The sequence below is a fragment of the Ceratotherium simum genome, chromosome 21 (genome assembly GCF_057802395.1).
Source record: "Ceratotherium simum simum isolate JZ-2026a chromosome 21, ASM5780239v1, whole genome shotgun sequence".
Taxonomy (NCBI): domain Eukaryota; kingdom Metazoa; phylum Chordata; class Mammalia; order Perissodactyla; family Rhinocerotidae; genus Ceratotherium; species Ceratotherium simum.
In genome coordinates, this window is record NC_141920.1 from 29,657,638 (window position 1) to 29,801,816 (window position 144,179).

Genomic DNA, 144,179 nt, shown 5'->3' on the forward strand with positions numbered 1-144,179 from the left:
ATTCCTTCTTATTTGAGGTGTCCTAAAAAACAGTCATAGATTCTGGTGGCAGGGACATAAATCAGGGGAGAAGGCTGTTGTGACACCACAAATAAATCCTGTGCTCTATTCTATTTCTTAGCTACTCCTCAGGGAGAATATTTGTGTTCACCTTTGCAGAGGGTGATCTGGCAAATCCCATCCACTTAGCACTGCTTGTAACCAAACCTGCCTCCTAAGGACAGCACATGCTACTACAGGGCAGGTCCTTTGGTGTGCCCAGAGCATCAGGTGGTTTGGGTTTGTAAGTCTGGAGAAGAAGATGGGAACTGCTAAGACAAAAATGGGGAGAAATATGGATGAATATTGGAGGGACAAATGGAAGGAATAGAGGAGGGAGGAGAGAAGAGGGAGCAGAGGGTCGAGATCCATCTGCCATCTGTGTATCTATAATTCTCATATTTATTTCTCTGGCCCAGACCTTTCCCCAGAACTCTGGACTTGTATGTCTACTGCCCGCTGGACATGTTCCTTGGATGGAAATAAACATCTACAGTTAACATGACCAAAGTGAACTCCTGAATTTCCCCCACAGCCCTCTGTGTCTCAGCTGAGGCACCACTACTCTTCCAGATGCTCAAGCCCCAAACCTTTAGAGACTTTCTCTCTCACCCCAATCCTGTGCATTAGGAAATCCTGTTAGCTCCACTCCAGCATGCATCCAAAATCTGGCCTCTTTCCCCTGCCTCTACCAGCTACTGTCCTGGTGGAAACCGCTTCTTCTTGTTCGCTGGAAGGCAGTGACCTCTTACATGCTCTAGTTTCCTCTATCTATGTCCTGATATAGTCTGTTCACAACCAATGCTAGAATAATTTAAAACTCATGTCAGATCATGTCACTTCTCTCTTCAAAACCTCGCAATGGCAGCCATGTCACTCAGAGCAAAAGCCCAAATCCTTGAGCACAGCAGGAGGATCCTACTCTCAGGGCCTCTGGACATGCTGTTCTGTATCAGGAAGGCTCCTCCCCCAGATCACCACGTGGCTCACTTCTGCACCTTCTTTTTCTCTTTGTTTGAATTTCCCCTTCTCCGTGATTCCTCTACCCTGTTTAAAATACATCCCACCCTACAGAGTCTGTTCTCAACTCTCTTATCCAGCTATACTCTAGTTTTCTCCTTAATAGTTATCACTTTCTAATACACTATATTATTTACTTATTCATTATGTCTATTGTTTACTGTCATTTCCCCACTAAGATATAAGCTCCATGAGGGCAACTAATTTGTCTCTTTTATTCACCAATCCACCCCAACTTCCTATAGCAGCTCCCGGTAAATAGTAGGTATCCAAAAAATGTTTGTATGATATCTGAATTGCCCAGTGTGGCACCTCCTTGAGACTCTGAAGTCTATTTTAAGTGGGTAATCTCTGTGGAAATTGTGTCATAACCTGAGTTTCTCGTGTAGATGACGTGGTGAAAAACAAAAGCAAACTGCACTTACTCAGGAAGCAGAAAAGCCCAGGAGAAGAAAACCACAAACCCTCTTCCCCACACCCACCCTTCCCCACACCCAGTGGCAGAAACTGCAGAAATCTCATGGGATGGAAGGAGGGTAACGGTTAAACCCATGAGCTCTAGAGTCAACTGCCTGAGTTTAAATCACAGGTCTACCGTTGACCACTGAGTGACCCTGAAGCTCCCTGTGCTTCTATTTTCTTTCTGTAAGGTAGAAGGGACAAGAGTATCTGCCTAGGAAATAGTGATCACATGAGATAACAGGCATAGGCATTTCCAACAGTGCCTGGACATGGGGAGTGTTCAAGAAATTGAAGTTATTACTCATTAGATTCCTGAGGCAAGGAGACTTCAGCTCACATTAGAGGGTATAGATGTAGATATGCATACAGATATGGATATAATTATAGATACAGATCAGATAGGCAGGAATCTCTGTATGTTGTGTCCCCTTCTCTCCACTTGACCACTATCCAGCATGCAAGAGGGACTCCAAGATAGTAACACACGGAAGAGAGAAGTTTACTTCTCTTAAGAGTTGAGGCAGGGTAAGGGGTAAATTTAGGGAAGCAGAAATGAGGGATGTTGGCTGAGAGACAGAGAAAGTTAAACATCTGTTCAATGTGCATTTCATGTAGACTGAAAATGATTTGAAGAAACCTGTAAGGCAAGTCTTTTAAAAATTCCTGTGTGTGTGTGTACACTTCCTCACACCCACTCATACATACACACAGACATAAATATACGCATTCACACATAGATATAAAAATGTGGCCTAGCATGGTAGTGTACAGGATTTGGGGGATTAAATAAATTTATAATACATACTAAAAGCTCAGGAAAGCAATGGGCACATGGGAATCACCCAACACATCATTAACAAAGGTTTGCGAGCGCACACAGCAGAATTGGAATCATGGTGATCTCTCAGTGGCGTGATGGTGGTGAGTATCCTTCTGTTCGCTTCTCTGTACTTTCTGATTTTTCTGCAATTAGCCTCCTCTGAGAAGCTGAGCAGCATAACGTGGTTAAAGGAATGAACTCTGGAGTTGGTCAGCCTAGACTTGAACCCTGGCTCCTCCCCTGCCTTAGGGTAGAGGACACTGGGCAAGTTACTCTCTCTGCCTCAGTTTCTCCATCTGTAAATCAGGGATAATGGTCATAGCTATCACAGGGTCATTGTGAGGATTAGACAAGTTAACAAGCACAAAGTTGTCCTTGTTGATGTTTGAAGCACCATCTGTTTCGACGCCTCTGGTGACCAGCAGGTGATGGATCCACAGAGAAAGCACTCAGATCCCCGATTTCATGCTCTCAGATAGTGCCCAGTCTGGGCCTTCTGTGGTAGCTCTGGGTGGTGTACGTGTATTTACCTGGAGAACCTAAAAGTCCCCAGACAGAGGGAGAGGATTCTACCCCAAGGAATGCTCACCTGTGAGTCCCAGCAGTAGAGTCAGCAGCAGGCAAGGAGGAGGGGGGAGGGGCCGGGAGGCAGGGACGGGCATCCTGGAGGCCTGAGGAGCCTGCTCTGTCCCAGTGTGCGTGCTGGGGGAACCCTGACCTCTGTGCTCTGTGGAGAGGAGCGAAGGCCTGCCTCCCGTGATATAAGAGGAAGCACCTATGATGGAGTGACATGGCTGTGACAGTAACCTTCTTCCAGATTCTAGACAGTTCCTGCTTCTAGATTGTGAAATAGGAATCAGGCAGAAAAGGTGACTACAGTTGAGGAGTTGCTCATCTTCTGTTTTCGGAGAGACTTGGACAGGCCTAGCAGAAATAATGCTTCCTCCCTGCCTGGGGCCTCTGCTCTCTCCACCTGGCCCCTCACCCCATCTTGAGGTCTTCATGGTGATTCCCCATTTGGGAGCCCCAGGCCAAGAAGGATCTGTGGCTGTGGGCTGGGTCCCAAATTCCAAAGCCCAGCATCCTAGGATGTGGCTGGCTTGTGACCTCATTCTGCACCAGCCTCAACCAAGAGCTACTCAGCTGGAGGAAGGAAGAGGGTTTTCCAGGGCTTGCTCAGCTTTGGGACGAAACCAGCTCTGTTCCTGAATGACTCCCTATTCCAAACCTTTATTGATATAACTTCTAAAACTTAGCCCAAATGCACCAAGCAATGTGGACCTCAGAACTTGTATGTGAATGTATCCAACAGAAGGAATCATTTCCTGACTTCTTTCAGGAGAGGAAGTGGATTCCATGACGCAGCAATTAATCTTTTGGGCATTTGTCTCATATAAATGAAAACTCATGTCCACACAAAAACCTGTGCATGAATGTTTATAGTAGCTTTCTTTGTATAGCAAAAACTAGAAACAACCAAAATGTTCAATAATAAGTGAATAGTTAAACAACCTGTGCTGCATCCATTACAGGGAAATACCACTCAGCAATAAGAAGGAATGAATTACTCATATGGGCAATGACTTGTAACTTTCCTGAAGGCATTGTGTTGAGTGAACAAAGTCAATCTCAAAAGGTCATGTACTGTATGATTCCATTTACAGAATATTCTTGAAATTACAGAGATAGAGAACAGATTGGCATTTATCAGAGATTTGATATGGTGGAGATGGGTGTCACTCTAAAGGGCCAGAACAAGGCAGACCTTTGTGGTCATGGAATTGTTCTGATACTGATATGGTGGTGGTTACACAGATACACACATGAGAGGACCAGCATAAGCAAAACCTGGCAGTGATACAAAATCCAGCATAAATAACACTCTCATAGTCCTTATAACATAGACGCTGACTGGTAAGTTATCCAAAATTATACTATGATTATATCAGGGTGATGGAGAAGAGAAAGTGTGCATGTGCGGCATGAGGTCAGGAGTAACAGAACATTATATCCCCCCCTTCCATAGTGGGAAGTCAATAAATAATGCCTAAGAGTGAGAAATCAAGAAGTAGCAATACAAACGCTACTGTATGCAATAGTAGGGCAGTAAAATACAAAATAATCAGTTAAAGGGTTGAAAATGGTGTCCCCTGGGAGGTGGAGAATGGTGGGAGGTTAGGGAGACTCCGGTTTTTATACGTAGAGCCTGTAGAACTATTCCACTCTTAAAACACGTGCATACGTAACTGTGGCAGAGGTGGAAACGCATTTTAGTTAATTAGATTAATGTTATCAGAGTTACACATAAAAGAATGCCCATCCTATTAACACCAGTAAGAGAATGTTATAATTTTGCTGGATCTAAGATTGATGTTTAAAACTCAATTACAATTCTATTTACTAGTCAAAAACCACTGAAAACAGTAATAATAATTTTTAAAGTTTCCATAAATGAGGAAACATTAAAGATAGCTATAACTAGGGATGCATAAGACCATTATGGGGGGAAAAAACTAGAAAATTGTGAGTTGAACAGCTTAAAAGCAAACCTAAATAAATAGAGGTATATCATATCCATGAAAGGGAAACCTCAATATTGGAAAGATGTCAGTTTGTCTGAATTAATATATAAATTCAATGCAGTCAAATAATAATTCGAAAAGAGTTTTCATGAAACTTGACAAAGTGATTCACAAAAGCATTTGGGGGGCCGGCCCAATGGCATAGTGGTTAAGTTCCCATGCTCCGCTTCGGTGGACTGGGATTCATAGGTTTGGATCAAGCTATGAACCACTCATCAAGCTATGCTGTGGCGGCGTCCCATATAAAGATGGGCACGGATGTTAGCCCAGGGCCAATCTTCCTCAGCAAAAAGAGGAGGATTGGCAATAGATGTTAGCTCATGGTCAATCTTCCTCACCAGAAAAAAAAAAACAAAGAGCATTTGGGCCAAGAATAGCCACAATAGTTTTGAAAACAAGAAAATGTGGGAAGACTTTCCCAAAAGAGGAATCAAAATTTATCATAAAGCGATTCTAATTAATAGAGTGTAGTCTTGACAGGGAGATAAACAAGAAGCTCAATGGAACAAAGACCTCATTAAAAAAACCCACAAATTTACAGAAACTTGATATATAGCAAATGTGGGAGTACAGATCAGTGAGTGCTGGATAATTTATCCTTGTGGAAGAAAAAATAAGACCTCTTCCACCTATAACACACAGACACACACTCACACACACACAGCTGAAAAATATAACTAGATCAAAGGTATAAATGGAAAGAACAAAACTCGACGAAAAAATTAAAAACTCCTTTTTCTGTAACAAAAACTCCCAAATGATACCAACACTGCTGCACTGGGGACCACGTTACAGGAACAAGAGGGACTCTCCCGTATGTGCCCAAGGAACCAAAGGTAAGAATGTTTGTTGCAAAGTTGTCCTAGGAAAATATTAGATAAAGCCTCAATATCCATCATGAGAAAAATAGATAAATCATGGCATATTCTTACAACAGAAACCTACAGAGCAGTGGCATATCCTTACAGTAGAAAGTGGAGCTACATACGTAAACATGAATAAATCCCACAAACTACTAAGCAGAAACTTAAAATCAAGTTCCAGAATGCTGTATACAGTATAACTGCAATTATATAAATTTAAAACAAGCAAAGTAATATTAAATATTTCTTAAGGATTTATACATGTTGTGAAAGTATAAAATCATGCTTGAGAATGATAGACACCAATTCAGGACAGTGTTTTTAAAAGAAACAGAAGAACATAGTGGCAAAGTGTTAATATTTTGCAAAGACAGGATGGTAGGCCCATGGATATTTTTTATATTATTCTTTACATATTTCAGAAGAGAAAAATGCTTCTGCAACTTAATGATTTCAAAATGCATATGTGTTAAAAAGAAATCATACTTCAAAAGCTCTGGATAAAAGTACAATCTGCTCTGAGAATTAAGGGTTGGTCATGATCAGGGGCAGGATGGAGATGTATTTTCTTGACATGCTTGATTCTCTTCAGGTGGAGGCAGGGCCAGTCTGAAGCGCAGTGCATCAGGGTCCAGACACCCTGAGCCCCTATGACCAAAGTCCATCCTTGACTCAGCTCCAAATGCCAGAGAGAAGGAACATGGAGAGGGTTTGTGGAGGGAGCATGTCTGTGGTGGAGGTGGGGGCGACAGAGTGAAGGGCAGGGGTCTGGGGAAACCTACAGGTCCTTGCAGCTTCTTGTCCCTGCTTGAGCCCCTTGGGGAGGGCAGGAGGCAATGCATCACAGGGCATGCAGGAGCCGTAGGGAAAAACAGGCATTCATTCATTCATTCATTCATCCATGAATATTTATTGAGCACCTACTATGTGGCAGGCACTCTGTTTGTCCTGGGTTCATGGCGCAGATCAGAAATAAAGACCCTACTCATGACACCCCAACACCTCTTTCTGAGTTCTGAACTCTCTCCCATACCCATTGTGGGAGATCAAAATTGGCCACCCTGAAATATGTTTTTTTTATTTTAATTATTTTTTCTGACGGACATTTGACCTCTCCCATTAACTGGCTAAAGGAATTTAACTCTGGGTATATACAGATTGGCAGCGTCCTCGCTAAGCCCATTTTTAACAAAGTTTTGTTTACTAAACATTTACATTTATAAGGGAAATCTTCATTGGTAAAGGTATCTTCCTCTGTGTTCTGAGAAGAGGTGGGGATGACCTTATCTGTGGAAACTCTTATCAGGACAGAAGGAGAAGCCTTAAGTCTACATACTCTTGATTACTATAATTCCTGTCTCTCTGGCCACATTCTTTATAGGCGGCCCTGCAAAGAATTGTCTGACAAACATTTACATTTCCCTCTCCATGTAAATTATCTTTTTCCCCTCTGAAATCCCAACCTACCCCCCTCCAACATCCTCCTTTGTCTTTAGCTGAAGATGGTATTTAAGATGAAAATCGCTGCTATTCTGTTGAGAGACTCAGTTTCCCTGGTTTTCCCTGCTAACCTGTCTTAATCATTTGGCCAGCCATAAGAACCTTAAGGGAAAGGGCGGAGGGGGATTCTCCCTCTTCCCCAAGACCATATTCACTTTGCCACAAGTCAGTGCCTCCAAGTCCCTGAGATACGTTCTATGAGTTGATTTTACTGATACTTTCTTTATTCAATCCAAAGATATATCACATGAAAACTGAATTATGTAACAGTTTATGGGGGGGGGGGCTCTGGATTTTGGCTTTCTAAACTTTAACCTTCACCCCACTTGCATATCTTGGATTCCCAACTTCATTTGAAAATCTTCAAATTCCAGGGCACTACACCATACATGAGTTTGGAAGCCTCTGAGAATTCCAAGAGACGTTTGGAGAAACTACGAGTGTTCACAAACTTTTCTTGAGGCTGGATCACACTTGTAGGTACCATGTGACTTTGTGGACTTGCCCCAGGCTCCTCTTGCCAGCCCATGATGGTGTCCCGGACCTCCCTCCCTAAGGAATAATGCTTGCCCCAACTCTCCTATTACAGCTTCCGCCACCTGTGGATGTAGGTGACTATGAAACTCACCACCAGCAGCACCTTGAAGCCCAGGAGCAAAGATAAGTGCAGGCATCTCTGGACCTCATACCAATGGGCAGAAGGAGACACCAAATGGGGCTCTGTGAGTTTAAATACCTCTCTCCGGATATCCCCTCATGCCCATCAGAATGGCTATAATTAACAAGACAGGAAACAACATGTGTTGGAGAGGGTGTGGAGAGAAGGGAACTCTCATACACTGCTGGTGGGAGTGCAAACTGGTGCAGCCACTATGGAAAACAGTATGGAGATTCCTCAAAACATTAAGGATAGAACTACCATATGGTCCAGCTATCCCACTGCTGGGTATTTATCCAAGAACTTAAAAACACCAATTTGTAAAGGTACATGCACCCCTGTGTTCATTGCAGCATTATTCACAATAGCCACGACTTGGAAGAGAGAATACAGGTCCAAGCCCCTGTTGTGAAGATGTGTTGTTCTGCCAGCCTGGCATTCCCCTCACCCTCTCACTGGTAGTGACACCGGCTATAAAACACACAGGCAGGCACAGAGGCTCACATTCCCGTGGGAATCTGTCCTTGCCCACTTCAGGTGGTTCTGGAGAGCTGTCAGTCCACGCTTTGCTTACCCCTGTCACCCAGGCCTGGCCAATCCTAACCCACCCTTCTCTGCCCACTCTTCTCCCAGCCAGTCATTCTTTCTCTCCAGCTGATCCAGCTGGACCAAGCAGTGCGCTCCTCTGGGTCTGAACTGCTAGCGAGCAACTCCCCCTAGTGGAGAAAGTCATCTGAGTACGCGACGGGTGAGAGAGAGGATGAGAAAGTTGATTAGGACTGGGGTGGTGGAGGGGGAGAAAGAGGATGAGGAGGGGGAGGAGGAGGAGAGAAAAAAAGGGCAGAGAAAGGAGAGGGAGAGAGAGCACACTGAGCGGTAGAAGAATGAGAATCCTGCACCTGCACCCACCCTGTTCCTGGCTGAGTCAAGAATTCTGGTCTCTCTTTAAAATAGACTTCCCGGAACTTCCAGCTGAACCAGTCTTGATTACTAGCCCTCCCAGAGGGCACTTTGGTGCCCAAAAGTCCTTACTCTCTGCCATTTCCTGCAGTCAAGTGTTAAGGTGGAGATCTTTCAACCTGAAGAGTGCGTGGAATCCGGGAAGGGAGGTCCTGCTCCTTGTTCTTCGTGAGGGTGTGGGGGAGGGAGGGAGGAGTGGAATTTAGAGGGGAATGCCTGCGAGTTTTATCTCCAGCCTAGGGCATCCTCCCTCCCTTCCCCTTCATCCAGTGCTGCCCTGAGTCCTTGACCTACAGCTGTCTACACCCCAGGCAGAAGGCCCGGGTTTTCACCCTGACCCTCCCAGCCATGCTGCCCAGAGGGGCTGGGTGAGAGGCCGCACTCACCTTTCCCCAGCCTGATGCCTGAGCAGGGTGATGTTGGCCTGAACTGGGGGCTGCTCATCCTGGACCACCCAGAAGGCAAACTCGCTCCCATCCAGCATGGCCTTTGCCTGACACGTGTGCTCCAGAGAGCAGGTCCCGTCTCGTTTCTCGTGACCTGGGGGGACTCCACGGTCTGGATCTTGTGCCTGTTCTCCATCCAGGTGAGGTGCAGGGACGAGGGATAGAAGCGGCTCGTGTGGCGAGTGTGATTCGCTCTCTGATGTACATGGACATGTGTCCCAGAGGGCCTGGTGATCTTCAGGGTGGGGACAACTAGACAGAGGGACAGAAAGAAACAGCTGATGAAATTACCCCTGCCAGCCTGCCCCTAAGTTTCCCTCTCCCAGGAACCAGGACAAGATCTCTCACTCTCTCATCAGTTTCCTTTTCTTTAAAGAAAGAAATAACTTTTTCTTCAATGCTCAGTGTAAGGCAAATAGACCTAAGTGTTAATATTCATTAATATGGATCCTGGTACACGGCTGTCTGGTATTTTATTTTCTGTATGTTTGAAATATTTCATATCATGAAATATACCCTTAAGAATTACTAAAATACGATGCCCATGAGGACAGGGACTTAATTTTAGTCTTCGCTGTATCCCCAGCACCTAGAATAGTGCCTGGCACACAGTAGATATTCATTGTATGTTGAATAAATGATAAATATTTAAAATTAAAAACTAATAACAATGATATTAATAGAATAAAGATTCCTGGAATGGAAGATCAGAGCCAGATAAAATGATAATAGGATCAAACATTCCTAAAGAACTCCCTGTTGCCAGGCAGTGTTCTAGGCATCTTATAAGGAATAACTCTTTTAATCCTCTCCTGAAACCTATGAGGTAGGTCTTAATTTTTTCCCCACTGTAAGAGGAAACTGAGGCACAGAGAGGTTAAGTAACTTACCCAAGATCACACGAGTTGTGAAGTGGGGCAGCCAGGATTGAACCAGGTGACCGGCTCTGGAAGCTGTGCCTTCACTACTGTCCTATGAGATCAGCCACGTCAATGAGGAACTCCTGTATCCCATTTGTAAGATGGGGCTTCAGGCGAAAGACTCTGAAAGCCAATGCTGCCAGGGAAATGATGCACCCCACCCCACCCCACTACCTGCTCACCTTAGAGCACGTGGGACAGGCTCTGCCAGAGCCTGCGTGTGACTTCATAGGTCACCTCTGATGAGACATCTTGTCAGGCCAGTGTCACTCACACCTTGCTGGGGACGTGATGGAATAATTGCCTTTGTTGTCAGTCACCAGGTGCTGAGCTGAGGCTGATGCTCATGTCTGTCCTTCATCCAGTCGACATTGAAATCCCAGGAGCTGAAGGGGCCAGCAGTGTTGCTGAAAGGCACCGAATGTCCAGGGGTTGTCCTCCGAGACGTGCCCGTCAGAGAGATGAAGGGCTGCCCAGCTACGAAAGAGGGCACTTGTGACTGCACAGAGTGGGACACATCCAACACCAATAGCCTGTACGAGATTCCCATGGTGGGTCAGGCCCTGTGGACTTACTGTGCGCCGTGTCTGCCTCCAGCCTTGAATAGTGTATGAACAGATGATAACAAGCAAACGAGCAAATAAATCATTACAACTGGATCTCAACGGCTTCGGGGAAACCCAATGAGTGTAGAGATGGAAAATGCTGGGGGGAGTTATTCTAGAAGGGTGGGGTAAGAAGGATTCCTGCAGGAGGTGACATTTTGAGCTGAAACTGAGGAATGGCAGCCATGGGAAGGGGCAGGGAAAGAACATTCTGGAAAGGGGCAACAGCAGATGAGAAGCATCTCAGATAGGAAGAGCTTGGTGGACTTGGAAGCTGAGAGTTCTCTAGGACTCCAGCATTGTGGGCAAAGAGGTCCAGATCAAGATGAGCCTTGTGGGACATGGTGACACTCTTGACTCTATTCTGGGTGTGATGGGAAGCCATCAGAGACTTTAAACAGAGGGGCAAGGGGATCTCATTGACATGTTTGAGGAAATAACTGGGGTTACCTTGTGGAAAGTGGAAAGGAGGGTGGCAGGATGGGAGCAGGGAGACCAGTGGGAAGGCTGGCACAGCCCTCCAGGTGTGAAGTGATGGTGCCTGGACAAGGGTGGTGAGACATGGAGGGACCCTAGAGACATTTGGAAGATACACCCAACAGGACTTGGTAATTGACTGGATGTGGGACGAGGGACAGAATTAATTATGGGTAAATAATTCTTAGGTCCTTCTCTTGAGCATCTGGGTGGACAGTGGTTCTAGTTTTTGAGATCGAGAAAACTGGACCCTCTTGGGATGGGAGAGGTGTGCTGAGGAATCAAGGTTTCCACTTTGGACATAAGTGTGAAGTCAAGAATCACTGCAGGCCCTGATGGTTGTCCTTGCTAATCAGGTCCTTCCCATCAACAACTCATCAGGCCACCATCCTCTGCTTTCTCACCTCCAGTGACGGGGAACTCTCCACCTGAGGCAGCTTCCTGCATCCTCACAAAGCTGGGACTATGACAAAGTACTCTGCTGCTCCCCTAGCATCTGTCTTCTGGAGTCATCACAAGACAACTACAGGACTAGACTCTTCCATTCTCCTGAGGACAGAGATCTGACAAGAGGATCCTCTCCAAGTCTTCACTGCATCTCCTGAGTACCTGCTCTGAGCCAGTATCGGAGTTGAGTGCTGGAGACACAGAGATGTGTGAGATGGGACCCCTGCCCTTGAGGAGCATCTGGTCAGGTGTGTGGGGAGTAAACCAGCATTGACAACACAGAGTGACGGGTGATGAGGGCAGCTCTGGAGGCCATGGGAGCATGGCCTCTTAGCACAGAGCTCTGGTACCTTCTGCATCGTGCTCTCCCCTCCTCTGGTAACCATCACCCCACCCCCACACAGCACCTGTGATTTATAAAGAACTTTCAGATGTGGGTGCTCATTTTCATCTGCATCTCAACCGTGGGAGGCTGGTATTATTGTCCCCACTTTCCAAAAGAAGAAACAGAGACTCAGAGAGGTTTAGGGATTTGCACAAGGTCACACCGTGACCTGTCAGTGCCTAAGAAGGGATGTTAAGGAGGTCTACCTCACTTAGGGTCATAATCCTCTCTCCCTGCATCTTCCCACCCTCATGCCCTTTCTGACCTAGATCTGGTAGCCACCCAGACCAGAGCTGATGTCAGGGAGACTGGTTAGAAGCCCAGGAGGGCCACGCGCACCAACCCCCCGATGAGGCTCTACAAGAGCCCAGGAGCACTGCCTGGTCTCCTGACAGCCTGGGGAGGGCCACGTGCTTCCTGGCCATCCATCGACCCCCAGGCCTAGAGCAGTGGTTGGAGCTACAGTGAGAGAAGTGGTCACTGTGGCCCAGGCTTCCTTCTATACCCCAAAACTTCAGGCCTGATGTCTCTAGCCTGGGATGTGTCTGCTGCCTTTGGGCTGGGTGCTGACTATCTCTGACGCCCCACAAGCCAGAGTGGCAAGGGGCTGGGATCCACCTACAGCTTCAAGCAACAAAGCTCCCTCTGATGTGGTGAGCCTCCTTCACAAGGAACAGATGTGATAGAGAGCCTGCTCTGGCCCATGCCCAGGGAGGGCTTCTGAGACCACAGAGTGGATGGGATGTGGTCCAGAAAGGGTTGGTGAAGTGGGCCTGGGCATATACGACCAAATAAAACAAAGACAGAGCATAGACTTGGAAAGCCAGCCTCTGCCCCACCACTTTACTAGGCTTGCAGAGTGTCGGCCAGGGCTTCTCCTGTTGCCCAGAACTGTCTACCAGGCTCTGAGTTAGGGGAAGATGAATGTTAAATGCAGCAGCCATTGCCCTGGCCTCTCTGCTTGGTCCCTCTCCATCCCCTTACTCTGCTCGATTTGGCTTCCCCAATGGCCAGAGCTGACATACACACCTCTTTGTTTTACCTGTTTCCCCATGAAAAATGATTGGCCGTGAGGATTGCTGTCTTTCGTTCATTGTTGTAACCAGCACCCAGCACTGTGCTGGGCACAGAGTAGGTACTGCGTCATAATGAATGAACCTTTGGGGCCAGGTATGTTCTCAGTGCTGATAAAAAGCAACAAAGTCTGGCCTGCGCCCCCAGCCATCCCATCTCCCCCCTGCTCTGTACACTCAGCTAACTGTGGGGGGACTAGTCTGCCTGGGCGAGACTGCTATGGAATCTCTCCCCTCACAACCCCCACTGCTGCCTCAGCCAAGCAAGGCACCCCGAGAAGATAAATCCTAGAGATCGGGGTGCCTGCAGGAGGAGGAGGCCGGCCTCTCACCCCCAGGTGTCTTCTGAGGAAGACAGTGGTCTTGCTGCCCTGAGCACGAGAGAAAGGAACTGAAGAGAGAGGGCAGGGCAGAGGGATGGTGTGGCAGGGGAGCAGCCTGAACTTCCCCCATGCAGAGTGGAAGGGGGCGAGGTCCTCGGAGAGCTCAGAGCATCCTGTCGACAGCCCATCAAGATGGCAGCATGGACTCCAGGGGCCGGAGCTTTGGAGCTGTATCGGATCATGCATGAGAGAGCTGTACAGCAGGCAGCCCTACAACACACACAGCACACGCACACACGCATGCACACACATGCACGCACACACATGGCCCGCCAAAGGATCCACACCTGCGACCCAATTCAGGGAAGGGAGGGGGAACAGAAGAACCCTTCATCTCCACCCCTTCCAGATCACTCAGCAGAGACTTGGGGGCAGCGCTGGCTGTGGTGAGGGAAGGAGGGTGTGGTGTTGACACTACACTGGACGTGATGTTGACTTTGGGAACCAGCCTGGTTTGCACTGGGGTCTAAACAGGGCCTGACACAGAATAGCTTTTTCAGAAAAGTTTGATAAAATGATTCATCCATGGTTCCATTCTGCAGGTGTCCAGAAACGTGGGCTCTGCCTAAGAGACCAGAGAGAGACAGGAAGGGGAAATTTGACAGAGCCGAGGTGAAAGCAGCGCTCAGAGACCAATGAAACCAGCTCAGGTTGGCCCCCTGCAAAGTGCAGACAGTTCAATGAAGCGCTCACACCAGCCACCGGACCTTGGTCAAGCCCAAGCCTCAGTTTCCTCATCTGTCACAAGAGGCTAGTGACATCTACCGTGACTGGGTCTCGTGCATATGAAGTCTAAAGTCCTGAGCATAAAACAGGAGCCAAATAAACGTGAATTTCCATCCTAAGAAATGTGACGTGCCCCCCGTACCCTTCACGCTGCCGCCATGCGTTAACTCCTCCCACACCCTTCTGCTCTTAGCTCAGCTCTGTCCATGGAAATACAGTGTGAGCCACGGAGGGAGTTTTAGATTTTCTAGTGTCCACACTGAAAAAGTAAAAAAAACAGGTGAAATTAATTTGAACTAATATATTTTCTTTAACCCAATGTCTGAAATCATATCATCAACATGTAAACAATATAAAAAATATTGTGCTATTTCACATTATTTTTTCCTTTAGTGTTTGAAATTTTCAACAAAGTGAAATGTACTCCTACCAAAAGAATAAAGTTGTGTTTAACAAAAACTATATATCTATGTTACACTGCTTCAGTTATTAAATTTAAATTCAATTAATTAAGATTATATACAATTAAAAATTTAGCTCCTCCGTGGCACCAGCCACATTTCGAGTGCTCAATAACCACGTGCAGCCAGTGGCTGCCATATTGGGCAGCATGGTCTTGGGTGAAAGTTCTTCCTTCAGGAAAGCCTTCCCCACCCTGACGCCCCCAGGGGTTCAGGTACTTCTCTTCCATAGCAGTTATCACAGCTTTATTTAATTTTTAATTTGCAATTACTGTTATGTGTCACTTAACGATGGGGATACTTTCTGAGAAATGTGTCATTAGGCGATTTCATCATCGTGTGAACATCCTGGAGTGTCCTTACACAGACCTAGATGTTATAGCCTACTACACACCTGGGCTGTGGTACAGCCTATTGGTCCTAGGCTACACACATGCAGAGCATGTTACTGTACTGAATACTGTAGGCAATTGTAACACAATGGTAAGTATTTGTGTATCTAAACATAGAAAAGGCACACTAAAAATACAGTATAAAAGGTAAAATATGGTATACCCGTATAAGGCACTTGCCACAAATGGAGCCTGCAGGATGGAAGTTGCTCTGGGTGATTCAGTGAGTGAGTGGTAAGTGAATGTAAAGGCCTAGGACGTTACTGTTCACGACTGTAGAACCTATAAACACTGTACACTAGGCTACACTAAATTTATAAAAAATATTTTCTTTAGGGCCGGCCCCGTGGCTTAGTGGTTAAGTGCACGCGCTCTGCTACTGGCGGCCCGGGTTCAGATCCCGGGCATGCACTGACGCACTGCTTCTCCGGCCATGCTGAGGCCGTGTCCCACATACAGCAACTAGAAGGATTGCAACTATGACATACAACTATCTACTGGGGCTTTGGGGAAAAAAAAGGAGGAGTCTTGGCAATAGATGTTAGCTCAGAGTCGGTCTTCCTCAGCAAAAAGAGGAAGATTAGCATGGACTTTAGCTCGGGGCTGATCTTCTTCACAAAAAAAAAAAACATATATATATATTTTCTTTACTCAGTAATTAACCTTATCTCACTGTAACTTTTTCACATTATAAACTTTTTAAATTTTTTAACTTTTTGACTCTTTCGTATCAACACTTAGCTCAAAACACAAACACATTGTACAGCTGTACGAAAATATTTTCTTTCTTTATATCCTTATTCTATAAGCTTTTCTCTATTTTTAAAAATTTTTATTGTTTTTTACTTTTTAAACTTTTTTATTAAAACTAAGAGAGAAACACACATTAGCCTAGGCCTCCACAGGGTCAGGATCATCAATATCACTATCTCCTACCTCCACATCCTGTCCCACTGGAAGGTCTTCAGGGGCAACAACACACAGTGAGCTGACATCTCCTGTGATAACAATGCCTTCCTCTGGAACACCTCCTGAAGGACCTGCCTGAGGCTCTCCTTGAGGAAGTGTCACTCTTTCCAGAAGTATGTCTGTGGTGGTTTGCTTGGTTTGTTTCTTTTTTCATCATAGATTCGCTTGTAAGCAGATAACGCAACATGAACATTCCTTTCTATCAATGAAAACCTTTTGGCGTTGGGGTCCATGGTTTCAAACTTTTTAAGGAGCTAGTTGATGTCTGCAAAAGCTTCTGCTAAACTCTTCACTGTGAATTTTCTTGGGGGTTCTTCTTTTTCTTCTTCTGCAGTTTCCTTTTCTCTTGCTTCTTCTTCAGCTGTACATTCCTGTTCCAGTTCCAACAACTCCTCATTAGTCCATTCTTCAGGAACCACCTCTAGGAGCTCCTCAATGTCATCCTCATCCACACCCTGATTAAAGTTTTTTGCCATCTCGACTACAGCCTTGTCGATTTTTGCAACCTCCTCATCTTTGGGAAATCCTTTGAAATCATGGATGAACCTCTTGAGTGTCTTCTTCCAGATGTCATTCATACACTCCTTGGTGACATCACCCCAAGCCCAAGAAAGATTTTTGATGTAGTCATAAATGTTGTATTCCTTCCAGAATTGAACCAGTGTCTTCCTCAGTTGCAGCAATAGCCTGGGCAAAGGTCCTTCCCAAGTAGTAGGCCTTAAAAGCTGCTATAACTCCTTGATCGATTGGTTGGATCAAAGAGGTGGTGTTTAGAGGGAGAAACACCACTTTGATATTGGGATTAAGATCACCAATACAAGGAAGTTGCCCAGGAGCATTATCAACAATAAGCAAAATCTTGAAAGGTATGTTATTCTCCAAACAGTACTTCTCCTTTTCAGGGATAGCAATTGAGGAGGGCATCTTGGAAGAGGAGCTGGGTCATCCATGACTTCTTACTGCTCCTGTAGTACAGTTACACCGGCAGTGTGTCCTTACTGATATGTTTGAAGGCCCTGGGGTTCTCACTGTGCCAGATCACAAAGAGTTTCAATTTGTAGCTGTAACTCGCCCCCAAGAAAGACTGTTATCCCTTAAAAGCCTTGAAACCTGGCATTGACTTGGCCTCCTTATGGATGAAAGTCCTTTTGTCATCCCTTCCTGGAATTGGGAAGATTCATCCATACGCAATATTAGCTCTGGCATGTAATTTTCCTCCACAATCAGTTTATCTGGAGTTTCCAACAATTCTTCAGCTGCCTTCACATCAGCACTCGCAAACTCACCACTCACTCACATTACGTCATGAATAATGATTCTTGAGTCATTTAAACCACCCAGAGCTAGCAGTAAATTCAACATTATAGTCAGGTTTTTCTTTCAACATCACAAAATTTTTTCTTTGTCTGTGATTGTCACGGTGCTGAGAGAGATACGCTTCTGTGACTAGTCTTCAATCCAGGTCACTAGTAGTTTCTCCATGTCTGATATATGCCCTTCTCGAATTGTTGTTAGTCTCACTGTCTTCAATGAAGCAGATCCGTTAACAGCTTCCATCACTTCGTTCTTGTTCTTGAAGGTCGTAGCTAGGGTGGAATGGGACGAGCTTGACTGGTGACCAATAAGCATCACTGATTTTCCACCTTTGTAGTCCTTCACCCCTTTTAATTTTGTTTCCATGTCAGTCATCAATGTGGCCTCTTACTGGCAACATTAGTAGTGGATTTTGTACTCTTAGGGGCCCTAATGAACAAAATAACAAGATTAAATCAAGCACAATAGAAAATGATGCAATCAAGAGACGCAGTAAATATGAGATGTGTGAGGCTGCTGCCAGTGTTATATGGCACATTCTTTTACAGCAAACTTTTTTTTTTGTAAGTAGAAAAGTACACTCTAAAATAAGGACAAAAAGTACAATATAGTAAATACATAAGGCAGTAACATAGTCATTTATTGTCATTATCAAGTATCATGTACTGTACATAGTTGTATGTGATATACTTTTATATGACTGGCAGAACAGTAGATTTGTTTACACCAGCATCACTAAAACATGTGAGTTATGTGTTGCACTATGATGTTACTATGGCTACGATGGCACTAGGTGATAGGAACTTTTCAGCTCCATTAAAATCTTATGGGACCACCATCATATATACCATCCATCATTGAAGGAAATATTGTTACGCAGTGCATGACTGTGGCTGCAATATGACTCTTCCCCTCATTAGACTGTAAGCACTGTGAGGGCAGGGACCAAGCTCTCATTCACTACTGTGAGTAAGTGCCAGGAGTGTACTAAGAGCTCAATGAATGTTGGATGAATAGATAGATGAATCAATGGATGAATGGATAGATGGATCGATGGATGGATGGCTAGATGGATGGATGGATGGATAAATAAACAAGAGAGGTTATGTGTGTTACGCGGGTAAAGAAAAGGAGCAGGAACTACCAATGAGAAAGCAGAGAAGACTTGGAGGCTGTGACTTTACCTTCAAGGGCCCTTGCACCTGCCCTTCGGCTTCAGTCTCCCCATCCGCAGGGAAGGAGGAGACTGGTCACACCAGGGTGGGGCTACAGGGACTGGGTAGCCACGGCAGCCTGCACTGTGAGGCTGGAAGTCTTGGGGAGAAGTGGGGAGATTGGAGTCCTCTTGGGCTGGTCTGAGGAGGGCTCAGGTGCCCACAGGCTCCCTCAGGCTGGGCCCCATGCACACTGGGCGAGGCTCATCTCCTGGGTGCAGCCAAGCAAGTCTTCTTCCTGAGTCCAGTGCCAGCAGGAAGTGGGTCTCACCTAATCTGTAAGCCTGCCTCCTACATGGTCTGGGGCCCCAAGAGCCCTCATCATGAGTATGGGCCCCAGCCCTGGCCTCATGGGCTGTAGGGACAGAGAGGGTCAGAGAGAACCTAGCTCCTCAAAAAAGCGACATCGATGGTCCCTAAAATCCAAGCTTTGCTGCAGGGACCCATTATCTTTCACCCTCACCCCATCGGCTTAGACAGGCTTACCCCAGCTTAGACAGGCCACTCCTGTCACTCTGCTGCTCCACAAACAAAGACCTGTCTCTCCCCAAATGATGACCCAACTGCTAGAGGGCAGGGAGCCTTTCCTGCCCACTTGCTCCATGTCTGAGTCCTGGGGGCCCAGCACAGCGCCTGACACAGAGTAGCCTCTGAACATGTTTGCTAAATGAATTCATTTCATTATCAGTTTCTTCACTCCTACAACAGCTCTTGATAGAGGGCCAATTATGTACCAGGCACCATTAAAGGCACTGAGCAACTGAGCAGTGAGCAAGAGAGGTCTCCACCCTCGAGGAAGCTACATTCTAGAGGGGAGGCTGAAAATAAAGGAAAAATGTGCAATGTCATTTCAGGGAGGGTTAACTGTATGAAGGAGAATAAAGAAGGCAGGGGAGAGAGAGTGCTGGGGTGTATTTGCGACAAGGTGCATAGGGAGACCTTGGAGGGAAGGGGCACGTGAGCTGAGCCTTGAATGAAGGCAGGAGGGAGCCAAGGGGAGATCTGGGGGAAGAATGTCCAGAAAAGGAAGGCAGCATGCAGGGTAGGCGTTAGCTGGGGCGTCTGAGCACCAGCAAGGTCACTGTGTGGGAGCAGAGGGGATGGGGGGCAGACAATCATGGGAGAAACCACAGGGCCTGGTCTTGTAGGCCGTGGTAAAGAGGTTGAATTGTAACGTGTGTGCAATGCGTTGGTGGGCTGAGAGAAGAGGTGTGACAGGATAAATTTATAAATTAGTAACTCACTCTGGTGGCTGTGGGGGAATGGGTGGGAGGGTCAGGGAGGAAGCCGGGGGAGGAGGGGAAGCCTGAGGCCCCTGCAGCTGTGGACAGCTGGACACAGGGTCTGGAGCTGGGGGAGAGAGATGGGTGGTGGGGAGGGGAAATAGACATTTGCTAATTGTCATCATATGAACGGTTTCTAAAGACACCGCACAGGATGAGACCAACTCCAGAAGGAATGGAGAGGAAACAGAGCGAGGGTCCGGGGCTGTGATCTGGCTCTGCCACCAATTTGCAGGGTGACCTTGGGCCATCTCTGGGCCTCAGGTTCTACAACTGGACATGGAAGGTTTGGGTCAAGAGATCTCTAAGGACGCTCTTCCCCGAATATTCACGGGGCTGGTTTCCTCTCCTGCACTCGGGGGTCCCAGACCTCACTCACACACGGCCACTGAGCCTGCCTCCCGGGCACAGGGCCGGGGTCAGCCTCATGGATATTCGACCCTACAGCTGCCCAAACTTGGGCTCACACTTGATTTACTGCTCTGCTCTCTCTGTCTTGAAACACTTCCTGAGTTTTGAACAAGGGCCCTGCGTTCTCAGTTTGCACCAGGTTCTGCTGATTATGTGGTCTGTGCTGCCACCTGCCCTTGGCCTTCCGAGGTGAGGGGAGGCAAACTACCCCAGAGGGAGCAGGCATGATAGGGCGGCAGGAGACCCCTCTGGTTACTATGTGCCAGGACTGAGGACCATTGCAGGGCCCCTCTGTGGCATCTGTGTCTCTGACACACCAGCACCACCCTGCCACCACCCCTCAGACTCTGATACCCCACACAGTCCCAATACTTCTCTGTTCTAGGAGCTGAAGACCTCAGCCACTATGGATGGATTGGCTCCAGTGACCCCCACAAACACAACAATGCAAGATGATGGGTGAAGATCAAGGCCTTAACCCCAAAGACTGGCTTTGAAGATGGGCTTTTAGGCACAATGCACTTAGGTGGGCGGCATGTGTGGGGGCAGGGGGAAGAAAGTGAGCCCAGCGAGATGAAGTGACCTTCTTGAGAATTTACAGCCAGGGAGACCAGCAAGCCAGACAGCACCAACAGGGAAGTTATAGCAGGCTTCTTTTGACTTCAGAGAAAGGACTTTCTAACAATTCCTGCTGTCCAACAATGAAATTCTCACCTTCTGAGGGGCACTTCCCTTTCGAGGGGTGTGCAAGTACAGGCTCATGTCAGGGACACTGGAGGAAGACGCAGGCTGAGCAGCTGGACTAGAGAAGTGTTTTTCAAACCAGAGGCCACAACACAATTGTGGTCACGAATCAATTTAGTGGACCTAGAGCAGCAATTGTTAAAATTGGAAAAGAGAAGAGAGGAAAGAAGAGAGAAGAAGAGAAGAGAGGAGAGGAGAGGGGAGGAGAGGAGAGGAGAGGAGAGGAGAGGAGAGGAGAGGAGAGGAGAGGAGAAGGGAAGGGAGGGGAGGGAAGGGAAGAGAAGGGAAGGGAAGGGAAGGGAGGAGGGGAGGGGAGGGGAAGGGAGGGGAGAGGCGACGAGAGCAGAGGAGAGGAGAGGAGAGGAAAGAAATATCTGAGTTTATCCCACACAGTGAGGGAAAGTACTATTTCTTGAAACATTCAGTGTGTGCATGTGTGTGTGTATTTGTGTGTTTGCGCTGGATGGGAACATAAAGTGCGTTACTAACTGTAGGTGGTATTCAAAAATGATTGAAATCTTTGGGAAGTTGGTCTCTAAAATCCTTTCAACTTTGCAGTTACGTGATTCCAGGTTCTTAGATTTTATGTATGAAATTATGAGACCAGGATTCTAAGATTCAGTTATTTCTTTTTCATTCATTTACTCCACATTTATTTAATACCCCTTCTCAGCCAGGATGGGTGCTAGGGGCAGAGAGATCATCAGAATCAGTTCCTGCCCTCGAGTCAGTGATGGAGACAGACACTGAAACAGACAATTACAGCACTGCGGGGTAAGGGCTTCACAGCCCTGGGCTAGGATTGGTGCATATTTCACCCGACCCTGTGAGGGAGGTGCTGTTCTCAGCCCCATTCTGCAGATGAGAAAATAATCATCCTCAAATGACCACACACAGGATTAGTCAAGGTTCCCCTGCAGAGCCACGATTTGAACCTAAGATCACCTGAACACAGGGCTGTATTTTTAACTACTAGACCACTGTGTGAAGTGCAGGGGTCAAGGGTGTGGAGGTTCAAGGAGGAAGGGACTGACTGGGGTGCTGGGGTGGGGGTAGGGTGAGGTCAGGGGAAGTGTGACAGCAGAAGGGACCCTTGAGCTGTGTCTTAAAGGAAGAGTAGGAGTTTGATGGCTTCCTTTCCTTAAAGACAGACCCGAAGCCATGCTGAGGGTAGGAATCACTGTGGGATTTACAGCAGGTAGATCTGTTTTTAACTTTACTTCTAGCTTTTCCTAGCTTTGTGACCCTGGGCAAGTCACCTAACCTCTCTGGGCCTCCATTTCTTCATGTATTAAATGGGAGTTGTCATGCAATTAGAGATCATAGACGTAATGCATCTAGCCTTAGCATAGTGCCTGGCAAATAGTAGGAGCTTCACACTAATTACAACCCACTGATGAGGTTTCCTGAATTTGAATCCTAGCTCTCACCCTTACCATCTAGGTAACCTTGGGCAAGTTGCCAATCTCTCTGTGCCTCAGTTTCCTCATTTTTCAAAGGGGAATAATAATAGTACCGACCACATAAGGTTATGAAAATAGCACAAATCAATACCTGTGAAGTGCTCAGAAGAGTTTCAGGCACAAATCAGGTGTATGATAGAGATTGGCCAGTGTTGATACTTCTATGTGCTACACGCTGTGATAAGAGCTTTATCATTTTATTCATTAATTAGAGTAACAAATGGTTGTGGAGGGTTGCCACATTCTAGGCTATGTTCAAGGTGCATCAGGGGATCTCAATTCGTTTAGGACATGGCTGGAACCCTGAGTGTGACACCGTTTGTTTTCTAGGGGGACGGGCAGCGGGGACAGGATGGGGGCAGGGGTGGCATAGGTGGTGAGAAATGAGGCTGGAGAGGTGGAACGGGCCAGACAATGAAAAACACTTTAGGTGATGACATCCTGTAAACAGGGGAGAGCCATGGAGATTTTCAATCTGGGGAAGTTTTATTCTTAGAATTTATGATTCCCCAGTTGAAAACTGAGTCTATGTGTCAAAGTCTTTGTGATTCCAAGAAGATTATAGTCCTTTGATTTCATGACCCTTAATATTTCTTACTTGCTGTAGTTAGATTGCTATGAAAATGGCCACAACAGGGACTTCTGGTTTCAACTCCAACATGTAAAGACCTCGAAGGTCATTAGTCCTGTCCTTACAACAAGAAAAAGACAAGAAATAGTAAGTGTTGGAGAGGATGTGGAGAAAAGGGAACTCTCATACACTGCTGGGGGGAGTACAAACTGCTGCAGCCACTATGGAAAACAGTATGGAGATTCCTCAAAAAAATTAAGAATAGATCTACCATATGATCCAGCTATTCTACTGCTGGTTATTAATCCAAATAACGTGAAAACACAAATGCGTAAAGATATATGCACCCCTATATTCACTGCAGAATTATTCACAATAGCCAAGACTTGGAAGCACCCTATGTTCCCATCAAGGGATGATTGGATAAAGAAGATTGGGTATATATACACAATGGAATACTATGCAGCCATAAAAAAGATGAAATCTCGGCACTTGTGAAAACATGGACAGACCTTGAGGGTAATATGCTTAGTGAAATAAGTCTAGGGACAAAGTCAAATACTGTATGATCACACTCACAAATATATGATAAAAACAACAACAAATAAACACATAGAGACAGACATTGGATTGATGGTTACCAGAGGGGAAGGGGTGGCAAGGGTGAAAGGGATCATTAGGCACATGTGTATGGTAATGGATTGTAATTAGTCTTGGAGTGGTGAACATGATGTAATCTACACAGAAATCGAAACATAATGATGTACACTTGAAATTTATATAATGTTATAAACCAATGTTACCACACTTTAAAAAAAATAAAAAAGAAGAAGAAGAAATAGAGAATCAGACAAGACCAATCACAAGTAAACAGATTGAAACAGTAATCAAAAACCTCCCCAAAAACAAAAGTCCAGGACCCGGACAGCTTCTCTGGTGAATTCTACCAAACATTCAAAGATTTAATGCCTATCCTTCTCAAACTGTTCCAAAAAATTGAAGAGGACAGGACACTTCCTAACTCATTTTACAAGGCCAACAATACCCTGATACCAAAACCAGACAAGGACAACACAAAAAAGGAAAATTAGAGGCAAATATCACTGATGACATAGATGCAAAAATCCTCAACAAAGTATTAGCAAACTGAATACAATAGTACATTATAAGTATCATACACCACAACCAAATGGGATTTATTCCAGGGATGCAGCAATGGTCCAACACCCTCAAATCAACCAATGTGATACACTACATTAACAAGATGAAGAATAAAAATCACGTGATCATCTCAATGGATGCAGAGAAAGAATTTGAAAAGATTCAATATCAATTTATGATAAAAACTCTCAATAAAATGGGTATAGAAGGAAAGTATCTCAACATAATAAAGGCCATATATGACAAACCAATAGCCATCATCATAGTCAATGGTGAAAAACTGAAAGCTATTTCTCTAAGTACAGGAACAACACAAGGACGTCCACTCTCACCACTCTTATTCAACATGGTGTTGGAAGTCCTAGCCAGAGTGATTAGGAAAGAAAAAGAAATAAAAGTTATCCATATGGGAAAAGAAGAAGTAAAACTGTCACTATTTGCAGATGACATGATTCTATATATAGAGAACCCTTAAGAATTCATCAAAAAGCTATTAGGAATAATTTACAAATACAGTCAACTTGCAGGGTACAGAATCAACATACAAAAATCAGTTGCATTTTTATACACTAATCACAGAAGGGCAGAAAGAGAAATCAAGAATACAATCCCATTTTCAATTGAAGCAAAGAGAATAAAATACCTAGGAATAAATTTAACCAAGGAGGTGAAAGACTATACCCTGAAAACTATAAGACATTTTTGAAATGAATTGTAGAAGACATAAAGAAATGGAGATATTCTGTGCTCATAGATTGGAAGAATAAACCTAGTTAAAATGTCCATACTACCTAAAGCAATTGACAGATTCTGTGCAATCTCAATCAGAATGCTAATGACATTTTTTCACAGAAATAGTACAAAGAATCTTAAAATGTATATGGAACAACAAAAGCCCTTGAATAGCCAGGGCTGAGAAGAAAGAACACAGCTGGAGGTATTGCACTCCCTGATTTCAAAATATATTACAAAGTTAGAGTAATCAAAACAGCATGGCACTGGCATAAAAAGACACACACAGATCAATGGAACAGAACTGATAGCCCAGAAGTAAACCCACACATCTAAGGATAACTAATTTTCAACAAAGGAGCCAAGAACATACAGTGGAGAAAAGAAGTCTCTTCAATAAATGGTGCTGGGAAAACTAGACAGCTGTATGCAAGAGAATGAAAGTAGACCTTTATCTAACTCCATACACGAAAATTAAGTCCAAATGTATTAAAGACTTGAATGTAAGACCTGAAACTATAAAAGTCCTGGAAGAAAACATAAGCAGTATGCTCTTTGATATTGGTCTTAGCCATATCTTTTTGAATATCACATCTCCTTAGGCAAGGGAAACAAAAGGAAAAATTCAAAAATGGAACTACGTCAATCTAAGAAGATTCTGTAGGCAAAGGACACCATCAGCAACATGAAAAGACAACCCACCAACTGAGAGAAAATATTTCCAAATCATATATCTGATATGGGATTAATATCTATAATATATGAAGAACTCATACAACTCAACAAGAAAACAACAAACAACCCGACCAAAAAATGGGCAGAGAATGTGAACTTTATTCCAAAGAAGATATACAGATTGCCAAGAGGTACATGAAAAGATGCTCAACATCACTAATTATTAGGGAAATGCAAATCAAATTTATGATGAGATAACATCTCATACCCGTCAGAATGGATATTACTAAAAAGATGAGAAACAAGAAGTGTTGGAGAGGATGTGGAGAAAAAGGAACCCTCATACACTGCTGGTGAGAATCAAATTGGTGTAGCCACTATGGAAAACAGTATGGTGGTTTCTCAAAAAACTGAAAATAGAAATACCATATGACCCAACTATTCCACTCCTGGGTATTTATCCAAAGAATATGAAAACAGTAATTTGAAAAGATATATGCACCCCAATGTTCACTGAAGCATTATTCACAGTAGCAAGGACTGGGAAGCAACCTAAGTGGCCATCAACAGGTGAATGGATAAAGAAGATGTGATATACATATATACATATACACACACATACAATAGAATACTACTCAGCCATAAAAAGATGAAATCGTGCCATTTGCAACAACATGGATGAATCTTGAGGGTATTATGCTAAGTGAAATAAGTCAGATGGAGAAAGACAATTACCATATGACTTCACTCATATGTGGAAGATAAACTAACAAACAAATACATAGAAATGGAGAACACATTGGTGGTTACCAGAGGGTAAGGGCATATGGGGAGGGTGAAAGAGTAAATGGACACATATATTGGGTGATGGGTGGAAACTACACTCTTGGTGGTGAAGAAGATACAGTCTATACAGAAGTCAAAATGTAATAATGCACACTGGAAATTTATATAATGTTATTAACAATGTAACCTCAATAAAATAAATAGAAAAAAGAAAAACTCCTGGTTATTTAGCAAGCCTGAGCTCCAAAAGGATCTGTGTTACCTTCAGAAAACAACTGAAGACTCACCAAGACGATGCCTCGAGCCCAAGGACAGAGGCTTGAACCGGGAGGACAAAGGTCCTCCCCTGAGATGACAAAGCCTCTCCTGATCCTGAGTAAAGTCTGAGATCTCAAAACACGAGGAAAGCAGGGCTCAGAATCTGAGAGGAGAGTCACCAAACTGAAAGCAGGTAGAAACTCTCAGAAGTGAGGAGCACAGGGGCTCGCTGGATGTACCTCACTTGATTCTTGGGGTCACAGTCTCTCCAGGGTCGCCTCCTTTGGATATCACTTTTCTGACACCATATATGTCAGCTTGAAAACAAATTCACTTGTTAATTTATCCTCAAAATTTGTTTATTTGGGAATAGCCAAGTGTTGCAATTTTGGATGTGCATGCTGCGGAGAATCCTAGACAAATCCAGAAGACAAAGGAGGGGAGCTTCCTTTTATAGAGAAAAACAGGGAGTAGAGTGGGGTTGTTCTTAATCAAAGTCCATTGGAGGAAAGTAACAGTGAAACTGAGCAAGGGTTCAATCTGCTTGCCACAAGATAAAAGGCCAAGCAGGCAGTGGTAGAGAAAGAACTTTAATAAGCAATAAGCTAGCATATCAGAAGATGGCGGACTATTGTCCTCAAAAAACTCTTCTTAAAGTGGAACTGATTTGGAAACGACTCACATAAGGCAAATGGGGTTGGGGAGGGAGCTAAGAAGTGTCAAGTGATGGATGACCGCAGAGTGTTGGGTGCTTCTCTGTAGCAGATCTGTTGAATGCAACATTTTTGAAGAATCTAAGAAAACCTCAGTTACTTCTCTAAGATGGAAGGAATAGTTTCAGCAGAGAACAAATTATTCATTCTACTAGTCACACAGTAGCTTTCCTATGTGCAGTTCTAAGCATTATTCCAAAGCACATTGTGAGAATAAGACAGGGAGGGGTGTATGTGGCCTTGAGGGCTGAAGTTCGAAGAATCTTCTGCACAGGGGCAACTGCTCAATGCTCCTGTGAGATGCTTAGTCAGGCAGAGGGCTGTCAGCAAGCTACTCTCTTTATCAGCGGTCCTCCTGCTGTTCTGCAAAGCAAGCTCAGAAACTTTGATTACTTTGTTCCCCACATTAACCTTGTGGGCACAGGCATGGTTTCATCCTTGTCATGGGAAACTTTAACTCCTTCATTCCTGCTTTCAATTCCCACTGTCTTATGATCATTCCTCAATCTTCAGGAATGGGGTGAAGACTGCTGTAGCTGCTTCCTGTTGTGAAAGGGTGAAGATCAGGGTCAGAGTAATGAAATTGTTCTACCTTCATTTTAAAATATTTTGGGTACCAGGTGGGGAGACTGAGATATGGTTTGCGTGACTAATATTTCAGTACTCTGATCATTGGCTCTGGAACAACATTTAAGTTTACATTTTATAATTACATAGATGACCACACATATTAGCAAAATAGACAGCTCAAATTTTAGTATCCCTTCATAATGGGTCTTAATCCTTGGGGAATCCAGAAGAGGAGGCATGTAAACCAGTCAAGGTTTGGGGCCAGAATCTCAAGTGAAATCTGATGTAGCCAATTAGCCCGCTGTCTGATAGTCCAGCACGTAAGGTAAGAACCTGGGAGTCATTAATTACTCATCTTTAGGAGACCATCTTCTGAACAGCAATTTGTGGTCTGTCAGGGATTCATTTGTCCATTCAGAAAAGTCACTGTCTAGAGCATGACGCTAGCCAAGGTTTGGGGGATCCAGGTTGTGATGTACTTCTATGGCATGGTTTCCATTCCCTTTGGTATTTCACATACGGTCCCATCTTGTGTTTCTAGGATTTTAATAGGACTCAGTCTCCACAACAAAGATGGTGCAGAGGAACATCTGACAGTGCCTAGTTCCTTAGTTTAAGTTTTTATTCAGGGTCTTTTGGATCATCTCTAGAACATAGGAAGGGTCTCCCAAAGTTAGGCCTACCTTGTGTAAGCAAGTAACCAGGTATTTGAGAGAAGCTTTTCTAGAGAAACAAAAGAAAAACTAGGTTAATGATTGGCACGAATTATAAACTAATTCCTGAGCCCAGGGATGGCCAGTCAAGAAGACTTTTAGATGTCAGAGTCAAAGCATCTTTTGCAGTTTAAAATTTCTCCAATGACATCATCAGGTGTTCACGTAAACATTTTGAGTGGCTTACACAGCAACAGGCATGAAAATTGTTCATACAGGGGCTGTCATTGTACTTTCTCTTACGTTTACATCAAGTTGTCCAGTTTTAGTTTGCAGGGCTTCAGGAAAAACAGTGGTCTCAGTTTTAAATGAGTCCTAATGAAAAGGATGGAAAGAATTGGAAACATTAATTTGGAGATCTGTACCAGATATTTGAGGAAACTAGAGGAATTCAGGATCCCGTCCAGTTTACAGATAGAAAACAACAACCTCAAAGACAGTTAACAGAACCAGAATCTTATATTTACAAATATGTTTTATAGTTTCTGTTGAAACAAAATTTTTCTCTCTATGGTCACCCTCATTTTTACCAAAGATAGGCAAATTAACACTTATTGGGTTTTAAAATAAGTCTAGTTTCAATGAACTTGGCCCAATTATTTACATAAACACAGCAAGAATAACAATTGATCGTATAAGCTCTTTTTAAATCTGCTTTGCTGGAACTTTTCATAAGGAATCTCAGATTGAAATTTAAAGGCCTCTCAAGGCCAGAGAAGCCAAGCCAAGGATTTGTCATCGGACTCCGCCTGCAATACCTACAGATTTGGGCAAATTCCTTTCTTCTCTTGAGGTTTCCCAGATATCCTGAGGTTCCTTATACCTGCCAGGGAAGTGACCTGTTCACTTGTAAGCAAGGTACCAGACAAGTATTTCCAAGTGGCTCTATTTCATAAAGTCAACCTTTGTTCCTCAAAAGCTGTATGGTCATATTTGAGTCTATGCATGTTTTTCTCAAATATAGTATTCCAGTCAAAGCCTTGGTAATATAATCAGTGTTTCCAATTGTGTGCTGTTATAAGGAGAACAGATTCCTATTGAACTTATGCAAACAACTATATTGCCATGAATATAAGAACATTCACTAATCAAGAGTTTTTAAATTCTGGAGCGATCCAATAGGGAGAAAAAGATAAATGCCTCAATTCTGCTTACAAATTGCTATAAGTCATAGTTTCTTAAGAGAAAATAGGAAAATGTTACCCTCAATTCTGGGAAAACAAAACATTTTAAAAAATCAGCAATATTTTAAACTAAAAGACATAAAAATTATAATCATCTTCATCAAATTATTTAGTCCTAGATACTAATTCTTGATCTTCTGTTAGCAGTTTCATGAGGCCATCAGTTTCCATGTTACAGTTCTGTAATTTCTTATCCAACTCAGTTTTACAATCTGAAAGTTTATCAGCAACCTGTATTTTAGAGCAAGTATCAGAGTCCTTTCCATGAATCTCTGAAGCTGAAACACATCTTCAAAAACATCGAGTAAAACAACTGTCTGCAAATAACAAAAATGGCAATTGACAATGACTATGACATATAACACTTGAGATAATAACCAGAATTATGACTGATAACCAGGACAGATCAGAATTTTAGGAATGTTATATAATTTTTCTTAAAACACCTATATTAATAAGATTAACATTTACCTACACAATATAACCTAAGAAAGTTTATTATCACTTTTTTGACAAGGCTTAGTTATTCATTCAATCAAGGTGACAAGAGAAATAGTCAAAGGCAAACAGAGAGTTAAAACAGTCAAAAAAACCACGTTAATAGAGAGATCTCAGTCCTTTTGAACATAGGACACTATTTTAACAAAATATAGATTTTCTGTCTTTTAGGTAAACTTACTCAAAGGTAAAGAAAAACCTTTTATAACCTTTTTACCTAGAGCTCTATCTGGAGCAGACCATAGGGTCAAGAAAATTACCCTTTTAAGAGACAGAAAGCCAAATTCTAATTTTGCACCAGCTTACTTTTGATATTGAAACTCCTTAATTAATTTGAACTCATTTTAATCTCAGCCAACTTGACTATGCACAAAACTCCTCAGGGTTTTACTTCCACAAACCTTCTGTCACTTGCTTTTACATTCAGAATTTGTCCCGTGTCTTCTTTCCTTCATTTTGTCCTAGTACTTTAGGAAAAATTTATCCTCTTTTTTTTAAACAAATAAAAATATTTCTATTCTTTATACCTTCTTTGAATACCTTCTTGAAAAAATACATCTTACGGGGTCAGCCTGTGGCTTAGCGTTTAAGTGCGTGCACTCCGCTACTGGTGGCCCAGGTTCGGATCCCGGGCGCGCACCGACACACCGCTTGTCAGGCCATGCTGAGGCGGCATCCCACATACAGCAACTAGAATGGTGTGCAACTATGACATACAACTATCCACTGGGGCTTTGGGGAGAAAAAGGAGGAGGATTGGCAATAGATGTTAGCTCAGGGCCGGTCTTCCTCAGCAAAAAGAGGAGGATTGGCATGGATGTTAGCTCAGGGCTGATCTTCCTCACACAAACAAAAAAATACATCTTACCATTTTTATATACAGACTGTGTAGAAACAGGTACTTTTTCATAGAAAATTCTCCAGCTTGGCACAGAACATGTTCATCAATGAGCCTAAGCATCCTTCAGTTTCTCTGAGATAAGAAACCAAAGGCAGACAAATCTATGGCCAGTAATCAATTTCTAATATTTTATCTTATGTAGAAATGACCTAGATACTCAATAAATTTCATCATTTAATTTAACTTAGCAAAACTCTAAAGTTTTAATTTACCAAAAGATTTTGGAAGTAAATAGACCATAAAACATAATTATTGTACCCAAAAACTCTTACCCATTTTCATTTATCTAAGTCATTTGTTCCCAACAATTATGTTTCAATTACTCATAAAAACTTCAGGTGACATTAAATCAGTTATCCATCATCTTAAGTTGTGTTAAGTACATACACCATAACACATCTATTTAGTTTACTTGATCCCAATAATTACGTTTAGATTGCCTATAAAACCCTCATAAGACAACAGACAAAATCAGCTATTATTCTAAGTTATTATTTTTAATGACAAATTTTGTAACAGAGAGAACATGTTTGTATCATATCCCATGTTGATAACTCTGAAACCATGTTTATTTCAACCAAACCAACAAACGTAAACAAGCTTTCATTTACCAAAGATCATTTTATATCATGTTAACTTGAAAGACATCTGGGCAAGTTTCTATTACCATTAGAAATAATTTATATAAGCATTTACTTCAAGCCAATTAAATAGAGATCCTTTATAAATTATATTATCTGGAGGTAGACAAATATAGACAGAGTCAAATACACACAAACAGAGATCTTCAAAATTTTAGAAAGATCTCAGGTACAAAACTCAAAAGAATAGTTGAAACCAAATGTCTAGCTGGCAGATGGACCTGCACAGTTGGCTACAAAAGTTTTCACTAAATAGTTTTTTTTTTTTCTTTGCTGTAAGGATCCTTTTGTCTTCTAGAAGTATCTGCGTATTAATCAAAGATGGTATTCCATTAGGAGAGGTTTTGAATCCTCTCTTTTAAGGGTGTCCCCTTAAGGTTGCCTTGTCTGAAACAGAGGTTCCCCAGAATGGCCATTTTAAAGTGAGATCTCCTTCAGCATGTTTAATTAACATTGCCTGAAGGGTGGATGCATATAGTCTTACAATATCAGGCAAGGGAAACATTCCCCAGTAATACACAATGTTTATAACATAATCTATAATACGATCAGGCAAAAGAGATGCAATCCTTTCTCAGAACACCCATTAAATATACCAAATTTTTTCAAAGTTTTATCTTGATTTTTATCAACTTTTATAACTCTAAGCAAAGTTCCCCTTAGGATTACATTAACAGGTGTCAGCATTATGATATTTTAAGGGGAAGCATTTCCAGCTAGATATAACATCCATTTCCAAAAAACATTCAGGCAAAGTTGACATGAGCTCTTCATATAATATTAGTTTAAACGCTTTAATCTTGATAATTTTACTAACCTTAGCAGCCTAACTGCTGCCCAAGCAATTGCTGGTCAGGTTTCTCATTGCAAGATCTGCTTTCTGGCTTTTCAAAATTTTTTCAAACTAGGGTGAATATAAGGGCCTGTTTGGGGTCCTATAATGCTGGAGTGGCTGGTAGAGGGTCCCTTTAGCCCATCCAACCTTAGGCAGTGTTTTATTAAAACCTTTGTTTTAACCTCATTCACGTCTGTTTCACGTATCCCTTTTTTCTTTTTAATAACCAGCTGAAGATTTCTATCCTACTGAGATGAGTCCTAAGACTCTTCCCTTTCTGACCCCTCTTTGCTTTTCCCTCTTTAAATATTTCCATCATTTACCCCACTGTCTTATTTACCTTATTATTTTTTTTAAACTCCTGTAAAAATATCCACCTGATTGAGAGGAGTCCCCTTATTTCTCTCCCAACTTCCATTCACTCCTCTGTTAACTCAATGCCTTCATTAGCATCTGTAAGACCATGAATGGAAACTGAAACTCTGAGTTTGATTAAGTTCTTAAGACTAGTCATTGTATTTCCTTTTTCATAGGTATCAATGAATCAGTTCTTTATGTTGAGAGCTCTCTAAAACTTTTCCAACTTAAGGATCCACTGTTTGGCCATTTGTTCTCGCTGGAGTCCAAAGAATACTGTGGCCCTGTGGTGTTACAAAAGAAAATCATCCCTTTTTAGACAATAGCTTATAACTATAATCAGACCATCTACTCAGAATTAGCCCAAATGGGCTCCACTTCGGGACAGATGGATGTTCCCCACTCCAATACACAGAGATGAACAGACATACAGATCCAGACACAGAAAAACCAGATACCAGTGCAGTGAACGGTTTCCCAGATTCTGGGTAAAAGTCCTATAACTATTCCCACTCCAAATGTGTGCCCAGGTTGCCCCTCATGAATGGGAAGGACCCCAGATGGCGCCTCTGCAAATGGAAGGGCCAGATGGCCCCTTCACAAATGGAAGGGACCCCAGATGTCCTTTCCATGAATGAAAGGGAGACCAGATGGCCCAATCATAAATGGAAGGATCCCAGATGGATGGGATGGGAATTTATGGGTGTCCTGAGGTGACTTACGCTACTCCAGACTGGGCTTCTCAACTCATCAGATAGTTGTTTCTCTTTTCCACCACAGACAGTATTTAGAGGCAGCCAGCATTGGTACGGGAAATCAAAAGGGACAAATCCCTGAGACAAAAGGGCCTCGGCAGCTGCTAGGGACTTACCCAAGAGATTGTCCATCCATGGTCGGCTTGCCATAGGCAGAACTATATCATCCCATCTAGGTCGTCAAGTTGATACTGAACAAGTGCTCGATCTGCTTGCTTCAAGTTACAAGGCCAAGCAGGTGTTGATAGAGAAAGAATTTTAATAAGTGATAGATAGCATATCAGAAGATGGTGGACTATCATCCTCAAAAAACGCATCTTAAAAGGGAACTGATTTGGAAATGACTTATATAGGCAAACGGGTTTGGGGAGGAAGAGTCAGAAATTTCAGGTGATGGATGACTGTAGAACATTGGGTGCTTCTCCATAGCAGATCTGCTGAATGCAACATTACTGAGGAATCTAAGAAAACCTCAGTTACTTCTTTATTTGGGACGGAAGGAGCAGTTTGGGCAGAGGACAAGTTATTCTTTCTACCAATCACAGACTAGCTTGCCTATGTGCAGTTCTAAGCGTTTTTCTGAAGCACATGGTGTGAATAAGATGGGGAAATGGTGCATGTGGCCTTGGGAGCTGAAGTTAGAAGAGTCTTCTGCACAGGGACAACTGCTCAATGCTCCTGTGAGATGCTTAGTCAGGTGAAGGGCTGTCAACAAGCTACTCTCTTTATCAGCGGGCCGCCTGTTGTTCTGCAAGGCAAGCTCAGAAACTTTGGTTACTTTGTTTCCCTCGTTAACCTTGTGGGTACAGGCAGAGTTTCATCCTAATCCAGGGAAAGTTTAACTCCTTCATCCTTGGCTTCAACAGTTCATGGTCGCAACGGCTTGTCATTGGGTGAGCTGTGGTGTTTGTCATTGGCTGGGGTGCTGCTGTGTGGGAGAGAAATCTTCCTTCAGTAGTCAAGTAGTTTTACTTCCTGTGGAAAGTACAAAGGTAAGTCTCTTCCTGTTTGGAGTAATGGATGATGTATGATAAGGCATGAGAGCTCCCCCTACAGGCCTTCCCTAATCCTATTTAGTTAAGTTCCTTTATTAATTCCCACACTTTTCTTCCTTCCTCCCTCCTTCTCTCCAATCCTTCCTTCTTTCCATTTCATCCTATCTTCCTTCCTTCCTTCTATCCTTTCCTTCCTTCCTTCCCTACTTCCTCTCTCCTTCTCTCTCTCTCTCCTACAACTTCCAGAACTATTTTGAATAGGGGTTGAGAAAGGACATCCTTGCCTTGTTCCTTGTCTTAGGGAGAAAACCTCCAGTCTTTCACTATTAATTATAACGATAGCTGCAGGTTTTTCTGTAGATTTTCTTTATCAAATTTAGGAAATTCCCCACTATTTCTAGTTTGCTGAGAGTTTTCATCATGAGTGAGTGTTGCCTTTTGTCAAATGACTATTCTGCATCAATTGATATATCATGCAATTTTTCTTCTTTAAACTGTGGATGTGATAGATTACAGTGATTGATTTTCAGAAGCAGCTTTGCATGCTTAGAATAAATATGACTTGGTATATAGCTTTACACATTGTTAAATTCTATTTGCTGATATTTTGTTGAAGATTTTTGTGTCTAAGCTCATGACAGATATTGGTCTGTAGTTTTGTTTTATTATGTTTTTGGAACAGTCTTCATCTGGTTTTGCTATCCAGGTAATAATGGCCTCATAAAATGAGTAGGGAGGTTTCCACTCCTCTTCATTTTCTGGAAGAGATTGTATACAATTGGTGTTAATTCTTCTTTAAATTTTTGCTAAAATTCTCCAGTGGGCCTGGATGTGTCATATATTTTATTTTCTCCTCAAACTTCCACGCCTTCGTCCTCCTTCCTCCTTCTCAGATAATGGTCCTCCTTCCTCTTTCATCTGGTCTGACATCCTCAAGCCATCTGCTGTGGCACTTGTGACTCAAGCCTCTGCTAAAGGACCAATGGCTTTGGGGAGTGGGCTCCACACGGCTGCTCAGCTCTTCAGCGTGTAGAAGCAGAACCGTGCAGTTCTGTGGGGAGCCTGCAGGGCTCAGCTTCCACCACTGACCCAGAGAGACCTCTAGTGACCACTTCTGGCCAATGTTCCAAGAGCACTCAAACCTCCGCAAATTTTAACAGTGATTATCTCTGGAAGGAGGCATTGTGGATACTTTTCTTGCTTTACAATTTCCTGTTTTCCAACATATTTTTCTCCATTGAGCAGGTAGCATTTGTGTGGTGGTAATAAGTTTAAAAGACAGATCCTCGGTTCCCAGGGGCTGGGGGATGAGAGCTGTGATGTGTGCTGTGCTCAGCCCTGTGACCATGGGGGTGAGTCACACTTACGTGCACAAAGGGTGTGGACCAGACACGGCCACTGGGAGATTTTGTGCCTGGGTGGTTTCCCAGTCTAGTTCTCTAAATTCTGTCTATTCTGGGATGGGACAGAGAAAACACTCCCAAAAGAAATTCTGGAGGAATAAGTGGAGAGAACACCATAAACAGGCAGAGGGAGTCCTTACCACACACACCTGAGAGCCCACTCACCTGTGAGTCCCAGCAGCAGAGGCAGCAGCAGGGATGACAGAGGTGCACAGGGTGAGGAGGCAGGGACAGGCATCCCAGCCCTTGGTGTCGGCTCTGTCAGAATGCGGTCCTAGAGAGGCCTAGGACTCTGTGCTCTGAGGAGAGAGGATAGTTCCTGCCTCCTTGATATGAGAGGAAGTGGACTGAGATGAGAGGGATGATGGTGGGACTGTGCCATGTTTTTTGAAATTATAAATTGGAGAGACAAGGTTGCTACAGGCTCAGACATTGCTGCAGGAAATGTTCGGGGTTCCACAGCAGAGAGACAGAACTTCTGCAGACTTGTGTTTCTTCTCAAGCCTCCTTCCATCTGAGGCTCTCCCCAACCCCATAGTACTTGCCTATCTAGGAGCCCCAGTGACATGTCTCGGCCAGGGGCTTCTGGAACCACATGGTGGGCATATGTGGTCCAGCTACTCCATGAACCCAACATGTGGGCCTCACTGAGCTGCACAGCTGCACGAAGGAGGCTGGATCTCTATGGCCTCACCCTGTTGGAAACAGAGTTGAACTTTACAAGAGACACTTACCCCCACTTTAGGGGTGTTAGAGATAAAAAATGAGCCCTAATGCAATGTCTGATATGGGCTCCTGGCTGTGCTATGGATGCCTGCGTACAATACTGGAAGCTGCCTCCTCCTCCTTCCTGCACAGGAATTGTGTTTGCCTGGGAAAGAGGTTAGAGTTTTGGAGATGGTGATGTTTTGTTCTTTAGAGGATAGAGGGTCATACAGGGAAGGTGGGCCTTGGAGAACTCTCTCCAAGAGAGAAAGCAACATACCTGGAAATGCACCTGGTTAGATTAGGACTGCTTCTCCTCTCTGTGGAGGGGCAGAAGAAACACAGAAAGAGAGAGGAACCAGCATGTTTACCTCCTATTTCACCTCTGCAATGGACTCTAGCCAAGGACAAATGTTGTGTAAAGGACTCTCAGCCCACACTCAGCTAGTGACTCTGATGTCCAAGCCTCCAGAGCCTGGCACTGACTGCTATAGCCATTTCCCCATTGCTTCCTTGCAACCTCTTCCTCCTCCTCAGAGACCAACTAGGTGTCAAGATACAATCTAGGTTCAAATCTTAAATCCATTCCCTGATAGCTTAGTAACCTTGAGCCTATCATGCAGACCTATATATCCTTTGACCTTGAAATATTCATTTGTATGCTTCAAATATTCAAAACTGAGTTCATAATCTTCACTCAAACATTCTCTTCTCCCACCCCACCCTATTCAGTATGTGGCACATCCTCTGCCCATGGCGTGAAACCAAGAAGGGACCCATGTTCTACACCCTCACTCATCCACCCATATCTATCTACTACCAGACCCTGTTGGGTTTACCTCCATAATACCTCTTGAATCTATTTGTCCATCTCCATCATCATCACTTGCCTGAATGAAAATAATTGTCCCTTAACTATGCTACCTCCATCTTCTCTTGTCTCCTGTAATCTCTACCTCCTACTTCACCCAGAGGGGTCTTTGACAACACAGATCTGATTATACTCCTTTCTTGCAGAACACTTGTGGATTCTCATCTGTCTTATTATAGTAAGACCATATTGTCTATGATATATGGTACTGTAAACAATCCCTCCTTCCCTGCCTGGTTGGCCCTTAGAAACCAAGGGATATCCACTTCTTCCAGGACTCAACACAGCCTCTTTGTCCCAGGTTGGATTCCCTGGGAAACAGACTCTGAGATGAAGACTAACAAGCAAATCGTTTTTCAGCGAGTACATTTAAGATGAATATCTGTGGAAGGCAGGAGAAGGAAGCAGGATTGGGTGGAAGGAGAAGTTGAGCTGCAATGAAGCCGCAATGAAGATCTCAGCTTTCCTCCCATGGAGTTCTGGTGCTAGAATGTTTCTTCAGCATGTTCTGAGCTGGAGTGAGTGGGCTTGGCCTTTATATCATCATGTTGATGAGTCATTGGATGTGGCATGTTATCAGGCATGACCTTGGGCAAGGAGGCTCTCCTCAGCTGAGTTAATTCCAAAGAGGGATGACAGCTGAGGGCCGTCTTCTCCAGGCTGGTACATCACAGCATCCACCAGCTTCTTCAGAACGTCTTGCACTTGGGAATCCTTGGACTCAGGACAGGTATTAACTCCCCCACTGTTAGATCCTCAAAGCTACTTCATCTCACCCAGCTATCCAAAGTTCTTTGACCTCACTTGGACTGACCTGGGCTATACTAATTGGAGACGTTTAAGACGAATATCATGGGGGACTGAGAAGCATCTTCCTCTGGGATCTGAGTTCCTGGGTCTGGGGTGAGCTCTGGCAGAGGACCGAGGAAGGAAGAGAAGGAAGCTCAGACCTGGGAAGTGAGATGAAACTTGGGTATATTAACATAGAAGTCTCCCCACCACACATTCCTTGTGTTGTTCCCCTAGAGGGTGCAAGAAGCAGAGATCCAGCTGAAGAGAAGATGTTGGCTTTTTTAATAGATTTATTCTTTTTAGGAATTTTAGATTTAGATTTAGCAATTTTAGATTTAGATTTAGAAAAAGTGAGATGACAATACAGAGAGTTCCATGTACTGCTGCACACAGGTCCCCCTACTATTAACATCTTATATTAGTGTGGTACATTTGCTTCAATCAATGAACCTATATTGGCACATTATTATTAAACAAAGTGCATAGTTTATCCATATTTTGTTTTAGCTGGGGTGCTGTAACAAAATGCTCTAAACAGTAGAAATTTATATCTCTCAGTGCTGGAGGCTAGAAGTCCAAAATCAAGACGTCAGCATGGATGGGTGAGGGCCCTCCTCTGCTCACAGATTTCTCATGGTGTCCTCACAAGGTGTAAGGGGCTAGGAATCCCTGTGGGGTCTCTTTTATAAGAGCACTAGGCCAATTGATGAGGATGAAGCCATCATGTTCTAATCACCTTCCAAAAGCCTTACCTTCTGACATGATCACATTGGGATTTAGGATTCTAACGTGAATTTCAGGGTGACAGAAACATTCAGACCATTGCATAATCCAATTTTATTTTCTTTCTCAAATTGTTCTGTCTTTGGCCTTTGAGAGCTCTTTCATTTGTTCCTGCATCACTTTGATGTACTCCCATCAAGGTGGTTTGTTTTTATCTGGTACTTCCTTGTTTTCTAGATGATGTTGAATTTTGTTTGTTTATTTATTTTTTTGGTGAGGAAGATTAGCCCTGAGCTAACATCTGATGCCAATCTTCCTCTTTTTGCTGAGGAAGATTACCCTGGAGCTAACATCTGTGCCCATCTTCCTCTACTTTATATGTGGGGAGCTTGCCACAGCATGGCTTGATAAGGGGTGCATAGGTCCATGCCTGGGATCTGAATCTGTGAACCCCAGGCTGCCTAAGTGGAGCACCTGAACTTAACCACTATGCCACCAGGCCGCCCCCAAGATGATGTTGAATTTTTGACGGGACTTTTTAAACACAAAGAAGGGAGGGTAGTCTTTAACAAAAGAGCTTCAGAAGAGAAAAATCAGATAGTCAAATGAAGAGAAACTTTATTTTGAAACCCAACATCTAGTAGAAACGAATATCCTCAATGAAGTATTCATTCATTTATTTTTTTAAAAATGTGATGATGTACTATACAGCAGTCACTGTTCTGACATCTGAGGATGCAGATAGTCCCTTCTCTGTTAGAACTGTCATCCTATTTGAGGAAGAGACACACAACACAGGCAGGGTTCACTTTGCATGGTGCCGATATGCATGAATTTCAGTTAGCACAGCTCAGTTAAATAACACCAGTCCCTGTCACAGGATTCAAATTCCAGTGACCACAGTAAATTTACTGTGAGCAATTGCATAAGTACAAACTTTGTCGCTCACTCTGCTTCAGTTCACAAATCACCATGTAACTGACAGATACTCGTTATGATCAGTAACCAATCACGTGACTTCTTTCAAAGTCTGAAGTGATTGATCACTGTGACTTTGTTACTCAGTTTATGCACAGACAGCAAAGCATGTAGTTGTGTTGTCTCATTATTTCCCAGTGATGAACCCACATGACATTTTACAAAAGTGAGTTATTGCAAAAGGGAATGGGCAACAGAGATGAAAGTGCAATGGAGAAACGAAAAGTGATAAAGCTGGAAGTGAAATTCAAATAGAATGTAAGTGGAGTCATAGAAGAAACAGCTGAGTGGGGATGTTGACACTGGTGCTGTTAGAAATATTCCAGATGTGCAGCTAGAGGAACTGAGTGATGGCAAACCTACCACATAAGAGAGGAAAGTGGTGGTGAGGAAAAGGGAGAAAATGTCCCAGAGGCAGTGACACCAGCAAACACTTCAAATTAAATGAAGTTTTGTTAAGATTTCACAACATTCAGAGCACAAGGGATAAAAATGTTGGGAGCTGTTCGAAATTTAGAAAGGAGTATGATGATTCACCAAGCCATAGAAAATATGCTTGATCTGTATCATAAAATATGCAATAAGAAGACGGCAAACACTATTCAAACTGCCCTTGATAAGTTTTTACTAAGAAATAAAACGCTTTAATTCTCAATGTTTCTAATCTTGAAGTGACAGTATACTAAGTAAATATTAGTTTTTCTATTTTTTCTTTTTCCTCTACATTTAAAACTGACAGGAGCCGGCCTGGTGGCACAAGCGGTTAAGTGTGTGCTCTCCACTGTGGCGGCCTGGGGTTCGCCAGTTCCGATCCCAGGCGTGCACCGACACAGTGCTTGGCAAGCCATGCTGTGGCGGCGTTCCATATAAAGTGGAGGAAGATGGGCACAGATGTTAGCCCAGGGCCAGTCTTCCTCAGCAAAAAAAAGAAGAGGATTGGCAGATGTTAGCACAGGGCTGATCTCCTCACACACACACAAAAAAAACCAGACAGTTTCCAACGTTTTGAAAATAATTTTAAAGGTCACAGCACAATCATTATTAATCTCACTGATTATTGAGATCACCTTCCATGGTTTCAGTTTGCACACTCACTGTTACACTCCTGCACTACCATGCAAAGTGAGCACTTCCTATATTTAGTATGTCGGGTGACAATAAGTGCTGAGGAAACAAATTAATCAGGTCAAGAGGAGGTGGAATGCCAGGTGAGAGAGGTATACTCTATGTAGGGTGGTTTATGGAAGGTGCCTTTATAGAGTGACATTTGAACAGAGACTTGAAAGAAGGGAGAGAGTGAACTATGCAGATATGTTGCGGGAAGAAGCAGAGTGATAGGATTTGACTTCCATTTCCAAAGAACCACGGTGGTTTAAACAGAAAAGCCAATTAGAGACTCTAGCAATGGTCCAGGAAGAGATGATAGTGGCTGGGACCAGGGAGTAGTGGTGGGTGTGAGAAGTGTGCAGATTATGGATATAACTCAGTGCCGTGCAGGAAAGACTTGGACAGGCTCATGAGAGCTGACTGCTACATTTTCAGGAATTTTGCAAGTTGGCTGTTAAACTGTTGGTAGCTTAAAACTGGCCACATTACGAGTGTTTACACCACAGAAATGTGCAGGCACTACAAATTAGGCTTTGTTTTTTTTATATTGGAGAATCAATTGTTAAACATTGGCCATCTCACCGTTGAACATAAGCATGTTGAAGGCAGAACTAAATATGGGATATAAGAGAAAGAGAAATCAAAGATGACCCAAGGCTTTTGGGCTGACAGCATGTGTACCATGAGCAACAGGATTGAGAAGGATGCAAGATAATAGAAGAACTAGTGCTTTCATAACAGGGAGATTAGGAGAAACTTCTTTCTGGGTTTGAGGAGCAGGACATTTAGGCAAAGAGGAAGGAGAACAATTTTTCTTCTTAAAATCAGAATAGGAGTTCATTTGTACTCAAGAGTCAATACAGCAACTCAACAAGGCTGGGGAGTTGGAGGTAGACAGGAATCCAGAAGACAGAATAACTCTTGATGCATGAAGATGAGTGTGTAGTTCATGGCCAAGTCCCAAGGCAATCGATGAGAGATATCCTAATGTGTGTAGATTTGACTGGTTTCTCACCTTCTAGGTAGATGTCAGCAGTCAGTCCCCAGAGCTAGGTCCCATGTGCCCTGCTCAGGACCATGTATGAGGACCCAGCTCTGGGGGCATCAAGGACTGGGAGAAGGAGCAGCAGGAATGTGTGAGCAGCCAGGAGTCTGGGGAGGGGAAGCTCTTGTAACAGAGTCATGGAAGCTTCTGGTAGGATCCTTCTCTGAGGCTGTGCCCCTCACAGAGTGAAGGGAGCAGCAGAGATTTGGGGTGGCACACAGCAGGGAAGGAAGTAAGGAGCTGTGGGAAACATATCCACATTTAATTATCTGCTCATCATTACAGAAATGTTCCCTGTGTGCCTCCTATGTTCCCAGTGCTGTTCTCTCCCTGAGATGACTGTCGTGAGATGACAGGTTGATCCTGTGATAGGACTCTGCCACCTCAGCCTTCCTCTCCAAGTCCTGATCCCCTCCCCATCCCTTCCACTCTGTCACTCAGAGGGTCAGAGCAGGTACAGCCCTCAGAGCAGCATCAAGGACTTCTCAGCATTACTCTAAAATGTGGGTTCCTTTAGCCCCATGGAGCCTGAGCGTTCAAATAATCCAGAGGTGGTCTGCAAGGGAACCTCCCACTCGGCTGACTCTCATCCAGCCCCCTTCTGCCCACTTCCTCCACAGAACCCATAGGACTCTGTGCATACCCTTTGAAAACCCTTGATCCAGCCCTCCTCCTGCAGGACCCCACACAGTTCCTGGGATGGAGAACCTCTGAGAGGGATCCACAATACCCCTGAGCATATTGAGGGAAGTGTGTCACCTTCTCTTAACTCCATGTGGGCCCTGACCCTGTGTGACCTTTGGATGGTCTCTGTTACTGATGTTGCCCCTTATGGGACAGAGCTTGTCCTGCCCTCCCTGCCCCACAACTTACAGTCAGGACCTCCACTTCCTGTGGACGTAGATGGCAGAGACACCAATGGCCAGCAGCAGCTTTGTGCTTAGGACAAGGACTACCAGAGATAGAATAGACAGCTCTTCACCTGAAAATCAAGGGATAGGTGAACCCATTAGAGGGGCCACACAGGAGCCTCCACTTACTCCATCTGAGGCTACCTGGGCCATCAACATTCTGAAGCTTTTGAATCTGCATCCTGCCCTGTGCTCAACCTTGAGGCAGAAATTAGGGTTAAGATGTTCCTCATTCTCACTCTTCCTACTCTCAGGCTGCCTGGATTGTCCACCTGGAGGGAAGGGTAGAGAATGGGTACTCAGTGACCTGTAAGTGTGGTGCCTGGTTTACTTACTTGATCCTCATACCTCTATGGAGCAGGTATTATTATCCTCATTCTGATGAGGAAACTGAGGCTCAGAGACTTTAGGGAGGCTCTCAAAATTAGTGGGATTCGATCCTAGGGAAATCCATCATTGCTGTCTGCAGAATGACCCAGAGACCTTGCCTCTTGGACCAAGACATGTCCAAACTCTCAGAGTCATAGGAATGAATGCCCACATAGCATGCAAGTAGAGTGAGGACAGGTTCAAAGTCAGTGGGAGAGATGCAAGGCTGCCCTCGTTCACAGCAGGGGCGAAGTTGGATGACGCCATGTTGTCAGGAGCTGAGGGAGCCCACAGGGTGACCTGACCTCATGAGACCTGCTGTCTGGAGAACAGCCTGGTGAGTCTAGGAAATGGGGTCTCATGCTTGGAGGGGCTTCAAACAGCATCTCCCCACCTTGACCCCAGGGCGAGTGTACGCTAAAATCTTTCTGTTAGCCTCAGAACATTGTATCTGAGGAAGTACATTTGAGTTCTTTGCGTTTTTACAATGAGCAGTTTTTGCTTTTAAAACTAAATAAATAAATATATTAAAATAGTTTTTTATAAATGAATTTATCCTTAAGGAAGGAGAGGAGACCTCACCCTCTTTTGCTCCTGGGGTCCTGGAGGATGACAGTTCTCATTGAGCAGCTCTCTGGGACTTTCTCTCAGGTGAAGAGAGCTGTGTTGTTCAAGTTTGCACCTCCTGCTGTGGGCAACTCGCATCAGAGGACTGGCTGAACTGGAGTGCAGGGGCTCAGCCCTCTCCCCTCCACTGAAAACAGCTCTGAAAGACCACCCTGGCTCCACAGCTCTATGAGAGCACGAGTCTGTGTTGTGCCTGGATTGAAGGTCACCAGCTCCCTGTCCCCGTCCTGCTCTCACCCCCACAGGCATGTTGACCCTGGCCGCACTCCACGATAAGCTTCCAAATTCTCATGTCCATTTCAGAGTCTGCTTCTGAGCATAACTGACCTATGGAAGTTCATCTGGGAGTGGTCTGGAAATGCAAATTTGGAATTGGATCACTGGACTGGCTGACCAACAGGACCCCAGCACTGCCGGGAGGTGGAACAGGGGAGGCCCTTACTTCTCCTAGTGGAGCAAGTGTTCAAACTTCACCAGTGGTGAACTTGGAATGTGTAACCAGAGCAAGAGAACACATTGGTGTCCGGCATTTGAAATTGAGTTGGGAAATGGTAATTATAAGGACTGTGGAATTAGATGGCTGTTGTTGGGGCATCGAACCTTCAGAGAAAGACCAAAGTAAGAGAGTAAGAAAAGTAAGAGAGATTAATCACAAGTGAAAGGTCAAGTGTGAAAGCCAGAGGACTTCCTAGCATCATTGCAGAGTCTTATCCCCCAGACCCAGAAGGCAGAAGAACTGAGGATGGGCCCAGGACATCGTTATATGGGCAGAGCTACAGAGGAGGTTGAATTCTCAACTGCAGTGGGCCTGTCTGCCAGAATAGGGCCCTGATGGGGACGTACGGGACCCTCAGATGTGGGACAGGGACACATGGGCCAAAACACTCAGGAATCTTCAGTGACTTCTGGGTGCCGAGGACAATGGCAGCAACACAGCTCCTTGTCTCCAAAAATGACCTCTCCAACCACAAGAAAACACAAAACAAAGAAAGTAAATACAACACAAAACTGGCTCCCAGTATTAGTTGAATAGAAAATGCTAAAACTGCGAAATAACTGAATCAAAGAGAAAAATCACCAAACCCTAGTGCACCATCTCTCACAAGGCTGCCATCCCAGCCTCACCCAGTCACCAGGAAAAGTGACCAGGGGAGCTGGAAGGTGAACCTGATAATTATTTAGAAATCCCACCATCAATAGTAAATCCACATTAAATTTGAGACTACTGAAAAAGTATCTGTCTTGCAGGTTGGAGAACAGAAGGGGTTTCAAAGTATGCCTAATTGAAATGGGTTGGCACAGACTCCTCAGAATCTTTGAACATGTTACTTAAATGGCAAAAGACACTAGCCTTGGTGATGAAATTAAGGATCTCAAGATGGAGACATTATCTTGGGTTATCTGAATGGAGCCTGTGTAATCACAAAGAGCCTTGTAAGCGAAAGAAGGAGGCAGGAGAATCAGAGAAGGAGACATGAGGACAGAGTCAGAGGTGAAAGTGAGGTGGGGCCCTTAGCCAAGGAATGTGGGCAGCCTCTAGGAGCTGGAAAAGACAAGGACACGGATTGTCCCCTAGAGTTTCCAGAAGGATCGCAGGCCTGACACCCACTGTGGACCTCTGACCTCTAGAGCTGTAAGGTAATAAAATTGTGTTGTTTAAAGCCACAGAAAGTGTGGTAATTTTTTACAGCAGCAATAGGAACCTAATACAAGGAGGCTGGGACATTTAAAAGGACCGATGTGGCAAAAGGGATGGGCTCAGTTTAAAGTGCATAACTTCTGAGGCAAAAAGGCAGAAAAGAAGGAACAAGTGCTGTTTGGCAATTGAGTGGTGAAGAGAAAAAGGAAACAGGGAGTAGGGAAATTTAAGATCCTGAAAGAAAAAGAGAACCAAAAAACTGAGAGGCCCCAGAACATTTGTCTCACTGTCAAAACCAACCAACCAACCCAAACTCCATTAACACACCTGGATTATGCTGTACTGAGAGAAGAGAGGGCCATTAAGCCAGGAATATTGTAAAACACCGAGATATCATTAAAATGAACACAAAGACGTGCATCCTCAAGCTAGACCCACTGGACCCAGGACTGCAGTGGCTGGAGCCCTCAGACGCCTGGGGCAGGCTGGACATCCTGCTGCAGCAGGGTCACAGAGGCATCTTGCACTTTGCTCCAACCTGCCAACCTGGACAACCCAAAAACCATTTCCAGACTCAGTACACTAGCGAGGGTGCTCGGTCAGGCACACTGAGAGCACCCAGAAGTAACAGCCCTGGTCTGAGCCCGGGGGGAGATGGAGACTGAGGAGCAAACCCAGGCTGGTCCAGACAGGATGGTGTGGACCCATCTCTCCCCGCTCTCCCCTTTCAGTGCAATCTGACCCCTAGAAACAACGCGAGGTACAAGCACAGGAGGACGCTGACAGGAGGACGAGGAAGCAGACTGGCTGGGCCCTGAGGACTGGAGGGAGAACACAGCGGCCAGGGGTCAAGATTCCCCTCTCCTGACTGCCCAGCACAGGAGGAGACCAGGATGGCATTAGAGAAAAGAGAAGCATAAAACCAATCATCTGAGCTCCTGCCTCAGGAAACTAGAAAAAGAGGAGCAAAATAAACCCAAAGCAGAAGGAAGGATAGAAATAGTACAGAAAAGAGGAGAAAAACCAATGAAATTGAAAACAGAGAAACAATAGAGAAAAATCCCTGCAACAAAACGCAGGTTCGTTGGAAAGATCAATAACATTGAAAAACTTCTAGCAAGACTGACAATAAAAAAAGGAGGAATGACACATTTCCAAAATCAGGAATGAAAGAGGGGATATCACTACAGACCCTGCAGATGTCAGGCGGATAATAAGGGGAGATTGTGAGCAATGCTACAGATAGATTTGAGAACTTAGAGAAAATGGACCAAATTCCTCAAAAAGCATAATCTGCCACAATTTACTCTATATGAAATGAATAATTTGAATAGCCCTAAACTATTATGGAAATTGAACTCATAATTTAAATATTCATGAAAAAGAATTCTTGACACCATGTTGGTTGCACAGGAATATTCTACCAAGCATTTATGGATGAATTAAAACCACTTTGGTGCAAAAAAACAGCTATAAAAGAAATTTGGGAAAATGTAAATGTATACTCCATTTTAGAAGGTATTTGGGAATTATTGTTATTTTTATTAAGTGTGTAATGGTATTGGTTTTGTAGAAAACCAATGTCCTTAATCACAGACTACACAATCGTGGACTCCATTTGCACCTGGATGTGCATACTTGACCAAGTTATTAGTGGACACAGTTATGCAGCTTCTGTTTGTCTCTTGTTTTAAGGGAAGTTGTCTTCATTTTCCCATTTTTACTCTTCCAGCAGACAGGGTCATGGACATTTGGTGTCCCAGGGTTGACCCAGCAGATGAGGACAACACCGCAGGGCAGATGGAAGGAACATGGGCCTTTGAAAGTTCTTCTGGACTCCTGGAAACCTGACTGTATTCTCTTCTGATGTTACATGAGAGAGAAATGAGACATATTTTGTTCACAGAAAGGGGGACTTTGTAGGTCCCTGGCACAATGTCCAGCAGAGGAGGAATGTGTCTCTAATTAGCATGTTTTTCCTGTACAGGCTGGTGGTCCCTTTCCTCAGGGACTCAGATTTACCTTGATTAATTTAGCCCAATCACGTGGTCTAACAGCAAAAAGTCTTCAAAACATAACTCACCATTGCTCCTCAAGTCTCATCGGTAACACTCCAAACACACAGGGTAGTTGAAGCAGGAAAAGAGATCACAGAGGAACTGGAATTTGCATATAGTAAATGTGCAATGAGTGGTTGTGATTATTGCTGGTCCATTGTCAGAAATCAAGGAACAAAGGAGGCTCCTGTTGTGACCACTCAGGGTCACCCAGGTGTCTGGTCTAAACTCAAACCTCACGTACTCAGGGCTCCCTTCTGAGAATTTCAGAGTAGTTAGCAGGTGCAGGTGTCTGTTGGGTGACATTACTGATGTGGATAGAAAAGTCCAGGATGGAATAGAGACTAGGCAGAGGTTAGAGAGAGCAAGGAGGAGAGAGATGGGCTGACGTGGATGGTGAACATAGTCATTGTTAGGAAGGAATAGAGACTAGGCAGAGGTTCAAAGAACAAGGAAGAGGGAGGTGGGTTGATGTGGATGGTGACATAATCATTGTTAGGTAGAGAAAGCAAGAGGCGGATGCTATGAACAGGATGATCTCCTTCCTTCCCTTCTTCTTTCTTTAACATATATTTAAGTCAACAGATCTATAAAGATATGCACCAAACTCTTACCAGTGGTGACTCTTGGAGTGTTTGACTTGGGAGAGGGGAGCTCACTTCCAAGTTGTGCTTTATATTTATAAACTTCTAGATTATTCTATAATATGCATTAATGACTAATTTTAATATCTAAAAAGGATAAAATTTTAAAAGAGCCAGCTCAGTTGGAGTCGAAGCCTCACCAGGTGTTCCACCTGTGTCCCGCTCCTTCTGGTGGGCAGAGGCCTCCAGGGTATGGTGTTTGGTGACCGCCGGCTGCCCGTCATGCTCCACCTGGCAGGTGAGCACCACATCCTCCCTGTGGGCACAAGAGTTCACCAGGAGCCAGCTCATCCAGTTAAAGGTCCCATCCTTGTTCTCTATGAGTGTTGAGGCCATTTCTGTTCGGGACACGTTTGCATTCTCCAACCAGGTCAGCTTTAGGTGCCGGGGGTAGAACTTGTTTGCCTGGCAGGTGACGTTCACCAGGTTCCCTGCCGTGGGCTGTTGGGAAACCTCCAAGGTGGGTGGAACTGAAACAGCACAGGACAGAAGCTCTGACCTTATGCAACAGACAGATCAAGAGGAGGGCTCCGTAACTTAGCTCCCATCACAGATGGGAATCACCAGGACAGTGCTAGGCGTGCAACAGGCACTCAAACACTGAGGGTACTCTCTGCATATGAATAGATCACAAACCACAGTGCCAGGCACACAGTAGGTGCTCAGGGACTGGTAGCTCCTATTAGGGTCATAATGAGTGAAATCAACAAGCACAGCCCTGGCATACAGTGGGAGCATAGTAACTGTAGCAAAATAAATGAAATCACCAAGCAGGTAGGCTCTGGGCTTAGAGTAGGTGCTCAGTAACTGGAGCTGCTATGGGTAAAGTAGACTACACGACCTAGCACAGAGCTCGGCACATGGCAGGTGTTCACCTGGCAGCTACCATTAGAACAGGTGAGTGACCCACACATCCAGGTGCCTGGTGATGCGGAAGGACAGTCAGGAATTAGATTCCAGGAAATTCAGGCCTCAAGCCAACGGCAGGGGGAGGAGCGGGCTTGGGGCCTTGGGGGCAGGTGTGGGCTTGGGCTGGGCTGAGGGGCATCTACCTCGGATGGTCTCAGACAAGTTGGCCGTCCCACGAAGCGGAGGGCCCCCCTGCAGCGTGACGTGGGCCACCTCGCAGATGACCTGGGAGCGAACGTCCCCTGGGGCCAGCACCACCTTGGCTGTGCTGGAGACGCTGTAGGAAACGCCATCTCCCTCTGGGTCCATGTTCGTCTGGGAGGCTGGGAGCTCATTCCCATTTTTGAACCACTTCAGGGTGATGTTTCTGGGGGAGAAGCCGTGGGACTCGCAGGTGAAGCTCACTCTCTGGTCAAGTGCGGCCCTCGCCGTGGGGCCCGATACCATGGGGGGAGAGGGTTTGGCTACAAAAGGATCATTTATAAAAAATAAACATGATCATGATTATCATCACTTACTATAGGCGAGTGACACTGTTAAGAACCTTCAACATATTATTTTTTAATCCTTCTAATAGTGCTGGGAGGGCGGGTCATCATGCTCACCTTACAGAGGAGGACACACAGTTTCCCAGAGGTGAACTCTGAGGAAGGGGCACGGTTTTCGGGATACTCAATTTCTACCCTGTCTAGGAGGGAAATTTGTCAATATCCAACAAATTAAAATACACACACGCACTGACGTAGCAATGCCACCTCCAGTGGGCATCTCCCACTTGAGTAGAGTGGTGCAGCGCTGGTCTAATATCCCAAGGTTAGGAACAACTTTGTATCCATCAATGGAAGACTGTAGAATGAAGGGTCCTGTCTCCATATGATGGATGTTAGGCAGCTGTGGAAACAACGCGCAGCTCTTGGTGCTGATATGGAACGCTTGAATGGGGATGATGCGGTTGAAGGTGTGGAGAGGTTCCCAATCTCCTCAGGCCTCAGGGTCTGAATGCAAGGGGCTTCTGAACCTTTGGGAAACTGATGAAAAGGAGAAATGCTGGCTCTCTGTTCAATGGTTTGATGTAACAAGCTTTTATCCAGCACAAATGATGGGCTAGGCTCTTTCAGGGAAGGAGTGTCCAAGGTTGAGGCAGGAAGGAGCCTGTCTGGAATCAGATCTGGGTTCTGGAATGATACCCTCACTCACTGGCCATGTGACCTTGGGCACGTAGCCCAGCTCCCCATCTGTACATGGAGCATGGGGCTGGATGGGCCTAAAGGTCCTTCGTGCACTACTTTTCAGGATTCAGTATCCTGGTCCTCTGGCAGAAAATCCTAAGTAAGCATCTTTGCTGCCTCAACGGGGAACCCCTAAATCACCTACATGAGGAACCTCTTCCCTGGGTGAGGGACATTCTGAGATGGCCCAGCTCTGCCGGGAGCCTTCAGTGACTGTGTGAGTTCGTCCTTGCATCACACAAGGGTTTTCTGGACACACAGCAAACACCCAATCTCTGTGTGTCTCCTCCAGCCGGGCTGTCAGAGTAAACAGAGACTCTGGGCCTCTTAGTGATTCCTCTCAGTGTGATGTTTCTGAGGATGAGATGAAGAAACACACGTTCTCCCTCCCTGCCCTGCCTGGATTTCTCCTCACAGGAAGGGAAGAGGACGTGAGCTTCCTGGGAGAAGAGCCTTTGCCTGCTGTGTCCACTGCTGCTTCCACAGCACCCAGAGCAGAGCCTGGCATACAGTAGGTGCTCAGTAAGTGCTGAGTAAAGGAAGACTCGGCCACATTGAGGGGCACTCTCTGGGGGCAGGGGCGAGGTCTGGCCCTGTGACTGGGCGAGTCACTCAGACTTTCAGTTCCCTCCTCCCTGGAACAAAGGGCTGGACGGGATGGAAAAGGCAAGGGCTGTAGAGCCAGGCAGATGAGGGTTCAGACATTTACCACCATTTACCAGCTGTGGGCCCTTGAGCAACTAGCACGACCTCTCCAGGCCTCAACTTCCCTGATCTGTGGAAGGGGGTGAAATCAGATCATGAACGTAAGCACCCACTGCCACACCTGATTCTTGCTGTTGCTCAAAGAATGGAGGGCGTTATTATTGACTTGCTGTCACACACCAGGGGACAAAGGAGGCCCACGCTGTACTCACCACTCACGGTGAGCTGGGTGCCTGGTCCAGACTTAAACTCCACGGCATCAGGGCTCCCTTTCTGGAACTTCACACAGTAGTAGATACCAGTGTCTGCTGGGGTGATGTTACTGATGCGGATGGAAAAGTCCGTGTTGTTTCTCTTTGTGGTGTCTGCAACATTTGTTACTCGGGGGAAGTGGCCTCCTTTGAAACTGTAGATTAACTCCCGGCCTGGCCCTGTCCCCCTGAACCACTTGACGGTCCCCACAGGGAGCAGGGAGGTCAGGATGCAGGGCAGAGTGGCCGTCTCTCCAACTGCAACAGACACTGACTTCTCAGGCTGAATCACCTGCAGCTCCTCACCTGCTGCTCCTGGAGGAAAACAAATCCATTATTTATTCACCCCTATGTGATCTTGTAGCTTTTCTCAAGTGTTTATCAACAACAGCTTTCACTGACCGAGTGCACAGCACAAGCAGGCCTTGAGCTCAGCACGTTGCATACCTTCACAAGAAGCCTGCAATGTGAGACCCTAGTACAAATGGGGAACTGAGGCACAGAGAGGTTAAGAGATGTGGCAGAGAGTGGGTTTGAGTGCCTGTGCCCTCTCTGGGGGTTTCATGCTTTGCCAAAGATTTCTGGCTGTCCACTTTCTGGCCTCAAAGCGTGTAGAATTTCTGGACCTTTGCATTGGGTAGGACCATGAGAGGTTTTGGGACCATGAGTTGTGAGCAAGAGTGATGAAGGAATGTAGTGGATATGCATTTAACTACAAGAACCTCTATGCATCAACTTCCCTCTTATGCAGAGATCCACATGCTCAGGAAGGGTCTGCTCCATCAACCTGGATACTTGAGTGACACTGATGGGCAGAGCTCCCAACACAGAATGAATATATAGTTTAATTAAGAAGGAAAACGTTCTTTCAAGTACCTGGGATTTTTTTTTATCCATAGCATAATCATGTGGCATTAGTGTCCTAATCCTGCTGTAATGAATTACCAAAAACTTAGTGGCTTAAAACAATAGAAATTTTTATCTTACAGTTCTGGAGGTCAGAAGTCCACAATTGGTGTTGCTGGGATAAAATCAAGGTGTCAGCCAAGCCGCATTTCTTCTGGAGGCTCTCTTCGTTGCCTTCTAAGTCCCAGTGGCTGCCCACATTCCTTTTCTCATGGTTCCAGTCTTCCTATCACTCCAACCTCGTGCTTCCATTATCACTTGTACTTCTCTACCTTTGACTTTCCTGCCTCCTTCTTCTGAGGACCCTTATGATATCATTGGGCTCACCTTGATAATCTAGGATAATCTCCCCATATCAACAGTCTTAACTTAATCACTTCTGCAAAATCTAAAAAAAGTGCCAGGAAAGGTAAAATATTCACACGTGCTGAGTATTAGGAAAAGGATCACTTTGGGGGGCCATTGTTCTGCCTACCACACAGATCTCTTCTGACTTTCAGAAACCAGTTTCCATAACAAAAATCTGTGTATATGGCATTGACACACAGGTAGAATAAGGCAACTTATTGGAATCTGGATGAAGGACTATTCAAGCAGTCCACTGGTGAAACAGTCTGAAAAATAAAACTAGACTCAATTAAGAGAAGGAGAAATGGAATATCCACAAATACAAAGAAATCAAGCAACACACTCTTAAAAAATCAATAGTCAAGGAAGAAACCACAAGAGAAATTAGAGAATACCTTGAGACAAATGAAAAGAATAATACAACATACCAAAATATCATAAGTTAATAACTATATACCTTAAGACATTAGACAAAGAAGAGAAAAATAAACTCAAAGCTAGCAAAAAGAAGAATATAATAAAGATTAGTGCAGAGATAACTAAAATGTAAATAGAAAAACAACAGAGAAAATCAACAAAACCAAGAGAGGTTCTTCAAAAAGATCAACACAATTGACAAATCTGTGGCTAGATTGACTAAGAAAAACAGAGAGAAGACCCAAATAACTAAAATCAGAAATTAAAGAACACTACTAAAATTTTGCAGAGATAAAAGAGATGATAAAACACTACTATGAACAAGTTTACACCAGTAAATTGGATAACCTAGATGAAGTGGACAAATCCCTAGAAATACACAACTTACCAAGACTGCATCACGAAGAAATAGAAAATCTGAATAGACCTATAACGAGGAAGGAGATTAATAAATAATCAAAAATCTCCCAACAAAGAAAAACCCAGGAGCACCAGACATCATTGGTGAATTCTACCAAACGTGTAAGGAAGAACTAACACTAATCTTCTGCAAATTCGTCCAAAAAGTTGAAGACAACGGAAGTCTTCATATCTTATCCAGAGTCATTCTGAGACTCATTTGAAGGCCAGCATTATCCTAATACCAAAGCCAGACAAATGCACTAGAAGAAAACACAGACCAATATCTCTCACAAAAACTGATGCAACAATCCTCAACAACATACTAGCAAACCAAATTCAACAGCATAGTTAACAAATTTCACACCATGACAAAGTAGGATTTATTCCTGGGATACAAGAATGGTTCAACATGTGAAATTCAAACCATGTAATCTATCACATTAACAGAATGAAAAACAAAAGCCACATGATCATTTTATTCAATGTAGAAAAGCATTTGAAAAAAGCCAAATTTTTTCATGATAAAAACAATCAATAAACAAGGAATAGATGGAAACTTCTACAAAATCATAAAGTCATATATGAAAAACCCACAGCTAACATTGTACTCAGAAATGGAGAAAGTCTGAAAGTTTTTCCCCTGAAAATCAAGAACAAGAAAAAGATGCTCACTTTTAGCATTTGTATTCAACACAATACTAGAAGTTCTAGCAAAAGCAATCAGGCAAGAAAAATAAATAAAAGGCATTCAAAATAGAAAGGAAGAAGTAAAACCACCTCTGTTTGCACATGACATGATTTTATATAGCAACACTAAAGGTCACACACACACACCTGTTAGAACTAATAAACAAATTAAGCAAATTTGCAGGATACAAAATCAACAGGTAAAAATCAGTTGCATTTCTATACACTAGTGATGAACAATCCAGAAAGGGAATCAAGCAAACAATTGCATTTACAATAGCATCAAAAAGTAGAAAATACTTAGGAGTAAATTGAACCATGGAGAGGAAAGACTGTACACTGAAAAGTACAAAACATTGCTGAAAGAAATTAAAGAAGACATAAATAAAGGGAAAAACATCCCATGTTCATGGGTTGGAAGACTTCATATTGTTAAGACAAATACTGAGTACTACCTAAAGCAATCTACAGATTCAATACAATCGTTGTTTGGATTGGTGGTTACCAGAGGGGAGGACAGGAGGGAGGGGGCCGAAAGGGATGATTATGCACATGTGTGTGGTGATGGACTGCAATTAGTATTTGGGTGGTGAACATGATGTAATCAGTGCAGAAATAGAAGTATAATGATGTATGCCTGAAATTTATACAATGTTACCAACCAATGTTACTTCGGTAAAAACAAAAAAATACAATCTCTGTCAAAATCTCAATGGCAGGGGGGCCTGCCTGGTGGCCCAGCAGGTAAGTGCACGCGCTCCACTTCGGCGGCCCGGGGTTCACAGAATCGGATCCCGGGCGCGCACCAATGCACTGCTTGTCAAGCCATGCTGTGGCAGGGTCCCATATAAAGTAGAGGAATATGGGCATGGATGTTAGCCCAGGGCCAATCTTCCTCAGAAAAAAGAGGAGGATCGGCATCGGATGTTAGCTCAGGGCTAGGCCTCCTCACAAAATCAGAAAAACAAAAACTCAATGGCAGAAATATTTTTTGAGGAAATAGAGAAAAGCATTCTAAAATTCATATGAAATCCAAAGGGACCCCAAATAACCAGTCTTGAAAATGAAGAACACAGTTAGAGGACTCACACTTCCTGATTTAAGAAGTTCGTACAAATCTACAATAATCAAAGTAGTTTGGTACTGACATTACAGATATATAAACCATGGAATAGAATAGAGAGCCTAGAAATAAACCCTCAGGTACATGGTCGAGTGATGTTTCAACAAGGGTGCCAAGGCCATTCAGTGGGGAAAAGACAGTGTTTTCAACAAATGATACTGGGAAAACTGGATATCCACACGCAAAAGAATGACGTTGGACCTTTACTTTATACCATATACACAAATGAACTCAAAATAGATACAGGCCTGTATGTAAGAGCTAAAACTATAAAATTCTGAGAAAAAAACCACAGGTAAAAGTCTTCATGACATTGGATTTGGCAATGATTTTTTGGATATGACACCAAAAGTACAGACAAGAAAAGAAAAAATATGTTAATTGGACTTCATCAAAATTAAAAACTTTTGGACAAGTTTTTGTACCAGAGGATACTACCAAGAGAATGAAAAGACAACTCACAGAATGGGAGAAAGTATTTGCAAAGCATGTATCTCATAAGGGATTGATATGCACAATATATGAAGAACTCCTACAATTCAACAACAAATTAACAGAAAACCCAATTAAAAATGGACAGAGGACTTGAAAGACATTTTCCCAAGGAAGATATACAAATGGTCAGTAAACACAAGAAAAGATGCCCAACAACACTAGTCATTAGAAAAATACAAATCAAAACCACTATGAGATACTCCTCCACATTGCTTAGGATGCCTATCATCTAAAACAAAATAAAAGCTTTTTAGTTTGATGTAGTCCCATTTGTTTATTTTTTCTATTGTTTCTCTTGCCCGGTGAGACGTGGTGTTTGAAAAAATGTTGCTAAGACCGATGTCGAAGAGCGTACTGCCTATGTTTTCTTCTAGAAGTTTCATAGTTTCAGGTCTTACATTCAAGTCTTTAATCCATTTAGAGTTAATTTTTGTGTATGGTGTAAGGTAAGGGTCTACTTTCATTATTTTGCATGTGGCTATCCAGTTTTCCCAACACCATTTGTTGAAGGACATTGAGGGTATAATGCAAAGTGAAATAAGTCAGAGGGAGAAGGTCAAATACCGTATGATTTCCTTCATTAAGTAGTAGATAATAACAACAATAAACAAACACATAGGGACAGAGATTGGATTGGTGGTTACCAGAGGGGAAGAGGGGAGGGAGGAGGGTGAAAGGGATAATTCGGTACATGTGTGTGGTGATGGGTTGTAATTAGTATTTTGGTGAACATGATGTAATCTATGCAGAAATAGAAGTACAATGATGTACACCTGAAACCTTTACAATGTTATAAACCAATGTTACTGTAATAAACAAAAAATTTAAAAAAAATAAAAATAAAAATAAAAGTTGACAAAAAAAAATAAAAAACAGAAAATAAGTGTTGGCAAAAACGTGGAGAAGTTGAAACTCTTGTGCATTGCTGGTAGGAATATAAAATGGTGCAGCCACTGTGGAAAACAGTGGTGGTTACTTAAAAAGTTAAACATAAAATTTACCATATGATCACAACAATTCCACTCTTAGGTATATACCCCAAAATATTAAAAGCTGGGACTCAGACACACATACATCAATGTCCATAGCAGCATTATTCACAATAGCCAAAAGGTAGTAGAAACAACTCAAATTTCCACCAAGAGATGAATGGATAAACAAAATGTGGTGTACAAATATTATGGAATGTTATTCAGACCTAAACATCAATGACATTTTGATACAACCTCTAACATGGATGAAACTTGAAAATAATACACTAAGTGAAATAAGCCAGATGCGAAAGGACAAATATATGATCCCACTTACATGAAGCACCTAGAATAGGCAAATTCATAGTAACAAAAAGTAGAACAGAGGTTAGACACTGGAGGGAAGGAGGAAAGGGGACTTGCTGTTTAACAGGAACAGAGTTTCTGCTTAGGGTGTTGAAAAAGTTCTGGAAATGTATGGTGGTGACTGTTTCACAACGTTGTGAATGTACTTAATGCCGTTGAATTGTATCCTTAAAAATGGTTAAAATGATAAATTTTAGGTTACGTGTATTTTGCCACAATCAAAAATATGTACTAACACAAGGTGATCGCCCCATGAAGAGCTTCTGAATTGGACTAAATGGCTCAAGGAAAAGGACAAAATGTGTGGTCCCAAAGGCTGATATTTTTGAGAAACCTGCACTTGAATGGAGAGATAGAGCCGTGGGAGCAAGCATGGAAACAGCAGACTTCAAACTTGTGTTTTGAAAGAATTGTGGGTGGTTGACTGTGTTTGGACAATGAGTTACGAGTTGAAGGGACGCGAGTCACCTTTGGGCCAATCACTGAACTGCAGCTGCAACACTTTCCAGTTCCATTTCACTGCCTCAGGGACTAGCCAGTTTCTGGACACGGAGAGAATTAGAAAATCATTCCTGCTTATCTTAAGTGTCCTAAAAAACAGGCCTGGGTTCTGGTGGCAGGGATATAAATCAGAGGAGCAGGCTGTTGTGGTGCCACAGATAAATCCTGTGTTCTTTTCTATTTCTTGTCTACTCCTCAGGGAGAAAAATGTGCTTTACCTTTGCAGAGTGTGAGCTTGTGACCCCCACCCACTTAGCACTGTTTATAACCAAACCTGCCTCCTAAGGAAGCACATGCTACTCCAGGGTAGGTCCTTTGGTGCGCCCAGAACATCAGGTGGTTTGGGTTTTTAAGTCTGGAGAAGAAGATGGGAACTGCTAAGAAAAAAAATGGGGAGAAATACGAATGAATCTTGGAGGGAGAAATGGAAGGAATAGAGGAGGGAAGAGAGAAGAGGGAGCAGAGGGTCGAGATCCATCTGCCATCCGTGTATCTATAATTCTTGTATTTACTTCTCTGGCCCAGGCATTTCCCCTGAACTCTGGACTTGTATGTCAACTGCCCACTGGACGTGTTCCTTGGATGGAAATAAACATCTACAGTTAACATGACCCAAAGTGAACTCCTGAATTTCCCCCACAGCCCTCTGTGTCTCAGCTGAGGCACACTTACTCTTCCAGATGTTCAGGCCCCAAATCCTAGGAGTCTGTCCCTCTCACCCCAATCCAATGCATCAGGAAATCCTGTTGGCTCCATTCCAGCATGCATCCAAAATCAGGCCTCTTTCTCCTGTGTCTACTAGCTATTGTCCTGGCCTGAGCCACTTCTTGTTTGCAGGAAGGCAGCGACCTCTTACAGGCTCTAGTTGCTTTTATTTATGTCCTGTTTAGTCTACTCTCAACCAAATGCTAGAATAATTTAAAACTCATGTCAGATCATGTTACTTCTCTCTTCAAAACCTTGCAATGGCAGACATGTCACTCAGAGCAAAAGCCCAAATCCTTGAACACAGCAGGAAGATCCTATTCTACGGCCTTTGCACACGCTGTTTCCTGTCAGAAGGGCTCTTCCCCCAGATTACCCGGGTGCTTTCCACCTTCTTTTTCTATTTGCTCAAATTTCCCTTCTCAGTGAAGCCCATCCAGACTACCCTGTTTAAAATATATCCCACCTACCGAGTCTCCCAATTCTCTTATCCACCTATACTTTAATTCCTTCCTTATCACTTATCGCTTTCCATTACAACACGTTCTTTACTCATTTATTGTGTCTATTGTTTACTGTCATTTCCCCGTTAGGTTATAAGCTTCATGAGGACAACTACTTTGTCTCTTTTATTCACCAATGTACCCCAAGTTCCTACATAAGCTCCTGTCACATAGTAGGTGTCCAATAAATATTTGTATGATGTGTAAACTGCCCAGTGTGACACCTGCCAGGGACCGTGAAGTGTGTTTTAAGTGGGTAATCCCTACGGAAATTTTTCAGAAACTGAGTTTCCCACGCAGACGACTTGGTGAAAAACAAAAGCAAATTGCATACATGCAGGAAGCAGAAAAGCCCAGGAGAAGAAAACCACAAACTCTATTCCCCACACCCACCCTTCCCCACACCCAGTGGCAGAAGCTGCAGAAATCTCATGGGATGGAAGTCAGGTAATGGTTAAATCTGTGAGCTCTAGAATTTGTTCTGAGTTCAAATCATAGCTCTACCATTGACCACTGAGTGACCCTGAACCTCTCCATGCTCCCGTTTTCTTATCTGTAAGGTAGAGGTGACAAGATTATCTACCTTGGATATAATGATCTCTTGATAAAACAGCCGTAGGCATTTCCAACAGTGTGTGGACATGGTGAGTGTTCAAGACATTGAAGTTATTACTCATTAGATTTCCTGAGGGAGGGAGGCTTCAGCTGACGTTAGATGACAGAGACACAGATATGGGTACGGATACAGATACGGATATGGCTATAATTACAGATACAGATCATATGGGCAGGAGTCTCTGTATCTTCATCCCCTTCTCTCCTCCTCACCTCTGTCCAGCGTGGAAGTGGAACTCCAGGATAGTAACACACAAAACAGAGAAGTTTGCTTCTCTTAAGAGTTTGAGGAGGGTAAGGGGTAAATTTAGAGAAGTAGAAAGGAGAGATGTTGGCTGAGAGACAGGGAAAATTAAACATCTGTTCAATGTGCATTTCATGTAGACTGAAAATGATTTGAAGAAAACAATAACGAAAGTCTTTTCAAAAGTCCTGTGTGTGTGTGTGTGCCTCTGTTATGTGTGTGTGTGTACACTTTCTCACACCAACTGATACACATGCACACACACATAAATACATGCATTCACAAATAGATATAAAAGTTTGGCCTAGCATGTATACAAAGTTGTTCTGAAGATTTGATGAAATTATAATACATATTAAGAGCTGAGTAAAAATAATTGGCACAAGGAACCACCCAACACATCATTAACAAAATTTGCGAGTACACACAGCAGAAGTGGAACTCTGGTGATCTCTCAGTGGCACGATGGTGATGACAATTCTTCTGTTTGCTTCTCTGTACTTTCTGATTTTTCTGCAATCGGCCTCCACTGAGAAGCTGAGCAGCAAAGCATGGTAAAGGAATGAACTCTGGAGCTGGTTGGCCTGAACTTGAATCCCGGCAGCTCCACTGCCTTAGGTAGGTGACACTGGGCAAGTTACTCTCTCTGCCTCAGTATCCACATCTATAAATTGGGGATAATGGTCCTAGCTATCACACAGGTTGCTGTGAGGATTAGACGAGTTAATATACACAAAGTTGTCTTTGTTGCTGTTTTAAGCACCATCTGTTTCGATGCATTTGGTGATCAGCTGCAGGTGATGGACCCACAGAGAAAACGTTCAGATCCCTGATTTCATGCTCTCAGATAAAGCCCACTCCTGGGCCATCTCTGGTAGCTCTGGGTGGTGCACCGGTGTTTACCTGGAGGCCCTAAATGTCCCCAGACAGAAGGAGGGGCTTCTACCCCAGGGAGTGCTCACCTGTGAGTCCCAGCAGTAGAGTCAGCAGCAGGCAAGGAGGAGGGGGGCGGGGCCGGGAGGCAGGGATGGGCATCCTGGAGGACTGAGGAGCCTGCTCTGTCCCCGTGTGTGTGCTGGGAAGAACGGTGACTTCTGTGCTCTGTGGAGAGGAGGGAAGGCCCGCCCCCCGTGATATAAGAGGAAGCGCCTATGACGGGGTGACATGGCTGTGACAGCAACCTGCTTCTAGATTCTAGACAGTTCCTGCTTCTAGATTGTGAAATAGGAATCAGGAAGAGAAGGCAGCTACAGTTGAGGAGTTACTCAACTTATGTTTTCAGAGAGACATGGACAGGCCTAGCAGAAATAATGCTTCCTCCTGTCAACAAAAGGAATCATTTCCTGACTTCTTTCAGGAGGGGAAGTGCGTTATATGACCAGCAATTACACTCCCAGGCATTTATTTCAGAGAAATGAAAACTGATGTCCACACAAAAACCCAGGCATGAATATTTATAGTAGCTTTCTTTGTAATAGCAAGAAATGGGAAACATCCAAAATGCTCAATAACAAGTGAATGGTTAAACAACTGTGCTGCATCCATACAAGGAAATACCACTCAGCTTGTAAGTTTCTTGAAGTCATTTTGTGGAATGCACAGAATCAATCTCAAAATGTCACATATTGTATGATTCTGCTTATATAACATTCTTGAAGTTATAGACATAGAGAACACATTGACATTTGCCAGAGGTTTGGTATGGTGGGGATGGGTGTCACTCTAAAGGGCCAGCACAAAGCAGACCTTTGTGGTCATGGAATTGTTCTGATCCTGATATGGTGGTGGTTACATAGACACACACATGAGAGGACCAGCATAAGCAAAAGGTGGGAATGTTACAGGATTCAGCATAAACAACAATCTCATAGTCATTATAACATAGACACTGACTACTAAGTTATCCAAAATTATAGTATAATTATATTAGGGCAAGGGGAATAGAAAGTATGCATGTGAGGCATGAGGTCAGGAGTAACACGATATCATATCCTCACCTTCCATAGTATGAATTCAATAAATAATGTCTAAGACTCAGAAATCAAGAAGTAGCAATATGAGTGTGCTCTATGCAATATGGCAGTAAAATCTAAAATAATCAGTTAAGGAGTTGCAAATGTTTGCCCCTGGGAGGTGGAAGTGATGGGAGGTTAGGGAGACTCCAGTTTTCATATTAGAACCTGTAGAAATATTTGACTCTTAAACCGTGTGAGTATGTAACTCTGATAAATGGAGAAACTAATTTTAGATTATTAGATTTATGTTATCAGAGTTACACATAAAGAGAATCTTCATACTATTAGCATTAATAAGAGAGTTTTATAAGCTTGCTGGATGGAAATTGATGTTCAAAACTCAATTATAATCCTATACAATAGTCAAAAACCACGGAAAACAATAATAATAATTTTAAAGATTCCATAAATCAGAAAGCATTAAAGATAGCTCTAATTAGGGATGCATAAGATCATTATAGGGGGAAAAAACCTGCAAAATTGTAAATTGCAAGTCATAAAAGAAAACCTAAATAAATAGAGGTATATCATGTCCATGAATGGGAAAACTCAATAGTGGAAATCTGTTAGTTTACCTGAATTAATATATAAATTCAACGCACTCAAATAATAATTCTAAAAGAGTTTTTCATAAAACTCAACAAAGTGATTCAAAAATGCATTTGGACCAAGAAGAGCCACAACAGTTTTGATCAACCAGAAGAGGTGGGAAGCTTTGCCCCAAAGAGGTATGAAAACTTATGTTAAAGCAATTCTAATTAACAGCGTGTCGTTTTGACAGGGAGATAGCCACGAAGCGCAATGGAACAAAGACCTCATGAAAAGAACCACAGATTTATGGAAACTTGATATATGGCACAGGTGGCAGTGCAGATCAGTCAATGCTGGATAGTTTATCATTGTGGAAGAAAAAAATAAGATCTCTACCACCTATAACACACAGACACACGCTCACACACTCACACACACACACACAGCAGAAAAATCTCACTAGATCAAAGGCATAAATGGAAAGAGCAAAACTTGATCAAAAATTGCAAACTTTTTTTGCAACAAAAACTCCCAAATGATGCCAACACTGCTGCTTTGCAGACCACGTTAGAGGACCAAGAGGAAATCTCCTATATGTGCCCAAAGAAACAAAGGTAAGAATGTTTGTTGCAAAGTTGTCTTAACAGAACTTTAGATAAACCCTCAATATCCATCATGAGAAGAATTGGTAGATTGTGGCATATTCTCACAATAGAAACCTATAGAGCAGTGGAAAAGTAATAAAGTGGAGCTACATGTATCAACCTGAATAATCCCACAAACTGTGTTAAGCATAAAAATTGACATAAAGTTCCAGAATACTGCATATAGTATAACAGCAATTATATAACATTTAAAACATGCAATAATATTACATATTGCTTGAAGGTTTATACATATGTTGTTAAAGTATAAAATCCTGCTTGAGAATGATAAACACCAAACTCAGGGCAGTATTTTTAAAAGGAACAGAAGGAGCCAGCCCGGTGGCATAGTGGCTAAGTTCGTGCACTCCCTATCGGTGGCCCGGGGTTTGCCTGTTGGAATCCTAAGCGCAGACCAACACACGGCTTATCAAAGCCAGGCTGTGGTGGCATCCCATATACAGTAGAGGAAAATGGGCACAGATGTTAGCCCAGGGCCAGTATTCCTCAGCAAAAAGAGGAAGATTGGCAACACATGTTAGCTCAGGGCTAATCCTCCTCACCAAAAAAAACGAGGAACAAAAAAACATAATAGCAAAATGTTAATATTTTACAAAGGTAGGATGGTAGGTCCATGGATATTTTTTATATTATTCTTTATATATTTCAGAATAGAAAAATGCTTCTTCAACTTAGTGATTTCAAGATACATATGTGTTAAAAGGAAATCATACTTCGAAATCTCTGGATAAAAGTACAAACTGCTCTGAAAATCAAGGGTTGTTCATGATCAGGGGCAGGATGGAGATGTATTCTCTTGACGTGCTTGATTCTCTTTGGGTGGAGGCAGGGCCAGCTTGAAGCTCAATGCATGGGGCCAGACACCCCGAGCCCCCATGACCAAAGTCCATCCCTGACTCCGCTGCAAATATCAGAGAAGGAGCATCAGGAGGGTGTGTGGAGGGAGCATGTCCATGGTGGAGGTGGGGATCGTAGAGTCAAGGGCAGGGCTCTTGGGTAACCTCCAGGTCCTTGCGGCAGCTTCTCCCCCCTTGAGCCCCTTGGGGAGGACAGGAGGCAATGCATCACAGGGCATGCAGGAGCTGTAGGGAGAAACAGGCATTCATTCACTCATTCATTCATTCATGTATTAATTCCACAAATATTTATCGAGCACCTACTATGTTGCAGACACTCTGATTGGCCTGCGTTCATGGCGCAGATCAGAAATGAAGACCCTATCATTACACCCCAACACCTCTTTCTGACTTCTGAACTCTCTCCCACACCCACATTCATCTTTGCCACTAGTAGCACCCCAACGCCCTCAGATAGGCTTTAGTGGTTGATTTTAATAATACTTTCCTTATTAATTCTGAAGATATATCGTATGAAAACATCTTATGGGGGGACTCCAGAGTTTGGGTCTCAAAATTTTGACCTTCATCCCACCTCCATAACTTGGACCCCCACCTCCACTGTCCCAATGAACTTCATTTAAAAACCTTCAAACTCCAGGGAACTACACAATGCGTGAGAGTTGGAAACCTCTGAGAATTCCAAGAGACAGTTGGAGAAAATAAGAGTGTTCACTACCTTTTCTTGAGGCTGGATCATCACTTTGTGGGTGTGCTCTGGACTCCTCTTGCCAGCCCATGACGGTGTCCCTGACCTCCCTCCCTAAGGACTATGGCCTGCCCCCAACTCTCCTGTTGCAGATTCTGCCACCTGTGAATGTAGGTGATATGAAACTCATCACAAGTGTCACCTTGAGGCCCAGGAGGATAGCCACAAAGATAAGGGCAGGTGTCTCTGGACCTAAATACCAATGGGCAGAAGGAGACACCAAATTGGGCCCCGTGAGTTTAAGTACCTCACTTTAGTCAGGAGACAGAGGTGAACCAGCTGCTCACAGGAGTACAGGTGAGCTTACTTTGGCTGCCAATGGGCTTGTGTCTGGTATAGGCTGCTCCAGACAGTGTGACGTTGGCCCTGATTGGAGGCTGTGCTTCATGCTGCACCTTAGAAGTGAGCACCTGCTCAGACACCTGCACCAACTCATTCATCAACTGCAATCTTTCCAGAGTGTAGGTCCCATGGCCATTCTGCTTAGACGCGAGTTTCTCAGCTCCCTTGAACATTTGGCATTTCGCCAGCCAAGTGAAATGCCCACTCTGTGGATGGAATTTCTGCATGTGGTGGGTAAAGGCCACCAAGTCCAAGGAGTGTGAAGCCTGGGACACTGTCACTCCACAAATAATGTAACTTCCATCCCATCAGAAAGCACCAGTTTCTACGTTTTCACCCAGATCTACATATCCCGCTGGGTGAACATTTTTCTTATTTCTGCTGGACAGCAAAAAAAGGGCATGGAGAAATTGAGTGGTGAGTGGGATCATCCCCTGAGAATTCTCACAGCAGATAGATGAAGGCCAGCTCTCTCAGGGAGAGAAAGAAAGTAGGTCACAGCCCCTGTTGTGAAGATGTGTTGTTTCACCAGCCCGGTGTCCTGCCCACCGTTTCACTGGTAGTGACATGGACTATAAAACACGCAGGCACAGAGGCTCACATTCCTGTGGGGAGCTGTCCTTGCCCACCTCACATGGTAGTGGAGAGCTGTCAGTCCACACTCTGCTTACCCCTGTCACCCAGGCCTGGCCAATCCTAATCCTCCCTTCTCCCCTCCCTGTCTCGAATCTCCTCTGAGCCAGTCATTCATGCTCCCAAGCTGATCCAGCTGGACCAAGAAAAGCAGTGCTCTCCTCTGGGTCTGAACTGCTAGCGGGCCACTCCCCCTAGTGGAGAAAGTCATCTGAGGACACAAAGGGTGAGCTGGAGGGAAGAGGAGAAAGAGGATTAGGATGGGGGGAAGGGAAGGAGGAGAAAGTGGAGGAGGAGGAGGAGGAGAGAAAAAAGAGGCAGAGAACGAGGAGAGAGTGGAGCACACTGGGTACTAGAGAGAAGGAGAATCCTGCACCTGCACCCACCCTGTTCCCAGCTGAGTCAAGAATTCTGGTCTCTCTTTAGAATTGACTTCCAGGAACTTCCAGCTAGACAGGTCTTGATTCATAGCCGTCCTAGAAGGAACTTGGGCTCCAAAAGCAGTCCTTACTCTCTGCTATTTCCTGCAGTCAAGTGTTAAGGTGGAGATCTTTCAACCTGAAGAGTGCATGGAATTGGGGAAGGGAGGACCCGCTCCTACTTCTTGGTGGGGGTGTGGGGGAGGGAGGGAGGAGTGGAATTTAGGGGGGAATGCCTGTGAGTTTTATCTCCAGCCTAAGGTGTCCTCCCTTCCTTCCCCTTCATCCAGTGCTGCCCTGAGTCCCTGACCTACTGCTGTCTACACCCCAGGCAGAAGGCCCCGGTTTCCACCCTGACCCTCCCAGCCGTGCTGCCCAGAGGGTCTGGGTGAGAGGCCACACTCACCTTTCCCCAGCCTGATGCCTGAGAAGGGTGATGTTGGCCTGGACTGGGTGCAGCTCATCCTGTACCACCCAGAAGGCAAACTGGCTCCCGTCCAGCATGGCCTCTGCCCGACACGTGTGCTCCAGGGAGCAGATCCCATCTGGTTTCACGTGACCTGGGGGGACTCCACGGTCTGGATCTTGTGCCTGTTCTCCATCCAAGTGAGGTGCAGGGACGAGGGATAGAAGTGGCTCGAGTGGCGAGTGTGATTCACTTTCTGACCCACATGGAAGGGTGTCCCTGAGGGCCTGGTGATCTTCAGGGTGGGGACAACTAGACAGAGGGACAGAAAGAAACTGCTGAAGAAATTACCCCTGCCAGCCTGCCCCTAAGTTTCCCTCTCCCAGGAACCAGCCACAAGATCTTTCACAATCTCCTTAGTCACCTTTTCTTGAAAGAAAGAACTTTTTCTTCTATGCTCCGTGTAAGGCAAATAGAGCTAAATGTTATTAGTATGGGTACATGTACTTGGGTCTCTGGTATTTTATTTTCTGTGGTTTCAAATATTTCATAGCATGAAATATAATTTAAGAATTGCTAAAATATGATGCCCATGTGGACAGGGACTTAATTTTAGTCATTGCTGTATCCCTAGCACCTAGAACAGTGCCTGACACACAGTAGATATTCATGTATGATGAATAAATAATAAATATTTAAAATCGAAAACTAATACCAATGATATTAATAGAAGAAAGATGCTTGGAATGGAAGATTGGGCCCAGATAATAATAATAATAAGATGAAACATTCATAAACAACTCCCTGTGTGCCAGGTGGTATTCTAGGTGCTTCACAAAGATTAACTCATTTAATCCTCATGTGAAATCTATGAGGTAGGTCTTAATTTTATTCTCATTCTAAGAGGAAACTGAGGCACAGAGAGGTTAAGTAGCTTACCCAAGATCACACGAGTTGTGAAGTGGGACGGCCAGGATTGAACCAGGTGGTCGGCTCTGGAACCTGTGCCCGCCCCGCTGTCCTACGAGATTAGCCACGGCATGAGGAACTCTGGTCTCCCATTTGTGAGATGGGGCTTCAGGTGAAAGACTTTGAAAGCCAATGCTGCCAGGGAAACAATGCCCCACACCCAACCACACTGCCCGCTCACCATGGAGCACTTGAGAGAGGCTCTGCCAGGACTGCGTGGGTGACTTCACAGGTGACCTCCAAGGAAACATATTGTCAGGCCAGTGTCACCCAGACCTTGCTGGGGCCGTGATGGAGTAATTGCCTTTGTTGTCAGCCACCAGGTGCTGAACTGAGGCTGATGCTCATCTCTGTCCTTCATCCAGGCAACATTGAAATCCCAGGAGCTGAAGGGGCCAGCAGTGTTGTTGAAAGGCACTGAATGTCCAGGGGTTGTCCTCTGAGACGTGCCCGTCGGAGAGATAAAGGACTGCCCAGCTACGAAAGAGGACATGTGACTGCACAGAGTGGGACACATCCAACACCAGTAGCCTGTAAGAGATGCCCATGGTGGGTCAGACCCTGCAGACTTACTGTGTGCCATGTCTGGCTCCAGCGTCGGGGAGTGTATGAACAGATGATAACAAGCAAATGAGCAAATAAATCATTACGACTGGATCTCAATGACTTCAGGGAAACCCAAAGAGTGTAGAGATGGAAAATACTGGGGGAACTTATTCTAGATGGGTGGTGGAAGATGGATTCCTGGAGGAGGTGACATTTTGAGCTGAAACTGAGGAATGGATAGGAGCCAGCCATGGGAAGGTGCAGGGGAAGAACCTTCTATAAAGGGGGAACAGCAGATGAGAAGCATCTCAGATACGAGGAGCTTGGTGGACTTGGAAACTGAGAGGTCTCTAGGACTCCAGCATCGTGGGCAAAGAGGTCCAGATCGAGAAGAGCATTGTGGGACATGCTGACAATCTTGACTCTACTTTGGGTGTGATGGGAAGCAATCGGAGACTTTAAACAGAGGGGCAAGGGAGTCTCATTGACATGTTTTAGGAAACAACTGGGGTTGCCTTGTGGAGAGTGGAGAGGAGGGTGGCAGGATAGGAGCAGGGAGACCAGCGGGAAGGCTGGCGCAGACCACCAGGTGTGAGGTGATGGTGCCTGGACTAGGGTGGTGAGACATGGAGGGACCCTAGAGACATTTGGAAGATACAGCCAACAGGACTTGGTGATGGACTGAATGTGGGATGAGGGACAGAATGAATTATGGGTAAATAATTCTTAGGTTCTTCTCTTGAGCATATGGGTGGATGTTGCTTCTAGTTTTCGAGATGGGGAAAACTGGAGACACTTGGGATGGGAGAGCTGTGGTGAGGAATCAAGGTTTCCATTTTGCATGTAAGTGTGAAGTCAAGAATCACTGCAGGCCCAGATGTTTGTCCTTCCTAATCAGGTCCTTCCCATCAACACCTCATCAGGCCTCCATCCTCTTGCTTGCTCACCTCCAGTGACGAGGAGCTCTCCACATGAGGCAGCTTCCTCCATCCTCACAAAGCTGGGACTAGGACAAAGCACTTCTGATGCTCACCTAGGATCAGTCTCCTGGAGTCATCCCAAGACAACTGCAGCACTAGACTCTTCCCTTCCCCTGAGGACAGAGGTCAGACAGCAGGGACCTCTCCAAGTCTTCACTGCATCTCCTGAGCACCTGATCTGAGCGAGTATGGGAGTTGAGTGCTGGAGACACAGAGATGTGTCAGATGTGACCCGTGCCCTCAAGGAGCATCTGGTCAGATGTGTGGGGAAATGAACCAGCATTGACAACACAGGGTGATAGGCGATGAGGGCAGCTCTGGAGGCCATGGAAGCATGTCCTCTTAGCACAGAGCTCTGGTACCTTCTGCAGCATGCTCTCCTCTCCTCTGATAATCATCACCCCACCCACACAGCACCCTGTGATTTATAAAACACTTTCAGGTTTAGGTGCTCATTTTCATCTGCGTCTCAACCGTGGGAGTCTGGTATTATTGTCCCCACTTTCCAGAAGAAGAAAGAGAGACTCAGAGGGGTTTAGGGACTTGCACAAGGTCACACAGTGACCTGTCAGTGGCTAAGAAGGGATGTTAAGCAGGTCTACCTGACTTAGGGTCATCACTCAGCGGTTCCTCTCTCCCTCTGTCTTCCCACTCTCATGCTCTTTCTGACCTAGTTTCGGTAGCCACCCAGACCAGAGCTGATGTCAGGGAGACTGGGTAGAAGCCCAGGAGGGCCACGTGCACCAACCCCCCGTTGAGGCTCTACGTGAGCCCAGGAGCACTGCCTGGTCTGCTGACAGCCTGGGGAGGGTCATGTGCTTCCTGGCCATTCATCCACCCCCAGGCCTGGAGCAGTGGTTGGAGCCACAGTGAGAGAAGTGGTCACTGTGGCCCAGGCTTCCTTCTATACCCCAAAACTTCAGGCCTGATGTCTCTAGCCTGGGATGCGTCTGCTGCCTTTGGGCTGGGTGCTGACTGTTTCTGACGCCCCACAAGCCAGAGTGGCGAGTGGCTGGGATCCATCTACAGCTTCAAGCAACAGAGCTCCCTCTGATGTGGTGAGCCTCCTTCACGATGAACAGATGTGATGCAGAGCCTGCTCTGGCCCAGGCCCAAGGAGGGCTTCTGAGACCACAGAGGGGATGGGATGTGGTCCAGGAAGGGTTGGTGAAGTGGGCCTGGGCATATACGACCAAATAAAACAAAGACAGAGCATAGACTTGGAAACCCAGCCCCTGCCCCACCACTTTACTAGGCTTGCAGAGCGTCGGCCAGGGCTTCTCCTGTTGCCCAGAACTGTCTACCAGGCTCTGAGTTAGGGGAAGATGAAGGTTAAACGCAGCAGCCATTGCCCTGGCCTCTCTGCTTGGTCCCTCTCCATCCCCTTACTCTGCTCGATTTGGCTTCCCCAATGGCCAGAGCTGACACACACCTCTTTGTTTTATCTGTTTCCCCATGAAAAATGATTGGCCGTGAGGATCGCTGTCTTTCGCCCATTGCTGTAACCAGCACCCAGCACTGTCTGGGCACAGAGTAGGTACTGCGTCACAATGAATGAAGCTTTGGGGCCAGGTGTGTTCTCAGGGGGGATAAAAAGCAGCAAAGTGTGGCCTGTGCCCCCAGCCACCCCACCTCCCCCCTGCTCTGTACACTCAGCTAACTGTGGGGGGACTTGTCAGCCTGGGGGAGACTGCTATGGAATCTCTCCCCTCACAACCCTCACTGCTGCCTCAGCCAAGCAAGACACCCCGAGAAGATAAATCCTAGAGATCGGGGTGCCTGCAGGAGGAGGAGGCCGGCCTCTCACCCCCAGGTGTCTTCTGAGGAAGACAGTGGTCTTGCTGCCCCGAGCACTAGAGAAAGGAACTGAAGAGAGAGGGCAGGGCAGAGGGATGGGGTGGAAGGGGAGCAGCCTGAACTTCCCCCGTGCAGAGTGGAAGGGGGCGAGGTCCTCGGAGAGCTCAGAGCATCCTGTCGACAGCCCATCAAGATGGCAGCATGGACTCCAGGGGGGGCAGGTGTGGAGCTGTATCAGATCATGCACAAGAGAGCTGTGCAGCAGGCAGCCCTACAACACACACAGCACATGCACACACGCATGCACACACATGCACACACACACATGGCCCGCCGAAGGATCCACACCTGCGACCCAATTCAGGGAAGGGAGGGGGAACAGAAGAACGCTTCGCCTCCACCCCTTCCAGATCCCTCAGCAGAGACTTGGGGGCAGCGCTGGCTGTGGTGAGGGAAGGAGGGTGTGGTGTCGACTCTGCACTGGACGTGATGTTGACATTGGGAACCAGCCTGGCTTGGGCTGGGCTTTAAACAGGGTCTGACACAGAATAGCTTTTTCAGAAAAGTTTGATAAAATAATTCATCCATGGTTCCATTCTGCAAGCGTCCAGAAACGTGGGCTCTGCCTAAGAGACCAGAGAGAGGCAGGAAGGAGAAATTTGACAGAGCCGAGGTGAAAGCAGTGCTCACAGACCAATGAAACCAGCTCAGGTTGGCCCCCTGCAAAGTGCAGACAGTTCATGAAGCGGTCACACCAGCCACCAGACCTTGTCAAGCCCAAGCCTCAGTTTCCTCATCTGTCACAAGAGGCTAGTGACATCTACCGTGACTGGGTCTTGTGCATATGAAGTCTAAAGTCCTGAGCATAAAACAGGAGCCAAATAAATGTGAATTTCCATCCTAAGAAATGTGACGTGCCCCCCATACCCTTCACGCTGCTGCCATGTGTTAACTCCTCCCACACCCTTCTGCTCTTAGCTCAGCTCTGTCCATAGAAATACAGTGTGAGCCACGGAGGGAGTTTTAGATTTTCTAGTGTCCACACTGAAAAAGTAAAAAGAAAGAGGTGAAATTAATTTGAACTAATATATTTTCTTTTACCCAATATCTGAAATCATATCATCAACATATAAACAATATAAAAAATATTGTGCTATTTCACATTATTTTTTCCTTTAATGTTTGAAATTTTCAAAAAAGTGAAATGTACTCCTACCAAAACAATAAAGTTGTGTTTAACAAAAACTATATATCTATGTTACACTGCTTCAGTTATTAAATTTAAATTCAATTAATGAAGATTATATACAATTAAAAATCTAGTTCCTCCGTGGCACCAGCCACATTTCCAGTGCTCAATAACCATGTGTGGCCAGTGGCTGCCGTATTGGACAGCAAGGTCTTGGGTGAAAGTTCCTCCCTCAGGAAAGCCTTCCCCACCCTGACGCCCCCAGGGGTTCAGGTACTTCTCTTCCATAGCAGTTATCAAGGCTGTATTTAATTTTTAATTTGCAATTACTGTTATGTGACACTTACTGATGGGGATACGTTCTGAGAAATGTGTCATTGGCTATTTCATCATTGTGTGAACATCCTGGAGTGTCCTTACACAGACCTAGATGTTATAGCCTACTACACACCTGGGCTATGGTACAGCCTATTGGTCCTAGGCTACACACATGCAGAGCATGTTACTGTACTGAATACTGTAGGCAATTGTAACACAATGGTAAGTATTTGTGTATCTAAACATAGAAAAGGTACACTAAAAATACAGTATAAAAGGTAAAATATGGTATACCCATATAAGGCACTTGCCACAAATGGAGCCTGCAGGATGGAAGTTGCTCTGGGTGATTCAGTGAGTGAGTGGTAAGTGAAGGTAAAGGCCTAGGACATTACTGTTCACGACTGTAGACTCTATAAACACTGTACACTAGGCTACACTAAATTTATAAAAAATATTTTCTTTAGGGCCGGCCCCGTGGCTTAGCGGTTAAGTGCACAAGCTCCACTATTGGCGGCCCGGGTTCAGACCCCAGGCATGCACTGACACACCGCTTCTCCGGCCATGCTGAGGTCGTGTCCCACATACAGCAACTAGAAGGATGTGCATCTATGACATACAACTATCTACTGGGGCTTTGGGGACAAAAAAAGGAGGAGGATTGGCAATAGATGTTAGCTCAGAGTTGGTCTTCCTCAGCAAAAAGAGGAAGATTAGCATGGATGTTAGCTCGGGGCTCATCTTCCTCACGCAAAAAAATAATATATATATATATATATATATTTCCTTATTCAGTAATTAACCTTATCTTACTGTAACTTTTTTACTTTATAAACTTTTTAAATTTTTTAACTTTTTTACTCTTTCGTATCAACACTTGGCTTAAAACACAAACACATTGTACAGCTGTATAAAAATATTTTCTTTCTTTATATCCTTATTCTGTAAGCTTTTCTCTATTTTTAAAAAATTTTATTGTTTTTTACTTTTTAAACTTTTTTATTAAAACTAAGACACAACCACACACATTAGCCTAGGCCTACACAATCAGGATCATCAATGTCACTATCTCCTAGCTCCACCTCTTGTCCCACTGGAAGACCTTCAGGGGCAACAACATGCATGGAGCTGTCATCTCCTGTGATAACAATGCCTTCTTCTGGAACACCTCCTGAAGGACCTGCCTGAGGCTCTCCTTGAGGAGGTGTCACTCTTTCCAGAAGTATGTCTGTGGTGGTTTGCTTGGTTTGTTTCTTTTTTCATCATAGATTTGCTTGTAAGCAGATAACGCACCATGAACATTCCTTTCTGTCAATGAAAAGCTTTTGGCGTTGGGGTCCATGGTTTCAAACTTTTTAAGGAGCTTGTTGAGGTCTGCAAAAGCTTCTGGTAAACTCTTCATTGTGAATTTTCTTGGGGCTTCTTCTTTTTCTTCTTCTGCAGTTTCCTTTTCTCTTGCTTCTTCTTCAGCTGTACATTCCTGTTCCAGTTCCAACAACTCCTCATTAGTCCATTCTTCAGGAACCACCTCTAGGAGCTCCTCAGTGTCATCCTCATCCACACTCTGATTAAAGTTATTTGCCATCTCGACTACAGCCTTGTTGATTTTTGCAACCTCCTCATCTTGGGGAAATCCTTTGAAGTCATGGACTAACCTCATGAGTGTCATCTTCCAGATGCCATTCATACACTCCTCAGTGACATCACCCCAAGCCCAAGCAAGATTCTTGATGTAGTCATAAATGTTGTATTCCTTCCAGAATTGAATCACTGTCTTCCTCAGTTGCAGTAATAGCCTGGGCAAAGGTCCTTCTCAAGTAGTAGGCCTTAAAAGCTGCTATAACTCCTTGATCCATTGGTTGGATCAAAGAGGTGGTGTTTGGAGGGAGAAACACCACTTTGACATTGGGATGAAGAGCACCAATACAAGGAAGTTGCCCAGGAGCATTGTCAACAATAAGCAAAATCTTGAAAGGTATGTTATTCTCCAAACAGTACTTCTCCATTTCAACGATAGCAATCCAGGAGGGCATCTTGGAAGAGGAGCTGGGTCATCCATGACTTCTTATTGCTCCTGTAGTACAGATACACTGGCAGTGTGTGTTTACTGATATGCTTGAAGGCCCTGGGGTTGTCACTGTGCCAGATCACAGACAGTTTCAATTTGTAACGGCAACATTGCCCCCAAGAAAGACTGGTATCCTGTCCTTAAAAACTTTGAACCCTGACATTGACTTGACCTCCTCATGGATGAAAGTCCTTTTGGTCATCCCTTCCCAAAATAGGGAAGTTTCATCCATATAGAATATTTGCTCTAGAAAGTAATTTTCCTCCACAATCAGCTCATCTGGAGTTTCCAAAAATTCTTCAGCTGCCTTCACATCAGCACTCGCAGACTCACCACTCACTCACATTATGTCATGAATAATGATTCTTGAGTCATTTAAACCACCCAGAGCTAGCAGTAAATTCAACATTATAGTCAGGTCCAGCTTTTGCTTTCAACATCACAGAATTTTTTCTTTGTCTGTGGTTGTCACTGTGCTGAGAGAGATACGCTTCTGTGACTGGTCTTCAATCCATGTCACTAGTAGTTTCTCCATGTCTGATATAGACCGTTCACGAATTGTTGTTAGTCTCACTGCCTTCAATGAAGCAGATCCTTTAACAGCTTCCATCACTTTGTTCTTGTTTTTGAAGATCGTAGCTAGGGTGGAATGGGACGTGCTTGACTGGTGAGCAATAATTATCACTGATTTTCCACTTTGTAGTCCTTAATCCCTTTTAATTTTGTTTCCAGGTCAGTCATCAATGTGGCCTCTTACTGGCAACAGAGGCAGTGGATTTTGTAATCTTAGGGGACATAATGAACAAGACAACATGAGATTAAATCAAGCACAAGAGAAAATGATGCAATCAAGAGACGCAGTAAACAGGAGATGTGTGAGGCTGCTGGCAGTGTTATATGGCACATTCTTTTACAGTAAACTTTTTTTATAAGTAGAAAAGTACACTCTAAAATAACGACACAAACTACAATGTAGTAAATACATAAACAAGTAACATAGTCATTTATTACTGTTATCAAGCATCATTTACTGTACATAATTTTATGTGATTTACTTTTATAAGACTGGCAGAGTAGTAGGTTTGTTTACACCAGCATCACTACAAACACGTGAGTTATGTGTTGCACTACGGTGTTACTATGACAATGATGGCACTAGTCAATAGGAACTTTTCAGCTCCATTAAAATCTTATGGGACGACCATCATATATGTCAACCATCATTGAAGGAAATATTGTTATACAGTGCATGACTGTGTCTGCAATATGACTCTTCCCCTCATTAGACTCTAAGCACTGTGAGGGCAGGGATGAAGCTCTCATTTACTACTGTAAGTAAGTGCCGGGAGCGTAGTAAGTGCTCAATGAATGTTTGTTGAATGGATGGATAGATAGATGGATGGATGGATAGATGGATGGATGGAAGGATGGATGGATGGATGGATGGATGGATAAATAAACAAGAGAGGGTACATGTGCTATGGGGGTAAGGCAAAGGAGCCAACACTACCAATGAGAAAGCAGAGAAGACTTGGAGGTAGTGATTTTACTCTCAAGGCCTTCACATCTGCCCTTGGGCTTCAGTCCCCCCATCTGCAGGGAAGGAGGAGAGTGACCACACCAGGGTGGGGCTACAGGGGCTGGGTAGCCACGGGCTGCCTGCTGTGTGAGGCTGGATGGCTTGGGGAGAAGTGGGGAGATTGGAGTCCTTCTGGGGTGGTCTGAGGTGGGCCAAGGTGCCCACAGGCTCCCTCAGGCTGGGCCCCGTGCACACTGGGGGAGGCTCATCTCCTCTGGGTGGAGCCAAGCCATTCTTCTATCTGATTCCAGCGCCAGCAGGAAATGGATCTCACCCAGTCTATAAGCTCCAGCTCCTACGGGGTCTGGGGCCCCAAGAGCACTCTTCATGAGTCTGGGCCCCAGCCCTGGCCTCACGGGCTGAAGGAACAGAGAGGGACAGAGAGGCCTTAGCTCTTCAAAAAAGAGACATCAATTGTCCCTAAAATCCAAGCTTTGCTGCAGGGACCCATTATATTTCACCCTCACCCCATCGTCTTAGACAGGCTTACCCCAGCTTAGACAGGCCACTTCTGTCACTCTGCTGCTCCCCAAACAAAGACCTGTCTCTCCCCAAGACGACAACCCAACTCCTGGAGGGCAGGGAGCCTTTCCTGCCCACTTGCTCCATGTCTGAGTCCTCGGGGCCAAGCACAGCGCCTGACACAGAGTAGAATCTGAACAGCTTTGCTGAATGAACTCATTTCATTATCAGTTTCTTCACTCCTACAACAGCTCTTGATAGACCATCAGTTATATGCCCGGCACCATTCAAGGCACTGAGCAACTGAGCAGTGAGCAAGACTGATTTCAACCCTCGAGGAAGCTACATTCTAGAGGGAAGACTGAAAATAAAGGAACAAATGTGCAATGTCATTTCAAGGAGGGTTGACTGTATGAAGGAAAATAAAGGAGGCAGGGGAGAGAGAGTGCGGGGGTGTGTTTGGGACAGGGTGCATAGGAAGACCTCTGGGGGAAGGGCTACGTGAGCTGAGCCCTGAATGAATGAAGGAGCCACGGGGAGATCTGGGGGAAGAGCTCCAGAGAAGGAAGGCGGCACGCAGGGTAGGCGTGAGCTGGGGCGTCTGAGCACCTGCAAGGTCACTGTGTGGGAGCAGAGGGGAGGGAGACAGACAATCATGGGAGAAACCACAGGGCCTGGTCTTGTAGGCCGTGGTAAAGAGGTTGAATTGTACTCTGTGTGCAACGCATCGGTGGGCTGAGAGCAGAGGTGTGGCAGGATAAATTTATAAATTAGTAACTCACTCTGGTGGCTGTGGGGGAGTAGGTGGGAGGGTCAGGGAGGAAGCTGGGGGAGGATAGGAAACCTGAGGCCCCTGCAGGTGTGGACAGCTGGACACGGGTGTCTGGAGCTTGTGGGGAGAGAGATGGGTGGTGGGGAGGGGGAATAGACATTTGAAAATTGTCATCATGTGAATGGTTTCTAAAGACACCGCATAGGATGAGACCAACTCCAGAAGAAACGGAGAGGAAACAGAGCGAGGGTCCAGGGCTGTGATCTGGCTCTGCCACCAATTTGCAGGGTGACCTTGGGCCATCTCTCTGGGCCTCAGGTTCTACAAGTGGACATGGAAGGTTTGGGCCAGAAGGTCTCTAAGGACCCTCTTCCCCAAATAATCATGGGCTTGGTTTCCTCTCCTGCACTCGGGGGTCCTAGGCCTCAATCACACACGGCCGCTGAGCCTGCCTCCCAGGCACAGGGCCAGGGTCAGCATAATGGGTATCTGACCCTGCAGCTGCCCGGGGCCCACACTCGTAGGAGCTCGTGCTTGATTTAATGCTCTGCTCTCACTTTATTGAAACACTTCCTGATTTTTGAATAAGAGCTCTGCCTTCTCAGTTTGCACCAGGTTCTGCTAATTATGTGGTCTGTGCTGCCTCCTGCCCTTGCCTTTCTCAGGTGAGGAGAGGCAAACTACTCCAGAGGGAGCAGGTCTGATGTTGGGGGTAGGAGCCACCTCAGGTTGCTGTGTGGCAGGACCCAGGACCCTGCAGGGCCCCTCTGTGCCATCCATGTCTCTGACATCACCAGCAGCACCCTCCCACCACCCTTCAGACTCTGATACCCCACGCAGTCCCAACACATCTCTGTACAGGAGCTGAAGACTCAGCCACTACGGATGGACTGGCCCCAGTGACCCCCACAAACACAACAATGGGAGATGGTGGGTGGAGATCAAGGCCTTAACCTCAAAGACTGGTTTTGATGATGGGCTTTTAGGCACAATGCACTTAGGTGGGGCTCATGGGTGGGGGCAGGGGAAGAAAGTGACCCCAGCGAGAGGAAGTGACCTGCTCCAGAAGATGCAGCCACAGAGACCAGCGAGCCAGACGGCACCAACAGGGAAGTTACCGCAGGCTCGTTTTGACTTCAGAGAAAGGACTTTCAAACAATTCCTGCTGTCCCACAATGAAACTCTCACCTTCTGAGGGGCACTTCCCTTTCCAGGGGTGTGCACGTACAGGCTCAGGTCAGGGACACTTGAGGAAGGCGCAGGCTGAGCAGCTGGACTGGAGAAGTGTTTTTCAAACCAGAGGCCACAACGCAATCGTGGTCACAATGAATTTAGTGGACTTAAAGCCGCGCCTGTTAAAATTGGAAAAGAGAGGAAAGAAGAGAAGAGAAGAGATGAGAAGAGAAGAGAAGAGAAGAGAAGAGAAGAGAAGAGAAGAGAAGAGAAGAGAAGAGAAGAGAAAGAAAAGAGGAGACGAGAAGAGGAATTAAATATCCTAGTTTATCCCACACAGTAAGGGAAAGTACTGTTTCTTGAAACTTTCAGCGTGTGTGTGTGTGTGTGTGTGTGTGTGTATTTGTGTGTTTGCACTGGATGGGAACATAAAGTGCATTACTAACTGTGGGTGATAGTCAAGTGATTGAAATCCTCGGGAAGTTGGTCTCTAAGATCCTTTCAACTTTGCAGTTACGTGATGCCAGGTTCTTAGATTATATGTATGAAATTGTGAGACCAGGATTCTAAGATTCAGTTATTTCTTTTTCATTCATTTACTTCACATTTATTTAATACCTCTTCTCAGCCAGGTTGGGTGCTAGGGGCAGAGAGATCATCAGAATCAGTTCCTGCCCTCGAGTCAGTGATGGAGACAGACACTGAAACAGACAATTACAGCACAGTGGGGTAAGGGCTTCACAGCCCTGGGCTAGGATTGGTGCATATTTCACCCCACCCTGTGAGGGAGGTGCTGTTCTCAGCAGCATTCTGCAGATGAGAAAATAATCACCCTTAAATGATCACACACAGGGTTAGTCAATGTTCCCCAGGGAAACCATGATTTGAACCCGAGACCACGTGAGCACAGAGCAGTATTTTTAACCACTATACCATTGTGTGAAGGGCAGGGGTTGGGGGTGTGGAGGCTCAAGGAGGAAGCGACTCACTGGGGCACTGGGGTTGGGTGAGGAAGAGGTCAGGGGAAGTGTCACCGCAGAAAGGACCCTTGAGCTGTATCTTAAAGGAAGAGTAGGAGTTTGATGGCTTCCTTTCCTTAAGTGACAGCCCAGAAGCCATGCTGAAAGTAGGAGAGAGTATGGGATTTACAGCAGGCAGATCTGGCTTGATCATTAGCTCTAGCTCTTCCTGGCTATGTGAGCCTGGACAAGTTGCCTAACATCTCTGGGCTGCCATTTCTTCATGTATTAAATGGCAGTTATCATGAAATTAGAGATCACGGGTGTAATGCATCTAGCACTAGCACAGTGCCTGGCAAATAGTAGGAGCTTCATGCTAATTACAACTCATTGATGAGGTTGCCCTGTGTTTGAATCCCAGCTCTGCCACTTACCATCTGGGTAACCTTGGGCAAGTTGCTAACCTCTCTGTGCCTCAGTTTCCTCATCTTTATCATGGAATAATAATAGTACCTACCACATAAGGTTATGAAAATAAAATAAATCAATACCTGTGAAGTGCTCAGAAGAGTTTCAGGCCCAAATCAGGTGCACGACAGAGATTGGCCACTTTTGATACTTCTGTGTGCTACACGCTATGATAAGAGCTTTATACTTTTATTCATTAACTAGTTCAACAAATTATCATGGAGGTTTGCCACATTCCAGGCAATGTTCAAGGCGCATCAGGGGATCTCAATTCGTTTAGGACACGGCAGGAACCCTGAGTGTGACACCGAGTTTGTTTTCTAGGGGGAGAGGCAGTGGGGACAGGATGGGGGTGGGGTGACATAGGTGGTGAGAAATGAGGCTGGAGAGGTGGAACGGGCCAGACAATGAAAAACGCTTTATGTGATGTCATCCTGTAATCTGGGGAGAGCCATGGAGAGTTTCAATCTGGTGAAGTTTTATTCTTAGAATTCCTGACTCCCCAGTTGAAAACTGAGTCTATGTGTCAAAGTCTTTGTGATTTCAAGAAGATTATAGTCCTTTGACTTCATGACCCTTAATGTCTCTCACTGGCTGTAGTTAGACGCTATGAAAATGGCCACAACAGGGCCTTCTGTTTTCAACTCTGACAAGAAAGAGCTCGAAGCTCATTACTCCCGTCCTTATGACAAGAAAAAGACAGAAAATAGTAAGTGTTGGAGAGGATGTGGAGAAAAGGGAACTCTCATACACTGCTGGTGGGAGTGCAAACTGCTGCAGCCACTATGGAAAACAGTATGGAGATTCCTCAAAACATTAAGAATAGAACTACCATACGATCCAGCTCTTCCACTGCTGGGTATTTATCCAAATAACGCGAAAACACGAATGTGTAAAGATATATGCACCCCTCTATTCACCGCAGCGTTATTCACAATAGCCAAGACTTGGAAGCAACCTAAGTGCCCATCAAGGGACGAATGGATAAAGAAGATGGGGTATATATACACAATGGAATACTACCCAGCCATAAAATAAGATGAAATATGGTCATTTGTGACAGCATGGATGGACGTTGAGGGTAATATGCTGAGTGAAATAAGTCAGAGGGGCAAAGTCAAATATCGTATGATCTCACTCATAAATAGAAAATAAAAACAACAACAAACAAACACGTAGAGACAGTTATTGGATTGGCGGTTACCAGAGGGGAAGGGATGAGGGGGTGAGTGAAAGAGATGATTAGGCACATGTGTATGGTGATGGATTGTAATTAGTCTTTGGGTGGTGAACATGATGTAATCTACAAAGAAATCAAAACATGATGTACACTCGTAATTTATATAACATTATACACCGTGTTACCACAATTTAAAAAAAAAGATAAAGAAAGAGAATCTGAACAGACCAATCACAAGTAAACAGATTGAAATAGTCATAAAAAACCTCCCCAAAAACAAAAGTCCAGGACCCAGACGGGTTCTCTGGTGAATTCTCCCAAACATTCAAAGATTTAATGCCTATCCTTCTCAAACTCTTCAAAAAAATTGAGAGGACAAGACACTTCCTAAGTCATTATACGAGGCCAACATCACCCTGATACCAAAACCAGACGAGGACAACACAAAAAAAGAAAATTGCAGGCAAATATCACTGCTGACATAGATGCAAAAATCCTCAACAAAGTATTAGCAAATTGAATACAATAGTACATTATAAGTATCATACACCACGACCAAATGAGATTTATTCCAGGGATGCAGCAATGGTTCTACAGCCACAAATCAATCAATGTGATAGAGCACATTAAGAAACAAAGAATAAAAATCACATGAGCATCTCAATAGATGCAGAGAAGGTATTTGATAAGATCCAACATCAATTTATGATAAAAACTCTCAATAAAATGGGTATAGAAGGAAAATATCTCAACGTAATAAAGGCCATATATAACAAATCCATAGCCAATATCATAGTGAATGGTGAAAAGCTGAAAACTATTTCTCTAAGAACAGGAACAATGCAATGATGCCCACTCTCACCTCTCTTATTCAACATAGTATTGGAAGTCCTAGCCAGAGCGATTAGGCAAGAAAAGGGTATCCGTATGGGAAAAGAAGAAGTAAAACTGTCACTATTTGCAAATGACATGATTCTGTATATAGAAAACCCTTAAGAATTCATCAAAAAGCTATTAGAAATAATTAACAAATACAGTAAACTTGCAGGGTACAAACTCAACATACAAAAATCAGTTGCATTTCTGTACAATAATCACGAAGGAAGAGAGAGAGAAATCAAGAATACAATCTCATTGACAACTGCAACAAAGAGAATAATATACCTAGGAATAAATTTAACCAAGGAAGTGAAACACTATACCCTGAAAACTATAAGACATTTTTGAAATATATTGAAGAAGACCTAAAGAAATGGAGATATTCTGTGCTCATAGATTGGAAGAATAAACGTAGTTAAAATGTCCATACTAACTAAAGCAATTGACAGATTCAATGTGATCCCAATCAGAATCCCAATGACATTTTTCATGGAAATAGAACAAAGAATCTTAAAATGTATATAGAGGAACAAAAGACCCTGAATAGACAAAGCTGAGAAGAAAGAACACAGCTGGAGATATTGCACTCCCTGATTTCAAAATATATTACAAAGCTATAGTAATCAAAACAGCATGGTACTGGCACAAAAACAGACACACAGATCAATGGAACAGAACTGATAGCCCAGAAATAACCCCACACATCTAAGGACAGCTGATTTTCAACAAAGGAGCCCAGAACATACAATGGAGAATGGAAAGTCTCTTCAATAAATGGTGTTGGGAAAACTAGACAGCCACATGCAAAAGAAGGAAACTAGACCATTATCTAACTCCATACCCCAAAATTAAGTCCAAATGGATTAAAGACTTGAATGTGAGACCTGAAACTATAAAACTCCTGGAAGAAAACATAGGCAGTATGCCCTTGATATTGGTCTTAGCAGTATCTTTTTGAATATCATATCTCCTCAGGCAAGGGAAACAAAAGAAAAAATTTTAAAAAGGGACTACCTCAAACTAAAAAGCTTCTGTACGGCAAAGGATACCATCAACAAAATGAAAAGACAACCCACCAACTGGGAGAAAATATTTCCAAATCATATCTCCGATACAGGGTTAATATCCAAAATATGTAAAGAACTCATACAACTCAACAACAAAACAACAAACAAGCTGATCAAAAAATGGTCAGAAGATATGAACACTTTCCCGAAGAAGACATACAGATGGCCAACAGGGACAACGAAAAGATGTTCAACATCACTAATTATTAGGGAAATGCAAATCAAATTTACAATGAGATATCACCACACCCATCAGAATGGCTATTATTAAAAAGACAGGAAATAACAAGTGTTGGAGAGGATGTGGAGAAAAAGGAACCCTCACACACTGCTGGTGGGAATCAAATTGGTGCAGCCACTATGGAAAAAAGTTCAGTGATTTCTCAAGAAGTGGAAAATAGAAATACCGTTTGACCCAACTATTCTACTTCTGGGTATTTATCCAAAGAATATGAAAACAGTAATTTGAAAAGATATATGCACCCTTATGTTCATTGCAGCATTAGTCACAGTTGCCAGCCAAGATTTGGAAGCAACCTAAGTGCCCATCAATGGATGAATGAATAGAGAAGAGGGATAGATACACACACACACACACACACACACACACACACACACACACACAATGGAATACTACTCAGCCATAAAAAAGATGAAATTGTCCCATTTGCAACAACGTGGATGAAACTTGAGGGTATTATGCTGAGTGAAATAAGTCAGACAGAGAAAAACAATTACCGTATGACTTCACTCATATGTGTAAAGATAAACTAACAAACAAACACGTAGAAATGGAGAACGCATTGGTGGTTACCAGAGGGGAAGGCGGTGGGGGGAGGGCGAAAGGGGTAAAGGAGCACATTGTATGGTGGCCGATGGAAAGTACACTCTTGGTGGTGAACGTGATACAGTGTATACAGAAGTCAAAATATAATTATGTCCACCTGAAATTTATATAATGTTATTAACAATGTAACCTCAATAAAATAAATTCAATAGAAAAAAGAAAATCTCCTGGTTATTTAGCAAGCCTGAGCCCCAAAAGGAACTGTGCTACCTTCAGAAAACAACTGAGTACTCACCAAGACGATGCCTCGAGCCCAAGGACAGAGGCTTGAACTGGGAGGACAAAGGTCCTCCCCAGAGAGGACAAAGCCTCTTCAGATCCTGAATAAAGTCTGAGAGCTCAAAACACAAGGAGAGCAGAGCTCAGAATCTGAGAGGACACTCATCAAATTGAAAGCAGGGAGCAACTGTCAGAAGCGAGGAGCACAAGGGGCTCGGTGGGGGTACCTCACTTGATTCTTGGGGTCACAGTCTCTACAGGGTCTCCTCCTTTGGATCTCAGTTTTCTGACACCATATATTTCAGCTTGAAAATAAATTCGCTTGTTAATTTGTCCTCAAAATGAGTTTATTTGAATAGACAAAAGAATTGCAATTTTGGATGTGCATGCCGTGGAGAATCATAGACAAATCCAGAAAATAAAGGAGGGGAGCTGGTTTTATAGAGAAAAATGCAGAACAGGGAGGGGCTGTTTTAAAGTCTGTTGTAGGAAAGTAACAGTTCGGGGTGGCAATGGCTTATCTGTGGCTGAGCTGTGGAGTTTCTCATTGGCTGGGCTGTTGCTGGGTGGGAGAGAAATCTTCCAGCAGAAGTAAAGTAGGGGCCCGCCTGGTTGTGTAGGGGTTAAGTTCACCCGCTCTGCTTTGGGGGCCCGGGGTTCGCAGGTTCAGGTGCTGGGCAGGGCCCATCGCACCACTTGTCAAGCCATGCTGTGGGGACATCCCATATAAAATAGGGGAAGAAGGGCACAGAAGTTAGCCCAGGGCCAATCTTTCCCAGCAAAAAGAGGAGGATTCACAAGGGATGTTAGCTGAGGGCTGGTCTTCCTCACACAAAGCAAAAAGAAGAAGAAGAAGTAAAGTAGTTTTACTTCCTGTGCAAAGTACAAAGGTAAGTCTCTTACTGTTTGGAGTAATCCACAATGTATGATAGGACATGAGAGCTCCCCCTACGGGCCTTCCCTACGCCAATTTATTTGAGTTTCTTTTATTAATTTCCACACTTTTCTTCCCTCCTCCCTCCTTCTCTCCAATCCTTCCTTCTTTCCTTCATCCCTTCCTTCCTTCCCCCTTTCCTTCCTTCCTCCCTTCCTTCCTTCCTTCCTTTCTTCCTTCCTTCCTTCCTTCCATCCTTCTTTCCTTCCCTACTTCGTCTCTCTTTCTCCCTCTCTCTGTCCTACAACTTCCAGGACTATGTTGAATAGGGGTTGAGAATGGACATCCTTGCCTTGTTCCTTGTCTTAGGGAGAAAACCTCCAGTCTTTCACCATTAATTATAATGATACCTGTAGGTTTTCCTGTAGATTTTATTAATCAAATTTAGTAAGTTCCCCACTGTTTTTAATTTTCTGCGAGTTTTCATCATGAATGGGTGTTGGATTTTGTCAAATGCTTTTTCTGCATCAATTGATATATCACGCAATTGTTCTTCTTTAACCTGTGGATGCGATAGATTACAGTGATTGATTTTCAGAATCAGCTTTGCACGCCTGGAATAAATATGACTTAGTCATGGTATATAGCTTTACACTTTGTTAAATTCTATTTGCCCATATTCTGTTGAAGATTTTTGTGTCTAAGTTCGTAAGACATATTGGTCTGTAGTTTTGTTTTGTTTTTGGTAGAGTCTGTATCTGGTTTTGCTATCAAGGTATTAATGGCTTCATAAAATGAGTAGAGAGGTGGCCCCTGTTCTTCTATTTTCTGGAACAGATTGTATAAAATTGGTGTTAATTCTTCTTTAAATGTTTGCTAAAATTCTCCAGTGGGCCAGGATGTCTCATATATTTTATTTTCTCCTCAAACATCCAAGCCTTCCTCCTCCTTCCTCCTAATCAGATAATGGTCTTCCTTCCTCTTTCATCTGGTCTGACACCCTCAAGCCATCTGCTGTGGCAATTGGGACTCACAGCCTCTGCCAATACACCATGGCCTTGGGGAGTGAGCTCCCCATGGCTGCTCAGCTCTTCACCGTGTAGAGGCAGAACCGTGCAGTTCTGTGGGGAGCCTGCAGGGCTCAGCTTCCACCACTGACCCAGAGAGACCTCCAGTGACCACTTCTGGCCAGTGTTCAATGAGCACTCAAACCTCCGCAAATTTTAACAGTGATTATCTCTGGAAGGAGGCATTGTGGATTCTTCTCTTGGTTTACAATTTCATGTTCTTCAACATGTTTTTCTCCACTGAGCAGGTAGCATCTGTGTGGTGGTAATAAGTTTAAAAGACAGATCCTCAGTTCCCAGGGGCTGGGGGATGAGAGCTGTGATGTGTGCAGTGCTCAGCCGTGTGACCATGGGGGTGAGTCCATTACCTGCACAAAGGTTCTGGAACAGACACGACCACTGGGAGATTTTGTGAGCTGGGGGCCATCCCAGTCTAGTTATCTAAATTCCACCTGTTCTGGAATAGGGACAGAGAAAACATTCCCAAAAGAAATTCTGGAGGAATCAGTGGGGAGAACACAGTAAACAGGCAGAGGGAGTCCTCACCACACACACCTGAGGTCCCACTCACCTGTGAGTCCAAGCAGCAGAGGTAGCAACAGGGATGGCAGAGGTGGGTAGGGGGAGGAGGTGGGGACAGGCGTCCTGGTGACCCTGGTGACCCAAGCAGACCCTTGGCCTGCTCTGTTTAATCTGGTCCAGAAGAGGCCAATGACTCTGTACTCTAAGGACAGAGGACAGTTCCTGCCTCCATGATGTCAGAGGATGGGGACTGCGATAAGAGGAAAGGCCGTGGCACTGTGACACATTTTTTGTGATCATAAATTGGAGAGACAAGGTTGCTACAGGCTCAGAAGTTGCTGCTGGAAATGTCCTGGGTTCCAAGGTGGAGGGAAACAACTTCTGCAGATTTGTGCTTCTTCTCAAGCCTCATTCCATCTGAGGTTCTCCCCACCCCCATAGTCCTTGCCTATCTAGGAGCCCTGGAGACATGGTCTGAGCCAGGGGCTTCTGGAACCTCATGATGGGCAGATGTGGTCCAGCTTCTGCATGAGCCCAACATCTGACCTCACTGAGCTGCAAAGCTGCAGGGAGGAGGCTGGATCTCTATGGCCTCACCTTCTTGGAAATAGAGTTGAACTTGACAAGAGACCCCTTACCCCACTGCAGAGGTGTCAGAGGTAAAATTGAGTCCTGACGCAACGTCTGCTGTGAGCTCTTGGGTTTGCTATGGATGCCTGCATACAATATAGGAAGCTGCCTCCTTCTCCTTCCCGCAGAGGAATTGTGTTTGACTGGGAGAGAGGTTAGAGTTTTGGAGATGGTGATGTTTTGTGCTTTAGAAGATAGAAGGGGCTTCCAGGGAAGGTGGGCCTGGGAGAACACTCTCCAAGAGGGAAAGCAACGCACCTGGAAATACACCTGGTTAGGTGAGGACTGCCTTTCCTGTCTGTGCTGGGTCTGGGGCCAGCTCTGGAGGAAGGGAGTAGAGGGGCAGAAGAAACACTCTCAGAGAGAGGAACCAGCATGTGGACCTCCTTCTTTTTCACCTCTGGAATGGACTCTACTCAAGCACAATTGTGGTTTAAAAGGACACTTGGCCCACACTGAGCTAATGACCCTTTCATGTCCAAGCCTCCATAGCCAGGCACTGGCTGCTATGGCCGTTTCCCCATTGCTTCCTTGTCACCCCTGCCTCCTCTTCAGACACCGACTAGATGTCAAGATACAATCTAGGTTCAAATCTTAATTCCATATCCTAGTAGCAGACTAACCTTGAGCTCCTCACGCAGACCTATGTATTGTTTGACCTTGAAATGTTCATTTGTGTGCCTCAAATATTCAAAACTGAGGTCATAATCTGCACTCAAACATTCTCTTCTCACACCCCACCCTGTTAAGTTTGAGGCCCATCATCTGCCCATGGGGTGAAACCAGGAAGGGACCCATGTTCTACACCCTCAGTCATCCACCCATATCTGTCTCCTACCAGACCCTGTTAGTTTTACCTCCTGAATACCTCTTGAATCTATTTCTCCATCTCCAGCATTATCTATTGCCTGAAGAAAACAATTACCTCTTACCTAGGCTAACCTTCTTCTTCTTGTGCCCCCTGTCATCTCTTCCTCCTCCTTCACCCAAGTGCTCTTTGACAACACGGATCTGATTACACCCATTTTTTGCATAAACACTTTTGTGGACTCTCATTGCTCTTAGTATAGTAAGACTATATGGTCTGTGATATATGGTACTATAAACAATCACTCCTTCCATGACTGCTTGTCCCCTGGAGACAAAGGGATACCCACTTTGTCTGGTATTCAACACAGCCTCTTTGTCCCAGGTTGGGTTCCCTGGGGAACAGACTTTGAGTTGAAGATTAACAAGCAGATCATTTTGAGGGAGTACATTTAAGACCAATATCTGTGGAAGGGAGGAGAGGGAAGCAGGATTGGGTAGAAGGAGAAGTTGAGCTGCAATGAAGTCTCAGCGAAGACCTCAGCTGACCTCCCATGGAGCTCTGGTGCTAGGATGTTCCTTCAAAGTGTGCTGAGTTGGAGTGAGAATGCTGGGCCTTTATATCATCATGTTGATGAGTCATTGGATGTGGCATGTTATCAGGCATGACCTTGGGCAAGGACGCTCTCCTCAGCTGAGGCAATTCCAAAGAGGGTTGACAGCTGAGGGCCGTCTTCTCCAGCCTGGTGCATCACAGCATTCACCAGGCACTTGAGAATGTCTTCCACCTGGGAATTCTTGGACTCAGGACATCTAGTAACACCTCCAGTTAGATCCTCAAAGCTACCTCACCTCACCCAGGTAACCCAAGTTTCTCTGACCCCACTTGGTCTGAACTCGACTTTACTAACTGGAGAAGTTTAAGATGAATATCCTGGGGGACTGAGAAGCAGCTTCCTCTGGGTTCTGTGAGTGCCTGGGTCTGGGGTGAGCTCTGACAGAGGACAGAGGAAGGAAGAGAAGGTAACCTCAGACCTGGGAAGTGAGATGAAACTTCTCTATATTAACACAGAAGTCTTCCCACTACCCATTCCTTGTGTTGTTTCCCTAGAGGGTGCAAGAAGCAGAGATCCAGCTGAGGGGAGGTTGAATTTTTTTAATAGATTTATTTCTTTTAACAATTTTAGATTTACAGAAAAATTGGGATGATAATACAGAGTTCCATGTACTGCTGCACACAGTTTTCCCTATTATTAATACCTTATATTAGTGTGGTACATTTATTTCAAATAATGAACCTATATTGGCACATTATTATTAACCAAAGTCCATAGTTTATTTAGATGTTGTTTTAGCTGGGGTACTATAACAAAAGCCTCTAAACAAAGAAATTTATTTCTCTCAGCTCTGGAGGCTGCAAGTCCAAAATCAGGGTGCCAGCATGGATGGGTGAGGGCCTCCTCTGCTCACAGATTTCTCATGGTGTCTTCACAAGGTGGAAGGGGCTCGGAATCTCTGTGGGGTCTCTTCTATAGGAGCACTAATCCCATTGATGAGGATGGAGCCCTCATGATCTAATTACCTTCCAAAGGCCTCACATTTCAACATGATCATATTGGACTTTAGGATTCTAACATGTGAATTTCAGGGGGACACAACATTCAGACCACAGCATAATCCAATTTTTTTTGGTGCTCAGATTGTTCCAGATTTGGCCTTCGGGAGCTCTTTCAGTTGGTTCCTGCACCACTTTGACCTACTCCAATCAATGAGCTGTTTTTTTTTTCCTTTGGTACTTCGTTATTTTCTAGGTGCTATAGAATTTTTTTTTTTTTTTTTGAGGAAGATTAGCGCTGAGCTAACGTCTGTTGCCAATCCTCTTATTTTGCTGAGGAAGATTGGCCCCAAGCTAACATCTGTGCCCATCTTCCTTTACTTTATATGTGGGATGCCGCCACAGCATGGCTTGAGAAGCGGTGCCGGGGTCCGTGCCAGGAATCTGAGCCTGAGAAGCCCAGGCGGGTGAAGTGAAGCGTGAACCTAACCACTATGCCACCGGGCCCGCCCCAAGATGATGTGGAATTTTTGATGGGACTTTTTAAGCACAAAGAAGAGAGAGTAGTCTTTAACAAAAGGGCTTCAGAAGACAAGAATCAGATGGTGGAATGAAGAGAAACTTTACTTCAAAAGCCAACATCTAGTAGAAACTAATGTCCTCACTAAAGTAGTCATTCATTTATTTTTTCTAAAATATGATGATCTACTATATGGCAGTCACTGTTCTGACAACTGAGGATGCAGATAGTCCCTTCTCTGCTAGAACTGACATCCTATTTGAGGAAGACACACACACACACACACACACACAGGTAGGGTTCAATTTGCATGGTGCTGATATGCATGAATTTTAGTTACCACGGCTCAGTTAAATAACATCAGTCCCCATCACATGGTTCAAATTCCAATTACCACAGTAAATTTACTGTGAGCAATTGCAGAAGTACAAAGTTTGCTGCTAGCTCTTCTTCAGGCCGCAAATCACCGTGTAACTGACAGATACTCATCATGATCAGTAACCAATCATATGATTTCTTTCACAGTCTGCAGCGATTGATCACCGTGACTCTGTTACTCAGTTTATGCACAGACAGCAAAGCATGTAGTCGTGTTGTCTCCTGGTCTCCCAGTGATGAACCCACGTCACATTTTACAAAAATGATTTATTGCAAAAGGGAATGGGCAACAGAGATGAAATTGCAATGGAGAAACGAAAAGTGATAAAGCTGGAAGTGAAATGCAAATAGAATGTAAGTGGAGTCATGGAAGAAACAGCTGCCTGTGGGAATGACGACACTGATGCTGTTAGAAAGATTCCAGATGTCAGACAGAGGAACTTAGTGACGGCAAACTTACCACATAAATGAAGAAAGTGGTGGTGAGGAAAAGGGTGGAAATGTCCCTGAGGCAGTGACACCAGCAAACACTTCAAATTAAAGGAAATTCTGTAAAGATTTCACAACATTGAGAACACAAGGGATAAAAATATTGGAAGTTGGTCCAAACTTAGAAACGAGTATGATGATTCACCAAGGCATAGAAAAGATCCTTGATCTGTATCGTAAATTATGCAATAAGAAGACGGCAAACACTGTTCAAACTGCTCTTGATAAGTTTTTACAAAGATAATAAAACACTTTAATTCTCAGTGTTTCTAATCTTCAAATGACAGTGTGCTAAGTAAATATTAGTTTTTCTATTTCTCTTTTTCCTCTACATTTACAACTGACAGTTTCCAATGTTTTGAAAAAAATTTTAAAGGTCACAGCATAATTATTAGTAATCTCATTGATTATTGACATCACTTTCCATGGTTTCAGTTTGCACACTCATTATTACACTCCTGCACTGCCAAGCAAAGTGAGCACTTCCTATATTCAGTGTGTCAGGTAATAATAAGTGATAAGGAAACAAATTAATCAGGTCAAGAGGAATTGGAATGCCAGGTGAGAGAGGAATTTATATTTTATGTAGGGTGGTTTATGGAAGGTGCCTTTACTAGAGTGACATTTGAGCAGAGACTTGAAAGAAAGGAGAGAGTAAACGATGTGGATATATTGGGGAAGAAGCCGAGGAGTGATACAATTTGACTCATATTTCCAAAGAACCACTGTGGTTGAAACAAGAAAGCCACCCAGAGACTCCTGCAGTGGCCCAGGGAGAGATGATGGTGGCTGGGATCAGGGAGCAGTGGTGGGGAGAAGTGTGCCGATTGTGGAGATAACTCAGTGCTGTGCAGGGAAGGTTTGGACAGGCTCGGGGGGCTGACTGCTACATTTTCAGGAGTTATGGAAGCTGGTTGTTAAACTGTTGCTAGCTTGAAATTGGCCACCTTGGGAGTGTTTACACCACAAAAATTGGAAGGCATTGCAAATGAGGCTTTTTTTTCTTTTGGAGAATCAATTGTCAAACAATTGCCATCTCACCTCTGGATATAAGCCTATTGACGGCAGAATTAAATACAGGACATAAGAGAAAGGGAAATCAAGGATGACTCCACGGCTTTTGGACTGATGCCATGTGTACCATGAGCAACAGGGTTGAGGAGGATGCAGATGATAGTAGAATTAGTGCTTTCATCACAGGCAGATTAGGAAAAACTTCTTTCTGGGTTTGAGGAGTAGGACATTGAGGCAAAGAGGAAGGAGAACAATTTTTCTTCTTAAAATCAGAATGGAAGGAGTCCGGACCCATGGCTTAGCAGTTAAGTGCCCGTGCTCTGCTACTGGCGGCCCGGGTTCGGATCTTGGGCGCACACCGACGCACCGCTTGTCCAGCCATGCTGAGGCCGCGTCCCACATACAACAACTAGAAGGATGGGCAACTATGACATACAACTATCTACTGGGGCTTTGGGGAGAAAAAGAGAAAAAAAAATAAGAAGGAGGAGGATTGGCAATAGATGTTAGCTCAGGGCCAGTCTTCCTCAGCAAAAAGAGAAGGATTGGCATGGATGTTAGCTCAGAGCTGATCTTCCTGAAAAAAAAAAAAAAATCAGAATGGGAGTTCATTTGTACTCAAGAGGCAATAGAGCAACTCAGTGAGGCTGGGGAGTTGGGTTAGACAGGAATCCAGAAGACAGAATAACTCTTGATGCATGGACATGAGTGTGTAGTTCATGGCCAAGTCCCAAGGCAATGGATGAGAGATATCCTGATAGATGTAGACTTGAATAGTTTCTCACATTCTGGGGAGATGTTGTGAGCCAGTCCCCAGTGCTAAGACCCATGGCCCCTCCTCAGGACCATGTTTGCAAACCCAGCTCTGGGGGCATCAAGGACTGGGAGATGGAGCAGCAGGAGTGTGTGAGCAGGCAGGTCTCTGGGGAGGGGAGGCATTTGGAGCAGAGTCATGGAAGCTTCTGGTAGGATCCTTCCCTTAGGCAGGGCCCCTCACAGAAGGAAGGAGACAGCAGAGATTGCGGGTGGCACACAGCAGGAAAGGAAGGAAGGAGCTGTGGGAAACATGTCCACATTTACTTATCTGCTCATCATTATAGAAATGTTCCCTGTGTGCCTCCTATGTCCCCGGTGCTGTTCTCCTCCTGAGAAAACTGTCATGAGACGACAGGTTGACCCTGCGATAGGACTCTGCTACCTCAGCCTTCCTCCCCGGGGCCTGATTCTCCTTCCCCATCCCTTCCACTCTGTCACTCAGAAGGTCAGAGCAGGAACAGCCCTCAGAGCAGCATCTAGGACTTCTCAACATTACTCTAATGTGTGGGTTCCTTTTACCCCATGAGCCCCAGCGTTCAAGTAATCTACAGAAGGTCTCCAAGGGAACCGCTCACTCAGCTCCCCTTCATTCAGCCTCCCGCTGCCCACTTCCTCCACAGAACCACAAGGACTCTGTGGACACCCTTTGAAAACCCTTGATCCAGCCCTCCTCCTGCAGGACCCCACACAGTTCCTCGGATGGAGAAACTCTGAGAGGGAACCACAATACTCCTGAGTGTATTGAGGGAGGTGTGTCACCTTCTCTTAACTCCATGTGGGCCCTGACCCAGTGTGACCTGTGGGATGGCCCTGTTACTGACCTTCCCTTTATGGGACAGACCTTGGCCTGCCCTCCCAGCCCCGCGACTTACAGTCAGGCCCTCCACTTCCTGTGGACGTAGATGGCAGAGACTCCGATGGCCAGCAGCAGCTTTGGCGCTTAGGACGAGGACTACCAGAGGGACAGTAGACAGCTCTCGGCCTGGAAATCAAGGGACAGGAGGAGCCATTAGAGGGGCCACAAAGGAGCCATTCCTAGGGCCTCCACTTCCTCCATCTGAGGCTACCCAGGCCATCAACATTCTGAAGCTTTTGAACTTGCATCCTGCTCAACCTTGAGGCAGAAATTAGGGTTACGATGTTCCTCATTCTGACTCACCCCCTTCTCAAGCTACCAGTGTTGTCCCCCTGGAGGGAAGGGTGGAGAATGTGTACTCAGTGACCTGTAAGTGTGTCTCCTGGTTGACTTACTTGATCCTCATACCTCTATGGAGCAGGTGTTATCCTCATTCCGATGAGGCAACTGAGGCTCAGAGACATTAGGGAGGGTCACAAGACTAGTGGGATTCAATCCTAGGGAAATCCATCATTGTTCTCCTGTAGAATGACCCAGAGACCTTGCCTCTTGGACTAAGGCATGTCCAAACTGTCAGAGTCATAGGAATGAATGCCCACACAGCATGCAAGTGGAGTGAGGACAGGTTTCACAGTCAGTGGGAGAGATGCAAGGCTGTCCTCGTTCACAGCAGGGGCGAGGTTGGATGACCCCATGTTCTCAGGAGCTGAGGGAGCCCTCAGGGTGCCTGACCTCATGAGACCTGCTGCCTGGAGAACACCCTGGTGAGTCTAGGAAATGGGGTCTCATGCTTGGGAGGGTCTCAAACACCATCCAGCCCACCTGGACCCCAGTGAGGATGTCAGCTGAAATCTTTCTCTTAGACTCTGAAAATTGTATCTAAAGACGTACATTTGGGCTCTTTGCATTTTTAGAATGACCAGTTTTTGCTTTTAAAATTAAATGAATAATGATAATAAAATAACTTTTTTTTTTTTTTTTTTTTTTTTGCTGAGGAAGATTTTCCATGAGCTAACATCTGTGCCAATTTTCCTCTATTTTGTTTGTGGGTCGCCACCACCGAGTGGTGTAGGTCCACACCTGGACTGAAATCCAGCTGCCGAGGGGGAGTGCACTGATCTTAACCACTATACCATGTGGCAAGCCCCTAAGATAATTTTTTATAAATAAAATTATCCTTAAGGAAGGAGAGGAGACCTCTTCTGGGGGTGTTAGAGGATGACAGTTCTCATTGAGCAGCTCTCTGAGACTTTCTGTCAGGTGCAGAAATTGCACTGCCTGAGTGCACCTCCTTCTGGAGGGCAGCTCACATCTGAGGAACAGGTGAACTGGAGTATAGAGGCTCAGCCCTCTCCCCTCCACTGAAAACAGCTCTGAAAGACCACCCTGGCTCCACAGCTCTGTGAGAGCACGAGTCTGTGTTGTGCCTGGATTGTAGGTCACCAGCTCCCTGTCCCAGTCCTGCTCTCACTCCCACAGGCACGTTGATCCTGGCTGCACTCTATAAGAAGCTCCACATTCTCATGTCCATTTCAGAGTCTGCTTCTGAGCATAGTTGACCTATGGGAGTCCATCTGGGAGTGGTCGGAAAGCCAACTCTAAAATGCAAATATGGAACTGGACCACTCATCAGCTGGCTGGCCAGGAGGACCCCAGCACTGGCAGGAGGTGGAACAGGGAGTCCCTGGCTCCCCCTAGTGGAGGAAGTGTTTAAACTTCACCAGTGGTGAACTGGGAGGGTGTAACCAGAGGAATGGAGTACTTTGGGGTCAGGCATTTGAAATTGATGTGGGAAATGGTAATTATAAGGACTATGGAATTAATGGTTGTTGCTGTGGCATCAATCCTTTGGAAAAAGACAATGAAAAGTAAGAGAGATGAATCACAAGGGAAAGGTCAAGTGTGAAAGCCAGAGGACTTCTTGGCAACACTGCAGAGTCTGATCTCCCAGAGCCAGAGGCAGAAGAAGCTGAGGATGGGCCCAGGACATCATTATATTAGCAGAGCTACAAAGTAGGCTGAATTCTCAACTTCAGTGGGCCTGTCTGCCAGAATAGGGCCCTGATGGGGACGTATGGGACCCTGAGATGTGGGACAGGGACACATGGGCCAAAGCACTCAGGACACTTCAGTGACTTCTGGGCACTGAGGACAAGGGCGGCATCACACTCCTTGTCTCCAAAAACGGCGTCTCCAAACCAGAAGGAAACACAAAGGGGGGAAAGAAAATTCTACAGAAAACTAGATCTCTGTATTAGTTGCAGAGAAAATGCTAAAACTGCAAAATAACTGTGAGTTAAAGAAAAAAATCACCAAACCCTAGTGCACAACCTTTCACTGGGCTGCCATCTCAGTCTCACCCAACCACCAGGAAGAGTGATGATGGCTCAGGAGAGCAAAGTGGCCTGAGAGATATTTGGAAAACTCACCACCAATATTAAATCCATCATAAATTAGAAAATGTTTCAAAAGTGTGCTGCAGAGCAGAGCTCAGAAGGAGTGTCAAAGTATGCCTGATTGAAAAGGGCTGGCACAGAATCCCAAGAGTGTGTGAATATGTTACTTACATGGGAAAAGGCACTTGCCTTGGTGATTAAGTTAACGATCTTGAGATGAGGACATTGTCTTGGATTATCTGAGTGGATCCAGTGTAATCACAAAGATCCTTATAAGTGAAAGAGGGAGGCAGGCGAGTCGGAGAAGGAGACGTGATGGCAGAGTCAGAGGTCAGCGTGAGGTGGGGCCCTTAGCCAAGGAATGCAGCCGGCCTCAAGGAGCTGGAAAAAACAAGGACTCGCATTCTCCCCTAGAGCCTCCAGAAGGAGCACAGCCCTGCCACCCACTGTGGACCTCTGACCTCTAGAGCTGTAAGGTAATAAATTTATGTCGTTTAAAGCCACTCAAGGGGCACGCCCAGTGGCGCAAGCAGTTGGGTGCGTGCACTCCACTGCAGTGGCCTGGGGCTCGCCGGTTCGGATCCTGGGCGTGCACCTACGCACCGCTTGTTAAGCCATGCTGTGGCGGTGTCCCACATAAAGTAGTGGAAGATGGGCATGGATGTTAGCCCAGGGCCAGTCTTCCTCAGCAAAAAAGAGGAGGATTGGCATAGGATGTTAGCTCAGGGCTGAACTTCCTCACGAAAAAAATAAAAAATAAAGCCAGTGAAAGTGTGGTAATTTGTTACAGCAAGGATAGGAAACTAATACAAGGAGGCTGGGACATTTCAAAAGGACAGATGTGACTATTGTCACTCAATTTAAAGTGTATATCTTCTGAGAGGAAAAGGCAAAAAAGAAGGAGGAAGTGCTGTTTGGCAATAGAGTAGTGAAAGGAAACAGGAAAACGGGGGGAAGGAAGTTTAAGGTCCAAAAAGACAAAGAGAAATAAAAAACTCAGAGGCCTAAAACCTTTGTCCCATTGTCAAAACCAACCAACCAACCCAAACTCCATTAACATGCCTGGATTATGCTGTGCTGAGAGAAGAGAGGGCCATTAAGCTAGGAATATTGTAAAGCGCACCAACACCGTAGAAATGAACACAAAGATGTGCATCCTCACGCTAGTCCCATTGGACCCAGGACTGCAGTGGCTGGAGCCCTCAGATGCCTGAGGCAGGCTGGACATCCTGCTGCAGCAGGGTCATAGAGGCATCTTGCACTTTGCTCCAGCCCGCCAAGATGGACAACCCAAAAACCATTTCCCTCCTCAGTACATTAGCGAGTGTGCTCGGTCAGGCACAGTGACAGCACCCAGAAGTAACAGCCCTGGTCTGAGCCTCGCGGGAGATGGAGACTAAGGAGCACACCCAGGCTGGTCCAGACAGGATGGTGTGGACCCGCCTCTCTCTGCTCTCCCCCTTCAGTACAATCTGACTCCTGGAAACAATGGGAGGTACAAGTACAGGAGGACACTGACAGGAGGACGAGGAAGCAGACTGACTGGGCCCTGAACACTGGAGGGAGAACACAGTGGCCAGGGGTCTAGATCCCACTCTCCTGACTGCCCAGCACAGGAGGAGACCAGGATGGCATTAGACAAAGGAGAAGTGTATCATCAGTGATCTAAGTTCCTGCCTCAAGAAACAAGCAAAAGAGGAACAAAAGAAACCCAAAGCAGTAGGAAGAACAGAAATAGTAAAGAAAAGAGGAGAAAAATCAACCAAATAGAAAACAGAGAAGCAATAGAGAAAATCCTTGAAACAAAAAGCAGTTTCTTTGAAATGACCAATAAAATTGAAAAACTTGTAGCAAGACTGATGATGAAAACAGGAGAAATGACACATTGCCAATATCAGCAGTCAAAGAGGAGACATTACTACAGACCATGCAGATGTCAAATGGATAACAAAGGGAGATTGTGAGCAACCCTACAGACAACTTAGAGAAAATGGATCAAATACCTCAAAAAGCACAACCTGCCACAATTCACCTCATATGAAATGAAATAATTTAAATAGCCCCAAACTCTTCAAATTCTTTTTCAAATCTGAAAAAGGATTCTCCAGGTCCAGATGGTTTCACACGAATATTCTACCAAGCATTTATGGATGAATTAAAACCAATGTTGGGAGACAAAAACAGCTATAAAAGAAATTTGGGAAAATGTGAATATATATTCCATTTTAGATGGTATTAAGGAATTATTGTTAATTGTATTAAGCGTGTAATGGTATTGGTTTTGTAGAAAAACCAATGTCTTTAATCATATGACCACACAGTAGTGAACTCCATTTGCACCTGGATGTGCATACAAGACTAAGTTATTAGTGAACACAATTATGCAACTTCAGTTATGTCTTTTGTTTTAAGGGAAATTAGACAATTTCCTATCTTCTCTTTTCTACCAGGCAAGGTCATGGACACTCAGTGTCCCGGGTTGACCCAGCAGATGAGGACAACACCACAGGGCGTGTGGGAAGGGACGTGGCCCTTTGAAAGGTCTTCTGGAGTAGATTCCTGGAAACCTGACTCGACTCCCTTTTGTTGTTACCTGAGAGAGAAATAAGACATATTTTCTTCATAGAAAGAGGGACTCTGTAGGTCTTTGGGACAATGGCCAGCTGAGGGGAACGTGTCTCTAATTAGCACATATGTCCTTTACAGGCTGGTGGTCCCTGTCATCAGGGTCTCAGAATCACCTTGATTAGTTTAATCCAATGACCTCGTCTAATGGCAAAACGTCTTCAACAATATCTCCCCCATTGCTCCCCAAGTCTCTTCTGTAAAACTCCAAACTCTCAGGGTGGTTGAAGCAGGAAGGAGATCATAGAGGAACTGGAATTTGCATATAGTAAAGGTGCCCTGGTGGTTGTGATTATTGCTGGCCCATTGTCACAAATCAGGGAACAAAGGAGGCCTGTACTGTGACCACTCAGTGTCACCAAGGTGACTGGTCCAGACTCACACCCCACGTCCTCAGGGCTCTTCTTCCAGCATTTCACAGAGTAGGAGGTGCAGGCGTGTGCTGGGGTGACACTACTGATGTGGATGGAAAAGTCTAGGATGGAATAGAGACTAGGCAGAGGTTAGAAATGGCAAGGAGGAGGGAGGTGGCCTGACATGGATGGTGATGTAATCATTGTTAGGTGAAGAAAGCAGGAGGCAGGATGCTACGAACAGGATGAGCTACCTCCTTCCCTACTTCTTTCTGTAATGTATATTTATGTCAAAAGACCTGTATTGGGGCAGGCCCTGTGGCGTAGTGGTTGAATTAGGTGCACTCTGCTTGGCGGCCTTGGGTCATGGGTTCAGATCCCAGGCAAGGAAATACACCAGTCATCAGCCATGCTGTGGTGGCGACCCATATATAAATGGAGGAAGACTGGCAGATGTTAGCTCAGGGCTGATTTCCTCAAGCAAAAAAAGAGGAAGATTGGCAGATGTTAGCTCAGGAGTAGTCTTCCACAAAAAAAAAAAAAAAAAGATCTACAAAGATATGTACCAAAATCTTACCAGGGATGACCCTTGGAGTGTGGGATTTGGGGGAGGGCAGCTTACTTCCAAGTTCTACTTTATATTTATAGAATTTTAGATTATTCTATGATAAGCATGAATTACTACTTTTAACGTAAATAAAAAGATGAGGAGTCAGGTCAGTAGGAGGGGAGGCCTCGCCAGGGGTTCCACCTGTGTCCTGCTCCTTCTGGTGGGCAGAGGCCTCCAGGGTATGGTGTTTGGTGACCGCCGGCTGCCCGTCATGCTCCACCTGGCAGGTGAGCACCACATCCTCCCTGTGGGCAGATGAGTTCGCCAGGAGCCAGCTCGTCCAGTTAAAGGTGCCATCCTTGTTCTCTACAAGTGTCGAGACCATTTCTGTTCGGGACACGTTTCCATTCTCCAACCAGGTCAGCTTTATGTGCCGGGGGTAGAACTTGTTCACCTGGCAGGTGACGGTCACCAGGTTCCCTGCCGTGGGCTGTCGGGTAACCTCCAAGGTGGGCGTAACTGAAATAGCACAGGGCAGAAGCTCTGACCTTATGGAACAGACAGATCACAGAGGAGGGCTCCATACCTTAGCTCCCACCACAGATGGGAATCACCCAGGACAGTGCTAGGCATGCAGCAGGTGCTCAAACACTGAGAGGATTCTCTGCATATGAATGAAATCACAAAGCACAGTGCCAGGCTCACAGTAGGTGCTCAGGGACTGGTAGCTCTTTTAGGGTCATAAGCACAGCCCCTGGCATACAGTGGGAGCATAATAACTGTGGCAAAATAAATGAAATCACCAAGCAGGTAGGGGCTGGGCTTAGAGTAGGTGCTCAATAATTGGAGCTGCTATTGGTAAGGTAGACGACACGACCTAGCACAGAGCTCGGCACATGGCAGGTGTTCACCTGGCAGCTGCCATTAGAACAGGTGAGTGACCAGCACATCCAGGTGCCTGGTGATTGGGAAGGACGGTCAGGAATTAGATTCCAGGAAATCCAGGCTTAGAGCAAACAGCAGGGGGAGGAGTGGGCTTGGGGGCTTGGGGGCAGGTGGGCGCTTGGGCTGGGCTGAGGGGCATCTACCTCGGAGGGTCTCAGACAAGCTGGCCGTCCCACGAAGAGGAGGGCCCCCCTGCAGCATGACGTGGGCCACCTCGCAGATGACCTGGGAGCGAACATCCCCCGGGGCCAGCACCACCTTGGCTGTGCTGGAGACACTGTAGGAAACGCCGTCTCCCTCTGGGTCCATGTTGGTCTGGGAGGCTGGGAGCTCATTCCCATTTTTGAACCACTTCAGGGTGATGTTTCTGGGGGAGAAGCCGTGGGACTCGCAGGTGAAGCTCACTGTCTGCTCAGGTGGGACCCTCGCCGTGGGGCCCGATACCACAGGGGGAGAGGGTTTGGCTACAAAAGGAGCATTTATAAACAATAAACGAGATTGTGGTTATATCACTGACCATAAGTGTGCGATGCTGTTAAGAACCTTCATATATAGTATTTTTTAATCCTTCTAATAGTGCCGGGAGGGTGAGTCATCATCCTCATCTTACAGAGGAGGACACACAGGTTCCCAGAGGTGAACTCTGAGGAAGGGGGTAGGTTGAGGGGAAACTCAGTTTCTTCCCTGCCTATGCAGGAAATTTGTCAGTATCCAACAAATTAAAATACACACACCCACTGACCGAGCAATGCCACCTCCAGTGGGCATCTCCCACTGGAGTAGAGTGGTGCAGCACTGGTTTAATATCCCAAGGTTGGGAACAACTTTGTATCCATCAATGGAAGACTGTAGAATGAATGTGCTATCTCCATATGATGGATGTTATGCAGCTGTGGAAACAACGGGCAGCTCTAGTGCTGACATGGATTGCTTGATTGGGGGTGATTGGCTGAAGGTTGGGCGAGGTTCCCAGTCACCTTGGGCCTCAGGGTCTGAATGTCAGGAGCTTTCTGAAGCTTTGGAAAACTGACACAAAGGAGAAATGCTGGCTCCCTGTTCAGTGGTTTTGTGCAGCGAGCTTTTATCCAACATTTACTATGGGCCAGCCTCTGCCATCGAAAGAGTGTGCAGTGTCAGCACAGGAAGGAGCCTGCCTGGAATCAGATCCAGGTTCTGATATGATCCCCTTACACACTGGCCATGTGACTGTGGGCATGTCCCCCATCATCTCTTGGCCTCAGGCTCCCCATCTGTACATGGGGCATTGGGCTTGATGGGTCTGAAAGTCCTTGCTGTGCAAGACATTTCAGGATTCAGGATCCAGGGCCTGTGGCAGAAAACCTTAAACGAGTTTCTTTGCTGCCTCAACAGTGAACCCCTAAATCAGTCACATGGGGAACCTCTTCCCTGGGTGAGGGACATTCTGAGATGACCCAGCTCTGCCGGGACCTTCAGTGACTGTGTGAGTTGGTCTCTGAATCACCCGAGGATTTCTGGACAGACACACAGCAAACACCCAACCTGTGCGCGTCTCCTCCAGCCAGTCTGGCAGAGTAAACAGAGTCTGGGCCTCTTAGGGATTCCTCTCAGTGTGATGTTTCTGAGGATGAAGTGAAGAAACACACGTTCTCCCTCCCTTCCCTGCATGGATTTCCCCTCACAGGAAAGGAAGAGGACGTGAACCTCCTGGGAGAAGAGCCTTTGGCTGCTGTGTCCACTGCTGCTTCCACAGCACCAGGGCAGAGCCTGGCACACAGTAGGTGCTCAGTTAGTGCTGAGTAAAGGGAGACTCAGCCACATTGAGGGGCACGCTCTGGGGGCAGGGGCGAGGTCTGGCCCTGTGACTGGGCGAGTCACTCAGACTTTCAGTTCCCTCCTCCCTGGGACAAAGGGCTGGACGGGAATTGGAAAAGGCAAGGGCTGTGGAGCCAGGCAGACCGGGGTTCAGACATTTCCCCCCATTTACCAGCTGTGGGGCCTTGAGCAACTAGCACAACCTCTCCAGGCCTCAACTTCCCTGATCTGTGGAAGGGGGTGATATCAGATCATGAATATAAGCACCCACAGCCACACCTCATTCTCGTTGCTCAAGAATGGAGGGTGTTATTATTGACTTGTTGTCACGCACCAGGGGATGAAGGAGGCCCACGCTGTACTCACCACTCATGGTGAGCTGGATGCCTGGTCCAGACTTAAAATCCACGTCGTCAGGGCTCCCTTTCTGGAACTTCACACAGTAGTATATACCAGTGTCCGCTGGGGTGACGTTACTGATGCGGATGGAAAAGTCCGTGCTGTTTCTCTTTGTGTTGTCTGAAACATTTGTTACTCTGGGGAAGTGGCCTCCTTTGAAACTGTAGATTAACTCCCGACCTGGCCCTGTCCCCCTGAACCACTTGACGGTCCCCACAGGGAACAGGGAGGTCATGGTGCAGCGCAGAGTGGCCGTCTCTCCAGCTGCAAGGGACACTGACTTCTCAGGCTGAATCACCTGCAGCTCCTCACCTGCCACTCCTGGAGGGGAACAGACCCATTATTTATTCATCCTTATGTGATCTTGTAGGTTTTCTCAAGTGTTTATCAACAACAGCTTTCACTGACTGAGCGTACCCAATGAATGTGCCTTGAGCTCAGCACATTGCATAGACCAAACCTCATGTAACCCTCACAATGAGCCTGTCATGTGAAACTATCCCAGATGATGAACTGAGGCACAGAGAGGTTCAGCGATGTGGAAGAGTGTGGGTTTGTGTGCCTGAGCCTTCTCTGGGAGTTTCATGCTTTACCAAATATTTCTGGATATCCAATTTCTGGCCTCATGGAGTGTTGCACTTCTGGACCTTGGCGTTGGGTGGGATCATGAAAGTATTTTAGACCACTTGTTTGCAGTAGAAGTGATGAAGGAATTTTGTGGGATACGCATTTCACTGCAAGAACCTCTACGGATCAACTTCCCTCTTCCATTTCCCTCTTCCACATGCTCGTGATGGGTCTGCTCCATCAGCCTGGATACTTGAGTGGCAGTGATGGCAGAGCTCCCAACACACAATGAACATGTAGATTAAATAAGATCTAAAACATTGTTTCAAGTTCCTGGGATTACTTTCCACAGCATAATCATGTTTTATAGTTTCCTACTCCTGCTGTAACAAATTACCCAAAACGTTGTGGTTTAAAACAACAGAAATTTATTGACTTGTCATTATGGAGACCAGAAGTCCACAACTGCTGTTACAGGGATATAATCCAGGGGTCAGCCAAGCTGCATTTCTTCTGGAAGCTCTCTTCCTTGCCCTCCGAATTCTAGATGCTGCCACATTCCTTTTCCCATGGTTCCTATTACTCATGTTACTTCCTATTACTCCTATTGCTTGTGTTACTCCTGTCACTCCAGGCTCTTGTTTCCATTGTCACTTGTCCTTGTCAATCTTTGACTTTCCTGCCTCCTTCTTATAAGGACCCTTGTGTTTGCACTGGGCTGACCTTGAAAATCAAAGAAAATCTCCCCATATCAAACGTCATAACTTAATCACCCCCGCAGAATCTCTTTTGCGAGATAAAGTAAAATATTGACAGGTTCTGGGTATTAGGACATGGGCCTCTTTGAGGGTCCAATGTTCTGTCTCCCACACACATCTCTCCTAACTTTCAGAAACCATTTGCCATAATAGAACCCTAAGTGTGTGCCATTGTCTCACAAGGTGAAGGACAAGGCAACTCACTGGAATTTGGAAGAAGGGCCATTCAAGCAGTGCTCTGGAGAAATAGTTTGAAAAATAAAACTAGAAATCAATAACAGAAGGATAAATGGAATATTCATAAATATACAGAAATCAAACAACGTACTCTTAAAAAATCAATAAGTCAGAGAAGAAATCACAAGGGAAATTAGAGAATACCTTGAGGCAAATGAAAGCAAAACACAAGATACCAAAAGTTATGAGATGCAGTGGAAGCAGGGCTAGAGGGAAATGTACAGCTGTAAAGGCAGACATTTAGAAAGAGGAAAGATCATAAATCAATAACTTAACTATACACCTTCAGAAATTAGAAAAAGAATTGCAAAATAATTACAAAATCCAAAGGTAGCAGAAGGAAGGAAATAATAAAGATTAGTGCAGAGATAAATAAAATGTGAATAGACAAACAACAGAGAAAATCAACAAAACCAAGAGTGGTTCTTCAAAAAAATCAACAAAATTGACAAACCTTTAGCTAGATTGACTAAGAAAAACAGAGAGAAGACCCAAATAACTAAAATCAAATTAAAGGACACTACTATAATTTTACAGAAATAAAAGAGATTATAACAGAGTACTGTGAACAACTGTACACCAATAAATTGGATAACCTAGATAAAATGGGTAAATTCCTAGAAACACAACTTACCAAGTCTGCATCATGAAGAAATAGAAAATCTGAATAGACCTATAACTAGGAAGGAGAGTGAAATCAATAATAAAAAATGTCCCAACAAAGAAAAGCTCACAACCACTAGGCTTCACTGGTGAATTTTACCAAACATTTAAAAAAGAACTAACACTAATCCTCTTCAAATTCTTCCAAAAAATTGAAGCGGAAAGAAGTGTTCCTATCTTATTCAGAGTCATTCTAGACTCATATACAGGCCAGCATTATCCTAATACCAAAGCCAGACAAATGCACTTAAAAAACTACAGACCAATATCTCTTATGAAAATTTATGCAACAATCCACAACGAAATATTAGAAAACCAAATTTAACAGCATGTGGAAAAATTGTACACTATGACCACGTGGGATTTATTCCTGGAACGCAAGGATGATTCAACATATGAAAATCAAACAATGTAATGTACCATGTTAATAGAATGAAGAGAAAAAACCTCACATGATCATCTTATTTGATGTACAAAAAGCATTTGACAAAAATCAACATTGTTCAGATAAAAACAATCAATAAACTAGATATAGATGGAAACGCACAAAATGATAAAGTCATATATGAAAAACCCACAGCTAACATCATACAAGGTGGAGAAAGTCTGAAGGTTTTCCCCTAAGATCAGAAACAAGTCAAGGAAGCCCACTTTCACCACTTCTATTCAACACAATCCTGGAAGTTCCAGAAAAAGCAGTTAGGCAAGAAAAATTGTAAAAAGACATTCTAATGGGAAAGGAAGAAGTAAAACTATCTCTGTTTGCGCATGACATGATTTTCTATGTAACAACTCTAAAGATTATACACACACACACAAACTAATGGAGCTAATAAATGAATTCAGCAAAGTGGCAGGATACAAAATCAACAGACAAAAATCAGCTGCATTTCTATACACTAGTGATGTACAATCCAAAAATGAAATCAAGAAAACAATTTCATTTACAATAGCATCAAAATTTAACCATGGAGATGAAAGACTTGTACACTGACAAGTAGAAAACATTGCTGAAAGAAATTAAACAAGACATAAATGAAGGGAAAAACATCCTGTGTTCACGGATTGGAAGAGTTCATATTGTTAAGATGAGTATTGAATATTACATAAAACAATCTACAGATTCAATACAATCCCTGTGTAAATCTCAATGGCAGAAATATCTTTTGGAGAAATAGAAAAGCCCATTCTGAAAGTCATATGAAATCTCAGGGGAATCTGAATCACCAAACAACCTTGAAAAAGAAGAGCATATTTGGAGGACTCACACTTCCTGATTTAAAAACTTTCCACAAAGCTACAATAATCAACATAGTGTAGTACTGACATTAGAACAGATATAGGGACCAACGGAATAGAATAGGAACCCTTAAATAAACCCTCACATATATGGTCAAGTGATTTTCAGCAAGGGTGCCAAGACCACTCAACGGGGAAAGGACAGTGTTTTCAACAAATGATGCTGGGAAAACTGGATATCTACATGCAGAAGAATGAAGTTGGACATTTACTTGACACCAGATACACAAAAGAACTCAAAATGGATCAAAGACTACATATAAGAGTTAAACTATAAAATTCTGAGAAAAAACAATAGTAAAACCCTTCATGACATTGGATTTGCCAATGATTTCTTGGATATGACACCGAACATACAGGCAACAACAAAAAAAATATGTAAATGGGATTTCATCAAAATTAAAAACTTTTGTGCACAGAGGACACTATCAAGACAGTGAAAAAAGGACTCACAGACTGGGAGAAAATGTTTGCAAAGCATATATCTCATAAGGGATTAATATCCAGAATACATAAATAACTCCTACAATTCAACAACAAAAAGACAGACAATACAATTTAAAAATGGACAAAGGACTTGAATAGACATTTCTCCAAAGAAGATATACAAATGGTCAGTAAGCACATGAAAAGATGTTCAACAACACTAGTCGTTAGAAAAATGCAAATCAAAACACTATGAGATACTCCTTCACAACTCTTGGGACGGCTTTTGTCAAAAACAAAATAAAAAACAGAAAATAAGTGTTGGCAAAGATGTGGAGAAATTGAAACACTTGTGCCTTGCTGGTAGGGATATAAAATGGTGCAGCCACCGTGGAAACCAGTGGCAGTTTCTTAAAAAGTTTAATATAGAATTTACCATATGGACACAATAATTCCCCTCTTAGGTATATACCCCAATATATCAAAAGCTGAGACTTAGACACATGGTCTTCACTGTGCATAGCAGCATTATTCACAATAGCCAAAATGTAGTAGAAACAACCCAAATTTCCATCAAGAAATGAATAGATAAACAAAATATGGTGTATATACATATATGTGTTAAGTAAAGTAATTCAGCCTTAAGAAGCAATGACATTTTGAAATGTCCTATAACATAGATGAACCTTGAAAATATTATGGTAAGTGAAATAAGCGAGAGAGAAAAAGACAAATATATGATTCCACTTATATAAAATACCTAGAACAGAGAATTGCCTAGATACAAAAAGTAGATCAAAGGTTATCAGGGGCTAGGGGCAGGGGGAAGGAAAGGGGATTTTCTGTTGAATGGGAACAGAATTTCTGCTTAGGATGTTGAAAAGGTTCTAGAAATGTATGGTGGAGCTTGTTTCACATCATTGTGAACGTACTTCACGCCACTGAATTGTATCCTCAAAAATGGTTAAAATAGGAGGTTTTCTGTTATGTATATTTTACCACAATCAAAAATATGTACTAAAACAAGGTGATAGTCCCATGTAGAGCTTTTGAATTGGACTAAATGGCTCAAGGAAACAGATAAAACGTGTACTTGCAAAGGCTGATAGATAAGAGAAACCTGCACTTGAACGGGGAGATAGAGCCATGGGAGCAAGCAAGGAATCAGCAGACTTCAAACTTGTGTTTTGAAAAGAATTGTGGGTGGTTGACTGTGTTTGGACAATGAGTTACGTTGAAGGGACACGAGTCACCTTTGGACCAATCACTGAACTGCATCTGCAAGACTTTCCAGTTCCATTTCACTGCCTCAGGGACTAGCCAGTTTCTGGATATACAGAGAAATAGAAAAGCATTCCTTCTTGTTTGAAGTGTCCTAAAACACAGGCATCAATTCTGGTGGCAGGGATATAAATCAGAGGAGCAGGCTGTTGTGGCACCACAAATAAATGCTGTGATCTTTTCTGTTTCTTAGCTACTTCTCAGGGAGAAAATTTGTGTTCAGCTTTGCAGAGTCTCAACTGGTAAAACCTACCACTAAGCACTGTTTGTAACCAAACCTGCCTCCTAAGGAAGCACATGCTACTCAGGGAAGGTCCTTTGGTGCGCCCAGAACATCAGGTGGTTTGGGTTTTCAAGTCTGCAGACGAAGATGGGAACTGCTAAGACAAAAATGGGGAGAAATATGAATGAATCTTGGAGGGAGAAATGGAAGGAATAGAGGAGGGAGGAGAGAAGAGGGAGCAGAGGGTTGAAAGGAGCCATGGAATGGCAAAACCTCTGCCATTTGTGTATCTCTAAATCCCATAGCTACATCTCTGGCTGAGACCTTTACCCTGAACTCTGGACTTGTATGTGCAACCACCATGGCCATGTTCCTTGGATTGAAATAAAGTCTGTAGTTAACATGTCCCAAACTGAACTCCTGAATGTCCCCCACAGCCCTCTGTATCTCAGCTGAGGCACCATTACTCTTCCAGATGCTCAGGCCCCAAATCCTAGGAGTCTTCCTGTCCCATCCCAATCCTATGCATCAGGAAATCCTGTTAGCTCCACTCCAGCACGCATCCAAAATCTGGCCTCTTTCCACTACCTCTACTAGCTACTGTCCTGGCGCAAGCCACTTCTTCTTGTTTGCATGAAGGCAATGACCTCTTAAACGCTCTTAGTTGCTTCTATCTAGTCCTGTTGTAGTCTGTTCTCAACCAAATGCTAGAATAATGTAAAACTCATGTCAGTTCTCTCTTCAAAACCTTGCAATGACAGCCACGCCACTCAGAGCAAAAGCCCAAATCCTTGAACACAGCAGCGAGATCCTACTCTTAGGGCCTTTGCACATGCAGTTCCCTGTCAGGAAGGCTCTTCCCCCAGATCACCACATGGCTCACTTCTGCGCATTCTTTTTCTCTTTGCTTAAATTTCCCCTTCTCAGGGATGCCCACCCTGACTACCTGTTTAAAATACATCCCACCCAACAGAGCCTCCCAATTCTGTTATCCAGCTATACTTTAATTTTTTCCTTAACACTTATCACGTTCTACTGCACTACATTATTCACTTATTTATTATGTCTATTGTTACTGTAAATTCCCCACTAAGATATAAACTCCATGAGAACAACTACTTTGTCTCTTTCATTCACCAATGCACCCCAAGTTCCCATGTAAGCTCATCGCACATTGTAGGTATCCGATTAATATTTGTATGATGTGTGAATTGCCCAGTGTGACGCCTCCCTGAGACCCTGAAGTCTATTTAAAGTGGTTAATCTTTATGGAAATTCTGTCAGAAACTTGGTTTCCCAAGTAGATAACTTGGTGAAAAACAAAAGTAAATTGCATATATGCAGGAAGCAGAAGAGCCCAGGAGAAGAAAACCACAAACCCTTTTCCCCACACCCCATCCTTCCCAATACTCAGTTGCAGAAACTGCAGAAATCTCATAGGATGGAGGTGGGGTTATGATGAGACCCATGAGCTCCACTGCCTGAGTTCAAATCATAGCTCTGCCATTTACCATTGAGAGACCCTGAACCTCTCTGTGCTTCCGTTTTCTTTCTGTAAGGTAGAGGTGACAAGAGTATCTACCTTGGATGTAATGATCACATTAGATAACAGCTCTAGGCATTTCCAACAGTGTCTGGACATGGGGAGTGTTCAAGAAATTATAGTGATTACTCATTAGATTCCTGGGGCATGGAGGCTTCAGCTGACATTACATGATAAAATATGAATATGGATAATGATATGGATATGAATATGGATATGAATATAGTTATAGTACAGATCAGATAGGCAGGAGTCTCTGTATCTTTATCCTCGTCTCTCCTCCTCAGCTCTATCCAGCATGGAAGAAGGACTCCAAGATAGTAACATACAAATAGGGAAGGTTTGCTTCTCTGAAGAGTTTGGGGAGGGTAAGTATTAAATTTACAGAAGTAGAAAAGGAGCGATGTTGGCTGACAGACGGGGAAAGTTAAACATCTGTTCAATGTGTATCTCATATAGACTGAAAATGATTTGAAGAAATCAATAAGGAAAGTTTTTTCAAAAATCGCGTGTGTGTGTGTGTGTATGTACTTCCTCACACCAACTCATACACATGCACACACACATAAATACATGCATTCACAAATAGATATAAAAGTGTGGCTTAGCACTAGTATACAAGGTTGTTTGGAGGATTAAATGAAATTATAACATATGTTATATATATTAACTCAGGAAAACAATTGACACATAGGAACCACCCAACACATCATTAACAAAGATTTGCGAGTACACACAGCAGAAGTGGAACTCTGGTGATCTCTCAGGGGCGTGATGGTGATGACTATTCTTCTGTTTGCTTCTCTGTACTTTCTGATTTTTCTGCAATCAGCCTCCACTGAGATGCCGAGCAGCATAACGTGGTTAAAGGAATGAACTCTGGGGGCTGGCCCAGTGGCGCAAGCGGTTAAGTGCACGCTCCACTTCGGCGGCCCGGGGTTCGCGTTTGGATCCCGGGCGTGCACCGACGCACCGCTTGTTAAGCCATGCTATGGCGGTGTCCCATATAAAGTAGAGGAAGATGGGCACAGATGTTAGCTCAGGCCTATCTTCCTCAAGGAAAAAAGGAGATGATTGGCATCAGATGTTAGCTCAGGGCTAGTTCCCCTCACAAGAATGAATGAACTCTGGAGCTGGTCGGCCTGGACTTGAATACGGGCTGCTCCACTGCCTTAGGTAGATGACACTGGGCATCTCAAACTCTGCCTCAGTTTCCCCATCAGTAAATCAGGGATAATCATCATAACTATCACACAGGGTTGCTGTGAGGATTAGACGAGTTAATACACACAAAATTGTCCTTGTTGCTGTTTGAAGCACCATCTGTTTCGACGCCTCTGGTGACCAGTTGCAGGTGATAGATCCACAGAGAAATCACTCAGATCCCTGATTTCATGCTCTCAGATGGTGCCTGGTCCTGGGCCACCTGTGGTAGCATTGGGCTGTACCCATATTTACCTGGAGGCCCTAAAAGTCCACGGGCAGAGGGAAGGGCTACTACACCAAGGAATGCTCACCTGTGAGTCCCAGCAGTAGAGTCAGCAGCAGGCAAGGAGGAGGGGGGCGGGGCCGGGAGGCAGGGACGGGCATCCTGGAGGCCTGAGGAGCCTGCTCTGTCCCAGTGTGTGTCCTGGGGAGAACCCTGACCTCTGTGCTCTGTGGAGAGGGGGTAAGGCCAGCCTCCAGTCACATAAGAGGAAACGCCAATGACAGGGTGACGTGGCTGTGACAGCAACCTTCTTCCAGATTCTAGACAGTTCCTACTTCTAGATTGTGAAACAGGAATCAGGCCGAGAAGGCAGCTACAATTGAGGAGTTACTCATCTTCTATTTTCAGAGAGACATGGACAGGCCTAGCAGAAATAATGCTTCCTCCTGTCAACAAAAAGAATCATTTCCTGACTTCTTTCAGGGGAGGAAGTGGGTTATATGACCAGCAATTACGCTCCCAGGCATTTTTTTCAGAGAAATGAAAACTGATGTCCACACAAAAACCCACGCATGAATGTTTATAGCAGCTTTCTTTGTAATAGCAAAAACTGGGACACATCCAAAATGCTCAATAATAACTGAATGGTTAAACAAACTGTGGTGCATCCATTACAAGTAAGTACCACTCAGCAATAAGAATGAATTATTTATATGTGCAACACTTGCAAGTTTCTCGAAGGCATTATGTTGAGTGAACAGGTTCAGTCTCAAATGTCACATACTGTATGATTCTGCGTATATAACGTTCTTGAAATTACAGAGAGAGAAAACAGGCATTTGCCAGAGGTTTGGTATGGTGGGGATGGGTGTCACTCCAAAGGGCCAGCACAAGATAAACCTTTGTGGTCATGGAATTGTTCTGATCCTGATATGGTGGTGGTTACACAAACACACACACGCGAGGACCAGCATAAGCAAAAGGTGGGAATGTTACAAGATTCAGCATAAACAACAATCTCATAGTCGTTATAACATAGACACTGAGTATTAAGTCATCCACAATTATAGTATAATTATATTAGGGTGACGGGGAATAGAGGGTGTGCATGTATGGCATGATGTCAGGAGTAACAGACCATTATATCCTCCCCTTCATAGTGGAAATTCAATAAATAATGCCTAAGAGTGAGAAATCAAGAAGTAGCAATATACGTGAATTGGATGCAATAGGGCCGTAAAATCTAAAATAATCAGTTAAAAAGTTGAAAATAGCTGCTTCTGGGAGGTGGAAAATGAGACTTTAAGAAGACTCCAGTTTTCATCTGTAGAACTTGTAGGACTATTTGACTCTCAAACCGTGTGTGTATGTACTTTTGATAAATGTAGAAACTAATTTTAGACAATTAGGTTAATGTAATCAGAGTTGCACATAAAAAGAATGTCCATACTATTAGCTTTAGTAAGAGAGTTTCATAGGCTTATTGGGTATAAGACTGATGTTCAAAACTCAATTACAATCCTATACAGTAGTCAAAAACCACTATAAAACAAAAACAAAAAGTCAAAAACAATAATAATAATTTTTAAAGATTCCATAAACTAGGAGCCGGCCCCGTGGCATAGGGGTTAAGTGCGTGCGCTCCGTGGCTGGCGGCCTGGGTTTGGATCCCGGGCGTGCACCGACGCACCGCTTCTTGGGCCATGCTATGGCAGCATCCTGCATAAAGTGGAGGAAGATCGGCACGGATGTTAGCTCAGGGCTAGTCCTCCTCAGCAAAAAGAAGAGGATTGGCATGGATGTTAGTTCAGGGCTGATCAACCTCACACACACAAAAAAAGACTCCATAAACTAGAAAGCATTAAAGATAGCTCTAATTAGGGATGCATAAGACCATTATAGGCGAATCAGCTGCTCACCTGTAGAGCTGAGTACAGGTGAGCTTACGTGGGCTAACAATGGGCTTGTAAGTAGCCTGCTGCAGACGATATGAGGTTGACCTGGATGGGAGGCTGTGCCTCATGCTGCACCTTACTGATTAGCACCACTCAGATTCCTGCACTGACAGATTCACCAACTGCAGTCTTTCCAGGGTGTAGGTCCCATCGCCATTCTGCTTAGATGTGGGTTGCTCAGCTCCCTTGAACATATGGCAGTTCGCCAGCCACATGAGATGCACACTCTCTGGATGGAATTTCTGCACATGGCAGGTAAGAGTCACCAAGTCCAAGGAGGGTGAAGACTGGGACACTGTCACTGCGCAAATAATGTAACTTGCTTCCCATCAGAAAGGACCAGTTTGGAGGTTTTCATCCAGATCTGCATATCCCGCTGGGTGCACATTTTTCTTATTTCTGCTGGACAACAAACAAGGGCACGGAAAAACTGAATGGTGAATGGGATTATCCCCGAGAATTGTTATAGCAGGCAGCTGAAGGCCAGCTCTCTCAGGGAGAGAGAGAATGCAGGTCAGAGCCCCTGTTGTGAAGATGTGTTGTTCTGCCAGCCCGGAATCCTGCCCACCCTCTCACTGGTAGTGATATGGGCTATAAAACACACAGGCAGGCACAGAGGCTCACATTCCTGTGGGGAGCTGTCCTTGCCCACTTCATGCAGTTCTGGTGAGCTGTCAGTCCTCTGCTTAGCTCTGGCTCGCCCAGGCGTGGCCAATCCTCATTTTCCCTTCTCCGAAAAAGCCAGTCATTCATTCTCGCAAGCTGATCCAAGCTGGACCAAGAAAAGCAGTGCTCTCCTCTGGGTCTGAACTTCTAGTGAGCAGCCCCCCCTAGTGGAGAAAGTCATCTGAGGACACAAACGGTGAGATGGAGGGAGGAGGAGAAAGAAAAGGGGCAGGAGAGGAGGAGGAGAAGGAGGAAGAAGAGGAGGAAGAGAGAAAGAAAGGTAGAGAAAGGAGAGAGAGAGAGAGAGCACACTGAGCAGTAGAGAGAATGAGAATCCCGCACCTGCACCCACCCTGTTCCCAGCTGAGTCAAGAATTCTGGTCTCTCTTTAAGACTGACTTCCAAAAACTTCCAGCTGAACCAATCTTGATTAATAGCATTCCTCGAAGGCACTTTGGTGCCAAACAGTCATTAACTTAATTTCGGCCATTTCCTGCAGTCAAGCGTTAAGGTGGAGATCTTTCAACCTGAAGATTGTATGGAATTGGGGAAGGGAGGTCCTGCTCCCTCTTCTTGGTGGGGGAGTGGGGGAGGGAGGGAGGAGTGGAATTTAGGGCGGAATGCCTGCGAGTTTTTTCTCCAGCCTAGGGTGTCCTCCCTTCCTTCCCCTTCATCCAGTGCTGCCCTGAGTCCCTGACCTCGTGCTGTCTACACTCCAGGCAGAAGGCCCAGGTTTTCACCCTGACCCTCCCAGCCATGCTGCCCAGAGGGGCTGGGTGAGAGGCCGCACTCACCTTTCCCCAGCCTGATGCCTGAGCAGGGTGATGTCTGCCCTCCCCCTCAGGGCAGAGATCTGACAGCAGGGACATCTCTGAGTCTTCACCACATGATCTGAGCACCTGCTCTGAGCCAGTATGGGACCTGGGTGCTAGAGACACAGAGATGTGTCAGATGGGTCCCCTGCCCTCGAGGAGGATCTGGTCAGGTGTGTGTGTGAGTGTTGGGGGTGGATAAACCAGCATTGACAACACAGGGTGTTGTCATCACATGTGATGAGAGCAGCTCTGGAGGGCATGGGAGCATGTCCTCTTAGCACAGAGCTCTGGTACCTTCCGCATCATGCTCTCCTCTCCTCTGATAATCACCAACCCACTCGCACACAGCACCCTGTGGTTTATAAAACACTTTCAGGAGTGGGTGCTCATTTTCATTTGCATCTCAACCGTGTGAGGCTGGTTTTATTGTCCCCAGTTCCCAGAAGAAGAAACTGAGACTCAGAGAGGTTTAGGAACTTACACAAGTCACACATGACATGTCAATGGCTAAGAAGGAAAGTTAAGCAGGTCTGCCTGGCTTCAGATCATCACTCATGGGTTCCTCTCTCCCTCTATCTTTCCCAAACTCACGGCCTTTCTGACCTAGATCTGGTAGCCACCCAGACTGGAGCTGATGTCAGGGAGACTGGGTGAGAGGTGGTCTCCTCTTTCACTCCCTGACCTCCCCTGGCCCCTTGCCCTTGTGAACATCGTCCTCCTCTTGACCCCCAAGATCCTATCATCTCCATTTCTCACAAGGTCCACATGGGCTAAAGATGCAAAACAGCCCCCTGGCAGGCAGGCACACAGCTCAGCTAGGTGCTCTGGGCCTCGGGTTCCCACCTGCAACACAAGGTGGCTGGATTGTAATCCCCGAGGGCCTTCTGCCTGCTCTGAGGGTCTCTGTGGGCAAGACTCAGACTCACCTGCGAGTCCCAGCACAAGGGTGGGCAGGAGGGATCCCAGGGCCTGCCCAGGTGTGGCAGTCATGGCAAGAGATTCGTAGAGTCTCTGGTCCGTGCTGGGTGCCAACCCACGGATGAGGCTCTACATGAGCCCAGGAGGCACTGCCTGGTCTCCTGAGACCATGGGGCAGGCCACGCGCTTCTGGGCCGCCCACCCACCCCCAGCCCTGGAAGCAGTGGTTGGAGTCACAGTGAGAGAAGTGGTCGCTGTGGCCCAGGCTTCCTTCCAAACCCCAAAACTTCAGGCATGAGTTCTCTGGCTGGGGAGATGTCTGCTGCCATTGGTCTGGGTGCTGAGTATCTCTGATGCCCCACAAGCCAGAGTGGGAAGGCGCTGGGCTCCACCCACATCAAGCCACAGAGCTCACTCTGATGTGGTGAGCCTCCTCCACGCTAAACAGACTGATGGAGAGCCTACTCTGGCCCAGAACCAGGGATGGCTTCTGGGACCACAGAGAGGATGGGATGGTTCCAGGAAGGGTTGGTGAAGTGGGCCTGGACATGTATGACCAAATATAACAAAGGGAGAACATGGACTGGGAAACTCAGCCCCTGCGCCACCACTTTACTAGGCTCGCATCGTGTCAGCTGGGGCTTCTCTTGCCCACAATTTTCTACCAGGCTCCGAGTTAGGGGAAGATGAATGTTAAAGGCAGCATCCATTGCCGTGGCCTCTCCCTTTGCTACCTTTCCATCCCTTTACTCTGCTTTATTTGGCTTCCCCAATGGCCAGCCCTGACATATACACCTATTTGCTAGGGTCTGTTTCCCTGTGAAAAACGATTGGCCATGAGGATTGCTGTCTTTCGTTCGCTGCTATAACCAGCACCCAGCACTGTCTGGGCACAGAGTAGGTACTGAGTCTTAATGAATGAAGCTTTGGGGCCAGGTATGTTCTCAGGGCTGATAAAAAACAGCAAAGTTCGACCTGTGCCCCCAGCCATCCCATCGCCCCGTGCTCTGTACACTCAGCTACCTGTGGGGGACTAGTCGGCCTAGGGGAGACTGCTACGGAATTTCTCCCCTCACAACCCCCACTGCTGCCTCAGCCAAGCAAGGTATCCCGAGAAGATAGCTTCTGGAGATCGGGATGCCTGCAGGAGGAGGATGCCGGCTTCTCCTCCCCAGGTGTCTTCTGAGGAAGACAGTGGACTTGCTGCCCTGAGCACGAGAAAAAGGAACTGAAAAGAGACATCAGGACAGAGAGGTGGGGTGGCAGGGGAGCAGCCCGAACTTCCCCCATGCAGAGTGGCAAGGGGCAAGGTCCTCGGAGAGCTCAGAGCTTCCTGTCGATAGTCCACTCAAGATGGCCGTAGAAGCAAGAGCCGGCAGCATGGACTCCAGGGGCAGGAGCTGTGAAGCTGGATCAGATCATACACGAGAGAGCTATGCAGCTGGCACCCCCTACAACACACACAGCACATGCACACACGCATGCACACACATGCACACACACACATGCACACACACACATGCACACACACACATGGCCCGCCAAAGGATCCACACCTGCGACCCAATTCAGGAAAGGGAGGGGGAACAGAAGAACGCTTCGCATCCACCCCTTCCAGATCCCTCGGTGGAGACTTGGGGGCAGCACTGGCTGTGGTGAGAGAAGGAGGGTGTGATATTGACATGACACTGGATGTGATATTGACATTTGGAACCAGCCTGGTTTGGACTGGGTTTAAACAGGGCGTGACACAGAATAGCTTTTCCAGAAAAGTTTTATAAAATGATTCATCTGTGGTCCCATTCTGCAAGTGTCCAGAAACGTGGGCTCTGCCTAAGAGACCAGAGAGAGGCAGGAAGGAAAAATTTGACAGAGCCGAGGTGAAAGCAGCGCTCAGAGACCAATGAAACCAGGTCACGTTGGCCCCCCTGCAAAATGCAGACAGTTCAATGACGTGGTCTCACCAGCCACTGGACCTTGGTCCAGCCTGAGCCTCCGTTTCCTCATCTGTCACAACAGGCTAGTGACATCTGCCTGTGACTGTGTCTTATGCAAGTGAAGTCTAAAGTCCTGAGCATAAAACAGGAGCTAAATAAATGTGTTTCCACCCTAAGAAGTGTGACCTGCCCCCATACCCTTCACGCTGCTTCTACCTGTTAACTCCTCCCACACCCTTCTGCTCTTAGCTCAGCTCTGTCCATAGAAACACAGTGTGAGCCACGAGGGGAGTTTTAGATTTTATAGCATCCATATTGAAAAAGTATTAAGAAACAGGTGTAATTAATTTGAACTAATATATTTTATTTAACCCAATACCTGAAATCATATCACTTCAACATGTAAACAATATAAAAAATACTGTGCTATTTTACATTATTTTTTCCCTTAGTGTTTGAAATTTTCAACAAAGTGAAATGAAGTCTTACCAAAACAAAACAGTTGTGTTTAACAGAAAAAATATATATCTATATTACACTGCTTCAGTTTTTAAATTTCAATTTCAATTAATAAAGATTAAATACAATTAAAAATTTAGCTCCTCTGTGGCACCAGCCACATTTCAAGTGCTCGACAACCACGTGTGGCCAGTGGCTGCTGTATTGGACAGCATGGTCTTGGGTGAAAGTTCCTCCCTCAGGAAAGCCTTCCCCACCCTGACACCCCCAGGGGTTCAGGTACTTCTCTCGCATAGCATTTATCACAGCTGTATTTAATTTTTAATTTGCAATTACAGTCATGTGTCGCTTAATGATGGGGATACGTTCTGAGAAATGTGTCATTAGGCGATTTCATCATTGTGCAAAAATCACAAAGTGTACTTACACAAACCTGGATGGTACAGCCTACTACATACCTGGGCTCTATGGTACAGCCTATTGCCCCTAGGCTACAAACGTGCAGAGAGTGTTAGTGTACTGAATACTGTAGGTAATTGTAACACAATGGTATTTGTGTATTTAAATATATCTAAACACAGAAAAGGTACAGTATAATAAAATGTTACACCGGTATATGGCACTTACCATGAACGGAGCCTGCAGGATGGAAGTTGCTCTGGGTGAGTCAGTGAGTGAGTGGAGAGTGAACGCAAAGGCCTGGGACATTACTGTACACAACTGTAGACTCTATAAACACTGTACACTAGCTAACAGTAAATTTATAAAAAGTATTTTTCTTTATTCAATAATTAACCTTAGCTTATTGTATCTTTTTTACTTTATAAACTTTTTAATTTTTTTAACTTTTTGACTCTTTCGTATCAACACAGCTTAAAACACAAACATATTGTACAGCTCTACAAAATTATTTTCTCTCTTTATATCCTTATTCTATAAGCTTTTCTCTATTTAAAAAAATTTTTTTTTTACTTTTTAAACTTTTTTATTAAAACTAAGACACAACCACTCACATTAGGCTAGGCCTACCCAGGTCAGGATCATCAATATCACTATCTCCTACCTCCACATCTTGTCCCACTGGAAGGTCTTCAGGGGTAACAACACGCATGGAGCTGCCATCTCCTGTGATAACAATGCCTTCTTCTGGAACACGTCCTGAAGGACCTGCCTGAGGCTCTCCTTGAGGAGGTGTCACTCTTTCCAGAAGCATGTCTTGGTGGTTAGCTTGGTTTGTTTCTTTTTTCATCATAGATTCGCTTGTAAGCAGATAACACACCATGAACATTCCTTTCTATCAATGAAAACCTTTTGGTGTTGGGGTCCATGGTTTCAAACTTTTTAAGGAGCTGGTTGATGTCTGCAAAAGCTTCTGCTAAACTCTTCACTGTGAATTTTCTTGGGGTTTCTTCTTTTTCTTCTTCTGCAATTTCCTTTTCTCTTGATTCTTCTTCAGCTGTACATTCCTGTTCCAGCTCCAACAACTCCTCATTAGTCCATTCTTCAGGAACCACCTCTATGAGCTCCTCAGTGTCATCCTCCTCCACACCCTGACTAAAGTTATTTGCCATCTGGACTACAGCCTTGTTGATTTTTGCAAGCTCCTCGTCTTTGGGAAATCCTTTGAAATCATGGATGAACCTCTTGAGTATCTTCTTCCAGATGCCATTCATACACTCCTTGGTGACATCACCCCAAGCCCAAGCAAGATTCTTGATGTAGTCATAGGTGTTGTAATCCTTCTAGAATTGCATCAGTGTCTTCCTCAGTTGCAGCAATAGCCTGGACAAAGTTCCTTCTCAAGTAGTAGGCCTTAAAAGCTGCTATAACTCCTTGATCCATTGGTTGGATCAAAGAGGTGGTGTTTGGAGGGAGAAAAAACACTTTGATATTGGGATGAAGATCACCAATACAAGGAAGTTGCCCAGGAGCATTATCAACAATAAGCAAAATCTTGAAAGATATGCCATTCTCCAAACAGTACTTCTCCATTTCAGGGATAGCAATCCAGGAGGGCATCTTGGAAGAGGAGCTTGGTCGTCCATGACTTCTTACTGCTCCTGTAGTACAGTTACACTGGCAGTGTGTGCTTACTGATATGCTTGAAGGCCCTGGGGTTCTCACTGTGCCAGATCACAAAGGGTTTCAATTTGTAGCTGTAACTCGCCCCCAAGAAAGACTGTTATCCCTTAAAAGCCTCGAAACCTGGCATTGACTTGGCCTCCTTATGGATGAAAGTCCTTTTAGTCATCCCTTCCTGGAATTGGGAAGTTTCATCCATACGCAATATTAGCTCTGGCATGTAATTTTCCTCCACAATTTTGGAGTTTCCAAAAATTCTTCAGCTGCCTTCACATCAGCACTCGCAGACTCACCACTCACTTACATTATGTCACAAATAATGATTCTTGAGTCATTTAAACCACCCATAGCTAGCAGTAAATTCAACATCATACTCAGGTCCAGCTTTTTCTTTCAACATCACAAAATTTTTTCTTTGTCTGTGATTGTCACTGTGCTGAGAGAGATACGCTTCTGTGACTGGTCTTCAATCCAGGTCGCTAGTAGTTTCTCCATGTCTGATATAGGCTCTTCTCAAATTGTTGTTAGTCTCACTGCCTTCAATGAAGCAGATCCTTTAACAGCTTCCATCACTTTGTTCTTGTTCTTCAAGTTCGTAGCTAGGGTGGAATGGGACGTGCTTGACTGGGGACCAATAAGCATCACTGATTTTCCACCTTTGTAGTCCTTAATCCCTTTTAATTTTGTTTCCAGGTCAGTCATCAATGTGGCCTCTTACTGGCAACATTAGTAGTGGATTTTGTACTCTGAGCGGCCATAATGAACAAAATAACATGAGATTAAATGAAGCACAAGAGAAATTACAGGCAAATATCACTGATGACATTGATGCAAAAATCCTCAACAAAGTATTAGCAAACTGAATACAATAGTACATTATAAGTATCATACACCGCAACCAAATGGGATTTATTTATTCCAGGGATGCAGCAATGGTCCAACATCCTCAAATCAACCAATGTGATACACTACGTTAACAAGATGATGAATAAAAATCACGTGATCATCTCAGTGGATGCAGAGAAAGAATTAGACAAGAATCAATGTCAATTTATGATAAAAACTCAATAAAATGGGTATAGAAAGAGAGAAATGAAAGTATCTCAACATAATAAAGACCATATATGACATACCAATAGCCATCATCATAGTGAATGGTGAAAAAGTGAAAGCTATCTCTCTAAGTACCAAGTGCAACACAAGGACGTCCACTCTCACCTCTCTTATTCAACATAGGGTTGGAAGTCCTAGCCAGAGTGATTAGGAAAGAAAAAGAAATAAAAGGTATCCATATGGGAAAAGAAGAAGTAAAACTGTCACTATTTGCAGACGACATGATTCTATATAGAGAGAACCCTTAAGAATTCATCAAAAAGCTATTAGGAATAATTTACAAATACAGTAAACTTGCAGGGAACAGAATCAACATACAAAAATCAGTTGCATTTCTATACACTAATCACAGAGGGGCAGAAATTGAAATCACGAATACAATCCCATTTTCAATTGCAGCAAAGAGAATAAAATACCTAGGAATAAATTTAACCAATGAGGTGAAAGACTATACCCTGAAAACTATAAGACATTTTTGAAATGAATTGTAGAAGACATAAAGAAATGGAGATATTCTGTGCTCATAGATTGGAAGAATAAAGATAGTTAAAATGTCCATACTACCTAAAGCAATTGACAGATTCCGTGCAATCCCAATCAGAATCCTAATGACATTTTTTCACAGAAATAGTACAAAGAATCTTAAAATGTATATGGAACAACAAAAGACCTTGAATAGCCAAGGCTGAGAAGAAAGAACACAGTTGGAGGTATTGCACTTCCTGATTTAAAAATATATTACAAAGTTAGAGTAATCAAAACAGCATGGCACTGGCAGAAAAAGACACACACAGATCAATGGAACAGAACTGATAGCCCAGAAGTAAACCCACACATCTAAGGACAACTAAATTTCAACAAAGGAGCCAAGAACATACAATGGAGAAAAGAAGTCTCCTCAATAAATGGTGTTGGGAAAACTAGACAGCCGTATGCAAAAGAATGAAAGTAGACCTTTATCTAACTCCATACACAAAAATTAAGTCCAAATGGATTAAAGACTTGAATGTAAGACCTGAAATTATAAAAGTCCTGGAGGAAAACATAAGCAGTATGCTCTTTGATAGTGGTCTTAGCCATATCTTTTTGAATATCACATCTCCTTAGGCAAGGGAAACAAATGGAAAAATTCAAAAATGGAACTACATCAATCTAAGAAGCTTCTGTAGGCAAAGGACACCATCAGCAACATGAAAAGACAACCCACCAACTGAGAGAAAATATTTCCAAATCCTATATCTGATATGGGATTAAATATCTAAAATATATGAAGAACTCATACAACTCAACAAGAAAACAGCAAACAACCGGATCAAAAAATGGGCAGACAATATGAACATTATTCCAAAGAAGATATACAGATTGCCAAGAGGCATATGAAAAGATGTTCAACATCACTAATTATTAAGGAAATGCAAATCAAATTTATGATGAGATAACATCTCACACCCGTCAGAATGGATATTATTAAAAAGATGAGAAACAAGAAGTGTTGGAGAGGATGTGGAGAAAAAGGAACCCTCATACACTGCTGGTGAGAATCAAATCGGTGTAGCCACTATGGAAAACAGTGTTGTGGTTTCTCAAAAAACTGAAAATAGAAATACCATATGACCCAGCTATTCCACTTCTGGATATTTATCCAAAGAATATGAAAACAGTAATTTGAAAAGTCATATGCACCCCAGTGTTCGTTGCAGCATTATTCACGGTAGCCAGGACTTGGAAGCCACCCAAGTGGCCATCAACAGATGAATGGATAAAGAAGATGTGATATATATATATACGCACATACAGTGGAATACTACTCAGCCATAAAAAGATGAAATCGTGCCATTTGCGACAACATGGATGAATCTTGAGGGTATTATGCTAAGTGAAATAAGTCAGATGGAGAAAGACAATTACCATATGACTTCACTCATATGTGGAAGATAAACTAACAAACAAATACATAGAAACGGAGAATACATTGGTGGTTACCAGAGGGTAAGGGCATATGGAGAGGGTGAAAGAGTAAATGGGCACATATATAGGGTGACAGGTGGAAACTACACTCTTGGTGGTGAACAAGATACAGTCTATACAGAAGTCAAAATGTAATAATGCACACCTGAAATTTATATAATGTTATTAACAATGTAACCTCAATAAAATAAATAGAAAAAAGAAAAACTCCTGGTTATTTAGCAAGACTGAGCTCCAAAAGGAACTGTGCTACCTTCAGAAAACAACTGAGTACTCACCAAGACGATGCCTCGAGCCCAAGGACAGAGGCTTGAATTGGGATGACAAAGCCTCTCCTGATATTGAGTAAAGTCCAAGATCTCAAAACACGAGGAGAGCAGAGCTCGGAATCTGAGAGGAGACTCACCAAACTGAAAGCAGGTAGCAACTCTCAGAAGTGAGGAGCACAGGGGCTTGGTGGGTGTACCGTGCTTGATTTTTGGGGTCATAGTCTCTCCAGAGTCGCCTCCTTTGGATCTCACTTTTCTGACACCATACATGTCAGCTTGAAAACAAATTCACTTGTTAATTTGTCCTCAAAATGAGTTTATTTGGGAATAGCCAAAAGTGTTGCAATTTTGAATGTGCATGCTATGGAGAATCATAGACAAATCCAGAAGACAAAGGAGGGGAGCTTGCTTTTATAGAGAAAAACGGGGAGTAGAGAGGGGTTGTTCTTAATCAAAGTCCGTTGGAGGAAAGTAACAGTGAAACTGAGCAAGGGTTCAATCTGTTCGCCACAAGATAAAAGGCCAAGCAGGCAGTGGTAGAGAAAGAACTTTAATAAGCAATAAGCTAGCATATCAGAAGATGGTGGACTATTGTCCTCAAAAAACTCATCTTAAAGGGGAACTTATTTGGAAATGACTCACACGAGGCAAACGGGGTTTGGGAGGGAGCTCAGAAGTGTCAAGTGATGGATGACCGCAGAGCGTTGGGTGCTTCTCTGTAGCAGATCTGCTGAATGCAACATTGTTGAAGAATCTAAGAAAACCTCAGTTACTTCTCTATCTAAGATAGAAGGAACGGTTTCAGCAGAGGACAAATTATTCTTTCTACAGTCACACAGTAGCTTTCCTATGTGCAGTTCTAAGCATTATTCCAAAGCGCATTGTGAGAATAAGACAGGGAGGAGTGTATGTGGCCTTGGGGGCTGAAGTTCAAAGAACCTTCTGCACAGGGGCAACTGCTCAACGCTCCTGTGAGACACTTAGTCAGGCGGAGGGCTGTCAGCAAGCTACTCTCTTTATCAGCGGTGCTCCTGCTGTTCTGCAAAGCAAGCTCAGAAAATTTGATTACTTTGTTCCCCACATTAACCTTGTGGGTGCAAGCTGGTTTCACCTAGTCCTGGGAAACTTTAACTCCTTCATCCTTGCTTTCAATCCCCACTGTCTTATAATCATTCCTCAATCTTGAGGAATGAGGTGAAGACTGCTCTAGCTGCTTCCTGTTGTGAAAGGGTGAAGATCAGGGTCAGAGTAATGAAACTGTTCTACCTTCATTTTAAAATATTTTGGGTACCAGCTGGGGAGAGTGAGATACTGTTTGCATGACTAATATTTCAGTACTCTGATCATTGGCTTTGGAACAACACATAAGTTTACATTTTAAAATTACATAGATGACCACACATATTAGCAACATAGACAGCCCACATTTTAGTATCCCTTTGTAATGGACCTTAAACCTTGGGGAATCCAGGAGAAGAGGCCTGTTAACCAATCAAGGTTAGGGGCTGGAATCTCATGGGAAATCTGATATAGCCAAGTAGCCTGTTGTCTGATAGTCCAACAAGTATGGCAAGAACCTGGGAGTCATTAATTACTTATCTTTAGGAGACCATCTTCTGAACAGCAACTTGTGGTCTGTCAGGGATTCGTTTGTCCATTCAGAAAAGTCACTGTCTAGAGCATGATGCTAGCCAAGGTTTGGGAGATCCAGGTTGTGATGTACCTCTATGGCATGGTTTCCATTCCCTTTGGTATTTCACATACGGTCCCATCTTGTGTTTCTAGGATTTTAATAGGACCCAGTCTCCACAACAAAGATGGTGCAGAGAAACATCTGACAGTGCCTAGTTCCTTAAGTTAAGTTTTTATTCTGGGTCTTTTGGATCATCTCTAGAACATAGGAAGGGTCTCCCAAAGTTAGGCCTATCTTGTGTAAGCAAGTAACCAGGTATTTGAGAGATAGTTTTGTAGAGAAACAAAAGAAAAACTAGGTTAATGATTGGCACAAATTATAAACTAATTCCTGAGGCCAGGGGATGCCCAGTCAAGAAGTCTTCTAAACTTTTTGAGTGGCTTACACAGCAACAGGCATGAAGATTGTTCATACAGGGGCTGTCACGGTGCTTTCTCTTACGTTCACATCAAGTTGTCCAGCTTTAGTTTGCAGGGCTTCAGGAAAAACAGTGGTCTCAGTTTGAAATGATTCCAAATGAAAAGGATGGAAAGAATTGAAAACATTAATTTGGAGATCTGTACAGATATTTGAGGAAACTAGAGGAATTCAGGATCCCGTCCAGTTTACAGACAGAAAACAACAACCTCAAAGACAATTTACAGAACCAGAATCTTATATTTACAAATATGTATTATAGTTTCTGTTGAAACAACATTTTTCTCTCTATGGTCACCCTCATTTTTACCAAAGACAGTCAAACTAAGACCTATTGGTTTATAAAATAAGTCTAGTTTCAATGAACTTGGCCCAATTATTTACATAAACATAGCAAGAATAACAATTGATCATATAAGCTCTTTTTAAATCTGCTTTGCTGGAACTTTTCATAAAGAATCTCAGCTTGAACTTTAAAGGCCTCTCAAGGCCAGGGAAGCCAAGCCAAGGACTTTAAAAAAAAAAAAAAAGAAACCAAAGGCAGACAAATCTGTGGCCAGTAATAAATTTCTAATATTTTATCTTATGGAGAAATGACCTAGATACTCAATAAATTTCATCATTTAATTTAACTTAGCAAAACACAGAAGTTTTAAGTTACCAAAAGATTTTGAAGTAAATATACCATAAAACATAATCATTGTGCCCAAAATCTCTTACCCATTTTCATTTATCTAAGTCATTTGTTCCCAACAATTACATTTCAATTACTCATAAAAACTTCAGGTGACATTAAATCAGTTATCGATGATCTTAAGTTGTGTTAAGTACATACAACATAACACATCTGTTTAGTTTACTTCTTCCCAATAATTATTTTTAGATTGCCTATAAAACTCTCACAAGACATCAGAAAAAATCAGCTATAATTCTAAGTTATTATTTTTAATGACAAATTTTGTAACAGAGAGAACATGTTTGTAACCTATCCCATGTTGATAACTCTGAAACCATGTTTATTTCAAACAAACCAACAAACATAAACAAGCTTTCATTTGCCAAAGATCATTTTATACCATGTTAACTTGAAAGACATCTGGGCAAGTTTCTATTACCATTAGAAATAAGTTATATAAGCACTTACTTCAAGCCAATGAAATAGAGATCCTTTATAAATTATATTATCTGGAGGCAGGCAAATATAGATGGAGTCAGATACACACAAACAGAGATCTTCAAAATTTTAGGAAGATCTCAGGTACAAAACTCAAAAGAATAGTTGAAACCAAATTTCTCGCTGGCAGATGGACCTGCTCAGTTGGCTACAGAAGTTTTCACTAAATATTTTTTTTTTTTTTTTGCTGTAAGAATCCTTTTGTCTTCTAGAAGTATCTGCATATTAATCAAAGATGGTATTCCATTACGAGAGGTTTTGAATCCTCTCTTTTAAGGGTGTCCCCTTAAGGTTGCCTTGTCTGAAACAGAGGTTCCCCAGAATGGCCATTTTAAAGTGAGATCTCCTTCAGCATGTTTAATTAACATTGCCTGAAGGGTAGATTCATATAGTCTTACAATATCAGGCAGGGGAAACATTCCCCAGTAATACACAATGTTTATAACATAATCTATAATACAATCAGGCAAACGAGATGCAATCCTTTCACAGAACGCCCATTAAATATACCAGATTTTTTCAAAGTTTTATCTTGATTTTTATCAACTTTTATAACTCTAAGCAAAGCTCCTCTTAGGATTACATTAACGGGTGTGAGCGTTATGATATTTTGTAGGGGAAGTATTCACAGCTACATATAACATCCATTTCCAAAAAACATTCAGGCAGAGTTGACATGACCTAATCATATAATATTAGTTTAAACACTTTAATCTTGATAATTTTACTAACCTTAGCAGCCTAACTGTTGCCCAAGCAATTGCTGGTCAGGTTTCTCATTGCGATTTCTGCTTTCTGGCTTTTCAAAATTTTTTCAAACTAGGGTGCATATAAGGGGCCTGTTTGGAGTCCTTTAATGCTAGAGGGGCTGGTAGAGGGTCCCTTTAGCCCATCCAACCTTAGGCAGTGTTTTATTAAAACCTTTGTTTTAACCTCATTCACGTCTATTTCATGTATCCCATTTTTCTTTATAATAACCAGCTGAAAATTTCTATCCTGCTGAGATGAGTCCTATGACTCTTCCCTTTCTGATTCCTCTCTGTTTTTTCCTCTTTAAATCTTCTCTTCATTTACCCGACTGTCTTATTTACCTTATTATTTTTTTAAAACTCCTGTAAAACTTTCCACCTGGTTGAGAGGAGTCCCCTTATTTCTCTCCCAGCTTCAGTTCACTCCTCTGTTAACTCAATGCCTTCATTAGCATCTGTAAGACCATGAATTGAAACTGAAACTCTGAGTTTGATTAAGTCCTTAAGACTAGTCATTGTATTTCCTTTTTCATAGGTATCAATAAAACAGTTCTTTCTGTTGAGAGCTCTCTAAAACTTTTCCAACTTAAGGATCCACTGTTTGGCCATTTGTTCTCTCTGGAGTCCAAAGAATACTGTGGCCCTGTGGTGTTACAAAAGAAAATCATCCTTTTTTAGACAACAGCTTATAACTATAATCAGACCATCTACTCATAATTAGCCCAAATGGGCTCCACTTCGGGACAGATGGCACGTTCCCCATTCCAATACACAGAGATGGACAGACATACAGATCCAGACACAGAAAAACCAGGTACCAGTGCAGTGCACAGGTTCCCAGATTCTGGGTAAAAGGCCTACAACTATTCCCACTCCAAATGTGTGCCCATGTGGCCCCTCATGAATGGGAAGGACCCCAGAAGGCCCCCCTGCAAATGGAAGGGCCAGATGGCCCCTCCACAAATGGAAGGGACCCCAGATGGCCCCTCCATCAATGGAATGGACCCCAGATTGCCTTTCCATGAATGGAAGGGAGACCAGATGGCTAAATCATAACAGGAACGACCCCAGATGGATGGGAAGGGAGTTCATGGGTGTCCCTGAGGTGACTTACCGTACTCCAGACTGGGCCTGTCGACTCACCAGATAGTTGTTTCTCTTTTCCACCACAGACAATATTCAGAGGCAGCCAGCATTGGTACAGGAAATCAAAAGGGACAAATCACTGAGACAAAAGGGCTTTGACAGCTGCTAGGGACTTACCCAAGAGATTGTCCATCCACAATCAGCTAGCCATAGGCAGAACTATATCATCCCATCTGGGTCGTCAAGTTGATACTGAACAAGGGCTCGATCTGCTTGTTTCGAGTTAAAAGGCCAAGCAGGTGGTGATAGAGAAAGAATTTTAATAAGTGATAAGATAACATATCAGAAGATGGTGGACTATCATCCTCAAAAAACCCACCTTAAACGGGAACTGATTTGGAAATGACTTATACAGGCAAAAGGGTTTGGGGAGGAAGGGTCAGAAATGTCAGGTGATGGATGACTGTAGAACATTGGGTGCTTCTCCGTAGCAGATCTGCTGAATGCAACATTACTGAGGAATCTAAGAAAACCTCAGTTACTTCTTTATCTGGGACAGAAGGAGCAGTTGGGGCAGAGGACAAGTTATTCTCTCTACCAGTCACAGAATAGCTTGCCTATGTGCAGTTCTAAGCTTTTTTCCGAAGCACATTGTGAGAATAAGATGGGGAAATGGTGCATGTGGCCTTGGGAGCTGAAGTTAGAAGAGTCTTCTACACAGGGACAACTGCTCAATGCTCCTGTGAGATGCTTAGTCAGGTGAAGGGCTGTCAGCAAGCTACTCTCTTTATCAGCAGTCCGCCTGCTGTTCTGCAAGGCAAGCTCAGAAACTTTGGTTACTTTGTTTCCCACATTAACCTTGTGGTACAGGCACAGTTTCATCCTAATCAAGGGAAACTTTAACTCCTTCATCCTTGGTTTCAACAGTTCATGGTGGAAACGGCTTGTCATTGGGTGAGCTGTGGTGTTTGTCATTTGCTGTGGTGCTGCTGGGTGGGAGAGAAATATTCCTTCAGTAGTCAAGTAGTTTTACTTCCTGTGGAAAGTACAAAGGTAAGTCTCTTCTTGTTTGGAGTAACGGATGATGTATGATAGGGCAAGAGAGCTGCCCCTACAGGCCTTCCCTAATCCAATTTAGTTAAGTTCCTTTGTTAATTCCCATACTTTTCTTCCTTCCTCCCTCCTCCTCTCCAATCCTTCCTACTTTCAATTTCTTCCTATCTTCCCTTCCTTCCTTCTATCCTTTCCTTCCTTCCTTCCCTACTTCCTCTCTCTTTCTCTTTCTCTCTCTCTCTCCTACAACTTCCAGGACTATTTTGAATAGGTGTTGAGAATGGACATCCTTGCCTTGTTCTTTGTCTTAGGGAGAAAACCTCCAGTCTTTCACCATTAATTATAACGATAGCTGTAGGTTTTTCTGTAGATTTTCTTTATCAAATTTAGGAAATTCCCCACTATTTCTAGTTTGCTGAGCGTTTTCATCATGAGTGAGTGTTGCATTTTGTCAAATGACTATTCTGCATCAATTGATATATCATGCAATTTTTCTTCTTTAAACTGTGGATGTGATAGATTACAGTGATTGATTTTCAGAAGCAGCTTTGCATGCCTGGAATAAATATCACTTGGTATATAGCTTTACACATTGTTAAATTCTATTTTGCTGATATTTTCTTGAAGATTTTTGTGTCTAACCTAATGATATTAGTCTGTAGTTTTGTTTTATTTTGTTTCTGGAACAGTCTTTATCTGGTTTTGCTGTCCAGGTAATAATGGCCTCATAACATGAGTAGGGAGGTGTCCCCTCCTCTTCATTTTCTGGAAGAGATTGTATAAAATTGGTGTTAATTCTTCTTAAATGTTTGCTAAAATTCTCCATGGGCCTGGATGTGTCGTATATCTTATTTTCTCCTCAAACTTCACGACTTCGTCCTCCTTCCTCCTTCTCAGATAATGGTCATCCTTCCTCTTTCATCTGGTCTGACACCCTCAAGCCATCTGCTGTGGCAATTGGGACTCAAAGCCTCTGCCAATGGACCAATGGTCTTGGGGAGAGGGCTCCACACGGCTGCTCAGCTCTTCAACGTGTAGAGGCAGAACCGTTCAGTTCTGTGGGGAGCCTGCAGGGCTCAGCTTCCACCACTGACCCAGAAAGATGGGTCTCTAGTGACCACTTCTGGCCAATGTTCCATGAGCACTCAAACCTCCGCAAATTTACAGTGATTATCTCTGGAAGGAGGCATTGTGGATTCTTTTCCTGCTTTAAAATTTCCTGTTTTCCAACATATTTTTCTCCACTGAGCAGGTAGCATTTGTGTGGTGGTAATAAGTTTAAAAGACAGATCCTCGGTTCCCAGGGGCTGGGGAACGAGAGCTGTGATGTGTGCAGTGCTCAGCCCTGTGACCCTGGGGTGAGTCCCTTACCTGCACAAAGGGTGTGCAACAGACACGGCCACTGGGAGATTTTGTGAGCTCGCGGGCATCCCAGTCTAGCTCTCTAAATTCTGTCTATTCTGGGGTGGGACAGAGAAAACACTCCCAAAAGAAATTATGGAGGAACAAGTAGGGAGAACACTGTAAACAGGACGAGGGATGCCCAACACAAACCCGAGCACCCACTCACCTGTGAGTCCCAGCAGCAGAGGCAGCAACAGGGATGGCAGAGGTGCACAGGATGAGGGGGCAGGGACAGGCATCCTGGCCCTTGGAATCAGCTCTGTCAGAATGTGGTCCTAGAGAGGCCTAGGACTCTGTGCTCTGAGGAGCGAGGATAGTTCCTGCCTCCTTGATATCAGAGGAAGGGGACTGAGATGAGAGGGATGATGGTGGGACTGTGCCACATTTTCTGAAATTATAAATTGGAGAGACAAGGTTGCTACAGGCTCAGATATCGATGCTGGAAATGTCCGGGGTTCCAGAGTGGAGAGACAGAACTTCTGCAGATTTGTGTTTCTTCTCAAGCCTCCTTCCATCTGAGGCTCTCCACAACCCCGTAGTCCTTGCCTATCTAGGAGCCCCAGCAACACGTCTCGGCCAGTGGCTTCTGGAACCTCGTGATGGGCAGATGTGGTCCAGCTACTACGTGAACCCAACATCTGGGCCTCACTGAGCTGCACAGCTGCAGGAAGGAGGCTGGATCTCTATGGCCTCACCCTCTTAGAAACAGAGTTGAACTTTATAAGAGACACTTACCCCCACTTTAGGGGTGTTAGAGATAGAAAATGAGCCCTAATGCAATGTCTGATACGGGCTCCTGGCTGTGCTATGGATGCCTGCATACAATACTGGAAGCTGCCTCCTTCTCCTTCCTACAGAGGAATTGTGTTTGCCTGGGAAAGAGGTTAGAGTTTTGGAGATGGTGATGTTTTGTGCTTTAGAGGATGGAGCGGCATACAGGGAAGGTGGGCCTTGGAGAAGTCTCTCCAAGAGAGAAAGCAACATACCTGCAAATACACCTGGTTAGATGAAGACTGCTTCTCATCTCTGTGCTTGGTCAGGTGCAAGCTTTAGAAGAAGGGAGTGGAGTGGCAGAAGAAACACTCTCAGAAAGAGAGAGGAACCAGCATGTTTACCTCCCTCTATTTCACCTCTGCAAGGGACTCTAGCCAAACACAAATGTTGTGTTAAGGACTCTCAGCCCACACTCAGCTGGTGACTCTAGTGTCCAAGCCTCGAGAACCTGGCACTAACTGCTATAGCCATTTCCCCATTGCTTCCTTGCGACCTCTGCCTCCTCCTCAGAGAACAACTGGATGTCAAGATACAATCTAGGTTCAAATCTTAAATCCATTGCCTGGTACCTTAGTAACCTTGAGCCTATCATGCAGACCTATGCACACTTTGACCTTGAAATATTCATTTGTATGCTTCAAATATTCAAAACTGAGTTCATAATCTGCACCCAAACATTCCCTTCTCCCACCCCACACTATTCAGTATGTGGCCCATCCTCTGCCCATGGGGTGAAACCAAGAAGGGACCCATGTTCTACACCCTCACTCATCCACCCATATCTGTCTCCTACCAGACACTGTTGGGTTTGCCTCCATAATACCTCTTGAACCTATTTCTCCGTCTCCATCATCATCACTTGCCTGAATGAAAATAATTGCCTCTTAACTATGCTACCTCCATCTTCTCTTGTCTCCTGTAATCTCTACCTCCTACTTCACCCAGAGGGGGCTTTGACAACACAGATCTGATTATATTCCTTTCTTGCATAAACACTTGTGGATTCTCATCTGTCTTAGTATAGTAAGACCATATGGTCTATGATATATGGTATTGTAAACAATCCCTCCTTCCCTGACTGCTTGGCCCCTAGAAACCAAGGGATATCCACTTCTTCCAGTACTCAACACAGCCTCTTTGTCCCAGGTTGGATTCCCTGGGAAACAGACTCTGAGATGAACACTAACAAGCAAAACGTTTTTCAGAGAGTACATTTAAGATGAATATCTGTGGAAGGCAGGAGAAGGAAGCAGGATTGGATAGAAGGAGAAGTTGAGCTGCAATGAAGTATCAATGAAGACCTCAGCATTCCTCCCATGGAGTTCTGGTGCTAGAATGTTCCTTCAGAATGTCCTGAGCCGGAGTGAGAGGGTTGAGCCTTTATATCACCATGTAGATGAGTCATTGGATGTGGCATGTTATTCGGCATGACCCTGGGCAAGGAGGCTCTCCTCAGCTGAGTTAATTCCAAAGAGGGATGACAGCTGAGGGCCATCTTCTCCAGCCTGGTGCATCACAGCATCCACCAGCCTCTTCAGAACGTCTTCCACTTGGGAATCCTTGGACTCAGGACAGGTATTAACTCCCCCACTGTTAGATCCTCAAAGCTACTTCATCTCACCCAGCTATCCAAAGAGCACTAATCCCATTGATGAGGATGGAGCCCTCATGATCTAACCACCTTCCAAAAACCTCACCTGCTGACATGATCACATTTGGATTTAGGATTCTCACATGTGAATTTCAGGGTGACAGAAACATTCAGACCATTGCATGATCCAATTTTATTTTCTTGCTCAAATTGTTCCATCTTTGGCCTTCAAGAGCTCTTTCGTTTGTTCCTGCACCACTTTGATGTACTCCCATCAAGGTGGTTTGTTTTTTTCTGGTACTTCCTTATTTTCTAGATGATGCTGAATTTATTTTTTATTTATTTATTTTGGTGAGGAAGATTAGCCCTGAGCTAACATCTGATGCCAATCCTCCTCTTTTGCTGAGGAAGATTAGCCTTGAGCTAACATCCGTGCCCATCTTCCTCTACTTTATATATGGGATGCTTGCCACAGCATGGCTTGATAAGCAGTGCATAGCTCCATGCTTGGGATCTGAATCTGTGAACCCCAGGCTGCCGAAGTGGAGCACCTGAACTTAACCACTATGCCACCAGGCTGCCCCCAAGATGATGTTGAATATTTGATGGGACTTTTTAAACACAAAGAAGGGAGAGTAGTCTTTAACAAAAGGGCTTCAGAAGAGAAAAATCATATAGTCAAATGAAGAGGAACTTTATTTTGAAACCCAACATCTAGTAGAAACTAATATACTCAATGAAGTATTCATTCATTTATTTTTTTAAAAATGTGATGATCTAGTAAGACGGCAGTCACTGTTCTGACATCTGAGGATGCAGATAGTCCCTTCTCTGTTAGAAGTGATATCCTCTTTGAGGAAGAGACACACAACACAGGCAGGGTTTACTTTGCACGGTGCTGATATGCATGAATTTCAGTTACGACAGCTCAGTTAAATAACACCAGTCCCCATCACATGGTTCAAATTCCAGTGACCACAGTAAATTTACTGTGAGCAATTGCACAAGTACAAACTTTGCCGCTCACTCTGCTTCAGTCCACAAATCACCATGTAACAAACAGATACTCATTGTGATCAGTAACCAATCACGTGACTTCTTTCACAGTCTGAAGTCATTGATCACTGTGACTTTGTTACTCAGTTTATGCACAGACAGCAAAGCAAGTAGCTGTGTTGTCTCATTTCCCAGTGATGAACCCACATGACATTTTACAAAAATGAATTATTGCAAAAGGGAATGGGCAACAGAGATGAAAGTGCAATGGAGAAACGAAAAGTGATAAAGCTGGAAGTGAAATTCAAATAGAATGTAAGTGGAGTCATAGAAGAAAGAGCTGAGTGGGAATGTTGACACTGGTGCTGTTAGAAATATTCCAGATGTGCAGCTACAGGAACTGAGTGATGGCAAACCTACCACATAAGAGAGGAAAGTAGTGGTGAGGAAAAGGGCGAAAATGTCCCAGAGGCAGTGACACCAGCAAAAATTCAAATTAATTGAAGTTTTGTTAAGATTTCACAACATTCAGAGCACAAGGGATAAAAATGTTGGAAGCTGTTCGAAATTTAGAAAGGAGTATGATGATTCACCAAGGCATAGAAAAGATGCTTGATCTGTGTCATAAATTATGCAATAAGAAGACGGCAAACACTATTCAAACTGCCCTTGGTAAGTTTTTAGTAAGAAATAAAATGCTTTAATTCTCAATGTTTCTAATCTTCAAATGACAGTATACTAAGTAAATATTAGTTTTTCTATTTTTTCTTTTTCCTCCTCATTTAAAACTGACAGAAGCCGGCCTGGTGGCACAAGCAGTTAAGTGTGTGCTCTCCGCTGTGGCAGCCCGGGGTTCGCCAGTTTGGATCCCAGGCGTGCACCAACGCACTTCACGGCAAGCCATTCTGTGGCGGCGTCCCATATAAAGTGGAGGAAGATGGGCACAGATGTTAGCCCAGGGCCAGTCTTCCTCAGCAAAAAAAAGAAGAGGATTGGCAGATGTTAGCACAGGGCTGATCTCCTCACACACACACACAAAAAACTGACAGTTTCCAACGTTTTGAAAAAAATTTTAAAGGTCACAGCACAATCATTAATAATCTTATTGATTATTGAGATAACCTTCCATGGTTTCAGTTTGCAAGCTCACTATGACACTCCTGCACTACCATGCAAAGTGAGCACTTACTATATTTAGTATGTCAGGTGATAATGAGTGCTGAGGAAACAAATTAATCAGGTCAAGAGGAGGTGGAATGCCAGGTGAGAGAGGTATATTCTATGTAGGGTGGTTTATGGAAGGTGTCTTTATAGAGTGACATTTGAGCAGAGACTGGAAAGAAGGGAGAGAGTGAACTATGCAGATATGTTGCGGGAAGAAGCAGAGTGATAGGATTTGACTTCCATTTCCAAAGAACCTCTGTGGTTGAAACAGAAAAGCCAATTAGAGACTCTAGCGATGGTCCAGGAAGCAATGATGGTGGCTGGGACAGGGAGTAGTGGTGGGGGTGACTAGTGTGCATATTATGGATATAACTCAGTGGTGTGCAGGAAAGACTTGGACAGGCTCATGAGAGCTGACTGCCACATTTTCAGGAATTTTGCAAGCTGGCTGTTAAACTGTTGGTAGCTTAAAATTGGCCACATTGCGAGTGTTTACACCACAGAAACTGGCAGGCACTACAAATTAGGCTTTGTTTTATTTATTTTGGAGAATCAATTGTTAAACATTTGCCATCTCACCATTTAACATAAGCATGTTGAAGGCAGAACTTAATATGGGATATAATAGAAAGAGAAATCAAAGATGACCCAAGGCTTTTGGGCTGACAGATGTGTACCATGAGCAACAGGATTGAGAAGGATGCAAGATAATAGAAGGACTAGTGCTTTCATGACAGGGAGATTAGGAGAAACTTCTGTCTGGGTTTGAGGAGCAGGACATTTAGGCAAAGAGGAAGGAGAACAATTTTTTTTCTTAAAATCAGAATAGGAGTTCATTTGTACTCAAGAGTCAATAGAGCAACTCAACAATGCTGGGGATTTGGGGGTAGACAGGAATCCAGAAGACAGAATAACTCTTGATGCATGAAGATGAGTGTGTACTTCATAGCCAAGTCCCAAGGCAATCGATGAGAGATATCCTAATGTGTGTAGACTTGACTTGTTTCTCACCTTTTAGGAAAATGTCATGAGTCAGTCCCCAGAGCTATGTCCCATGGCCTCTGCTCAGGACCATGTATGAATATCCAGCTCTGGGGGCATCAAGGACTGGGAGAAGGAGCAACAGAAATGTGTGAGCAGGCAGGTGTCTGGGGAGGGGAGGCTCTTGGAACAGAGTCATGGAAGCTTCTGGTAGGATCATTCTCTGAGACTGGGCCCCTCACAGAATGAATGGAGCAGCAGAGATTGGGGGTGGCACACAGCAGGGAAGGAAGGAAGGAGCTGTGGGAAACATATCCACATTTAATTATCTGCTCATCATTATAGAAATGTTCCCTGTGTGCCTACTATGTCCCCACTGCTGTTCTCCTCCTGAGAGGACTGTCGTGAGATGACAGGTTGATCCTGTGATAGGACTCTGCCACCTCAGCCTTCATCCCCAAGTCCTGATCCCCTCCCCATCCCTTCCACTCTGTCACTCAGAGGGTCACAGCAGGAACAGCCCTCAGAGCAGCATCAAAGGACTTCTCAGCATTACTCTAAAATGTGGGTTCCTTTAGCCCCATGGAGCCCGAGCATTCAAATAATCTAGAGATGGTCTCCAAGGGAATCACCCACTTAGCTGACCCTCATTCAGCCCCCTTCTGCCCACTTCCTCCACAGAACCCATAGGACTGTGTGCACACCCTTTGAAAACCCTTGATCCAGCCCTCCTCCTGCAGGACCCCACACAGTTTCTGGGATGGAGAACCTCTGAGAGTGATCCACAATTCTCCTGAGCGTATTGAGGGAGGTGTGTCGCCTTCTCTTAACTCCATGTGGGCCCTGACCCTGTGTCTCCTTTGGATGGTCCCTGTTACTGATGTTGCCCTTTATGGGACAGACCTTGTCCTGCCCTCCCTGCCCCACAACTTACAGTCAGGCCCTCCACTTCCTGTGGACGTAGATGGCAGAGACACCAATGGCCAGCAGCAGCTTTGTGCTTAGGACGAGGACTACCAGAGGGACAGTAGACAGCTCTTCACCTGAAAATCAAGGGATAGGAGGACCCATTAGAGTGGCCACACAGGAGCCTCCACTTACTCCATCTGAGGCTACCTGGGCCATCAACAATCTGAAGCTTTTGAATCTGCATCCTGCCCTGTGCTCAACCTTGAGGCAGAAATTAGGGTTAAGATGTTCCTCATTCTCACTCTTCCTACTCTCAGGCTGCCTGGATTGTCCTCCTGGAGGGAAGGGTGGAGAATGGGTACTCAGTGACCTGTAAGTGTGGTGCCTGGTTTACTTGCTTGATCCTCATACCTCTATGGAGCAGGTATTATTATCCTTATTCTGATGAGGAAACTGAGGCTCAGAGACTTTAGGGAGGCTCACAAAATTAGTGGGATTCAATCCTAGGGAAATCTATCATTGCAGTCTGCAGAATGACCAGAGACAGTGCCTTTTGGACCAAGTCCAAACTCTCAGGGTCATAGGAATGAATGTCCACACAGCATGCAAGTGGAGTGAGGACAGGTTTCATGGTGGGTGAGAGAGATGCAAGGCTGCCCTCATTCATAGTAGGGGTGAGGCTGGATGACCCCATGTTGTCAGGAGGTGAGGGAGCCCTCAGGGTAACCTGACCTCATGAGACCTGCTGTCTGGAGAACAGCCTGGTGAGTCTAGGAAATGGGGTCTCATGCTTCGAGGGGCTTCAAAAAGCATCTGGCCCACCTTGACCCCAGGGCGAGTGTATGCTGAAATCTTTCTGTTAGCCTCAGAAAATTGTATCTGATGACGTACAGTTGGGTTCTTTGCGTTTTTAAAATGAGCAGTTTTTGCTTTTAAAATTAAATAAATAAATATATTAAAATAGTTTTTTATAAATGAATTTATCCTTAAGGAAGGATTGGAGCCTCACCCTCTTTTGCTCCTGGGGTCCTGGAGGATGACAGTTCTCATTGAGCAGCTCTCTGGGACTTTCTCTCAGGTGAAGAGAGCTGTGTTGTTCAAGTTTGCACCTCCTGCTGGAGGGCAGCTCGCATCAGAGTACTGGCTGAACTGGAGTATAGAGGCTCAGCCCTCTCCCCTCCACTGAAAACAGCTCTGAAAGACCACCCTGCTCCACAGCTCTGTGAGAGCACCGAGTCTGTGTTGTGCCTGCATTGTAGGTCACCAGATCCCTGTCCCAGTCCTGCTCTCACCCCCACAGGCATGTTGACCCTGGCCGCACTCCACGATAAGCTTCCAAATTCTCATGTCCATTTCAGAGTCTGCTTCTGAGCATAACTGACCTATGGCAGTTCATCTGGGAGTGGTCTGGAAATGCAAATTTGGAATTGGATCACTGGGCTGGCTGACCAAGAGGACCCCAGCACTGCCGCTGGTGGAACAGGGGAGGCCCTTACTTCTCCTAGTGGAGCAAGTGTTCAAACTTCACCAGTGGTGAACTGGGAGGGTGTAACCAGAGCAAGAGAACACATTGGTGTCCAGCATTTGAAATTGAGTTGGGAAATGGTAATTATAAGGACTGTGGAATTAGATGGCTGTTGCTGGGGTTCAATCCTTTGGAGAAAGACCAAAGTAAGAGAGTAAGAAAAGTAAGAGAGATTAATCACAAGTGAAAGGTCAAGTGTGAAAGCCAGAGGAGTTCCTAGCATCGTTGCAGAGTCTTATCCCCCAGAGCCAGAAGGCAGAAGAACTGAGGATTGGCCCAGGACATCATTATATTGGCAGAGCTAGAGAGGAGGTTGAATTCTCAACTGCAGTGGGCCTGTCTGCCAGAATAGGGCCCTGATGGGGACGTATGGGACCCTCAGATATAAGACAGGGACACATGGGCCAAAGCACTCAGGACTCTTCAGTGACTGCTGGGTGCCGAGGACAATGGCAGCAGCACAGCTCCTTGTCTCCAAAAATGACCTCTCCAACCACAAGAAAACATAAAACAAAGAAAGTAAATTCTACACAAAACTGGCTCCCAGTATTAGCTGAAGAGAAAATGCTAAAACTGCAAAATAACTGAATCGAAGAGAAAAATCACTAAACCCTAGTGCACCATCTCTCACAAGGCTGCCATCCCAGCCTCACCCAGTCACCAGGAAAAGTGACGAGGGGACCTAGAAGGTGAACCTGAGCATTATTTAGAAATCCCACCATCAATAGTAAATCCACTATTAAATTTGAGAATACTGAAAAAGTGTCTGTCTTGCAGGTTAGAGAACAGAAGGGGTTTCAAAGTATGCCTAATTGAAACAGGTTGGCACAGACTCCTCAGAATCTATGAACATGTTACTTACATGGCAAAAGACACTAGCCTTGGTGATTAAGTTAAGGATCCTGAGATGGGGACATTATCTTGGGTTATCTGTATGGAGCCTGTGTAATCACAAAGAGCCTTGTAAGCGAAAGAAGGAGGCAGGAGAATTAGAGAAGGAGACATGAGGACAGAGTCAGAGGTGACAGTGAGGTGGGGCCCTTAGCCAAGGAATGTGGGCAGCCTCTAGGAGCTGGAAGAGACAAGGACACGGATTGTCCCCTAGAGTTTCCAGAAGGATCGCAGCCCTGCCACCCACTGTGGACCTCTGACCTCTAGAGCTGTAAGGTAATAAAATTGTGTTGTTTAAAGCCACAGAAAGTGTGGTAATTTTTTACAGCAGCAATAGGAACCTAATACAAGGAGGCTGGGACGTTTCAAAAGGACTGATGTGGCAAAAGGGATGGGCTCAGTTTAAAGTGCATAAGTTCTGGGGCAAAAAGCCAGAAAAGAAGGAACAAGTGCTGTTTGGCAATTGAGTGGTGAAGAGAAAAAGGAAACAGGGGGTAGGGAAATTTAAGATCCTGAAAGAAAAAGAGAACCAAAAAACTGAGAGGCCTCAGAACATTTCTCCCACTATCAAAACCAACCAACCAACCCAAACTCCATTAACAAACCTGGATTAAGCTGTACTGAGAGAAGAGAGGGCCATTAAGCCAGGAATATTGTAAAACACCCAGATATCATTAAAATGAACAGAAAGATGTCCACCCTCACACCAGACCCACTGGACCCAAGACTGCAGTGGCTGGAGCCTTCAGATGCCCAGGGCTGGCTGGACATCCTGCTGCAGCAGGGTCACAGAGGCATCTTGCACTTTGCTCCAGCCTGCCAACATGGACAACACAAAAACCATTTCCAGACTCAGTACAATAGCGAGGGCGCTCGGTCATGCACACTGAGAGCACCAGAACTAACAGCCCTGGTCTGAGCCCCGGGGGAAGTGGATACTGAGGAGCAAACACAGGCTGGTCCAGACAGGATTGTGTGGACCCATCTCTCCCTACTCTCCCCTTTCAGTACAATCTAACCCCTAGAAACAATGCGAGGTACAAGCACAGGAGGACGCTGACAGGAGGACGAGGAAGCAGACTGGCTGGGCCCTGAGGACTGGAGGGAGAACACAGCGGCCAGGGGTCAAGATTCCCCTCTCCTGACTGCCCAGCACAGGAGGACACTGGGATGGCATTAGAGAAAAGAGAAGCATAATACCAATCATCTAAGCTTCTGCCTCAGGAAACTAGAAAAAGAGGAGCAAAATAAACCCAAAGCAGAAGGAAGGATGGAAATAGTACAGAAAAGAGGAGAAAAATCAATGAAATTGAAAACAGAGAAACAATAGAGAAAAACCCCTGCAACAAAACGCAGGTTCTTTGGAAAGATCAATAATATTGAAAAACTTCTAGCAAGACTGACAATAAAAAAAGGAGGAATGACACATTTCCAAAATCAGGAATGAAAGAGGGGACATCACTACAGACCCTGCAGACGTCAGAAGAATAATAAGGGGAGATTGTGTGCAATCCTACAGATAGATTTTGAGAACTTAGAGAAAATGGACGAAATTCCTCAAAAAACACGATCTGCCACAATTTACTCTATATGAAATGAATAATTTGAATAGCTCTAAACTATTAAGGAAATTGAACTCATAATTTAAATATTCATGAAAAAGCATTCTTGACACTCTGATGGTTGCACAGGAATATTCTACCAAGCATTTATGGATGAATTAAAACCACTTTGGTGCAAAAAAACAGCTATAAAAGAAATTTGGGAAAATGTAAACGTATACTTCATTTAAGACGGTATTAGGGAATTATTGTAATTTTGTTAAGTGTGTAATGGTATTGGTTTTGTAGAAAACCAATGTCCTTAATCATAGACCACACAATAGTGGACTCCCTTTGCACCTTGATGTGCATACTTGACCAAGCTATTAGTGGACACAATTATGCAACTTCTGTTTGTCTCTTGTTTTAAGGGAAATTGTCTTCATTTTCCCATTTTTACTCTTCCAGCAGACAGGGTCATGGACACTTGGTGTCCCAGGGTTGACCCAGCTGATGAGGACAACACCACAGGGCCGATGGAAGGAACGTGGGTCTTTGAAAGTTCTTCTGGACTCCTGGAAACCTGACTGTATTCCCTTCTGATGTTACATGAGAGAGAAATGAGACATATTTTGTTCATAGGAAGGGGGACTTTGTAGGTTCCTGGGACAATGCCCAGCAGAGGAGGAATGTGTCTCTAATTAGCATGTTTTTCCTGTACAGGCTGGTGGTCCCTGTCCTCAGGGACTCAGATTTACCTTGATTAATTTAGCCCAATCACGTGGTCTAACAGCAAAAAGTCTGCAACAACATACTCACCATTGCTCCTCAAGTCTCATCGGTAACACTCCAAACACACAGGGTAGTTGAAGCAGGAAAAGAGATCACAGAGGAACTGGAATTTGCATATAGTAAATGTGCAGTGAGCGGTTGTGATTACTTGTCCATTGTCAGAAATCAAGGAACAAAGGAGGCTCATGTCGTGACCACTCAGGGTCACCAAGGTGTCTGGTCTAGACTCAAACCCCACGTACTCAGGGCTCCCTTCTGAGAATTTCACAGAGTAGTTAGCAGGTGCAGGTGTCTGCTGGGGTGACATTAATGATGTGGATGGAAAAGTCCAGGATGGAATAGAGACTAGGCAGAGGTTAGAGAGAGAAAGGAGGAGAGAGATGGGCTGACGTGGATGGTGAACGTAGTCATTGTTAGGACGGAATAGAGACTAGGCAGAGGTTACAAAGAACAAGGAAGAGGGAAGTGGGTTGACGTTGATGGTGACAAAATCATTGTTAGGTAGAGAAAGCAAGAGGCGGATGCTATGAACAGGATGAGCTCCCTCCTTCCCTTCTTCTTTCTTTAACATATATTTATGTCAACAAATCTATAAAGATATGCACCAAACACTTACCAGTGGTGACTCTTGGAGTGTTTGATATGGGAGAGGGGAGCTCACTTCCAAGTTGTGCTTTATATTTATAAACTTCTAGATTATTCTATAACAAGCATTAATGACTAATTATAATATCTAAAAAAGATAAAATTTTAAAAGAGACAGCTCAGTTGGAGTGGAGGCCTCACCAGGGGTTCCACCTGTGTCCTGCTCCTTCTGGTGGGCAGAGGCCTCCAGCGTACGGTGTTTGGTGACCGCCGGCTGCCCATCATGCTCCACCTGGCAGGTGAGCACTACATCCTCCCTGTGGGCAGATGAGTTCACCAGGAGCCAGCTCGTCCAGTTAAAGGTCCCATCCTTGTTCTCTATGAGTGTTGAGGCCGTTTCTGTTCGGGACACGTTTCCATTCTCCAACCAGGTCAGCTTTAGGTGCCGGGGGTAGAACTTGTTCACCTGGCAGGTGACGTTCACCAGGTTCCCTGCCGTGGGCTGTTGGGAAACCTCCAAGGTGGGTGGAACTGAAACAGCACAGGACAGAGGCTCTGACCTTATGGAACAGACAGATCACAGAGGAGGGCTCCGTAACTTAGCTCCCACCACCACAGATGGGAATCACCCAGGACAGTGCTAGGCATACAGCAGGCACTCAAACGCCGAGGGTGCTCTTTGCATGTGAATAAGATCACAAACCACAGTGCCAGGCACACAGTAGTTGCTCAGGGACTGGTAGCTCGTATTAGGGTCATAATGAGTGAAATCAACAAGCACAGCCCCTGGCATACAGTGGGAGCATAATAACTGTAGAAAAATAAATGAAATCACCAAGCACATAGGGGCTGGGCTTAGAGTAGGTGCTCAGCAACTGGAGCTGCTATTGGTAAAGTAGACGACACGACCTAGCACAGAGCTTGGCACTTGGCAGGTGTTCATCTGGCAGCTTCCGTTAAAACAGGTGAGTGACCAGCACATCCAGGTGCCTGGCGATTGGGAAGGCCAGTCAGGAATTAGATTCCAGGCAATTCAGGCCTGGAGCAAACAGCAGGGGGAGGAGCGGGCTTGGGTGCTTGGGGGCAGGTGTGGACTTGGGCTGGGGTGAGGGGCATCTACCTCGGAGGGTCTCAGACAAGCTGGCTGTCCCACGAAGAGGAGGGTACCCCTGCAGGGTGACGTGGGCCACCTCGCAGATGACCTGGGAGTGAACATCCCGCGGGGCCAGTACCACCTTGGCTGTGCTGGAGATGCTGTAGGAAACGCCGTCTCCCTCTGGGTCCACTTTGGTCTGGGAGGCTGAGAGCTCATTCCCATTTTTGAACCACTTCAGGGTGATGTTTATGGGGGAGAAGCC

The 144,179-nt window shown here is 44.4% G+C and overlaps 4 protein-coding genes and 1 pseudogene across 4 annotated transcripts in view; all 5 read right to left on the minus strand.

Annotated features, from left to right (window-relative positions):
* Window positions 1-3,058, minus strand: part of LOC101406654 (signal-regulatory protein beta-1-like) — a 15,385-nt gene extending 12,327 nt beyond the window's left edge. Inside the window, exon 1 of the mRNA XM_087445495.1 lies at window positions 2,931-3,058. Coding sequence (XP_087301621.1) covers window positions 2,931-3,003 — 73 coding nt within the window. The 5' untranslated portion in view covers window positions 3,004-3,058. The remainder of the gene's footprint in view (window positions 1-2,930) is intronic.
* A 35,934-nt stretch (window positions 3,059-38,992) lies between these two features.
* On the minus strand, window positions 38,993-61,269 carry LOC101406398 (signal-regulatory protein beta-1-like). The gene is made up of 6 exons (XM_087445492.1): window positions 61,173-61,269; window positions 51,889-52,242; window positions 49,886-50,206; window positions 48,974-49,303; window positions 43,460-43,568; window positions 38,993-42,826 (listed from the first exon to the last, which is right to left on the minus strand). Exons 1-5 carry the CDS (start codon window positions 61,243-61,245, stop codon window positions 43,462-43,464), a joined length of 1,185 nt encoding a protein of 394 aa, XP_087301618.1. The 5' UTR covers window positions 61,246-61,269; the 3' UTR covers window positions 38,993-42,826; window positions 43,460-43,461.
* Window positions 61,270-66,195: 4,926 nt separating this feature from the next.
* Window positions 66,196-87,262, minus strand: LOC147914257 (signal-regulatory protein gamma-like; annotated as a pseudogene).
* Window positions 87,263-93,844: 6,582 nt separating this feature from the next.
* On the minus strand, window positions 93,845-111,520 carry LOC101402857 (signal-regulatory protein beta-1). The gene is made up of 6 exons (XM_087445493.1): window positions 111,403-111,520; window positions 102,856-103,209; window positions 100,839-101,159; window positions 99,952-100,269; window positions 94,645-94,692; window positions 93,845-93,909 (listed from the first exon to the last, which is right to left on the minus strand). Exons 1-6 carry the CDS (start codon window positions 111,473-111,475, stop codon window positions 93,845-93,847), a joined length of 1,179 nt encoding a protein of 392 aa, XP_087301619.1. The 5' UTR covers window positions 111,476-111,520.
* A 29,128-nt stretch (window positions 111,521-140,648) lies between these two features.
* LOC101394972 (signal-regulatory protein beta-1-like) overlaps window positions 140,649-144,179 on the minus strand; it is an 11,438-nt gene continuing 7,907 nt past the window's right edge. The window contains exons 3-5 of the mRNA XM_087444919.1: window positions 143,942-144,179; window positions 143,023-143,352; window positions 140,649-140,719 (exon numbers count right to left, since the gene is read on the minus strand). The exon at window positions 143,942-144,179 is cut by the window's right edge and continues 83 nt beyond it. Of these exons, the coding sequence (XP_087301045.1) occupies window positions 140,649-140,719; window positions 143,023-143,352; window positions 143,942-144,179 (639 nt within the window). The remainder of the gene's footprint in view (window positions 140,720-143,022; window positions 143,353-143,941) is intronic.

What these genes read in the sequence shown, in the direction of transcription:
- LOC101406398 (XM_087445492.1), bottom strand. Translation starts at nt 61,245, where the DNA reads ATGCCCATCCCTGCCTCCCGGCCCCGCCCCCCTCCTCCTTGCCTGCTG. An exon ending in TCTACTGCTGGGACTCACAG is followed by an intron (nt 52,243 to 61,172) that starts GTGAGCACTCCC and finishes GTTTTCCTCCAG; the next exon opens with GAGCAGCAGGTGAGGAGCTG. An exon ending in GGACACAGGTGGAACACCTG is followed by an intron (nt 43,569 to 48,973) that starts GTGAGGCTTCGA and finishes CTTGATTTTCAG; the next exon opens with GTGAAGAGCTGTCTATTCTA.
- LOC101402857 (XM_087445493.1), bottom strand. Translation starts at nt 111,475, where the DNA reads ATGCCCGTCCCTGCCTCCCGGCCCCGCCCCCCTCCTCCTTGCCTGCTG. An exon ending in CATCCAGCTCACCATGAGTG is followed by an intron (nt 101,160 to 102,855) that starts GTGAGTACAGCG and finishes CTCCTTTTGTAG; the next exon opens with CCAAACCCTCTCCCCCTGTG. An exon ending in CCAGAAGGAGCAGGACACAG is followed by an intron (nt 94,693 to 99,951) that starts GTGGAACCCCTG and finishes TACAATTTTCAG; the next exon opens with AGTCTAAGAGAAAGATTTCA.